We start from the raw sequence: 144,179 nt of genomic DNA on the forward strand, positions 1-144,179 counted from the left end.
TGTCAGTATGGTTTTCTTGCCTAGTAAATATAAGATCTAACATTGAGGGTACATCGAGTCCTCTTTTTCTGGTGCTTTCCCTTACATGTTGCGTTAGGAAAAACTCCTGCACGAGATCCAGGAGCTTTTGGTCCCAACTGCTTTCTTGGCTTATTATATCTAGAGTATTCCAATTTATATTTGTATTAAAATCTCCAGTTAGTATAATTCTTTCCGATCTCTCATCCATTCTATGTAGTAATGCTCTTAAACTCTGAATTGTACTCTCCGCCAGGTCATCATATTCGCCTCCTTCCCATGTGTTTGATCTAGGTGGCATGTACAAATTGGCTACAATTGCTTTCCCTTCAGATGTACTGATTTCTACTGCAGTCATTTTCTACTTGTGAGGGTGTATCTAAATCTGTTTCTTTGACTTTTACATGTTTCTTAGTTAATATTATAATTCCTCCTCCCTTTTTTAAGTTCCTATCTCTTCTCCTTATATTGTATTCCTCAAAGTTTAGGATGTCATTTGATATAGGTATCAAATGTGTGTGTGTGTGTGTGTGTGTGTGTGTGTGTGTGTGTGTGTTCTTACCTAATTGTTCTTACCTAATTGTACCTTCACAGGAATGAGTCAGGCTCGTACTGTCCCGTGCATTAAACCATTTTTATCATGCATATCCTTAAATTTGTGAACAGTTTTGGCACACTACTTCATTCGGTAGTGCATTCCAGTGATCAATTGCCCTGTTTGCGAAACTGAATTTCCTTACGTCTTTATCGCCTCTCTGTGTAGTTTTTAGCAGTGTCCTCTTGCTGATGCTTCCCCATAATTTATATATTCATTGATGTCTATTTTCTCTTTCCCTGAGATGCATTTATATAGCATAATCATGTCTCCTCTTTTCCTTCTCTCCTGTAGTGAGTAGATTGTTTTTCTAGTCTTTCTTCGTAGCTGCCCTTAAGCTTGTAGCTGCCATTTGTAATTTTTCAGTCTTATCTATCTATTTTTCTAGATGATTCCATACTACTGATGCATATTCCAGAGTTGGTCTGATGAATGATGTTATTATCTTTCTCAGCATGTCTTCATTTATATACAGTATGTGAAGGCTGTTCTCGTATTAGCAAGCAATGTATACATGTTACCGGTACGTACCTTCTCACTGATTTGGTCATTTGGACATAATCTGTTATTGATAATTGTGTGTGTGTGTGTGTGTGTGTGTGTGTGTGTGTGTGTGTGTGTGTGTGTGTGTGTGTTTAGGTGTCCGACTTCAGGGCATAGGTTTCACAGCCTGCTCCCAAGCCCCAGTAGTCCTCCTACATACCATACACCTCTACATGTCACCACTCCGGCGCTAACACCCACCGTCCATTGAATATATGCTAGGGCTGTCTCATACAGGACTGTTGTATTGGTATTAGCGGGGGTATTTTTACATGTCGTACTACTACTATAACTACTCACCAGAGTATCGCAAGAAACGTTTCTAAATTATTACAGCACAAGAAATGCTGTCTCATTATGATTGGTTTCACGGAAAAAAATCAGAAATATGCAATTATTGTGAAAAAAGACACACAGATATGTTACAAAGTATACCGGTATTTCTTTACTGTAAAGAAAACATGTACCGGTACTCAAAATGATTATTATGTATGTTTTTAAATGTCCAATTTTCCAGTGCTCACAAAGACTATTAAATTGCACAGATGCAACATAGCCTTCATTGAACAGACAATACTTCACAATATTATATAAATGTTAGTTAACCAGTCTAGCCTACACTGTACAGAATATACAGCACAATGAGCCCATGGTTATCATGCATGTTTGGAACCGTGCCTAGTGCATGATAATGATTTTGTGCAATAACAAAAGCACTGAGCCATTAGGATTTGTCCTAATTGGTACCATGTACCCCACTTGCAGACCCAAATTTTCCCTTTTACAACAATTTACACCTACTAAATACATACTGTACATATTATATATTATGGTATCAGAAACATACATTGGCATGGTTAATAAAAAATGATGAAAAGTGCACAATAAGGAAGAAACACTTACCATATAGATCTGGTGACCTTGAGGTAAGGGGTTCTGAGGCTAAGGTGTGAAGTTAGTGGCCTCCACCACGTGGGATTAACTCCTCGAGAAAGGCTTCATCTTTGAATCCCTCAAAGTCATCAAACACCATAGATTTTGCACCATCATTATCACCAGAAACCAGCTTGGGCACATGATAATGTAGTTTTTTTTTAGCCCCCCCCCAAAAAAAAAAAAAAAAAAAGTGTGATATCACCAGGAGTGCAGATTTTCAGCCAGCAGTGATAAAAAAAAGCCGCTGTAACCAAGTATGTGATAACCAAGGGATCACTGTTTATTTATACTTTTCTTGTATATGTCTTACAATGGCTTAATTCTACTTCTGTTGTAATTGACAGAAAACTTGTATACAAACAACTGTTGTGATTGATGGAAAACTTGTTTACAACATCGTCGTTGCACATTTTCCCTTCCACGTACCATTATTATGACAAAGTTTTAGACATTCATGCATCAGACACCTGTTTATTTATTCAGCCAGTAGCAAAGAAATCGCCTGGCCTTTTATGTCGAAGTAAATATTTGTCACTTCATTTATCTTTCTTCTCATATGCACAACCATTATAGTGGCAGGTGGTGTGGTGACAGCAATCATCCAACCGATGTTGTGCTGCCTACCTCTTCCATCACTGTTAACATTCTGTTGCCCTCCTTTCTTCCTACCTCTCCTCCCCCTCTTGTACTTAACTTTCTTATTCTTCTTTCCCTTTCAGCCAGCCCTAGACTGTGACAAAACTGGTTTCCTGTAGCGCAGGACACCATTTACAATGCTGGGTGGTATCCATATCAGATCGTAGAATGAGGTGGAACCTCTTACTGTGCCCCAGTCACGTGGACAGCAATGCAAATGCAGCATCCACCCAAGAACTAATCTTCCACACTTTCCCCCCTGCCTTGCTGTGGCAATATGCTGTAAAACCACAAGGGAACATGGTATCACCACATGGGATGGCCCTGCAGGGGTGACTGCCTGCCTTTGGTTGATGGGTTAGACTAAGGTGACCAGAGTCCCGCTTTTAGGCGGGACAGTTCCGCTGTTTGGACGTCCGCCCCGCGTTTTTAATTGTGACTATAAATGTCCCACATTTTGAGCAAATTATCTTAATTGTCCCGCTTTTAGAAAATTACTATTGCATTTGATATAACATGACCTTTTATGAAATTAGGATGAATTGGAAAAATTATGCATAATCCTAACCAAATGAAATACCGAATTATTAATATAAACTCTGTAACGCTCACTAGCTGGTAACTTTGGTCGACTCATTCACTGTACCGTACGGTATGTTCGGAGTTCGTAGGAGACGTTAGTGTTTGATTAGCAGCCTCAGTTTGAGGTGTGGCGCAGCAGCGGTCGCAGTCACTGTAATGCTAGGTGAAAAAGACTCGACACCTCGGTCCTAGAACACCTAACGTGTAGCGGGGTCCCTTTTCGAGACCGGGGCTTAGTGCAAATAAGAGAGAGGTAGGACACAAAAACTCCAGCAGTAATCTGTACACGTGTATTCCTTCAGTCAGACACAAGACAGAACAGCAGATAGTACAAGACAGTATTTGGTGAGTGATAAAACCTTAACTAATTAATCAGTACCTCGCAGGATACTAGTTTAACAGACATTGATGCCAACACTCTAGGTTTAGTGTACAGGTTTACTTAGAACACAGGGTGGCGGTGCACGTGGGGAAGTCGAGGGGGTCTCACAGGGGGGGAGGGGTGGCGCACTGAGGGTCTGATTATAGTTATAGTAGTATCGAGTGGGAGTTGATGTTAAAGAGTTTGACTTGTTATTTTCTGGGAGCAAGGGGGTTTTGGTAATTTATTATAACACGAATCCAGGTTTTCACATACGCGTCGAATCCCGAGAGGAGATTTACTAAGGGAGGGTATAAGGCACTGAGAGTCTCGTTATGTTTATAGTAATATGAGGGGGAGGGTATTACTAACACTTTCTCTTTACCATTTGCTGGTAGCAAGAGACATTTGGATATTTTACTAATGGGAATCCCTCGGGTTGAGCGTCTTACGGATTTCATACAAGGGCGTTACTCCGAGTCTGATTCTTCAGCACTTGGACTCAACATTTGTTAATATTAATCCGCCCCGTGGTATCATTCATTCCCCCTCTATCTTCTCGTGAACACCTGACCTGTTATTCGGGGTGCACTATGTCACTATATCTCTGTTACACTAACTTGGGGCAATGTCACACTTAACATGAATCACTTATACGGTGGGGGCGGCTGGGAGACACGCCGGCGACGATTCTGCCGGGACTGGGGCACCGCCAGGGAGGGCTTGCCGAGAGGGCACGGGGCGACTTGCAGAGGCGTATTCTCTCGTCCGGGGCTGCAGGTGGCGAAGGGGCCCGTATTCTTCGGGCTGGGTACAGGGGTGTGGCCCTCAGGACTGGGCCCAAACAGGTCCAGAAATCTCTGGCTCAGGTCTTGGCCGGAGGTGGAGGTCTTCTGCCGTTGGGGCATAGGGAGGTCTCGCCCGGGGGTCCTGGGGAGGGCCTGGAGTACCCTAGGGCTTCGGTCCCCAGAGCCAGGAGGCACTGTCAGGGAGGGACTGCGGCACCGACCTGAATCAGGGTCCGTCAGATGGGTCTTCTCCAGGGCCAGGCTTAGGGAGCAGAGGCCAGGGGAGGCGTTAGGGCCTCTCCTGCGTCGGGAGTCCAGGCCCTCGTCTCACGCTGGAGCGGCGGGGCTACTCTCACCTGTCTCCGGCCGTGGGGCCCGGCTACTGGCTGTGGCTTCCCAAGGGCGCGGCTGTGAGGCGCCAAGGCCCGGCTACTGGCCATGGCCTGAATGGGGGAATCAGCGCGCCTCTGGATGCCTTCGGAGTGGCTACCGGCCGTCTGACGAAGGTGGGAGCGGCTACAGGCCGACTCCTGCAGGAGGGTGGGGGAGCGGCTGCAGGCCGACTTGGGGGCAGCACCTTTGGAGCGACTACTGGCTGTCTGACAAAGGCGGGAGCGACTACAGGCCGTCTCCTTCTGCCGGAGGGAGGAGCGGCTACAGGCCGACTCGGGGGCAGCACCTTCGGAGCAGCTACCAGCCGTCTCCTTCTGCTGGAGGGAGGAGCAGCTACAGGCCGACTCAGGGGCAGCACCTTCGGAGCGGCTACCAGCCGTCTGATGAAGGCGGGAGCGACTACAGGCCATCTCCTTCTGCCGGGGGGAGGAGCGGCTACAGGCTGACTCCTGCAGGAGGGGGTGTAGGGTGGCTGCAGGCCGTCCCTTGTTCACCGATGGGGTGCAGCGGCTGGGCGTGGTGCAGTGAGCTGGGCGTGGTGCCACACGACTTCCCCAACGTGCTGGCGACTGTAGGGGCCATTGAACAGGTGGAAGATCTCCCAGTCCCTGCCCAACCTGATATTCCCCCATATGCCCTGATGGAAGAAAATGTGAAACTGCTGGAAAAGTGGTTCCTGGAGCACTTTGGGCACACGACATTAACAGTGATCCTCACCCCGGCCTGCCGGAGATGAAAGGGCCAGCCCACCACATCCACCTGCACCCCTGTTCAAAGCCGTACGCAGTGCACACAGCATCAGTCCCCCAACACTTCTACGATGAAGTTCGCCAGCAGTTGGAAGAAGGCATAAGGAAGGGTATCATCGAGCCCGTACTGGCTGGAGAATCCACGGAGTGGTGTTCCCACATGGTGATGGTCCTGAAGAAAGATGGACGGCCGTGCAGAACGGTGGACCATCAGCAACTCAACCAGGCAAGCCAGTGGGAGACTTACTACACCCACTCCCCATTCGATGCAATCACCAGCGTGCCGAAGCACATGTTCAAAACAGTAGCAGACACTTATTTGGGTTACTACCAGGTCCCCGTGGATGAGGAGAGCAAGAAGCTGACCACCTTCATTACCCCATGGGGCCGCTTCTGCTACTGGCGCACACCCATGGGCCACTGTGCAGGGCCGGACGCCTTTACCAAGCGCCTCGACGATGCTACAGCAGAGATCCCCAGGAAACTAAAATGTGTCGATGACACGCTCCTGCACGACCATAGCATTGCTGATGCTTTCTTGCCCACATACCAGTTCCTGTGAATGTGTGCGGAAAATGGGATCATGCTCTACCCAGACAAATTCTGCTTCTGCAGCAGAAGTGTGACCTTCGCAGGTTAGCTGCTCGGCTGGGAGGAGTGTCAGCCTAGCCAGGACTTGCTAGGAAGTACCATATAACAAGTTTCCAGATGCTGCCACGCCCATCCCTCACAGATATCTGGTCATGGTTCAGGCTGGTGAACCAGGTGGTGCCATTTCTCACCGCCGCACCACTCATGGAGCCCTTTAGGGACTTACTGAAAAAACTGTCAGGGAAAGTGGTGTACTGGGACAGCCAACTCCAGTCCATTTTAGGGTCGTCAAAGGAGGCTATAGGCAAGCTGCAGTGGAGGGCCTCCAGTATTATGATGACACACCACCCAGAGCAGTGTTCACTGACTTCAGCAGGCTTGGCATCAGTTTTGTGGTCATGCAGCAGTACTGCCAGTGTGTAACTCAAGAGGCCCCCCTGTGCTGCAAGGGAGGCTGGAAACTGGCCCTGTGCGGCAGCCACCATCTAACATCGGCCGAGGAGAACTACTGAGTGTTGGAGGGAGAGGTCCTTCCCATCACATGGTGCCTGAAAAAGGTGCGCCTATTCCTGCTGGGATGTCCAGACCTCATCTTCACCTCAGACCACCGTGTGCTCATCAAGATCTTCGAGGACAAAGATCTGAAAGACATCAGCAACCCCTGCACACTCATCCTCAAGGAGAAGACACTGATGTACTCATTTTTCATAAAGTACCTGAAGGGGGAGGCAAGCTGCGTAGCAGACGCACTGTCAAGATACCCCCTGCTATGAGGTGGACCGGATGAGACAGACCTGGAGGAAGACAAGGCTATATGTGCTGCGGTTGCGGCAGTGATGGCCTGTGCCCTGGAAGATGAAGAAGGTGCCATTGTGGACCTCCATCAAGTGGAGGAGGAAGCACACCAGGACAAAGACTTCAGGCTCCTCTGTAAATGCCAAGGAGTGGGCTGACCAGAAGGACGAGGAGCTGATAGCACTCCACTCATTTTACAGGATGAGGAGACACCTGTCATGCCAGGGGGACACTGTCATGTATGCCAATGATGAGGGACACCTGCGACTCGTAATTCCCACAGCCCTTCGACGCGCAGTCCTAGCCAACCTCCACGCAGGTCACTAAGACAGGGACTCCATGCTCAGGCATGCCAGGCAATGCATGTACTGGCCTGACATAGATGCAGAGGTGGAGCAGAAGTGGAGGCACTGTCAAGTACTGTATGCTAAATCGGTACCCCATCACAACCCATGGAAAACTTGGTGCCCACACCCCCACCGGAGTACGGTACCCCTTCCAGCAGGCAATGGCTTATCTGTTCCAGCCGGAGGAGGAGGAGTACATCACTTATGAAGACAGATTAAGTGGTTGGCTGGAGGTGGAGCATCTACCCAGGGACACTGCCAGCTCACGGCTCATAACAGCCTTTCGTAAGTGGTTCAAATGGTATGGTATCCCGGAGGTCCTGTCTTGTGATGGGGGTTCGAATCTCATGAGTGCGAAAATGAGGACATCCCTATCTGCGTGGTGTGTGCAGCTGAGTGTCATTGGCCCATTACCCACAGTCCAACGGCCAAGCAGAGGCTGGAGTCAAGTCTGCCAAGAGCCTGTTGAGGAACAACACTAGCCCAGGAGGCTCCCTGGACTTGGATGCAGCTGCCAGGGCCATATTGCAGTATCTCAACAGCCTGCTACATGATACTGACACATCCCCAGCCAAGCTGCTGATGGGTCGTCAGCTGAGAGACTCCGTACTCATTGCCAAAGAACACTACAGAATCAGCAGGTGGTGGGCTGGGATGCTGAGAAGCAAGGAACGGTCCATGGCCCACACTGAGGATGCAGCGGCCACGAGATTCAACCAGACGGCGCACTACCTCGCCCCTCTCAACCCAGGCCAGGGGGTGCGCCTACAGAACCAGGAGACGGGTTGGTGGGACCATATAGGGGTCATTGTTGACACACCAGCCCCAAGGCAATACCTGGTGTGGCTGGATGGCAGTGGGCGAGCCTCCCTCAGGAAACGCTGCCACCCATACCACTATGAGGAGACAGGGGAACAGACACCCACCATGCACGGTGAGGATGGTCCCTGGTGGGAGGATGACCACTGGGGGGAGGTCCCCCAGCCTTTCCCTCTCCTGGGGAGGCCATGGAGCACTATGGTGTGCCCCAGGACTCCTAGAAAACTATATGCCATGACATTGCAGTGTTTCACACCCTTAGGCATGTTAAGGTGTTTTGTAATGTGTATAACCTTGTTGTGCTTATATCATGATACCAGAGCATTGGTTGCTCCAGCGCATGTAATTAAGTTATCCTTAAGTCAACATATATGTAACATGTAAATTTTGCCAACATGGCCTCACTGTTTCTACCACCCTCCTGGTCCTTACTCCAACACACACACACACACACACACACACACACACACACACACACACACACACACACACACACACACACACACACACACACACACACACACACACACACACACACACAAAGTGGGTGGTTACTGTCCCCCTGGAGCAAGGGGGCGGGTGTGTGCGTGTGTGAAGGTCACAGCCTTGCCCTTAGATCGGACTATACGAGCTCTCAGCTCCCTTCCGGGAGGGTAAAAGCTGATGATCACGACCATCAAGTGATCCTGACCGACACGGTGAATTACACACACACACACACAGTTGATCCATCCATCCATCAATATTAGTTGCAGTTTATTTGATCATAAGTAAATCACACTCTAATCAATGCTGCACTGTTTTTCCAGGTGACCATCACTGTGGTAACTGCACCTTCATTTTGACTTTTAAAACCCAAATTTGCCGGTAGAGACTATTGTATACCTATTCAGATTCAGGTTTATCTGTACTGGGATAATCAACATCATTATCATGATTATACGTGCATTGCCTTGCAGGTGCGAAGGAAGTGCCTACCAGTGCTTAGAACATTCAACTTTTCATGGCCAGCTGCCTTGGACTGCTCACGTCTACCGACCCCAGGAAAGAACGCTCTCTGTATGGAACTGCCCAGCATCAACACCACTTCTTCCAATGAACCTCCTGATCCCCCACCTCACCCTGGACACACACAAAGACCCTCTCATCCCATGGTCAGTTTTCAGAATTACTGCAATTGTACAGATCTCTCTCTCTTTTTTTTTTTTTTTTTTTTTTTTTTTTTTTTAACTATACAGGATATTTACCATTTTTCAGTTTTTATTCCTACAGTACTTCTGTGACTGATCAGTTAATCTGCATAGCTTCCTTTTTGTTGTTGACTGAGTTTCTGAAAGTGCTCAAGTTACAATTAAAAGAGGTATTTGCCATATAATATCTTCTGTTTCCAGGAGCCAGTAGCATCGGTGTGCCCTCCGAGGCAGACGTGGGTTGGAGTGCGTGAAGGGGGCATGTGTGTGGGACGTTGTCACCAAGACATCCTCTTCAGACGCTCAGACAAACAGTTTGCTGAGGTGTGCCCCTGGCTTAAAGGCATGACCGTGTGGTTTGAAATTTATTTTTATGAGTGTCATTGGCACTGCAGTTGGCCTTAATGTTGGGAATACAGTGTGTGCAGTGCATGGAAAGACTTGTCATATATATGGAAACATATTTGGAAACTGCCAGTAAATTATATTTCTTGACATTACTGATGTTCTGTTCTGCATGATTTTGAACAAAATACAGATTCCCCATCTCCCATTATATACAGTCTATCTGTATGTCTATAGCCAGTTGCCATAATCCCTTAAAGAGTGGCCATTTGTCTTTGAGTTAGTGGTTTTATGGGTAGGGGCACTAACCCTCTGGCAACTCACTTATTAGCACTTAAGGGGACACATGTGGGTCAGATATATATATATATATATATATATATATATATATATATATATATACTCCTGGGGGTATTTTTTTTTTTTTTTTTTCAAGAACACTCCCCCAGTATCCCTGCTTGTCGTACAAGGCGACTTAAAGGGTTGGCGGAGGGTTAGTGCCCCACCCTGAAAAACAATTAACTAAAAAGATGAACAAGAAGCTTCGGACGAGGACTGACCAAAAGATGACAACCAAGGACCGGACAAAGGACATAGTAATTGCAACATGGAATGTAAGAGGTGCAAATGATGAGGTGAAAGAGAGAGAGATTGTCCAGGTGCTTGAGGGTGCGAAAGCTGATGTATGTGGAGTAACTGAAAATAAATGGAGAGGTGAGAGTGTGAGAAAATGGGAGTATGGGTGGGGTATACGTGCAGATGTAGATGAGAATGAGAGGGCAAAAGAAGGAGTGTGTATAGTTGTGAGTAAAAGATGGAAGAAGAACATAAGAGAGTATGGATCAGCTGGGTCAAGGATTGTGTGGGTAAGATCGAAAGTTGGAACACAAATGTGGGCGAATGTGTGCATGTATGCGCCAATGCAAGATCGTGCAAGCAGAGTGAGAGAAGAATTCTGGACAAATGTGGAAGTGTGCATGGAAAAGTTTGGAAGGAATGAGAGAGTGTTTTTGATCGGTGATATGAATGGTAAAGTAGGGAATGTGAAGGTGGATGGAATAGTTGGTGAGTGGGGTGTGCCTGCTGAGATAGATGAGAATGGCAGTGCGTTAGTGGACATTTGTGCTGGGAGGGGGTTGGTGATAGCCAATACCCTCTTCAGGCGTAAAATGATCCACAGGTATTCATGGCAAGTGATGAGAAAGGTGGGTGGTGAAATGAATGAAAGGAAAGCAATGTTTGATTATGTGTGTGTGGATGAAAGGATGCGAAGATGTGTAATGGATGCAAGAGCTTATAGAGGTTGGGGGAGTGGACTTTCTGACCACTACTTGGTGGTGGCCAGAATCAAGATCCAAATAAGATGGAGAAATAGAAGAAGGGAAGGACGGGAAGGAGTATTTGCAAGGAGAGTGGAAAGGTTACAAGAGGATGAGAAAAAGGCAGAATATAAGAGAGAAGTGGAGGAACGATTGGGCAAATATGAATTGGAGCAGATGGGGGATGTGGAAGGTGTGTGCAGGATATTCACAGAAGAAATATGTGCAGCATGTGATGTGGTGTGTGGGATGAAAAGACGAAGGGGGGTACAAGGAACAGCGTGGTGGAATGAAGAGGTGAGACAGGCTGTGGCACAAAAGAAGAAAGCATACAATGAATGGATGAGAAATAGGGGCGTGGAAGAAGTTGAGAGCCGGAAGAGAGAGTTATATGTAGAAAGAAAGAGAGAGGTGAAAAGATTAGTAAGAGAGAGTAAGAAGAGAGTGGATGAGGAATTTGGAAGGAATTTGAGTGTAAAGTGGAGGGACTGTAAGAAAATGTTCTGGAAAGAGGTGAAGAGAGTAAGACAGGTTGGAAGTGAAGTTAGCAGAGGAGTGAAAGATATAGATGGTAGATTACTAGTGGAGAAGGGAGAAAAAGTAAGCAGATGGAGAGAACACTTTAAGGAATTGTTGAACATAAAGGATGGAAGTAATGTGAGTATAAGTGGCTGGGGAATGGCTGGGAGAAGGAGGGAGGTGAGAAGACAGGAAGAAATCAGTAGGATAGAAGTTGTGGAAGCAATGAAGAAAGTTAAATTGGGGAAAGCCCCAGGAATTGATGGAGTGTGTGGACACTTTAAGGAATTGTTGAACATAAAGGATGGAAGTAATGTGAGTATAAGTGGCTGGGGAATGACTGGGAGAAGGAGGGAGGTGAGAAGACAGGAAGAAATCAGTAGGATAGAAGTTGTGGAAGCAATGAAGAAAGTTAAATTGGGGAAAGCCCCAGGAATTGATGGAGTGTGTGGTGAAATGCTGAAGCATGGGGGAGAGACAGTAGTAGAATGGATGTGGAAAATGTGCAGATTGGCCTGGGAGGAGGGTAGAGTCCCGCAGGATTTGAAGTCAGGTATAATTATTCCCTTGTACAAAGGAAAAGGGGAAAAAGAAGTGTGTGGTAATCATAGGGGCATTTGTCTTCTTAGTATAATAGGAAAAGTGTATGGTAGGATACTTATTGACAGAGTTAGAGAAAGAACAGAGGAATTAGTTGGAGAAGAACAGGGAGGCTTTAGGAAGGGAAGAGGTTGTGTAGATCATATATTCATTCTTAGATCTTTAGTGGAAAAGTTTCCAGAGAAGTGAAAGAAGTTGTATGTGCTTTCATGGATTTGAAGAAAGCATATGACAGGGTGGATAGACAAGGATTGTGGAAAGTATTAAGAATATATGGAGTAGATGGGAAGTTGTTGAATGCTGTGAAGAGTATGTATGATGGTGCTAAGGCTGCAGTGCGTGTGGATGGTGAACTGAGTGAATTTTTCTCTTTGAAGGTTGGGTTGAAACAGGGATTTGTCACGTCTCCATGGTTGTTCAATCTGTGTATGGATGGGGTAATAAAAGAGGTACAAGGTAGAGTAGTGGATTTTGGAGTGGCCCTGGTGAGAGAGGGTAGTGTTTGGAAACTCCCTGTACTGTTGTTTGCAGATGATACTGTGTTGTTGAGTGAAGACGAAGGGGAGCTGCAAGGCTTGGTGGTTGAGTTTGGGAGAGTGTGTAAGAAACGGAATCTAAAGGTGAATGTAGGGAAAGTAAAGTGATGGTCTTTGAGAGATGTAAGTCAGTGAATGTACAGTGAGGTTGGATGGTGAGGAATTGGAAAATGTGAGTATGTTTAAGTACTTGGGTAGTGTGATGAGTAAGGATGGAGGTTTGGAGGGTGAAGTGCTGGAAAGGGTACAGCAGGGAAGAATGGTTGCTGGTTCCTTGAAAGCAGTGATAAGAAACAGGGAAGTGAGCATGGAAGTGAAAAAATTACTACATGACAGTATTGTGATACCAACTCTAACGTATGGAAGTGAAGCTTGGACATTGTTGGAAGGACACAAGTCAAGAGTGAGAGCAGTGGAAATGAGTTATTTACGAGGAGCCTGTGGAGTCACATGGAGAGACAGGCTGACAAATGAGGATATAAAGGAGCGTTGCGGTGTGGGTGTGGATATGATAGGAAGCGTTAGGAGGAATACACTGAGGTGGTTTGGCCATGTGAGGAGAGGATGGAAGGTGAAAGACTGATGAACAGAGTGTATGTGAGTGAGGTGGAGGGGGGAGAGGGAGGGGGAGGCCAAGGATGAGATGGTGGGATGGGGTGGAGAGGTATATGAGTGAGGGGGTGTGAGTATATATATATATATATATATATATATATATATATACTTACAGCTGATACTGTAAATAGGGGAAATGGCAATCACCTTTATACTGTACATAGGTAACTGAAATCTATTAGGCAATTATTCTATTAATTACTGTGGACTTCATAGCAAAACAGCTCATTAACAAAGGTGACGTACACTATAATGAAGACTTTCTGTACACCCTTACCATACCTTCCTTTCTGTAGGTGTGGATGCTGGTGTGGGCTGGTCTGTGCTTTATATCGACACTTTTCACTGTGCTCACCTTCTGGTTGGAGCCAAGCCGCTTCCGCTACCCCGAGCGCCCCATCATCTGCCTCTCACTCTGCTACCTCCTCTACTGTCTGGCATATCTCAGCAGGTTGGGAGAATCACTCATGCCATGAGCTTCATCAGTCAGATGACATCTTTTTTAGTTAGTCCTCCCTTCATCCAGCTGATTTTGATAGTCTCAGGAGGCATTTTAGGTTGTTTTTGGGGTTCCAGACTCATCTGAATTTGAAATCAGTGGACCGTTGGCTGAAGTTGCCCTTCTCCAGCAGTCTGCCATCCATCTTTCATGGGATAAGGTCGGAGAATTGAAGGACATTTGTATAACCAGGCAGCAGCTATATCAGTGTCACTACATGAAGACATCCCTCTCCAGCATCTCTTTTCGTAGTGCAGGTGTTAATTATCTATCAGTAGCATATACAGATACAGAGGGGAAACAAAATGGCTACAGAGGAGGTACTTAGAGAATATGAGTATAACTGTCTAGGCCAAGGAGTTTAGTTTTGTTGGTGATGTTGGTGACATACAGTATCCAGTCATCATCATATCCTTCAAAAATTATCACTTAAAACTGGGAGCTTGTCCACTATTTGTGCCTGTCATTTAAAATAATTCTGTCCATAGTGTACATAATAGTGGAGTAGTAGTATGATGAACATTATTCCTGTGGTAGGCTGGTGGTGCCAGTGGAAGTCCTGTCATGTGAGATGTCCCCAAATGGAATATCACACCTTATAGTAGAGGGGCTACAGTCAACTGGATGCATCATCACATTCATCCTTCAGGTAAGTTTAACCCCTTCAGACCAAGTACAGACATAATTTTTATTTTTATTCTCTCTGCTGTCAGATGACTGCATTTTCCTTAAGGGAGAAAGAAAGCTTTATCTGAACCTCCATTTCAGAAAGTCTATCCAAACTTTATTACAATTTTCTAGAGAAGCAAGACCTCATCAGTTTAAGGCTCTGTGAACCAGTCTAAAGTGGAGCGATAAAGTGATCCTTTGTGGAGTCAGCCATGAAAAAAAAAAAGAAATGCTGCCAATAGTATTGGTACAGAACTATGTAAAACTTACAAAAACTAAATTTTTGCAAGCAGCCAAGATTTTTAGTTGTGAAATGCTCAGATATATGATATTTTTCGGTTTACAGTATTATTTTGGAATGGCATCGGGACTGTGGTGGGTGGTATTGACACTGACGTGGTTTCTCTCCGCGGGCAAAAAGTGGTCGTCTGAGGCTCTTGCAGCTTATGCTTCCTACTTCCATGCAGCTGCTTGGGGCCTGCCTGCCATGGCCACCATTATAATCCTTGCACTGAAGCAGGTGAATACACACATTATTTTATTCATGGAATGTATGAGTGCTGATTTTGAAATATTTCAGACATCCTAGAAGTATTATCAACAGAAATTTTATATTCTTGACTGTTTAGTTTGTACTTTAATTATACTGTAGTTATATAATTACTACATCCATACATCCATCATCCATTCCTACATTGCCCCATGAGGAGCGTAGGAGCCTGGGGCTAGGCAGTTGGTCCCAACATTTAAGATGAGAGTAACCAGCCTCACTCATCCCTGAGTGGCATTACATGAACAATCAACCCCAACCACCCCTTGGATATAAACCTGCACTGGCTCAATCTGATTGGAGGGCAGTAATTACCCACTAAACCACCAGGTGCCAAAATTTGGTTATATGGTTACCACCCAGCATAGTAAATGGTTTCCTGGTGTACAGGAAACCATTTGGCTTGTCACTCAGTGTAGAGTCACCCACAGGCAGAAGGAAGAGGAAAGAATGAAGGAAAGAAAGACAGAAGAGGGAGTGTAAAGTTACCCGTAGGTAGAAGGACAAGGAAAGAATGAAGGAAAGGAAGACAGAAGAGGATGGAAGGAAAGACTGATGGAGGAGAGAAAAGGGCAGATACCAGACAGCAGCACTACATCAAGTGAGTGGATGGTGAGCACCCCCACCTACCACAAATAATTACTACAGTATTAGTAAAAAAATTTCATTATTCATTTATGTTAGTTTGCCTAATTTGCTTCATATCATACTTATTTCTCATTGATGAACATCTTGCTCTCTCCAGAAAATTTCAGTATGTTCTTGACCTCATCATTTTTCTTACCTGTCTTCTCTCAGTGCACATTTCACCTTCATTTAATCACAGGTGGATGGAGATGAGCTTGTTGGTCTATGCTACGTAGGAAACTTGCGTGGTTGGGCCCACATGGCATTTGTAATAGCACCACTGTCTGCCCTCCTGGCACTGGGCACACTATTTATCATCCTGGGCTTTGTGGCACTCTTCCGTATCCGCCGGACCATCAAGAGTGAGGCAGACAACAGCGTAAGGGGAGACACAGGTGAGGCAATGGTACTGAATGACAACTCAGTAGATGAGGAAAGTTGTGGGAAGGTAACAGATTGTGGGCAATTTTTGGCACCTTTCAGTCATGATTTGATGATTCTGTGGTTCTACAGTTGTGGACATAAATACTGAATCAGTATATAATAATAATAAAAAGACAGTAAGCAGTGACTTTACATTTCCAGTGATTTAATCTTCAAGAATCCAATAAACTTTTTAGAATATAGTGGTACATAAATTTCGTCAACTGTTTGACTAAAAAGTGGAGCAATGTGTTTGTGTACAAATTTACTTCAGCCCACAATATTAAGTACAGCATAATGGATGTACCTTAACACAAAATGTATGCCAGACTTTGGGAAATGGGTATCAGAGGTGTATGGTATAGTTTAAGACAGATTAGATGATGATTCAGTGAATGAATTTTTTTTGTAAAATTTTCAAATCTCACATATTGTCCTACTATTAAGAGCTTCACTAGCAGATGTCCTCCCCCCAGCAATGTAGAGGAGACTTACCCATGGCATTCATATACCACCTACTTTTGATAAGTCTTCTCCACATGACTGTGGGCAGGAAATCAGCAGATGGTCCACTTAATACCTATGAAGTGGTTGAGATATGGAAATCAGTTTGTATATCATATAGTACTTAATCCATATAACTAATTTCTAAGGTCTGGCACACATTTTGCCATACATTCTGTGTAATAGCAAATTATGAGATTATGTTTTTGGTTGTACAACTCTGTGTTTGTATACAGTAACTTGGAAATCAGTTTGTATATCTTATAGTACTTAATCCATATAACTAATTTCTAAGGTTTGGCACACATTTTGCCATACATTCTGTGTAATAGCAAATTATGAGATTATGTTTTTGGTTGTACAATTCTGTGTTTGTATACAGTAACTGTGTTATGAAGTGACTTATGTTTCTTTGCTACAGGCACAGCCCTACCATTGTCACCACCACCTCACCAAGCAGCCAACAATGTGACCAAACTTGAGAAGTTGATGGTGCGCATTGGAGTGTTCTCAGTACTGTACACAGTGCCAGCCGTGTGTGTCATCGCCTGCAACGTGTACGAGCATGTCAGCCAGGAACGGTGGCGAGTGTTAACTTCTGTAGCAGCACTTCAATGTGGCACCGGTTATCATGGCCACACTGGATCACATTATCGCTACCATGGGGCCAGTGGAGGTGGCCAGGGTGTAGGTGAGTGCTGACAAATCTTTAAAATCTTCAGTCTGATCATGTTTTCTTGTTTAATTCTTGCTGTCTCAGGATTATTTTATTAACTTTACAAATGTTTTAAAAAATAGAGGGGTTAGTTATAGCCTTCATTAGCCCTTTTCACTACTAAGGATCCTTCTCAAGTTTAAAAAAAAAAAAAAAAAAAAAAAAATGTCCCTATTATCTCATGTTCTACTAACAACCTCTCCATAATTTAACCGTATTGAGTTACTGCCTACTTCTTCCTTCGCCTTTATCATTCTTTTTCTGTGTGCCCTCCTCGCCTCCTACTTCTCCCATCTTTCCTGCCACATTTTTTTTAACTCTTCCATCCTTTTCAGGTGGCTTTACATTAAGTGACAAGCTTAATGGTTTCCTGTAAGTCAGAAAATCACTTACAACAATGGTGGTAACCATGTAACCAGCCCATACTTGTTCCCTACGTCAACCTGTGGGTTGGCGAAGGGTTAATGCCCCTCCCTGTAAAACATCTAAGTCAAATGGCCACCCCTTACAGGATTATAGCACCTGGCTATAGGTAGATAGATAGATGGAATACGGTATTGTATTATACTGTCATTTAACCCTCTACTGCTGTTTGAACTAATAACCCCATAGTTTCATGTTCCCATCTATTGCACCATTTCATGTATAATGGCAAAACTTTACCATTCTTCAGTCCTCCATCCTTCCAATACCATCACTTGTCTCTGCTGTACTTCAACAGTTAATCAGTTGCAGCAGTCCTTTTGAGATTAAGAGTGTGATTTTCTCACTTCTGATCAGAGTGCACCCTGGAACAGAGCATACCATCTGTGGAGATCTTCATGCTTAAGATCTTCATGTCGCTGGTTGTAGGCATCACCTCAGGAATGTGGATTTGGTCCTCAAAAACAGTATGTCCCTGTGGATCTTTTAATGCAGATAATGCATATCATATTTTTAAAATAATGAATAATCACAGAAGACGTAAATACAGATCAGAATAATAATATTACTCTTGATGCAGGTTATGCTGTGGCAAAAATTCTTTCAAAACCTGCATGGAGGCCGAAGTCAGATGTTGAGAAAAAAGGGTGGTCACATGTACCAGACACCTACAGAACACACAGGTGCAGCTGCTGTTAAGACAACAAATGGCCACAACTACCAGTCTGCTGTTACCACTCAACCACTGCCACAACATCATGCTTCCCACACTCCACCATCTCAGGCACCTCAGCTCCCTAGTGGGCGATCTCACCGGTTGCCTACAATGCACCTGTCACAAGTCTGAGGTCCATAACTCTTGGGCCTTAGATTATTATTATTATTATTTTTTTTTTTTAATGTCAGGTGAGTACCATTTTTGTAATGTATTTGTTCTACACATTACCAACATTTTCATTCATTCACCTCATTTGCCAAGGATTCATCATACAGTAGTAGTGTTTAATCTGTTTGTGGTATTGATGAGAAATTTATAGTTATATCGTTAAATAGTACAATTTTTTTTATGGATAAATATTTACATGTGGATCGTTAATGCTATGCTGACTTCCAAAGAAGAACCAAGTATGTAAGGATATTAAGTGTGCTTGTTAGGTGTGTCCTAACATTATTATGAGGCTTTGCGTATTGAAGAGATGAAGACAACAGAAGCAAGTTTTGAGAAAATGGGGTCTAAAGTATTTTGGTTTTTATTTTGATGTAAGTTTTTTTAATAAGAGCTCAGTTACAACATATCTGTCTATCTATCTATTGCCAGACGCCTTAATCCCGTATGGGGTGGCCACAATCAAATCGCCTCCACGTCGCCCTGTCCCTTGCCATTTCACTGCGCTGCTCCCAGCTCACACCCCTTTCTCTCATACATCTCTCCACTCCATCCCTCCATCTCATCCTCGGCCTCCCCCTTCTCCTTCCCCCCTCCACCCCACCCACACACACACATCCCGCCAGTCTCCCACCCTCCACCCCCTCACACGGCCAAACCACCCCAGTGCGCTCCTCCCAACACTTCCTGACACATCCACATCCACACCACAATGCTTCTTTATATCCTCATTTGTCAAACTGTCTCTCCATGTGACTCCACGGGCTACTTTTAAATAACTCATTTCCACTGCTTTCACTCTTGACTTGTGTCCTTCCAACAACATCCACACTTCACTTCCATACGTTAGAGTTGGTATCACAATACTGTCATGTAGTAACTTTTTTACTTCCATGCTCACTTCCCTGTTTCTTATCACTGCTTTAAAGGAACCAGCAACCTTTCTTCCTTGTTGTATCCTTTCAGGCACTTCACCCTCCAAACTTCCATCCTTACTCATTACACTACCCAAGTACTTAAACATACTCACATTTTCCATTTCCTCACCATTCAACCTCACTGTACATTCACTGACTTCACCTCTCTCAAAGACCATCACTTTACTCTTCCCTACATTCACCTTTAGATTCCGTTTCTTACACACTCTGCCAAACTCATCCACTAAGCCTTGCAGCTCCCCTTCGTCTTCACTTAACAACAAGTATCATCTGCAAACAACAGTACAGGGAGTTTCCAAACACTACCCTCTCTCACCAGGGCCACTCCAACAGCCACTGCCCTGCCTTGTATCTCTTTTATTACCCCATCCATGTACAGATTGAACAACCATGGAGACATGACACATCCCTGTTTCAACCCAACCTTCAAAGAGAAAAATTCACACAGTTCACAACATATGAGGTATGAAAATGATTCTCTGGAAGTTCTCCACACACTTATTAAAAAAAAAAAAAATCTGGCTGTCATTTTTTTTCTTCAAACAGCATGTACTTTCACCTGTAAGTAAATAATGGCACACAAAATTTTTTTGTATAAAAGTAAGTAGTACATTAAAAAAAAAAAATATAATAATTTCAGAAGACTTCTGTGTATGGCCAGATGCCATAATCCCATAAGGGATGGCCATTTGTCTCTGAGTTGGTTGTCTTATGGGGAGGGGCACTAACCTTCTGCCAACCCATTTGTTGACATGTAGGGAACACATATGGGTTGGTTCTGTGGTTACCACTTTGTGTTGTAAATGGTTTTCTGTTTTGTCACTCAGTGTAAACCTGCCTGAAACGGAACGGAGAGTAATAAAATGTGGCAGGAAAGATGGGAAAAATAGGGAGAGAGTAGGGTAGACACAGAAAAAAAATGGTAAAGGTGAAGGAAGAAGTAGGCAGCACTACTTCAAGTGAGTGGATGATGGTTGCCACTACCTACCACCATTTCAGATAGCAATTGAATAATTTATATTAATCTAGTTTAATGTAACTTAATTTATTGTAATTTAATCTAATGTAAGTGACAAGCCAAATAGTTTCCTGTACACCAGGAAACCATTTACTACGCTGGGTGGTAGCCATATAACCACCTTATGGCGCCTGGTGGTTTAGTGGGTAATTAAGGTGCTCCAATCAGATTAAACCTGTGCAGGTTTATGTCCAAGGGGTGGTTGGGGTCCATTGGTCACGTAATACCACTTAGGGATAAGTGCGGCTGGTCACTCTCATCTCAAATGTAAGGACCGCCTTTCCTAGCCCCAGGCTCCTATGCTGCTCATGGGGCAATACAGCATTAGATGATGTATATATGTAATCTAGTATACCTTAATTTAATTTATTTAATTACCAGTTGGTTGCTTTTGCCTATACCACTCATACTGGTCACTAAAGGAAGGCTTCCCAGGTTAATAATGACCTTAGCTGAATTTTACAACATTGCCGTCTTCACCCCATCAATACTGTACTAAAAGCCTCATGTAACGTACTTGTGCTGATTTTGTCTGACAGTTATGTACATATGTTCATAATATTTACATAATTATGCCTGTACTGGATGTATGAATGTTTTCTTTTGTGTGCAAGACTGTAATGAAGCTTAATTGCTTCACCAATTAACCCATTCATTACAAGATGTTTCTCCTACGGTAAATAAAATTCTTGCAGTATCTAGAATTATATTAAAAGTACAAAATGCTGAAAGAAATACTGGAGATGCTTCTATCCTCTTTATTATGAGGTATTTCCTGATTGAAATACGGTAAAGTGATTTCTTAGTAGCAAAAATCAGATAAATACACTGCACTCGCAAAACTCACTGTAATTTCCTTCTGAACTCATGCCGTGAGTTGGAAAATGTGAGTAAAAAAAAACACACCTTAAGGAGAAAAGTATATTTGATTCTGCCATGGTGTCAGGTAGCCTAGTATAACATCAATGGAACCTTGCTTAACACCGCTTAACACTAACATCCTGTCTCAGAAGTGTGTACTGCATATCTTATAATGATAATAAACAATATTAAAAGACATTTCATATCCTTGTATAATAATAAAAAATACAGAAAAGCATTTACCTAAATCCTACTGATAATAATGCTTATGTCTACGAGAGACGGATAGCGGTTTCGGCACACTCGCCTAGTTGCAGTACTGGCCACTAGGTGTAGGTGGCGTGGGTGGAGAAAACATTGTTCTGATTGGCTGCACAATCACAAGGACTGTGTGCTTAAATATGACTGGCTTCCAGTTGCGAGTTGCAGCTACAATACCGTGAGTTAAAACATCTCCTCAGAAGTAAACCATTTCCTGGTGGAAAAATGCGAGTTAAAGCATTTTCTATGAGTTTGGTGATAATGGTGACTTAGATAAGGACACCGTGAGTTAGATAATTCGTGAGTTAGAAGTCCGTGAGTCATGCGAGTGCACTGTATTACTGTTCATCATTAAAATAAATAAGTACAGTATACCTTTTTGTTATACTAATTTAGGCTCTGATGAGGAGCCTACACTTAGTAATACTGGGTACCGTGGGTGGAGCTGAGGAGCTGCAGTGGCCACTCAGAAGCCGAACCTTCTCGTATTTCCCTGCATCTAACCGCAGGAAGGACCCTGGTCTGACCTTGGTGAGGTGCTGTCTCCAATAACATGGATGCCGCTACCCTACACAGTGTACGGTATATATAATACTGTACTACACTGTACACACAAAAAAGTATGTTTACTTAGGTGATCAGTGATAGCACTATGATTATTGCTGCTGTTATTGTTTTCTTCCTCAGGTACATAGCTTTGAATGACAGTTTATTTTACACGTTGTTTAAACTTCATGCCTTATGAGATGTTGATAGCAATACTGTAACAAGCATGCACATAAATGAGAAGTGACTGAAGAACATTTGCAAATTGCTTGTCCATGGCTTCAAAAGGTAAAGACAGGAAGGTGTATATATACTTTTTGGAGTGTGTGTACTAGTAGAACAGCCCCACATCTGTTGCTTACCTGTAGGCAGTGGATCTGCTCAGCCAGGTAGAATGGGATTAAGCAACAACAACAACTTGGTACCGTGTATATGTGTATGCACTTCCTCCAGATGGCATCTCAGCCAGACTGAGACATTGGTCATTTTTGGATGCATGCTTAAAACTAATGAGAAAGGGAAAGGAAAGTCATCAGAAACTGTCATAAAATATTTTGGCTTGCTATCCCTTTTATGATACCTATGTAAGGTTTCAGCATGCAACCATGTAATCCTAGTCTAAACTGTATATCAGAGTTCTGTTATGTCTAAACCATATTTTCATGCTGATTCAGCCTCTGGTTATTTTATTTTTTGCATTTTCAATATTTTTTGTTAATCATTCTATGAGTGATATCTGTTGTGAATACCTTTTTACATTCATAAATTACATCATCTGTAGGCCACATTACCATGATTGTAAGAGATGAAGAGTTACAGTATTCCAGTAACCCCAATGGCTATTAACATTTGTAAACCCGGTCATTTAACAGTCCATTTTAATTCAAAATTGCTGTGAATTAAAAGCAAATCACAATTGTTGATGTTTTTTTCATGTTAATTACTTATAAGTGACCTTTTTGAGATAATGATGTGTTCCTGATGTCATTTTCTATGTAACATATCTAAGAAGCCACATCTGAATTAGTTGACACTGAGATAAAGCTGTGGTGTGACTTATGTTGTTATGAATTTATTAGCAAAGTCCATCATTAGCACCATGGATCTGTGCTCTGGTGTAACTTTCAGTATATCAGGACAATTATAAGTAAAATCCTGTAATACAGTAGTGAGAAAATGGCAGAGTATAAGAGCATAGTGGAAGAAAGATTGGGAAGGTATGAGTTAGAGCAGATGGAAGGGGTGGAAGGTATGTAAGATATTCACGGAAGAGATAGGCGCAGCATGTGAGGTGGTTTGTGGAGTGAGGAGGAGATGCAGAGGTGTGCAAGGGACAGCACGGTGGAATGATGAGGTGAAATGAGCTGTGGAACAAAAAAAGAGGGCATATAGTGTATGGCTAGCGAGTAGAGTAGGGGAAAAGATGAGAGAGAGAAGAAAGAGGTATATGTGAGCAGGAGAAGGGAGGTGAAGAGATTGGTGAAGGAGAGGAAGAGGAGAGTGGATGAAGAGTTTGGGAGGAATCTGAGTGTAAAATGGAGGGAGAGCAAGAAATTGTTTTGGAAGGAGGTAAAGAAAGTAAGACAGTGTGAAAGGGGAAATAGCAAGGGAGTGAAAGATGGGAATACTAGATTGTTGGTGGAGAAGAGAGAAATTGAGGAGATGGAAGGAGCACTTTGAGGATTTGTTGAATGTAGAGAGTGAGAGCAGTGCAAGTATAAGTGGTTGGGGAACGGTTGGGAGAAGAGATGAGAGGAGGGAGGAAGAGATCAGTAGGGGAGAAGTAGTGGAAGCAATGAAGATGATCAAGATGGGAAAGGCCCCAGGAATTGATGAAGTGTGTGGTGAAATGCTGAAGTATGGGGGTGAGATTGTTAAGGAGTGGTTATGGAAGTTGTGGAGATTGGCATGGGAAGAGGGAAGGGTTCCAAAGGACTGGAAGTCAGGTATAATTGTTCCATTATACAAAGGAAAAGGGGTATTTGCCTTCTTAATGTGACTGGAAAAATATATGGTAAAATACTCATTGACAGGGTTAGGCATATGACAGAGGAGCTAGCTAGAGAAGAACAAGGGGGATTTAGGAAGGGAAAAGGGTGTGTAGATCAGATATTTGTTCAAAGACGTTTAGTGAAGAAGTATCTAGAGAAGGGAAAGAAAGTGTATGCTGCCTTCATGGACTTGAAGAAAGCTTACGACAGAATAGATACGCAAGGTATGTGGAAGGTATTAAGAATATATGGAGTGGAGGGGAAATTGTTGAGTGCTGTGAAGAGTGTGTACGAAGGAGCTAGGGCTACGGTGCGAGTGGATGGTGAACTGAGTGAGTTCTTTGATCTAAATGTGGGACTGAAACAGGGATGTGTGATGTCTCCATGGCTGTTTAATATATACATGGATGAGATTGTAATGGAGGTGCAAGGTAGGGCAGTGGATGTGGGGGTGGTTGTAATGAATGAGGGTGAGATGTGGAAGATTCCATTGTTGCTGTTATATAAAGTATTGTTGAGTGAAGATGAATGGGAGTTGCAAGGTTTGGTGAATGAATTTGGAACTGTGTGTAGGAAGAGGAATCTGAAAGTTAATGTAAACATGAGTAACGTTATTGTGTTTGAGAGGAATGAAGTCACAGAATGCACAGTGAGGTTGGATGGTGAGGATATAGAGAATGTGAGTGCATTCAAGAACTTGGGCAGTGTGATAAGTAAGGATGGAACCTTTGGGGATGAAGTGCTTGAAAGGGTACAGCAGGGAAGTTAGGCTGTTGGTTCACTGAATGCAGTGATGAGAAATAGGGAGGTGAGAATGGAAGTTAAGAAGTCACTGCATGATAGTATTGTGATCCCTACCCTGATGTATGGAAGCGAGGCATGGACCTTGCTAGCGGGGAACAAGTCAAGAGTGAGAGCAGTGGAAATGAGTTACTTGAGAGGAGCATGTGGAGTGACATGGAGGACCAGGTTGATGAAATGAAGGAGTGAAGGAACGTTGTGGGGTGGATGTGGATGTGATTGAGAAAATTAGGAGAAATACACTGAGGTGGTTTGGACATGTGGAGAGAATGGAGAATGAAAGACTGACTAAAAGGGTGTATGTAGCTGAAGTGGAGGGAGGGGAAAACTGAGGATGAGGTGGAGGGATGGAGTTGAGAGGTACAGAGTATGAGGGAGAGGGGAGTGAGTTGGGGAGAGGGCAGTCAAATGGTGGGTGACAGCAACTTGGAGGCGTTTTGTCTGCGGCCACCCTTTGTGGGATTAGGGTGCTGGGTTATAGATAGATAGATATATAGATTTTGTGCAACCTCTCCACATCCATTCCACAAGGGTGAGCAATATTCTAGCACAGGGCGCACATGACTCCTATAAATTATACCTAACTGCTCATCAGTGAATAAGTTACGGACTTTGTACGACAATGTAAGTTTCTTTGCAGCGGTTTTTTCAAGTGATCTGACATGAGAGGTCCAGCTGAGGGCATTGTTAAGTGAAACACTGAGAATTTCAATACTTTTAAAGATGGAATATTGTAGCATTGAAGGTAATGCAGTAAAGGAATCAGGCAATATCTGTCTGTTAGTAAATTGTATATACAGTATTTGTTTTTATTAGCATTAAATGAGACATTGTTATTTTGTCCCCATTCAGTGATCTTAGATCAGTCTTCATTTATGGGGATGGCTGCACTAAGTTGTGAGTTAGAGATATTAAACTTTGAGAATGGGTGTTCAGTGTCAATGAACTGTGGAGTGTTGAGTCTTCTGCATATGAATGGATGGGATTATGGGCGACGGATAAGAGAGCATTCATGTGAATTAGGAATAAGGTTGGAGCCAGAACTGATCCTTGTGGCATGCCAGCATTGAGTGGAAATGTTTTTTTTTAAGCTTATCTTTCTGTCGCTGAGACTGAGGAAATCAGAGGAACAAAAGATGTTAGTCTATAGCAAGGGAGTTTGGGTAGCAAGGAATGGTGCCACACTGTCAAAAGCTTTAGAAATATCAAGGGCTACTGCATGAGTTTCTCCATGCTGGTTAATTGATTGCCGGAAGGTATGAGTCATGAGATAAGGTATACCAACGGTGGATCTTTCATACTGAAAACCATACTGTGTATTGCTAATAAGTCATTGGATTCAAGATGTTTAACCATGTGCTTATTAATTACAGTCTCAAATACTTTACCAAGAGATGTGATAGCTATTGGTCTACAATCAGAAGGGTCAGAGGAACTTCCTTTCTTCAGAATTGGGTGGATACTGGCTTGTTTCCAAGAATCAGGGAATGAACTTGTATGCATAGCCTGAATAATTTTGCTAAACAGAAGCAAGTTCTGTGGAACACTTTTTAAAAACAATTGGAGGAATTCCATCTGGGCTTGGAGCTTTCTTGGCTGGTAAGTTGTCTTGGTCTGATTTTGCTTATCTAGTTTGTATTTCGTCATCATCATCATCATCCAGACCTCCTTTCCCATCTTTGGGCAGGGTGAGAAGTAGCAATGCCCAGAAAGCCCAAATTTGCCCAATCCAATGGGCCACGCTTCAATTCGCTCACCATTCAAGCCCCTGGAATCCTGGCTCCATCTGATACGCTAAAAATGTTCACCACGTTCCACAGCTTCACATAAACATATCCGATAGAGTCAATCCAGATGCTGTTACATTAAAAAGGGATGCCAAAACCCTGAACACGGCTTCTTCTCACAATATTTATCCAGCCAGCTCGATCTCGTGTCAGTCCCCTAGCCTCACCGACTTCCAAACCTCTCTTCCTCACATACCCATCCACCATATCCCTCCACCTTCTCTTTGGACTACCTCGCCTCCTCCCTCCTTCAAATTTGCTCAGATATACCTTTTTCACTGCTCTGTTGTTATCCATTCTCTCCACATGACCATATCATCTCAATACACTCTCTTCGATTTTGGTGTCCACATTTTTCCTCACTCCACAACTTTCCCGAATCACATTATTTTGTATCCTATCCACTCTCTATACTCCACATACATTCCTCAGCAATCCCATCTCCACTGCTCTCACTCCTGACTTTTCATTTTCATGCCACACCACAGTCTCACATCCATATGTTAAGGCTGGCACTAACACTCCTTCATGTAAACCTCATGCAGCTGCAACACTCAAGCCTCTGTTTCTTATCAAGGCCTTAATTGCACCTGCTACTTTCCTTCCTTGTGTCATTCTACTTTCCACTTCTTTTCGCACATTTTCCTCTCTTTTCTAGTGCTGTAGCCAGGTATTTGAACTCTCTCACAAATTCCAGTCTCTTTTCTTTCACTGTGACATCACACTGGGAATCACCTTCTCTCTCAATAACCATCACTTTACTCTTTTCTACATTTACTCTCAAGGCATGATACTCACAGACAACAGCAAAACTCTGCATTAGTCTACCAAGTTCTTGTCCAGTATTTGCAAGTACTACTGCACCATCAGCATACAACAAATTTGAGATATTCCACCCATCACTATTCATTGCCAATGCCATCCCCCCTCCATTACTTGTGTTTTGACTTTTCTCATCACCCCATCCATAGATATATATTGAACAACCATGGGGACATCACATTCACACAGCCTTGTCGCGTGCCCACACCGATCGTGAACCATTCACCTAGATGCCCATTTACCCTTACACATGCCTCACTACCATCATAAAAACTCAACGGCACCTAGCAGCTTACAATCTACACCGTACATGGGAAAAACCTTCCACAATCCATCTTCGTCTACTTTGTCTTATGCTTTTTCCAGATCCATGAATGTCATAAACACTTTGGGAGTCTCTTTTCACAAGCCTTCTCCACTATTTTATTGCACATATTTAGTTCACACATCCTCTGCTTCTCCTAAAGCCACCCAGTTCATCACTCACCAGGACTTCTGACATCTCTCTTACTTTCTCTATAATAAGTCTTCCATATATATTGTACCTTCCCTACCATTCAATAAACTTATGCCACGATAATTCTTGCACTCACTTCGCTCACCTTTATTTTTGTACAGGGGTACAATCACAGCCTTTTCCTGCTCTGCTGGCACAGTTTCACTCATCCATGCCTTCATACATATCTCCAACAAACCCTTCCTTCCGCTTTCTCCACTACGCTTAATCATCTCTGCATGCGCCTCATCAACTTCAGCTGCATTCCCATTTTTCAGTCGTTTCGCAGCATTCTTCACCTGTGCGAATGTCACGTTTCCCACCACTGCGATCCTTCTCTGCACACCCCCAAAACCAGTCATGATTACAGTGGCTCTGCTCTCTATCCCCATTCATCGGGCTTTCAAAATATTTTTTCCATCTGGTCCTTACTTCATCCCCATGGGTTAATAATCTACCACTTACATCCTTCACAGTTTCACATTTATTGCTGCTGTCACATATACATTTCTGCACCTCTTTCCAGAATAACTTTCTATTTTCAGAGTAATTTGCGTTCATTTTTCTTCCTAGATTATTATTTACCACCTCCTTTTTCGTCTTCACTAGTCTCTTTACATGCTACTTGCTCTCAGTATATTCAGTTATTTCAATTGAACCCCTGTCCTGTAACCACCCAAGCCACTTCTTCCTCTTTTCCTCTCTTAACCTCTTCATCCCACCATGCCATACCTTTCTTCTTTGTTGTTACTCTTGCCACACCACACACTGCTTTAACATTTCTGACTAAGCAATCCGTATATGCTTTCTGCAGGCTGTCCAGATCCACCTCATTCCAATTCATTGATTCTAATGCCTCCCCTACTTTGGTCCTCTATTCATCTGCCATTTCTTTGATCCTCAGCTTCTCAACTTTCAGGCTTTCTCCCTGACTGCTCCTGTCTCTCCTGGTCCACCTCACTCCTCTCACCTTGATCTTGCATACCACAGTCACATGATCTGCCAGATCTCAACATTATCGTCTCACAGCCTTCGTATTGGCAACCATTCCCAGCATCGACCTCTCTATGAGCACATAACCAATCAGGCTCCTTTCAACATGATCCCCATTCCCTCTGTACCACGTATATTTATGTGCATCTTTGTGTTTGAAATATGAGTTACAAATGCACAACCTCCTTTACTGACGTATCCTTCAGCTGCTTCCCATTATCATTTTCTTCTGGCATGGGGGATGATAATTGGGTGAGGAAGGTGAGAAGTGTTAATACTGGGGGTGGGGTTATGAGGGGTAGACCGAGAAAGACATGAGATGAGGTCATTAAGTGTGACCTCCGGGTTAAGGGACTAAACAGTGGGGCTGCACTGGATTGTGCAGCATGGATAACCACCATTAGGTGACCAAGGCTGACGCATGCAAGCATGTTGGAGCCTTTGAAAACGAAAACGATTCCATTTCAACCCATTATGTCATCAGGATCAGTGCCTACTCTTCCATTCATATCACCCACTACAATCACTTTATAGTTCCTGGGCATTTCTCCCACTGCTTCATCCAGCTCATCCCCAAACCTGTCTTTCTCTCTCTCACTCCTGTCATCACACAGTGCATATGCTGCAATCACTACCACTTTCACCTTCTCAAACCTGAACTTGACATACATATATCTCACGCTGACACATCATCTTTGCTTCACACAGTGCCATCACGTCACATCTTGCACTCTTGAACACATTCACCACTTCCACACTCTTGTTCTCCTCATTCACACCTCTCACATTCCACATGGCCATGTGAATATGCCCATCTGGTTGGGGCCCTGGACAGGTATTGGGCCCTCCAAGGCTCTGAAATGTTTGCCATCATGTAGTGATTATAGATAAGGGAATCTGGGGAACACTTAACCTGGCCAAAAATCCTGGTTATATGGTTACCACCCAGTGTAGGAAATGGTTTCCTGGCTACAGGAAGCCATTTGGCTTATCACTCAGTGTAGAGACCATAAGGCATCCCTACACTTAGTGAGTGGATGATGGGCACCCCCATCTACTACATACCAATTGCAGCAATTTTGGGAGAGTCAAGTTCTAGTACAGAGTCGTTCTGGCTGACTTCCAGTAAGGTAGAATTTCTGGCAAGGATATTCGGTTTACCATGCGGGTCATTTGTAATGTTACCACCTGAAGAATTTAGTGGAGGAATGGGTAATGACTTGTTCAAGTTATTATTGAAAGAACTGAGAGTTCACCAGAATATTCTACTATCATTAGGACTGTTTAATAATTTAGATGCTTGGTTGTGAAGAAAGTTTGATTTAGCAACATTTATTACTGCCACTACATGACAGCATTGTGATACTGACTCTAACATATGGAAGTGAAGCTTGGACCTTGTTGGAGGGGCGGAAGTCAGGAATGAGAGCAGTGGAAATGAGTTATTTGAGAGGAGCATGTGAAGTCACATGGAGAGACAGACTGACAAATGAGGAAGTGATGGAGCATTGTGGTGTCGATATGGATATTATAGGAAGCGTTAGGAGAAACACACTGGGGTGGTTTGAACATGTGGAGAGGATGGAGAACGAGAGACTGATGAGGAGAGTATGTGAGTGAAGTGGTGGGGGGGCGAAGAGGGAGGGTGAGACCAAGGATGAGATGGAGGGATGGAGTGGAGAGGTATATGAGAGAGGGGGTGTGTGAGCTGGGAGCAGGACAATGAAATGGTGAGGGACAGGGCGACGTAGAGGCAATTTGTTTGTGGCCACCCCTTACAGGATTAAGGCGTCTGGCAATAGATATATTGATAGATATTATTGTTTTTGCACAGTTTCTAGCAATTTTAAATTGACAGCGATTCAAATGTTTTTTATTTTAAAGAAGAGATATAGGATAATGATTTTCGGGCTGTTGCTCTGGCACAATTGCTATCAAATCATTTTGGGGTCTGACCTTTTAATGAAACTGTTGACTGAGTATGGAGAATTCCACACCAGCTTGTATCGTCATTAATGTGGGACTGGGTAGAACTGATATCACTAAAGAAGAAAGACTGCCATGGAATGTCAGCAAGATAATTTCTAAATCCATCCCAGTCTGCCCTATGAAAGGGTCATCGGGTCATCCTGACAGGTTTGGAATGGGGAGGTTTGGGGGAACCAACTAATGAGGCTTTGATGAGATTGTGGCCGGAGGATCCCAGTGGGTACTTCTGTCATGTATTGATCTGGATATTTTGTCAGGAATAGTTCCAAGAGTTAGGCATTATGGTCAGGATTATCTGGTACTGTATTCTGGTTGGTTGCTTTACCAAATGCATGAGATTAAACAATTCTGCAAACAGCAAACATTCTAGACCAGCATGGTCAGGATTATCTGGTACTGTATTCTGGTTGGTTGCTTTACCAAATGCATGAGATTAAACAATTCTGCAAACAGCAAACATTCTAGACCAGCATCGTCAGTCCTGGCAGAATGCAATAACCATTCTACATTATGTATGTTAAAATCACCCAAAATGGCAATTTCAGTGCTAAGGGCGAGGTTAAGAATAGTCAGCTGTGTGGATATGGAGTCAAATACCTTGGGTTCTGATGAAGCACTGGGGGAGCAACAGACTACACAGAAATATTTGGTAATATTTAGATACTTTAGTTTATACAATGAATAATCAAAATTAGTTGAAGTGAAGTTCAAAACAGTGTCAACTGCAAATTCAGATTTGATATAACAACAGGTGACACCCTTGTTATGTAAGTCTGTGAGGAGATGGTAACCAAGAGAACAAAACGGGGATATTTCGGTAGCGGGAGAGATTTGGGATTCCCTGAGGAACGGGGCTAGAGGGGATACTGTTTGAAGGAAAAAGTGAACGGAATTCTAATTGGTACTAAGACCACTGATATTAGAGAAGCATTAGGCCAAACCTGCACTTCTCTGCTGATGAGTATGAACTGTGTTTGCAATAGTCGCTGTCGGCACAGTTGCTTGATTGCGAACGGGAGGACCCTGTGCTGCCAGCCGTACCCTGACGGTGGTGGCAATCCAAGATACTACCTCATTTGTTGATGTTAATGTAGCAGACATTGCTAAGAGGGAATGGAAATAGAAGGTGTGATAACTAATGTGCATGTAATGTGGTGTAAACAGTTGCAGGTAGAGGTATTATGAGAGTATGCTGGCCTACTCTTAAATGAAAGCACTCAAAATGTTCAGCAAAGGGAGATGTCAGGATCTGGTCCTGAGGGCTGGTGATACGGAAGCTCCAGCTCTCCCTACCACCAGCTTGCTGTCCACCTCGGGAGTACTGCCATGTTCGACTGGTGCTGCAGTCTGCTCCCTGCTATTTACTTGCCATTTACTCACTGACATTACCTATGTGTTGAATGATTCACTGTAGAGTGGGCAATGTGAAATCCATCTATATAGAACAATACCAAAAAATATGTGCAGATGGCTGAGCTTGTGGTGTCAGGATTCTTGGGTCTTCATTGGTATGTGAAACAGTCTGGCCCATTTCACTGGACATGTAGATGATAATTCTTCCTTCATGCTTTTTCTTTCCTTGATATCTGAATCCTACCTCACCTCACATCCTTAGATGGGAAGAAAGAGGTTAGGATGATGTTTATGATGGATGCCAAACTACTCTATAGTTAATGCCTTTTCAAAGTTAACACTTTTACCATCAACTTTTGCAAGAATCAATGTTTCCTTATACTATACAATTCTGTAACACATGCGGGTCATCAATAATATGCATTTCTCATATTTTACAATTTTAATAATAAAATCCAATTAAAATACCAAAATATACTTTGGTGATAAATACATCAGATTTATTTTAGTTAAGAAGACACTGGTGGGAGGGAAGTACTGTAAATACAGACTAAGAAGAATGATTAGGTAAAAAACACTTAATGGCATCACACGTATGAACACAATTTGTACTGAACACTCACTGTACAAAGACATTTTATTGGCCGCATGAAGTAGCTACAACAATAAAAAATATACTACAGCTTGACTTAAAAATGTCTCTTTTGTTAAAACTTTAAAAATACATAATAAACCTACGAGTATGCACATTGTTCATGCGTCTGCCACAAGCAAGGAGTAAAATAGCGATATGCTGACTTAGTTTGAAAAGCACGAGAGGCTGGCAGTTAAGGCACATGATTATAAGACCATGCAGGTGTCACAGTCACTGCTGATTGTCATTTATAATACTGTACTGCAAAGCAAAAGTCTGCAGCAACACTGGACATTTTCTTATATTGTCCTGCATCCCTTGCTAGTTCCACTATGATGAAAGACATGCTAGTTCTCATTATAATATAAGTAGTAGTAGTAATAATAGTAATAATAATAATAAAAAAGCTATGATTACTCAGCTTCAACAACAGCCATAATAAATATAAACTGTACAATTATAACAGACCATATACATCTTCAGCTGTAGCTAAGCATTTAAGTGGAAGTAATTCTGGCATAGATATGCTGTATGACATCATCAGCCAAAGGAAAACATACACAGTATGCTGTTTTCCTGTACGGTATTCAGTATGACATGAGACTTTTTTTACCTTGAGGACACATTCCACATGGAGCAGTCTGAATATGGCAGAATAATAAAGTTTTCTTTATCAACAGTTATGTATAAGACTTTTTAGGAATTAGTAACTATCACTCAGGCTAAATTTAGATGAGTCTAGCCCGGTTGAGGTATGCTATAATGACCTGATATACAAACCTGTATTGTCCAATAGTCTGCACTAGTGCCATTCTCTGCTGCCGAAGATGGAGAAGGACCTTGGGTGGGTCAAGAGGCAGGTTGTGATCAGCAGCCTCAAGTAACAAGTCACACAGCACAGTGACACCCGACCGCCCCACACCAGCAGAGCAGTGCACCAGAACTGGGGTGTTGCGGTTGCGGCCAACACCTCTTACCTCCTGGTATGTGTACCGGCGTAAGGTTGACATTTCCTCCAGGAAACCTGTCAAGGGAAAGCGAGTGAGTTGAAAGACGACACAATGTGCCTGAATAGAAGGCTATCTTAAAATGCTGTATGTGCATAAAGGATCTCCCAGACAATTTTCCTTGGCATAAGAGATTTCTCATAGTAAAGAAGTTACAATTATAAATTATTTCCCTTCAAACAAGAGAGGTACAAAGTACAAGGGAGTACACAGGAAAGCAAACAGCAACAAACCTAATGGTCCTTCCAAGGTTGTTTGTTACAGAAGATTATGACTATGATACTGTATGTGTATATATATATATATATATATATACACACTAATTCCTCCAATATCCGATGTAATAGAGCCAAAGGCATGTCCAGATATTGGGCCCAAGCCTCCTGGACTTGTACTTATGGACCCTAACTCTGAAAAACACCAATACAACTCCCTCTGGACATGCATAGCACCTATTTAAGACCCAAATCACACCAATAAGGGACATAAAAGACTGAAATAAATGCAAAAGAACCATAAAATGAGGTTTTAGACGTGAGTTTATACAATATTAAACATTCTGGGTACTTACAACAAGTCCCTGGGTTCTGGACTGGTAGTTATGGACCCTAACCTAGCCTAACTCAGAAAAACACCTCCCTACTGCACATGCATAGCACCTAAGATCCTATTCACACCAATAAGGGACATAAAAGAGTGAAATGAGATGTTAGAGGTAAGTCTATCTATCTATTGCCAGACGCCTCAATCCCGTTTGGGTAGCCACAAACAAATCGCCTCCACGTCGTCCTGTCCCCCATCATTTCACTGCCCTGCTCCCAACTCACACCTCCCTCTCTCATATACCTCTCCACCTCATCCCTCCATCTCATCCTTGGCCTCCACCTCACTCACATACACTCTCTTCGTCAGTCTATCACCCTCCATCCTCTCCACATGGCCAAACCACCTCAGTGTGTTCCTCATAACACTTCCTATCACATCCACATCCACACCACAACGCTCCTTTATATCCTCATTCGTCAGCCTGTCTCTCCATGTGACTCCACAGGCTCCTCTTAAATAACTCATTTCCACTGCTGTCACTTTTGACTTGTGTCCTTCCAACAATGTCCAAGCTTCACTTCCATACGTTAGAGTTGGTATAACAATACTGTCATGTAGTAACTTTTTCACTTCCCTGTTTCTTATCACTGCTTTCAAAGAACCAGCAACTTTTCTTCCCTGCTGTACCCTTTTAAGCACTTCACCCTCCAAACCTCCATCCTTACTCATCACACTACCCAAGTACCGTACAGTACTTAAATGTACTCACATTTTCCATTTCCTCACCATCCAACCTCGCTGTACAGTCACTGACTTCACCTCTCTCAAAGACCATCACTTTACTCTTCCCTACATTCACCTTTAGATTCCGTTTCTTGCACACTCTCCCAAACTCATCCACCAAGCCTTGCAGCTCCCCTTTGTCTTCACTCAACAACACAGTATCATCTGCAAACAACAGTACAGGGAGTTTCCAAACACTACCCTCTCTCACCAGGGCCACTCCAACATCCACTACCCTGCCCTGTACCTCTTTTATTACCCCAACCATGAACAGACTGAACAACCACGGAGACATGACACATCCCTGTTTCAACCCAACCTCCAAAGAGAAAAATTCACATCCCTGTTTCAACCCAACCTCCAAAGAGAAAAATTCACTTAGTTCACCATTCACATGCACTGCAGCCTTAGCACCATCATACATACTCTTCACAGCATTCAACAACTTTCCATCTATTCCATATATTCTTAAAACCTTCCACAATCCTTGTCTATCCACCCTATCATATGCTTTCTCCAAAGTACAGTATGGAAAAAACAGTACTATATGAAACATTCTGGGTACTTACAGCAAGTCCCTGGCCATCTCGATGAAAAACCCGCCTCCTCTCAGACTCTGACAGTAAGGAGGAGTTTCTGAAGCACTTGCAGTACACTGTACATGAAGTCTTGCACTGAACTTAGTCATTTGCACTCAGAATTCGATTCTCTTAACATTGCACACTCGTCTTAATTGTGCTCCATTGTACCTTAATGAAATAAGTGTTGCACTCTGCACTTAAAGTCTTTCCACTCATAAAACCACTTTCAAAACATAACACACACTAATTAATTTACGTTACATTGAAAGGCTATTAACCCGCCCTGTCCCGTCGACGTATGGGTACGTTGCAACATTTTGCATTTGCCAGTCCCGACGACGTACTGGTACGTCGTGCAATTGCAAGGCCCTAATTTGCACAATTTTCAATTTTTGCGCGTGATTTTTCGTACATATACACGGGACACCTTCCTCTATTCCTCTACAAGATGCCAAGCAGGGACAATGCCTTACACTGCATAACCTCCCCCCTCCCCCCCTCATGCCATTGTCACGGCAATTCACCTGTTACCAGTGACCTGGCCAGTAAAGATATTCAGGGCCAGAGTGATTCCCCAATTGATGAAAATGTGGAGGACAAAGTTTACTTAGCATTAGAGGAAGAAACAGTCAGAAATAATGATCAGGTAATGTGGCACAAGAAGGTCAGGTATGGTGATGAGTTAGTGAGTGAAACAATGCTTATAATGCCAATATTACTGTTTGAAAACCAATATACAGTGCTCGTCAGAAGTATGGAGCGCCCTGCGTCCCTCCTGAGAAACAAACCTTTCAACATTGAAAAAACATATAAATAATGCATTTTATTTACCTTTAGTGCTTCGTAGGGTAGCCTTTACGTTTCTTCACGGACCTGAGACGTCTTGGAAGTGAAAGGGCGTGGCTCCTGAGGTGCTGGAGGGGTATTTTGTCCCAGGAGTCACGAATGGCGGCTTCCAGCTTAGGCAGAGAGCTCACGTCCTTCCCTTGGAAACTCTTCTTTACGAGGTACCAGAGGTTTTCAATCGGGTTGAGGTCTGGGCTATTTCCTGGCCAGTCTGTCATGAATGATACCTCGCAGTCACGAAGCCAATTGGTGACCGATTTGGCCTTGTGAGCAGGTGCACCGTCCTGCTGAAACACTCGTGCACCTGTTAGCTCGAAGGAGTCTGGTAAATGATCACACAGAAGCTCCAGGTAAACATCCTGATTCACTCTGAGGTTCTTGGGAAGTACAACAAGCTTCTCCAAACCCTTCCCTGAGAAACAACCCCATACCATGAGTGAATCAGGATGTTTAACTGTGCTTTCTACATACCGTGGGTCAAGTGGGTCACTACCTTTGCGTGCTCCTCTGTTACAGGTAACACTAAACGTTGCCTCATCAGACCACAACACTGACAACCATTGCTCCTCACCCCAGTTTAGATATTTATTAGCAAAGGCAAGCCTACGAATTCTCTGGCTGCTAGAGAGAAGAGGCTTTTTCACAGGCCTGTGACTTGTGTAACCAAGCTCATGCACCCTACGAGACACTGTTCTCACTGACACCTCACCAAACACTTCCGGGTTGCTCTCCTTAATTTTCCTTGCACTCACACGAGGATTAAACTCCACTGCACGTTTTAAAACATTAACAGACCTTGGGGAAGTTTTCCTAGGCCTACCAGACCTCGGTTTCTTTGTGGGAACTTCACCACTGTTTTCCTCCCGAAACCGCGCACACCAACGACGCACTGTCGATCGTGCCACACCAACCAATTCACTAATTTCCTTTGTCTGGTGGCCTGCCTCCTTTAGAGCAATGATCTGGGATATGATTTCACTCGATAGTTCACGGGTAGGTGCCATAACAAAGCTTTAAAGGCCAAAACACTGCGGGACACTCGGTAAAAAATGGCGCAATTTGAGAGGGACACTCGGCGGAGTTCCTCTCTCTCAGGCAGCCCGTGGGCGACTGAGGCGGGAACCAACCAGCGTGTCGGAAGGCCTCAGGCTACCGTGACGTCATGCTCGGAGCTCAAACTTGTGGCTCAATTCTTACCCCCAAAAATGGGTGATTCTTTTTGGGCCATAAGTATTGCGCGCCCGGCGGACAACGCTGAATACTTCTGACGAGTACTGTACTCTCGTACTACATATAAATTCGTACCAAGTAAATAAATAAATATCGTTTATGAGTGGTGTGAAATAGTTACCCTCCTATAGAACTCGTTTTCTTTGGTGCCAGCCTGTTAGAAAACCCAGTCAGGTAAGGAGGTACTCGTACCTGGATCAAGTATTTTAAATCTCAGGTGAGCAATTTCTCTATGTATTTTCGATGTTTCTCACCAAAAGCGGAGGTTTTAGCCAAAAAAAAATTTTTCGAAAATACCTCGGGATTGGGGGGTGTCAGAGGTGTGAAAAAGCTCGGGACGTGACGGGTTAAATCTTTGTCTTTTCACTCAGAATTCTAATTTCTTAACACTATGCACTGTTATTTTCACTGCACAACACTGTAAATTCCCGTGTGGTCTAGTGGAGAAGTTCTAGGCGTTTAATCACTGTCAGAGTCTGAGAGTAGCTCTTGCAGGTGACCTTGGGGTGCGTCGCTGGGTCGTGGTGATGGAGTACTCACTGCAGACGACTCTGAAGAGAGGCACAAACTCACGTCAAGTGGTGACTCCACCGTGTCTGATGTGCTGGGATGTGGCTCGAAGCATAAGGGCCTGTCTTGGGGAGGCAATGGACTGGAGCCAGGGCTGGGCACAGCAGGGGTCACGGGCCTGAAAAAGCTGTCAATAGTTGATTGACGCAAGGAACGAAGATTTTGACGTTTAATTATGTGCTGCCTGAAAGCGTGCACTTCCTCCACAAGTCCCAAGGGCCCCATCTCCCTGTCGCAGTCTGGGTATTCCAGGTAGTCCAGAACGAACTCTACATGTTCTCAGAATGCGCTCAGCTTGGGGATGGCTGGAGTAGTGTCATGCTGAGAGGAGTCCGCATCATCGTCACCGTCCTCGTCGGAATCATCAAGCTGGGTACTGACACCTGCAACTGAAGATGAGATCTTGACATCAGACATGGTCTGATACACAGGATCGCCCTCGTCGTCATCCAACCACTCACGCACTTCGTCCACATCAACATCGTCCCCATGTGCATGTAGACGTGCATGGAAGTCATCCACGTCAAAACCTAGGAAATCGTGCTCCACATCCGTTCTGAGAAGCAGATGAGACCAACCATTTTCTAGAGTGTTGACAGGGACTTCCTTCCATGCACTGGCCCAGTTGTAGATGGCAGACTTGATGTTGTAGCAGCGAAGGTTTTCCAAAGTCCGCCGGCCTCGCGTGTCCCGTCCCTCCCTGCGCTCGTCCTCGTCCTCAAGAACAACCATCACCTTGTCCAGGAACCTCCTTCGGTACAGCCTCTTCGTTGCCACGATCACTCCTTGGTCCATTGGTTGGATGAGAGCAATAGTATTAGGTGGCAGAAACATGCACCTAATGCGGCCATTCTCAGCCACCAAGTCCTTGTCGCACGGGTGAGCACGTGCATCGTTGAGGAGAAAGAGGGGCTTTACCTGGTCGCGTGGGATTCCCAGTTTCTCCGTCTGGTAATGGATGACCTCCTTGACAAAATGGCGGTGGAACCAGTCTTTGAAGATGTGGGCAGTGAACCATGCCTTCAAGGAATGGTACCAGACGACAGGAAGGACATCCATCACCCCACAAAGACACCGAGGCTGCTTTGCACGGCCAACAATAACGGGCTTAAGCTGGTGCATGCCGTTAGCATTGGCACAACACAAAGCAGATATCCGCTGCTTGGAGAGCTTGTGGCCAAGTACATGCTTCTCCGTCTTCTTGGCTAGAGTGTTCATAGGCAAAGAGCGATAGAATAAACCAGTTTCGTCAGCGTTGTAGACTTGACCGAGAGTGAGGCCCTCCCTGCCGATCAAGCGCTTCACCTTGTGCCGAGACTCGTCTACTCCATCCTCGATAATGTCCAAAGCTTCGCCATGAAACTTACGGTTGGTAAGGCCATGTCATAACTTGAACGCGAAGAGCCAACCCTCGGATGCCTTGAAGTTTCGGGCGTCGTGAAGACTTGCGAACTTCTCAGCAGCAGCCTTCAGCTCTGTGCCACGCACCATCACACCAGTAGCATGTTGCTGTCGATACCAAATCAACATAGAGCGGTCGACTTCTGCATACTTGGAAGTAAACATCACCTTCCTCTCCACGTTGCATTTGCTTTTCGACGAGAAGTCAGCCGTGTACTGTATGAGTTTGTCTCGGGATCTCTCGATATCAAACAAAGTAGATCGGGCCAGGTTGAACTCACAAAGGATGCGTGAGGAAGACCATCCCGCATCCACCTTGTCGAATATCTCCCTCTTCTTCTCTAGAGTCAAAACCACTCTCTACCTCTTCTCAGGCAGCGGGGCCATCATCACACACATGAAGAAGAGGCACGAGAGCAGCAGGAGAGCCTGCAGCAGGTAAGGCACCACCACAAACGCGAGCAAATGGGCGGCCATGACGACGAGCGTGCACACACAACGAGAGACGGGCGGTAAGTGGGGAGGATGCAGGGGCGCTCTAGTGGACGGCGGCAGAACGATGCACCAAAACACAGCTGGCCCTCGCCGCGTGCACCAAGTTCAAATTGCGGGCGGGAAAAAGTCGGATTTTTAAAAAATTTTTTGCGTTTTTTGGCCCATTTTGGGAATATTGGATCCCGGGACGAAAATGTCCGGTAAGTGGGGATGCCCGGAAATTGGGCGTCCGGATATTACGGGGATTACTGTGTATATATATATCGTCATCATCATCATCATCAGTCATTTGAGTATCCACTGCAGGACCGGCCTATCCCGACCGAAGTCGGGATGATATAGCCAATGTATCTCTACCAAGTGGCTTAGGTAGTCTGGTAGAGATTGTATGTGGGGTGAGAAGTGCTTGTAAGTGTAATTGTAGTGTTGGAGTGGCTCTGGATGTGTGTGTAGTCTGTGAACCAAGTGTAATCGGCCCACGCAAGCCGACTGGGTGCAAGCATACTTTATAGTAAGCGGCACTGGTTCAACCACAGCACCCCTTGTGTCCGCCAATGCAGTACGTGGCCGGGTGAACACTCCCAAAGGTTATTACCCTGGCGGGGAACGAACCCTGGTCCACCCGTGTACGAAACGCACACTCTACCACTGTACCACAAAGGCTCATATATGTATATATATATATATATATATATATATATATATATATATATATATGTACAATATAACTATAGTACTTACAGTATGTGGATAAAACAAAACGTGCTGATATCTAGGGCTGGTGACTATTGTTCAAGCAAATGGAGAGTGGTCATGCATGGTTTGCCACAAGGGTGTCAAAAGTAACTCAACTTTGTGCAGTATTTGTGGTAAGTGGCTGCATAACAGATGTAGTGTGAGGCAGACTGTGAGATAATGTTGATTTTCTGTTTGCTGTATGTTGGGGAGAGCATGCAGAGCTTGTCAAGCGTGAAAGGATTGACCTCGCTGAAGAATCTCTTGAGTGTGAGGCAGAGTTTTGTTGCCTGGGGTACATGTTATGCTGGGAGGTGGGGCTGGAGCTGGAGCTAGCTTTGTGGCTAAGGTAAGGAGTGAAGTTCAGGGAGCTGTTGCCTCCTGACACTGAGAGGGCTCTCCCTCTGTGCTAAAGGGGATCTTTGTATGCTGCATGAGATAGGAGTGTAATGCTGTATGTTAGTGAGACCTAGGCAGTAAAGGAAGAGGATATTTGTAGGCTCAAAGGTACAGAAATGACAATGATTAGATGGATGTGTAATGGGTACCTGAATGTGAGGCCTGGGGGGAGGGGGGGCTAGGTTTATGACCGAAGAGTCGAAAGGCAGGATGGAACTGGAATACTGTAAATTGGTGGTGTGGTGAGGAGGGGTAGACTGAGATGGTTTGGGCTTGAGAATAGGATGGATGATGACAACTGGGTGTGGAAAGTGAGTAATGTGAATGCTGGGGGTAGGGTTGCAAAAGGCAGACCGAAAAAGACAATTTGTTTGTGGCTTATAGGATCAAAGTGTCTGGCAATAATTCAGGCAACCTCCACACTGGATATTGCATACTGGCTATCCATTTGGCATCACAACAGATAATGTGTCACTATCTGTTTCGAACCTCCATCCTGAAAACTTTCTTAAAATATTGCCCATGGGTAAAAGGTTAAAATTAAGCATAAAAAAACTGTACAGTATTGATCCTGTACAAAGAGTACAGTAATACAGTACATAATATATTCATAATCATACTGTACTCATCTAGTGTTGGCACTGATGGAGGGTATAGTAGTACACCATGCAGTACAGAGCACACAGGCAAAGACACAGCACTAGGGAGTAGGCACCATGTGGGTCACAATTCAAAACGCACAGTATGGGATACCTTCTACAGTACAGCGAGATGAAGAGAGTGGTGACTAAACAGGGAGATGTTGACAGAAGTGTTAATGAGCAGCACTAAGCCCTCAAGAGCAACCTCTTGAGAGTTACTGATTCAGTATGTGGATGGACAAGAGGCCCACCAAGACATACAGTAACTTGGTGGTGGGATGAGGGTGTAGAAGTTACAGTTACGGACAAAAGAAGGCTTTTCCGGGAATGGAAGAAGGGTGGTGACAAAGAGGAATACTTGGCTGCCAAGTGTAGGGCTAGAAAAGTGGTTTACAGGGCAGTCTGAGTCATCAAGACTTACTTGATAACCTAAATCATGCGGAAAGGAAGAATGTGATATTTCAGGTGGCAAATCAGATCAAGAGTAAGAGGAGGGATATCATAGGTGTGCAGTGTGCAAAGAATGATGAGGGAAGGGTAGTGGTGAACAGTGGGGATATTAAAGAAGCATGGAGAGAGCATTACAGACGGTTGTTGAATGAGGAGTCTGACTGGGACAGGGAAGGTTTGAAGCCAGCAGATCCAGTGTTTGGCCCTTGGCCTTTGACTGACGCCGCTACTGTGAGCAGGGCAATAGGCAGGATATAGATGAGGATGGAAACAGGTGTGTTTGGGTTGACTGCTGAAACGCTGAATGACTAAGGAGATACAGGAGTGAGGTTGGTCACTGACCCGATAAATATGATTATACTGTACAGTGAAAGAACCAAATGAAATGTGAATACTGTCTTTCCACAGTGAAAATAACTTCCCAACACCCTACCACAATATTTTCCCACACCATGCAAGAGCTAAGCATATGCATACAGCATATGCAGAATTTCATGAGCTTTCATGTGGTAGACTTGGAATTTTGATACGATCAATAGTTTTCCAGTCACCAAAAATATCACCCACTCGCACCCTTCGCCCCACCAAAAGCCGAGAGAAAGCCGACCATTTGAGTGTTGGCCTTGAAATAGACACCCTCTCCTATGATGCAGCAAAGACTGACACACTTCACGCTAAAACTTTATTTTTGGTGAACATTTTTGTCCAGAATTGCCTAATTGGCATCCAGTCAGACCAACACTGATAAGTGCATCATCGGTTCCTCTTCAGTCTAACATCATTTTGACTTGTTTTGCATCACATGAGAGGGTTAAGAAACACAAATCATAACCATCATCATTCTTAACCTTACTTCTCTTCCCAAAAGTGGAAAGAGTACATATTACTACAACAACACAGTGTTTTCTCAAAATGAAGTCAGCCTGTGGTTCTTTACTCTCATAGCAATATCTCCTAGATCACAATATGGCATCCTACCCTCCAATAATTCCTTTTACTCACTGATGAAGCCTTGAATGTGGTCCGGGCAGCCATGATCAGCCCAGTCAGTGTACTGAAGGTGCCAGATGGTGCGGCTTTTACGGGATGCTGCATCCACCACTTGAAGACGGCAGGTCACATGCGAACCAGTCACTGTGCTGTGCTTCCGAAACACTCGGAACTGCCACCATGAATGAATATATTAGAAACTGACATGGCAACTCAAAATGCATCTGAAAATACACACACACACATGCATGCACAGATGCATGCATGCACATGGATGTGCATGCACACACTAACTTAGGTCAGTGAGATGGAGCTTGTATTCTAGGGGCCCTGAATGATATGTGAATACACGTTGATGGTGTTCCCCCTTTCATATTTTCTTTGTCATCTGGATCCTACCCCACCCCATCCTCAGGTGGGGAAAATGGTAAAAAGGATGATGACTTTTTATGAAACTCTCCACCAGGTCTACTGCTTAATAAGAATATTAGTACAACCTTCAAAAGTGACTATGCATATGCATGGAAGAGAAATTCATATAAAACTCTCATGAGGATGAAAAAGCATTGATAAATTTAAGATTTTTATATCACTGAGTACCTGTCTGTCAAGAATGATTAAACACAATTTTTACTAGGAAAAGTTGCAAGGTGCTCTCCAAATAGACAGTAATGTAATAACAACTCAGTACACAAGAACACTGTTTCTTATTCATTCATCATCCTTGCTTGACCCTTTTTCCCATCTAAGCACTGGTTGAAAGTTATAACTGTAGTTTCTCTACCCCAGTCAGTCTGGCCAAGTACACTTACTGATCACATGCAATTAGTCACCTTCTTGTGGCCGACAGTGCCTGGCCAGATTCAGAACATGGTTATTGCAAATGAAGAGGTTTAGGTAATGAGGAGAAGGCAAAGCCCCTCACAGGATGAGCTGTGCATAGGAGATATGTATGAATAGTAGACTGTTTGGTAAATATGGCTGAGTTCCCCAGCTGGGAGTGTTGTAAAAAGCAAGGCCAGCTACCAGTCCTTGTCCCCATGTTACTCCCAGATTAATACCTCCCAGGATGATGGTAACCACTAGTCTACTACCTTTTTGGTAGGTATTGGATGCAACACCTTGATCAAGGATGACCAGGGACTATGCAGGGCAGATGTGTCATCTTCTGAGCTGGAAACATGCTCTGGCAGTATATCCAGAGACTGAATGAAATTGGAGCAAGAAACAAGAAAAGTGCAAAAATGGGAATACTAAACAGCATGCCAAGGGAAATGGACCAATCAACTATTCACACATCATTTTGGCTATTATAGCCCTCTGGAATCTTGGCTTACCTATGTATGGGATCCTCATCTGACTCAAGCCAACTGCCCTACACAATCGCACACACAGGCACCCACGTGCACTCAAAATCTCTCTCTCTCTCATGTGTGTGTGTGTGTGTGTGTGAGAGAGAGAGAGAGAGAGAGAGAGAGAGAGATGGCAATACTCAACTCCAAGTTTTTGTTGGTTAACCTGTGGATTGCAAGCCACAGCTCAGGCTGGGAAGCATCATGTTGCAAGCCACAGCTCAGGCTGGGAAGCATCATGTTGCAAGCCACAGCTCAGGCTGGGAAGCATCATGTTGCAAGCCACAGCTCAGGCTGTGCTAACCTTCCAGTGACCATGCATCACCACTAACCACTCCACCCCTATGCAAACTTACGCATGGCGCTACGAAAAGACAAAGAGATTTTTTTCTTTTTCATCAGATGATGTCCTGGATGTTTATAGTTTATAATAAAGTTTTTATTTATTTTTTTTTATTTTTTCACTATACTGTACCCCTTTGCAAACTTACGCAAGACGCTACGCAAAGACGGAGAGAGAGAGAGAGAGAGAGAGAGAGATTTTTTTTTTTTTTTTTTCACCAGATGATACTCTGGATGTTTATCTTCAAGTTTATAATAAACAATTTTTTCACAACACCCTTACGCAAACTTATGCATAGTACTACGCAAAGAGAGAGAGAGAGAGAGAGAGATTTTTTTTCACCACATGATGCCCTGGATGTTAATCTTTCATGTTTATAATAAAACAAAACCTTTTTTTTTTTTTTGTCATTTTTTTGTACACCACGGGGTGGGATAAAAAAAAAAGGTAATTGGGCAATCCACAGGTTAAACCATTTGTAGACAGTTTTCATATTCTTTCCACTGTTCACAGGTAATGCCTCCAAGTGTTTTCCAGATATCAATATTATAAGATCCCTTTGTACTGATGGTACTTAATCTTGAGAAAGGGTCACGTGCATCTTCCAGGTCATAAAATTTTAGGGTGTCATCCCAGAATCGATGGTTGGTTAAAAGGGGAAACCTGAGGGTGTGTTTGAAGACTGATGTCTGTCTGGAGTCAATTGGTTAATGGCATGATCTATACACACCAAGTCGGCCAAACAGGCAAGTTTGTGCAGGTGACAGCTGAGGTGTGATGTCACACTTCATCCTCCTCAGCAACTCACTCCATTTACTAACGAAGTCTCCTCCAATGTTTTTGCATTTTCTGGCCTATATGTACAAATCTATTGTTTTCCTTACATTTCCTTGAGAAAACCAATTCTTCTTTAATACCTATGACATTCCCCTTTGAATCTAGTTACTCCACATACTAAATACACTATTAATAGTGATGAAGAGTACTGGTTTACTGAGGAAGCATCAAAGAAATCTTGTGTCCTCATCCTGTTAAGTTAGATGTGGAATGAAAGATGGTGTGGTCTGGGAGGTGGGGTGTTGTAATTTTGAGGTGTGAAGTGTGGGAAGTGGGGTAGTGTAATACAAGTATATGGGGATGTGGTGTAGTGTGGTGTGGGGATGGTGTGTTGTTTGGGAGGTGTACTGTAGCTGAGTGTGGTGTGGGGGATGAGGGTTTGGTGAGTCGATAGGAAAATATGGTATGGGAAGTGGGGCAGAATGGTATGGTGTGGGCGTGGCGTGTTTTGGTGTGGGGGTAGTGTAGTATGGTGCAGTATATGTGGGTTGAACAGTGTTATGTACAGTATACCACACTAAACGCCTCACCACACCACATACCACCGCAAGCCTCACACCTCCACACTACACCACTCCACCCCACCCCTACACCACATCACCTGCGAATAACAGTACAATTCCCCATCCGAACACCACACCACACTACCCCATTCCCACACCACCATAAACTCACCTCATACATCTTACCACCCCACCTACCATTGTATGCCATACTGCCCCACTCCTGCAAAGCACCTCACACCCCACCTTCCACACCACACCCCCACAAACTACAACACCCCACCTATCCAAGTCTAACTTACTAGGAGAAAACAAGATTACTATGATGCTTCCTCATTAGTAAACCAATATTCTTGATAATTACTACCTGTATCCTCTCCATCCTTCTTTCCTTCCATTCTCTTCTGTCTTTCTTTCCTTCATTCTTTCCTTGTCCTTCTGCCTACGGGTGACTTTACACTCCCTCTTCTGACTTTCTTTCCTTCATTCTTTCCACTTCCTTCAGCCTGTGGGTGACTCTACACTGAGTGAGAAGCCAAACAGTTTTCTGTGCACCAGCAAACCATTTACTATGCTGGGTGGTAACCATATAACCAAATTTTGGTGCCTGGTGGTTTACAGTAGTGGGTAATTATTGCACTCCAATCGGATTGAGCCGGTGAAGGTTTATATCCAAGGGGTGGTTGGGGTTGATTGCTCATGTAATGCCACTCAGGGATGAGTGAGGCTGGTCACTCTCATCTTAAATGTTGGGACCAACTGCCTAGCCCCGGGTTCCTACGCTCTTCATGGGGCAATGTAGGATTGGATGATGGATAGATGGATGGATTAGTATTTCAGTAAGAAAGGTAACAGGACTCAAAAATGAATGACAAGTATCAGAGAAGAATTGGCTTTCTCAAGGGAATGCAATGAAAATTATAAATTTGTTCATGTGGGACACAAAAAGCAATAATATTTGAGGAGACTTTGCTAGTAAGTGGAGTGAGCAGCTGAGGAGGATGAAGTGTAACATCACTATGTGGACTGGGTTTATTTTGGTAGTCTGGCTGGCTGACATGGTGCACATGGACCTTGGGTAATGGTTGATCTGACTGGTGAGGCAGTCAATCTGTTCTGTTTTAACTAGTGTTCTAAAGGATGTAGGTACGGCTGGAGCTGGTCTGCTGCTTGGAGTGTTGTGAAGCTACTGTCAAGTCATTTGCATAAACGGTAAGACTGTACTGTTACTGAAAGACAGGAGTTGGCAAGTCGTGGAAGAAAAGGTTAATGCAAGGGTAAAAGGATTAAGCCCTGTGTCACATTCTGCATTTAGAACTTAAGTGTCAGTAAAGCCAAAATAAAAGTTGAGGCTTGGTTGAATAAGGATGGAAGTTTAGAGGATGAAGTGCTTGAATGGGTACAACAGGGAAGAAAGGCTGCTGGTTCCTTGAAAGCAAAGATAAGAAATAGAGAAGTGAGTATGGAAGTAAAAAAGTTGCTGCATGACAATATTGCGAGATCCAGTCTACCATATGGATATGAAGCTTGGACTTTGTTGGAAGGATACAAGTCATGCGTGAGAGCTGTGCAAATGAGTTATTCGAAAGGAGCATGTGGAGTTACATGGGACACTCGCTAACAAAGGAAGACGTGAAGAAGTGTTGAGGTGTGGATGTGGGTGTGACAAAAAGCATTACAAGAAGTATATTATGGTGGTTTGGCCATGTGGAAAGGATGGAGAGCACGAGACTAACGAGAGGAGTATATGTGAGTAAGGTGAAATGGGGGAGAGGGAGGGGGAGACTCAGGATGAGTTGGGGGTATGGAGTAGAAAGGCATATGAGAGATGGGGGTATAAGTTGGGAGGAGGGCAGAAAAATGGCAGGGGAGAGGGCGACATTGAGGCAATTTGTTTGTGGCCACCCCTTAGGGGATTATGGCATCTGGCTATTGATGGATAGATAAAGGCTTAGTGTAATAAAGGACGTGGAACTCTCAAGCTATTGTTCATCTGGTTTGGGGTTAAAATGTAAAGAAACTCTCTTCATGTTTGTCTTACATCGAAAACCAACAACACTCAGATGAAAAATGTCACACAAAATAAAATCTACACTTAAAAGTGATGTCCAAATCATGAATCATCAAATCACAAAAAATAAACATCAAAAAGTATATTCTTATCCATATTTAATGCTCTGTATCAGATGACATTAGGCAGGAAAACAAAGCCATGTAGACTGTTAGCAAACAGTGAAGTAATAAGAGGCAACAAAGAAAAGTATCCACTGAAGTTCGTGCGGGAAGATTTCATCATTTTTACCGACAGATCATGAAATTTCAACTTGTAATAGAATCAGTAACAGAGTCTCATGAAAGTACTAGAGTCAGAAACAATGGTGGTCAAAAGCAAGAGTGAAAGAGAAAAAAGGCGTGACAATGAAGGCCGGAAGAGATACATTCCCACTTGTAGCGTGATAATGTCTAACACAAGGCAAGGATGACAAGTTGGGAACACAGTGAGTAGTACCAGGTCAAAAGGTCTGTTTACTGATTAAGCAAATCAAGAGCAACAAATCTTGTTGATTGGCTTCACCTGTCCACACTCAACGCTGGTGTTGTCTGTCTGCGGCCAATATGGGAAGCTTTTGCTGGTGGCAGTGTCCCCTGTGACAGAGGTGAGCATCACTACAAGGTAAACATCTGCCTCCCACACACACTGCCAGAAGTGACCCACTGTATTGGGTAAAGGACCTTGGCAGCAGATGTAAAACCTCTGGCTCTCCCCCACACTTGCCTAAAAAAGATAACAGAAAATGATGAAGCCTTGGAGTAAATGGCTAAAAAAAACCACACACATTTGTAATGCTTGCTGGACAACCTCATAATCTGTTTAAACTAAGTACTGTGCATCTGATGCATGGACATATATGAGTCCACCAGGGTGGACTTAAAGGCTTTAAACACATGAAAAATAGTGTTATTGTCTGTTGTGTGAAAGGTGGTTAATGTGAAATAGGAAGCAGAGTGTAACTCTACACAGACATAGTACAAACGTGACATAAATCGTTTCCTAGTTTGTTACTGTATGAAAATATGCTCAAACCTCGATTTAAGGGACCTCATTTAAGGGATTTTGGATTTAAGGGACCTCCATTTAAGGGATTTTGGATTTAAGGGATTTTGGATTTAAGGGACCTCCATTTAAGGGATTTTGGATTTAAGGGACTCCATATTCTGCCTGACAAATGGACAAGACCATTCAAAAGTGATATGTAATGTCTAGGTTATACACATTAATATGTTTCTTTATACGGTACTTGTAAAATAATATTCATAATCATATAAATAAGTAAGAAAAGTGAAACAATCACTGCATTTCATAATAAGATTGTCTTTATATGTGGTAAAACAAAGGACATTTTCAAGTAAGGGACAGCTTGATTTCCCATTTTGTCCCTTATATCAAGGTTTGAGTGTACAGATAGGTGGTGTTCACAGAAGTCTTAACCAGATCAGTCTAGTATAAGTTTTCAAGCTCTGAGCTGATTATGCGGGGGTTTACCTCTAAGTAGATATGCCAGCCAAGGCTATTAACCCATTAAATCCATTCCCCCCCCCCTCTTCATTTATAAAGGTTCCAACATGCTTGCATGAATCAGCCTTGGTCACCTAATAGCGGCTTTCCATACTGCTCAATCTCTGGCAGCCTCCCTATTCAGTCCCTTAACCCCTTAACCGCGGGGCGTCACTTTCATGACGCTTGGGAGCAAGGGATCATACCGTGGGGCGTCACTTTTGTGATTCTGTGTTATTTTGAATTCGCCCGGGCTTTCAAGTGGTGGCTTGTATCATCTATCAGTACTGCCAATGTCCAACACTAGTCAGCACTCCTAATCTCATCTGTACTCCCATCCATTGTTGACAATTTAGCCATTTCTCCCCGTTCTTGACTCCCCTCCCTACCTCCCCTCCATTACCCTATCCTTTCACCTGCCCGGCCGTGCTACGCTAAGTAAATCTTCCCTGGAATTTTTCACTGATTTCATCCATTGAAATAAGCCCTAAGCCCTATTCTTAAACCAAATAATATATACAAGAAAGAAATAAGGTAAGTGAGAGTGCCATACACCTAGAATTGGCTAATTATCACCTGACAACACCTCACGTGCACTCATTCGCTAATTTTCGCTGTTTATTTTCCCTTGAAATATGCCGTATAATCTATTTTCGTAATAAAAATATATATAAGAAAGGAAGGGAGAAGCCTAAGTTATATTTACATTCACCTGGAACTACCTAATTTATTATATATTGTCTTGGTTTCCTGCCAATCATTTCATTGCTATATATCAGCAGGTCTCATTAGGCTGAAGTTGGCAGTATTGCACTCACCCTAGCCAGGCGGCAGGAGGCCACCACTATCAGTTCACTGTCATCTTTCAAGGTGAAAGTATGTCGGATTCGCTCCTGTTAACTTCCTTCGCTTTTTAGCCCCATGCAAAAGGGCCCTGTGACCTTTACCCCCTACTAAACTTCGTGTGGAAAGAGTAAAGGCCTGACAATTGAAAAAGAGTGACTACGATCTTTCTGTTGAGTAAAACAGTGCAAGTGGAACTGTAAATAATGTGTAAATAATGTGTAAACAGCAAGTGAAAGCAATGAACGTAAATATAAGTGAACAGTGGAAAATAGTTTTATAAGTTACTTCAAGTGACAGTGCAAAACACAGTGTAAATAAAATAGAAATGTAAATAATGTAAATAAAATAGAGAACGAAATAGAAATGTTAATGAGTAGTATTATAAGAATACGAGTATATACACTAGGAGTAATGAAAGTGAAGGTGAAAGTGACATTCACTCTCAATGCTAGTATACAGGACGAGAAAGTGAATGCTACGTATTTTACTGAAAGAAATTGAATCCCTACAGTGACAATAAACTACTATTACTGAAGGAAACTTATGGATAAAGGCTGTAGATATATATATGTGTTACACAGTTATAGAAATACAAACTGTGAGTATTTTTATGAATAATAAATGACACCACCAGCGGCGAACGATCGGAAGAGGGATGGTCATACGCCCTCGTAATTTTCATTGCTTTCACATTTTTTTTTTTTTTTAAGTATGGATTCCAAACTATTTGAGAATCATAGAATAGTGTTTCTAGTGATAATATCAGGCTATGGTAATCATATTACGAGTTGTCGGGAAGTTTAGAGTGGAGACTTCATTACCCAACTTCAGAGGTCTCCACAAGTCCTATGGTACTCGACGAAGGCTCAACAAACACCCCAGGAGAAAGCTGAAGGTATGTGCCATAAGCATATGTGATTTTAATAATCTAGGACTAATAACTGATTTTTGGCAAATATTTTTAAAGAGTCTGTCGGAGCGTGAATATGCCCACTGGAGCCACAAGTCAAAGCAAAACAAGCCCGCGGTTTAAGGGTTAATCCTGAGGTCACACTCAATGACCTCATCCCATGACTTTTTCGGTCTACCTCTTGCAACCCTATACCTAACATTAACGCTTCTCACTTTCTGCACTCAATTGTCATCCCCCATCCTCTCCACATGCCCAAACCATCTCAATCTACCTCTCCTCATTACAACACCAATACACTCCAGTCCTATCCTACCTCCTACCAGTAATTCTTCCATTATAAACCTAGCCTCCCCCAAGCCTCACATTCAAGGATGCAGTGTACATCCACCTAATCACTGCCATTTCTGTATATCTAAGCCTGCAAATATTCTCTTCCTTTACTGCCCAGGTCTCATTAGCATACAGAATTACACTAATACATGCTGCATACAAAGATCCCTTAGCATAGAGGGAGAGCCCTCTCAATGTCAGAAGAGAGAACAACTCCCTTTGCTTCTTCCAACCACTCCTCACTCTAGCCACAGAGCTAGTTCCGGCCCTACCTCCGTGACATAACATGTCTCTGAAACAACAAAACTCTTCTACACACTCGAGAAACTCACCAGCAAGATCAATCCTTTCACGACTGGCAATCTCCACATGCTTTCACCAACACACTGCACACATGAAATCAGCATTATCTCACAGTCTACCTCTAAACCACCACATCTATTATGGACCCACTTATCACAAACACTGCACAAAATGGAATTACTTCCCACACCCACGTGGCAAACTACACATGGCCACTCTCCCTCTTCTTTGACAGTACTGCCACCAACCCTAGATATTATCACCATTGTTTAATCTCCATTTCCTATCAAGCCCCTGTGCCCCATACCCTCTCTCCATTTCTTAAATCTTTCCTCTGCCTCCCTTTCATTCTCTGCAATCAACACCAAATCATTGGTATTCAACATCTCCCATGGGAGCTCATTTCTGAAGTTACCTGAGAGGATTTCAAGCACCATGATAAACAATAAGGGACTCAAGACTGACCCCTGATGCACACCGACATTAACAGAAAACTCATCACTCAAATCTCCATTCACTCTTACCTGGGTCGAAGCACCCACATACATAGCCACAACCACTCTAACCAGCCACTCCTCGATCCCAAGCTTTCTCATTGCCTACATCACCACCTGCCTAGGGACTGTCGAAGGCCTTCTCTTTGAGGGAGAAAAAAAAAAAAAAAAAGCAAAGATCCCTCATCTTTACTATATATATCTTTCCTAAAGCTGTCGAACAATGAATGTGGGATCAGTGGTACGTTTGGAAAAACCCAAAGTTCATCTCATCAATATTCACTCTTTCTTTAATCATACTTTCTAGAACTCTCTCCATCATCTTCATTGTTTTATGCCTCTACAATTTCCTCTTTCCAGGGCACCACCCTTCCCCTTCTACACATTTACAATCACACTCTTCAGCCAATCACCTGGGATAACAAACTCATATATAACTGTATCTATTGTCAGTAACTACAGAGTGACAAGCCAAATGGATTCCTGTATACCAGGAAACCATTTACTACGCTAGGTTTGACCTGGTGCAGGTTTACATCTAAAGGGTGGTTGGGGTTTATTGCTCATGTAATGCCACTCACGGATGAGCGAGGCTGGTCACTCTCATCCTGAATGCCAGGGCCAACTTGCCTTGCCCCAGGTTCCTACATTCCTTGTGGGGCGACACAGGATTGGATGATAAATGGATGGATGGACTAACTCCATTCATATATCTCCTGAGGCCTTAAGCATTTCAGCATTCAACCCAGACACACCTGCATCCTGTCTATTGCCCTGCTCACAGCAGCAGCATCCACCAAAGACCAAAGGCCCAATACTGGATCTGCTGACTCCAAACAGGATGTCTGTCTTAATCTCTTCTTGTCAGTTTTGGTGGCTTTCACTCAGCTTTGGAGACTATTGGCTAGGGAGTAGGCTTTAGCACCAGCCAATTAGGATGGTGCTCCAGATGAGGATGATGAAAGCTTGGGAGACCTGAAGCTCCTGTTTCCTTAGCCATCAGGTCTATCCTGACTGTCCCCCTTTGCTGACTTTTTTCAGTGTGTCACTAACACAGACGCTAGGTCAGCATAATCTCCCAAGCACTTTTCTCTGTCTTTTGAATGCACTTTACATACCACATACAATACCCTATTACATCACAGGAACTGGTGTCAGCAAAGTCATGCAACCAGAAAACTCTGTCCCTGCTACCTAGCAGCAGACTTTAAGGGGAGGCATGGCATGGGATCCACCGGGACAGGTTTGAGGCTGTGATGAGATGGGGCTTAGATCTTCACTTCCTCCAAATAAAGAAGGGTCCGAACCTGGGAGTGGCGCCCCAGGAGGCTGTCTTATCACTGAGTGCATAATGGTGGGGCAGTTACAGTGCCAAGGCATGCTTGGAGGCAGTCCCTGTAGCTGCCTTGACAAGGTGCCAAATGGCCACTGTAACAATCACTGACTATGACTGATCCCCTGCCTGGAGTTGGGGCTGTGCAGGCTGGCAGGGCTTGTGGTCCGTCTCCTCCTTTACTTTACCGAATATGAAAAAGATGCCAAAAACCATAGCTAACAAGCCTGAGGAAACTAAATCACCCAAGGGGTTCAGAGTGAGATTTGGAATTCGTGTAGCTTGAGGGGATGAGGTAGGTGAGGGGGAGGGGATGTGAAGACCTTGTACAAGAAGATGTGTGGATTGCTGCTGCTTACAGAGGGTTAGGTTGAAAGGAGAATCAGCATTGATGATTCTTGGGAAATATTGAAGATACAGTGAAAGTTATTTTGGAAGGGATGTGTAGACAGACACAGGGATGTGGGTATGCTTGTTGAAGAGAAATGGGTAGAATGAGTAGAATGTGTAATGAATTTACTGAAAGTATGTGAAAGGATTACAGCATTGATAATATTGTTAGGAAAACTCCTGATCAAAGTAATATTGATATATGCTCCAAAAGTAGGCCTGGATGAAGATAAGGACAGATTCTAGGAAGATTTGATACGTATGGCTGATGATACCGAGGATGATGAGATTGTAGTTTTGGTTCAGGAATTAAATGGCCATGTGGGTGCAGCAGCTCATGGATATGAAGGGGTGCACAGGGGATCCACATACATAAGGGGAGAGGATACTAGAGTTCAAGAGGAAATGTACATGATTGTGTGCAACATGGTCTTGGAGAAAAGAGAGAGTCGGCCGATTACATATGAATCTGGGGATGAAGTGTGCGTGCAGCAACACATATTGCTGATATGTGACATAGTACTTCAGCTGGTAGTGATGAAATGGACCCCCCAGGAGGAAAGTATGAAACTGAAAAAACATGCAGTAAGGGATGCCTTCTATGGTGACATAGTGTGGTGGTCAAACTGTGATCTGTAGACAGAAGTCTAAGTATGCAGTACAGAACTCTCAAGAATAAACTCCTGAGAGTTACTGAGTGTATGGATGGACATGGAGCCCACCAAGACATAGGGTGACATGGTGGTGGGATGGGGGTGTAGTAGCCACAGTTATGGGGAAAAGCAGACTTTTCTGGGAAGAGAAAAGGCATGATAAGGTGGCAAATCAGATGAAGGTAAACAGGGATATCACAGGTAGGCAGTGTGTGAATAATAATAATGGAAAGGTAAGGGTGGACAGTCAGGATGTTAAAGACGCCTGAGAGGGCATTGTAAATGACTGCTGAATAAGGAGTTTGACTGAAGCAGGGAAGGTTTGGAGTTAGCAGATCCAGGGTTTGGCCCATGGCCTTTGATTACTGCTGCTACTGTTAGCAGGGCAAGAGACAGGATGCAGTTGGGGAAGGCAATGGGTATGTCTTGGTTGACTGCTGAAATACGAGGTGCTACCAAAAGTTCCAGTACTTTGAACAAAGGGAGCCAACCGTTTGCATTTCTGCCTGTTGCCACTAGGAGGAGTCAGCAGCACCCCTTGTGTGTCAGTGTGGCCCCGGCCATCTCTGTGAGTGGACATGTTGTTGAGCTATGTTTACTATGGTAACATGGTGTGTAGGTGGTTTGGCGGTTTTGCAATGGCGGACCTCACAGAACAAAGAACCTGCATGAAGTTCTGCTTCAAGATCAACAAGACGGCTGCAGAAACTCACCGGTTGCTTCAGCAAGCCTTTGGTGACAATGCCATGCCCCAAAGCAGAACATTTTTCTGGTACAAGCGGTTCAAAGAAGGATGAATATCCGTCGAAGACAATGACCTTTCTGGACGACCATCAATGGCAACAACACCAGAAACGTAGGAAATGTTCATCAGGCTATCCTTGCAGATAGCAGACCAACAGGGGCGTACCTAAAGATTTGGGGGCCCGGGGGGCTAGGTTCTTTGTGGGGCTCCCTCCACATCTAAATGTAGGGGGCCCCCCAAAAGCTAGGGCCTGCCATAGGTATATTGTAGAACTGTGGGCAGGCTTTATAGTGTAACAGTTAAACATTCGTAATCCTTGCCATAACTGGTTTTTAATTACCAAAATACATTTTTCGGGTGTGTTTTACAGTGTTATTAATGAAACTGGTAAAAATTTTTGATGCTAATGTTACAATGCAGCAGCCCACCTAACCTCACCCTACCCAGCCTAACCTACTCTAAGGTAAACCTAACTCATCAGCACCAAAAACAATTATCAGATTCATTAAAGCATTAATAATAATGTAAAACACATCAGGAAAATGTATTTTGGTCATTAACAGTTCTGTGGTAGGTAGGGGCACTCACCATCCACTCACTCAATGTAGTGCTGCTCTCGGGTGTCTGCCCTTTCCTCTCCATCCTTCTTTCTTTCCATTCTCTTCTGTCTTTCTTTCCTTCATTCTTTCCTTGTCTTTCTGCCTACGGGTGACTTTACACTCCCTCTTCTGTCTTTCTTTCCTTCATTCTTTCCTTGTCTTTCTGCCTACGGGTGACTTTACACTCCCTCTTCTGTCTTTCTTTCCTTCATTCTTTCCACTTCCTTCAGCCTGTGGGTGACTCTACACTGAGTGACAAGCCAAATAGTTTCCTGTGCACCAGGAAACCATTTACTACACTGGGTGGTAACCATATAACCAAATTTTGGCGCCTGGTGGTTTAGTGGGTAATTATTGTGCTCCAATCGGATTGAGCCTGTGAAGGTTTATATCCAAGGGGTGGTTGGGGTTGATTGCTCATGTAATGCCACTCAGAGATGAGTGAGGCTGGTCACTCTCATCTTAAATGTCGGGACCAACTGCCTAGACCCGGGCTCCTACGCTCCTCATGGGGCAATGTAGGACTGGATGATGGATGGATGGATGGAAAAACCAGTCATGGCAACTTCTAAATATTGTCCCGTAATCCTCTCAACTCTATAAAATTACAAAAACGAAAAATATATATATATTTATATACACTATTACAACAAAGTATTTCTATTATTTTATACTCACAATCAGTCGTAGACTGTACTGTTGTTTGTTATAAAAGCCGATTTCCAAGAGCTGGCGGCGTTGCACCCACAGGTTTCAATGTCAGGCGACGACTGAGACGTGTCTCGAATGTATTGGAAGGTTTAGGCCTTCTGCTTGGCTACAAGTTGCCAGACATCTCATTCTCAAAACTTATCTAATATCTCAGCCGGGATTGTCGGGATGATAAATATATATATTTTTAAATGTTAATAAAAAGCTTATAAATTTTCCAGGCTTTTTGGGGCCCCCCTAAATTGGGGGCCTGGGGGGCAGTTTCAAACAGCCCCCTGCCCCCCCCCCCTCAGGTACGCCACTGCAGACAAACTATCCATGATGTTTGTAATATTGTTGGACTGTCGTATGGGAGAAAGCAACGCATTCTGTCGGACGTGTTGGGAACGAGACATATCGCTGCAAAATTTATGCCAAGACTGCCGAGTGATAAGCAGAAGGCACAACACGTTGCAGTTTGCAGGGAGCTCAAGAATCGGATCAGAGATGACGCCACCTTCATCTCGAAGGTCATAACTGGTGATGAATCATGGGTTTATGGTTATGACGAGGAGACAAAGAAGCAGTCATCGCAATGCAAGTCTCCCATTTCACCGAGGCCGAAAAAAGTGCGTCATGTTCGCAGCAATGTCAAGTCAATGTTGATCATTTTCTTCGATATCCAAGGGAGAGTTCACAAGGAATTCATCCCACCAGGTCAATCTGTCAGCAGAAAGTTTTACTGTGAAGTTTTGCAGCGTCTGAGGGAGAACATCTGCCACAAATGTCTAGAACTGTGGAAAAACAAGGACTGGGTTCTGCATCATGACAACGCCCCCGTCCACACGTCAATTGTTGTCCGGCAGTTCCTGGCTTCCACTAACACGGTGGTCATTCCCCACCACACCCTATTCACCTGACCTTGCCCCCTGCAACTTTTTCCTCTTTCCCAAGCTGAAATTACGACTGAAAGGGCGTCGATTTGACTCGATTGAGGAGATCCAGACAGAATTGCAGGTGCTCAACACCATCACGCCTGAAGCCTTCCAGTGATGCATGGACTCGTGGAAAAAACGCTGGGTCCACTGTATACATGCCCAAGGGGACTACTTTGAAGGTGACAGTGAAAACTAGGAGGTGAGGTAATTTATTTTCCTACAATATTCATATTGCTGGAACTTTTGGGTAGCACCTTGTACTGAAGGCCTCAGAAGATATGAGTGGATTTTGTTACTGACTGGATAAATTCAGTTATATATGTGTGTTGTCACACATGACTGATGGAAAAGCATTATTGCAAATGTGTACATGGGGAATGGTGATGCCCTGGAAAGGGAAAATATAGAGCCATAAATCTTTTGGACCACATAATGAAAGTAATGGAGATCGTCTTAGAAGGTATGATAAGGGAAGGAGTGAATACTGATGAGATACAGTTTGGGTTTATGCCAGGCCAACGGGACCACTGATGCCATATTCATTGACTAACAGTTTCAGGAAGAATATACAGGAAAAAAAGGGTATCTGTACTTTGTTTCTGTTGATTTGGAGCAGGCCTCTGACCAAGTTCTTGGGAAGGTGGTGAAGTGGTCAATGAAGAAAGCCTAGGACTCAGGAGTGGCTAGTTAGAGTGGTTGTGGCTATGTATGTGGTTGCTCACAACCTAGTGGAAAGGAATTGAGATTTGTGATAAGTTTTCCGTGAATGATGGCATGCATCAGGGGGTCAGTCTTGAACCCCTAATTGTTTATAAAAGTGCTTGAATATCTACCACATGACTTCAGAAATGGACTCCCATTGATGATGCTCTATGCTGATGACTTAGCATTGATTGCAGAGAATGAAAGGGAGGCAAAAGAAAGATTTAGGACATGGAAAGTGCAAACACGAATAAAATAAGTGATGATATCTACGGCTGGTGAAGGCAATGTCAAAACAGATGGAGTGTGGCCATGTGCAATTTGCCACAAGGGTGTGCAAAGTAACTCCATCTTGTGCAGTGTTTGTGATAAGTGGGTTCACAGATATTATTATTATTATTATTTTTTTCTTAACATGTCCCACTCTGGGCAAAGACTTCAAGGCCTTTTTCTCAGCAGCAGTGGCCTATTCCAAGGCCCAGTAGTCCTCCATATGTCGCCACTTTCGGCACTAACACCCACCATCCATACTGAATACATGCTTGGGGTGTCTCATACAGGACTGGTGTATTGGTATTAGCAGAGGTACTTTTACAATATGTCGGCGGTAGATCAGAAAAGTCTGCTTTTATGAAATTCAAATCCTCGAACTGCTCCCTGCCCCAGCCAGGATTTGAACCTGGGTCCATTAGGACTGCAGCCTGCCTCTCTACCGATTCAACCACCGCTGCAAAATAATGCTGATTTCATGTGTGTGGTCTGTTGAGGAAAGCATGCAGAGACTGAGAGGCATGAGAAGATTGAGCTTTACGGAGAGTGAGCCTGTGGAGGAGTTTTGTTACTCGGGGGAACACTTATGTGCTGGAGGTGGGGTTGGTGCTAGCGCTGTGGCTTGAGTAAGGAGTGGCTCAAGGAAGAACTGTTGTCTCTCCTGACACTGAGAGGGCTATCCCTCCATGCTAAGTGGTCCTGGTATTCAGCAAGAGTTAGCAGTGTAATGCTGTATGGTAGTGAGACCTGAGCAGTAAAGGGACAGGATATCTGTAGGCTCAAATGTAGATATTGCAATGATATGGTGGATGTGAAGTACGTCCTTGAATTTGTGACAACTGAAGAGTTGAGAGGAAGGATGGAACTTGAATGTATTGGTGCTGTGATAAGAAGGGGTAGATTGAAGTAGTTTGGGTATGTTGATGAGAGGATGAAAGATGACAGTCTGGTGTGGAAGGTGAGAGGTATGAACGTCAAGGGAAGCGCTGCAAGAGGCAAACCTAAAAGACCTGGGACGAGGTCACTGAGTGTGACCTCTGGGATTAGGGACTGAGTAGGGAGGCTGTCAGAGATCGAGCAGTGTGGACAGTTGCCATCAGGTGACCAATGCTGACACACAAATGCATGTAGGAGCCTTTATAAATGACAAGTAAACGAGCATAATTTTCAAGATAACAGTGATGGGATGGAATATAGTATTACTGCTCTTACTTTAAACAATTTTCCTTAAGTTACACTGAATCAACTGGCTAAGACAAGAATGACAAAAAAATGACAAGCATACTGGAAATGTAAATGGAATCGTTCCTAACCCATTTACTGAGAGAGGTGTACTCTACAGAAGCAGCAGAAAAAAAAATACAGAGATTAACTTACAGTAATATGTGAAGCATTGATGTATCCACTTTTGTTGTCCTTAGTTGGGGTAATCTTGACACGGTTCTCTTCGTAAGGAACGATGTCCTTATATCGGTTACGTGGGATGTTGTCTTGCCGGGTGGCGGTGGTGAAGGTAGCATTGGCTCGAGAACGTGGGATAGACTCAAACTCCTGCAGGATGTCTCCCTTCAACAGTCTTGTCTCCAACTGCACTGCCTGTAACGTATACGACAATATGATGCAACACGTCAACATTCTGATCCAAATGCGCTTAATATAACCCCTGTTGTACAATCAGGGTAGACATTGGTGGCCATCCATTCCCTTGATGTGGTGCTGCCTCCTACATTCTTAGCTGACTCTACACTGAATGAAAAGCTTAATGATTTTCTGTATCCTAGGAAACCGTTTACGATGTTGAGCAATAACTACATGACCAAATAATGGGGTGATGTGGGGCCTACTACGCTCCCACTGTTAACTGGTTCGAGATACAAATGCAGCATCCAAATGGGAACCAAACCACTGCAAACTTCACCATGCCTAACTACGGTGAGATGCTTGTGGGTGATAGGTACCGTATCCTTGACCAGACAGACTTGTATAAAGTGGAAGGATTTTTTTATTAATACGAAATTTCTTCCAATACATGTTCTTCTGGCACACGGTAATCATTCTAGACTTCAGTCCATCATGCACAATGTATTTCTTGATTGTATCCAAGAAAATAATAAATAAATAAAATAAATGGCATTACGCTAATGTGAATTAGAATGCAATCAACAACCTACCATTCATAATTTTTAACTCAAAAATTTTCTAAAGGGTGAAATGATGCTCTATATGGGCTATCAAAGGCTGTGGTAATGCACAAGCTAACTGTGCATTATCACTAAAATTTGATTACAGTATTCAGAACATACATCATCATCATCACCATCCTGGCCTCTTTCTCCCACCCAAAGATGTGGTATAGTAGGGTTCAAAAAGCAAAAGAAAAAAAGATAAGCGATGAAGTTATCAAGAGCACGTCCAATGAAATGACCCACATACTCGCCTGGTCATTCACTCAGAATTCAGGCCCCAGAAATCCTAACTCTAATTCTGATTGCATAATATCTTCTGTGGTATTTAGACACCTGGTGGTCTGGAAAGAATGTGCTCCAACCAGATGTGGCCCATTTGGATCTACTTCTAAGGGCTGATTAGGGTTCACTCTCATGCCATGCTGCTCAGGGGCGAGTCGCAATTCACACTCGCCTTACATGTTTGGAATAAGTAGCCTAGCTCCAGGCCTCTACATTGCTGATAGAGCAATCCTGGACTGGCTGATGGGTAGAGCATTAATTCAGCTTGAAAAAAATAATACATTTGAATAAAAAAAGAGACTCCAACACCTCTGTACAACAAGGATGCTATATGTAACAAGGACATCATAAAAGCGTAAGCACTGGAGAGTTAAGATACTCTATCAAAATTTGGGCTGTATGTTTTTTCCCTAAGACAGAGAATACTTCATGCACTAATGAGACATGGCAACATTCATGTATTCTTTCACTACAGTCATTATATGATTAATGTCTGACAGATAATGTTAACATAATCAAGAGCTCTAAAGCATATAATAAAACTTATCAACAAAATTTATCACTATTTCAATACTGTATGCTAATTTTACCCTTGGATCTTTGGGTCCTCTTGATGCAGCTCCCTTCAGCACATCAGGTGTTGGCCCTTTGGAAGTGGTGACAGTGCTCTTTGTCCCCTCACTGCCCACCTCCTTGGTGATGGACCGGCCTGACCCTTGAGGCGAAGCAAGGGTGTCCGATGAAGCCTCATTTATCCTCCCTTGACATACCTCTCCTTCTGAAAGGTTTTCTAAGGACGATTCTCTTGTTCTGCTCTGACTCGAGTCTTGCACTGCAAAATAGTCAAAGCTTGCTACCTCCCGTGTTGTCCTCCTGCTTTTATCTGACACAGGTTCAGTCTGTCCCGCCAACAGTAATGTACCTGAAGATGGTGCACCCCACTTCTTCCGAGGAGAAAGTTTCTGGCTGCTTGTCTCTCCTCCAGCTGCCTCTCTCTGTGACTGCATCTGTTGAGATACTCCTACTGCTTGGGTCTGCTGCTGCCTTAACTGCTGTTGCTGTTGTACTGCTTTCTGTGGTGTCTGTTGTTGTGCTGATTTTTGTGATGCTTGTTGTAACTGTTTCTGATGCTGCCTCTGTTGATCTTGTTGTTGTTGTCTGTGCTGTTCCTGAATCTGTTGTCTTTGCTGCTCTTGACTCTGTTGTCTTTGCTGGCTCACTTGGTGCTGCATCTGTTGTTGTAAGTGGTGAGTATTTTGACTAAGCTTCTGTGCAGTTTGTTGCTGTTGTTGCTGATGGGCTTGCAGCTGCTGCTGAAGCTGCTGCTGTTGTTGCTGTTGCTCTTTCTTCTGCTGGATCTGCATCTGTTGTTGGAGCTGCTGTTCCTTCTGTTGTTGTAGTTGTAGCTGTTGCTGTATAGATAATGCTTGCATCTGCTGCTGCAAATGAAGGAGGTGGTGATGATTATGGCGAAGTTCCTGCTGTGCGCTGAAGACAGGGATCTGACCCATGGCAGTATTAATGGCCTCAATGGGTCCCCGCTGTTGTTGCTGTTGCTGCTGCTGTTCACCTAGACGATTCTCTATGTACATCTGAGGGTCAATGGCAGCCTGTCTCACTGGTTGGGAAAGTGCCCGACTCCTGGCTCCCTGTACATCCTCCCCAGACATCTGGGTGATTACATGAGTTGGTTGCACTGATCCCACTCCCGTTCCCATTGGTTTGTTGTCAATTTCTGGGGCAGAGCGGGTGCGTTCTCTGGATTCGTCCGTTCTCAGAGCATTAACATTCTGATATATGGGCTCTTGTGCACTTTGTCCAGATCCTGAGGCATACTGTGCTTCAGAAAACTGAGCTGCTGTGAACTGTGCCGGGTAGCCAGTTGTGTACTGGGGTTGTGATTTCTGTGACTGTGGTGTGGCAGACTGGTCAGAGGTGAACACTGGGTTGAGATTGAGGTTGGTGCCAACAGTGACACGACCCTCACTCAGCTGGTATATGGCATCAAGGTCATTGCGGGAAAAATTGTGGCTGCAGGGGTGGAGAGAGGTGAGGAAGGACGAACCAGTGTCTGTCGTGCGAGTCAGCTCATGGCGCAGGCTCTCCACAGCTTCACTCAGGTCAGCTAAGTTCTCATATGTACGTGATAAGTCAGGAGACCCTAAACATCCCAAGGATGCTGTAAGCAATGCCCGCCGTCGTGATGCGAGGTCAGGGCTCATATTCCCTCCCTGAAATGTAATTGTTCATGATAATAATATATTTATAATATATTTATAAGTGGCTGGGGAATGGCTGGGAGAAGGAGGGAGGTGAGAAGACAAGAAGAAATCAGTAGGATAGAAGCTGTGGAAGCAATAGAGAAAGTCAAATTGGGGAAAGCCCCAGGAATTGATGGAGTCTGCGGTGAAATGCTGAAGCATGGGGGAGAGATAGTAGTAGAGTGGATGTGGAAGTTGTGCAGATTGGCCTGGGAGGAAGGCAGAGTCCCGGAGGATTGGATGTCAGGCATAATTATTCCCTTGTACAAAGGAAAAGGTGAAAGGGAAGTGTGTGGTAATCATAGGGGCATTTGTCTTCTTAGTGTAATAGGAAAAGTGTATGGTAGGATACTTATTGACAGAGTTAGGGAAATAACAGAGGAATTAGTTGGAGAAGAACAGGGAGGCTTTAGGAAGGGAAGAGGTTGTGTAGATCAGATATTCATTCTTAGATCTTTAATGGGAAAGTTTCTAGAGAAGGGAAAGAAGTTGTATGCAGCCTTCATGGATCTGGAGAAAGCATATGACAGGGTGGATAGACAGGGGCGCACCCAGGAATTTTCTAAGGGGGGGGCCCATAGTGAAGTGAGGTCAGGTAATCCAATATTTACTGGGAGGTCATATGCAGGTTTAGAGTCAGAAAGCTGTTGGCTCATGTGTTATTCTTTGTTTGTACTTGCCAATTTTTCATGTTTTGCTGTTATCGAAATAAATATATATAAATTTTTAAAGGACCCAGAGAGCTAAGGGGGGGGGCCCAGGCCCAGGCCCAGGCCCTCCCCCCCTGGGTGCACTCCTGTGGACAGACAAGGATTGTGGAAAGTATTATGAATATATGGAGTAGATGGGAAGTTGTTGAATGCTGTGAAGAGTATGTACGATGGTGCTAAGACAGCAGTGCGTGTGGATTTTTCTATGTGAAGGTTAGGTTGAAACAAAGATGTGTCATGTCTCCATGGTTGTTCAATCTGTACATGGATGGGGTAATAAAGAGATACAAGCAGGGCAGCGGATGTTGGAGTGGCCCTAGTGAGAGAGGGTAGTGTTTGGAAACTCCCTGTACTGTTGTTTGCAGATGATCCTGTGTTGTTAAGTGAAGACGAAGGGGAGCTGCAAGGCTTGGTGGATGAGTTTCGCAGAGTGTGTAAGAAACAGAATCTAAAGGTGAATGTACAGAAGAGTAAAGTGACGGTCTTTGAGAGAGGTGAAGTCAGTGAATGTACAGTGAGGTTGGATGGTGAGGAAATGGAAAATGTGAGCACGTTTTACTAGGCAAGTGTGATGAGTATGGATGGAAGTTTGGAGGGTGAAGTGCTTGAAAGGGTACAACAAGGAAGAAAGGCTGCTGGTTCCTTGAAAGCAGTGATAAGAAACAGGGAAGTGAGCATGGAAATGAAAACGTTACTACATGACAGTACTGTGATACTGTACCAACTCTAACGTAAGGAAGTGAAGCTTGGACATTGTTGGAAGGACACAAGTCAAGAGTGAGAGCAGTGGAAATGAGTTATTTAAGAGAAGCCTGTGAGGTCACATGGAGGGACAGGCTGACAAGTGAGGATATAAAGGAGCGTTGTGGTGTGGATTTGGATGTTATAGGAAGTGTTAGGAGGAACACACTGAGGTGGTTCACCCATGTGGAGAGGATGGAGGGTCAGATACAGACGAGGAGAGTGTATATGAGTGAGGTGGAGGGGGGGAGAGGGAGGGGGAGGCTGAGGATGAGATGGAGGGATGGAGTGGAGAGGTATATGAGAGAGGGGGGTGTGAGTTGGGAGCAGGGCAATGAAATGGCGGGGGACAGGGCGACATGAAGGCGTTTTGTTTGTGGCCATCACGCATGGGATTAAGGCGTCTGGCAATAGATAGATAGACAGAACTGTATTAAGCTATCAGTCCCAATTAGTTCCTGAACAATACAATATTTCCCTACATGACTATTCCCAATATTTTAATTTCACAAAGCTGGAGGAAAAAAATAAATAAATAAATAAATAAATAAATAAATAATTTATGACAGGATAATTATTAAAATCATGTCATAAATGCCACAACTGTCCTAAATTTGTAAAGCCACATATGTACAAAAAATACACATCAAATACCATACACCTGAAAAACCATGAAAATTTACTAGTGCATAAAGCTTTCTTTCAAGTTATATCCCTCAACTTTGTACACTGTGAATGTCAGATAAGGACAAATAAATCTAAGATGTATTTAAAAATTCACTGCAGCTTGATGGGAAGAAATTAAACACTCATTGCATTCTGAAAGCTGATGCTGCAGAGAAACATTGAAATAAGATATTATTCTTGATATTATGAGCAATAATCATGCAACTTAATAATTTTTGTTTTTTGTTTTTAATGCATGGAAGAAGGAACCAAAGGCTAAAAGCCCACTAGGGAGTTCCCTCCTAGAAAAAATCTAAAAAATTTTAAAAATAAATAAATAACAATGCATAATTCAAAACCCATTCATCTTGACATGCCTGGAGACATTGTTTAACCCCTAAAGACCTATGTCTGCCAAACAACAGTCACAGAAAATGTAGCATAGAGTCCTGTGTCTGCTGATTGTACAGAGCCTACCAAAAACTGGCTGTAGGTAGCACTGCCTCTTTAAGACGTATATGGGACCAAGCCAATGGGAACTACAGTATCTGGTGGGGTATGGCTGGATTAGGCCTCTACAGGGAGGGGTAACCCCCCCTCCTGCCATCTCTCCGCCCACCTCTGCCCCACTGGGCCCTCTCCTCATTATGGCCTCCCAACTCCCTATATCCCCATATACCCCCCAGATACCATAGCTGGTGTGCGTATCAAGCATACTTCCTCCCTTCCTCCACTCCTCCTCATCCCCAACACCTCCCTTCCTCCCTCCATCCACCACCACACTCCCTCCACCTTCATCCTTTCCCTTTGTTTCCAGGCACATGAGGTTTTCCCTTGTTATGCACCACTATAAACTTTATTTTCCTGTTGTCATCATTATTTTACCTTGTTTTATGCCTAGGGATATATATTACATTATTTACAGTTATGTTTGTGTGGTTATTAGCCATTCTCTGGCAGATTCAAGGGTAGACTTTTTTTAATTTTTGATGGTTGCTAGTACGGTAACCTTTGGACATATGAGCCTGAGATATACATTTTCATGTGTGTAAATTCAAGCTCGTGAAATCTATGGGAAAAAATAACTATCTGAGAAGGCCGAAAAATCAGACCCTAACTGCGGTTCTGGGGATAGGTGCTCTGAGAAATTTGCGGTCTTCAGGGGTTAAAAGACTGAAGGTCATAGGCAGAGGGAAATACATACAGAGGAAGGCAGTTCCACAGTTAATGGCTGCATACCTGAAGGACTGGGAACACTGCTCAACTCTTGCATGCAGTTTTGTCAAATGTGTCATGATTTAGGAAAACTTCCCATCCATTTTTTAAAACTAAAATTAAGTTTAAAATAAGCTATTAACTGCTGAACTGCTAAATATCTTAAGAAACAAGAAATAAACCTGAAGTCTGTGTTGCTGCACTTTTTGTTTTAAATATTTCTTAACTGTTTAATCAAAGAAGGCTCTTTTTTTCCATCCAATAACTGTAAAATCATAATTATGTTTGTTACAATGAACTCTCTATGGTACAAAATAGTCTTAAAGTTCTTAAGTTAAATGTTTTTTTACTACCAGGATCCCAACCTGAGTGGTTGAGGCAAGATCAGGTGTGCTGTTGCTGGAGGGCTTGCTGTAAGGGTAGGGAGGTGGGGGCTTGTAGACATGCATCAGGTCCTGCTCCCGTTCCTGCCCATTCTCTTCCAACTGCTCACCAGAGGATGGGGATGCCAACTCTGGGGTGCTGTTGGCAAGGGAACAAGTTATGAGGAGAAAGAGTTATCATTATTTTCAATAATTAACCATATTTCTACAGTTTATGTGGAGAAACAGTAATCATATGATTTTCAGCAATTAATCATATTTCTAATAGTGACAAGAAGATACAGTGATCACTGGATTTGCAACAATTAACCTCATATTGGGAGCTGTTGCCTCTCCTGACACTGAGAGGGCTCTCCAACCATGCTAAGGGGTCCTTGTATGCAGCATGTGTTGGGAATGTAATGCTGCATGGTAGTGAGACCTAGGCAGTAAAGGATGGGGACATTCACAGGCTCAAACACACACATGATAATGGTAAGATGAATGTGTAGTAGTGTCCTTGAATGACAGGTCTGAAGGGGGAAGGGTTAGGATTGTGAAAGAAAAGTTGACAGGAATGATGGGACTTGAATGTATTAGTGTTATAATAAGAAGGGTTAAATTGAAATAGTTTGGGCATGTGGGGTGGATGGAGGATGACAACTGGGTGACAAGGGTAAGAGGGGTGAACATGAGGGTAGGGTTACAAAAGGGAGACCAATAAAGACCTGGAATGAGGTCCAGCAATGAGGAAAGCTGCCACTGGGTGACCAATGCCAATATAAATGAAATGAAACAAGTGTAGTGATCCAGCACAAACCTGTAAGTATTATGCAGAGGACCTGGCATCAGAATCCCGGCAGATCTGCTTAGCTGTGGGTGTGATGGGTCTGGATGCTGCTGTGACAGGTCTGTGTAGCCCTTATAGTGACTGTAGCTTCCCAGTCCACCACCTCCACGTGAAACTGCAAAGCACACAGGGAAAAAAAATAGTATATTAGTCAAATACACTTCTCTAGAATATTCAGTCTTTCAACCTGTCCCATCCTGGCTTTCCCTTCTCTCATGCTGTCCCAAGGAAACTGCATAAAACACTGAAGGAACAGGATGTCATACTCCACTCCATTATATCAGGGGCAGGCTGTCACAAACCACAATCTATTATATTTTATCATAATGTTTCTTATACACAGTGAGAGAATATACCTGTACACAGAAGACATCAGTGATTCACTGATCCTATGAGCGCCTGAACAACTTGCATCACCACCACTATGACAACTACAACATACTGTGCCATACAACCTGGATCAAGATACACAGTACCTGTACATTCTTTCAGCTTTCTTCTCCATATACTATTTGTAATCATGCAAGGTGTTAAAACAAAATACCTAATAACTCCTTGATATTCATACTTCTACAATCTACATTTTACACACTTTACACATTATGAAACACACTGAAATATATTAAAAATTTTCAATACTATACAATAACTCCCTGCTATTCATACTACCATAATCCACAATGCTCACACATAAAGCACTGTATTTACTGTAAAATTCTCTTCGATGTACATCACAAAATTTCAATACTACCCATTTTAAGGTTCCTAGAATTTCAAATATTCTATCAGAACCACTCCCTAATCACTTCTATATAAACTGCGCTACTACACTAAAGCAAGGTTCTTCAAGCAACCTAGCCTTTATGCACAGTATGCAAGTTGACAAAGTTGCAGTCTTATTTCTGATTATTAATGATAGCAAGCTTAATTTTTTTTCTTTTTTAATGGATATTTTCTGGCCTAACAGGTTAAGACACTTTAGACAGATGTGGTCCATAAGACCTTGAATATCCCCTCACTCCCTCCCCACATGAAGCTACTCATTAGTAAATGACTGGTCTCTCACTTATCCTGCAGCATTCCAGGATTAAATACTGGATGGAGATGGACTTTTGTACTTTTCTACAGCATTCCCAAACCATGCAAAATAACTGATTATGGCCTTCACCTATTCCTGAAAGTGATGCTACAAAAATATCATTCCATACAAAGATGAAACTAGACTGTGCAGGCATGACAGCGAGGTGTATCACCATCAACACAACTTGTCTCCATTTTACAAGACAACAGCTGACCAAGTGATTTTGCTGAAATATTATGGAGTGATCATTTTGCCCAATATTAACTGGACTGTCAACAGATGCCTTTTTCTTTTCAAAAGTGAAAAATGAGGTTATGGCAATGGAGACAACACTGTACCATTCTTTACATAATTACTCTTAGCCTTACCCTCATGTGGGTTGCCTTCAAGGACATGTGTGTTTGAGATTTCTGGTTGTGATGAGTAAAGGACTGTGGCCCGAATGTTGGCTGGGTTGACCCCTGGGCCGTACTTCTGAACCAGTGCTGTCTCATAATCAGGTGCTGGACGATACTGGGGCAGCAGGCTCCTGGGGGAAAAGGTGATTGAAGTTTGTCCTTGTTCAAAACTGCTTTATTTCAATAATTTATTTCATTCTTGGTACCCCTAGAATATTTTGTATGGATGGAGAAATTTTTTTTTGAACAAAAGGGGTCGGACATAGGTTTCAATAGCCTCTTTTGTGAGGCCTTTCTAAGTCCTGTGCTGAATAATTACAAGATCAATCAGTATACAATATATACAATAATCCCTCGACTGTTCACCATGATAGGGCCAAAGGTATGACCAGATATGGACAAGGAACAGATACGGAGCAACATCCTCTACTGTACCCATACACTACCTATACCCAATCTATATGTATAGTACCCCTCCAAATATTGGCAGTGTTCTGCAATCTTTTGGTTGTTTTTGGACCTCAAAACACACATTGGAATATGCAATGTAATCCTAAACATTAGAGAAAAAAGAAAAAGAAAAAAAAGAAAAAAGAAACTACCAATATGCACAACCCTACCAATATGTACAGTACCCCTCCTAATTCTGGAGATGTTCTGCAGTCTTTCAGCTGTTTTTTTTTTTACATCAAAACACACATTGTGATATGCAATATCATCCTAAACACTAAGAAAACAATACTTAAAAAAAAATAAAAAAATAAAAAAAAATAAAAAACTATATGCACAGTACCCCTCCTAATTCTGGCAGAATCTGTGGTCCTTCAACTGTTTTAAGACATCAAAACACACACTGCAATATGCAATGTAATCCTAAACACTAAGAAAACAATGCATAAAATAAATAAAAATGCCCAGTACCTCTACAGAAGTCCCTCATTTATCCGGACATGTTCATTATCCGGATGCTGGACCTTGGCCCTACTAAACCGTTATCCGGATTTACTTGCTATTATCCAGACATAAAAATCCCCAAGAACTTCAGCCAGCCAGTCGACGTGTTCAAACATTCGGTACTGTGGCCGCTGGGCTCGAGCTGTGAGCGCGAAGTAGTCTGAAACCCACAAACAGACCTAAAATGTCCGTCCGCCCTGTACTGAATGGTCAAAGTCACGCACTTGTCCTTTAACTCCCAACAAACCTCCAGCACCCGAGTAATAGGTCTATAACCCGCAAGTGGTGTCAAAACATCCGTACGCATTCCCCACCAAATGTCTAATATCGTGCGGCCACAGGGGCTAAGTCTTTCCCGACTGCCACCTCCACTGAACACAGACCACAAGCCATGAATACGTGTTTGGCGACAGCAGCCGTCCACCTTTCTACCAAAGGTTGAAAGTACCCTGGTCAGGGTGAGTTGTGTTTCCGCATGGCCACTCGGCGTCTAACAGACTGCAAGCCACAAGCAAATGTATGGCAAAAGCACCCGCCTGCCTGTTAACACAAGGGGGAGAATCCTGCCCATAGCCTTGTCTCTCCCCCCCTCCCGTCCCTCCCCCAAACCCTCCCGGCTCACCCCCATCACTCCCTCAGTCCTTAGCTGTGGTGATAACACTGACTCATGAGTTTTCATTTTTTTGCTATTTATTTGACTACTATTGGTCACACCAAAATTCTGCAGTAACCATGAGAAAGCTCATGAAATTCTGCATCTAGACATATGCTTAACTCTTGGAAGGTTCTGACAAAATTTTGCACTAGGATGGTGGGAAGTTATATGAAGGTAAGTGTTACTGCTGAACACTATTCTAGCTAAATTTGTGTACTTTTACATTACAGTTTCATGTGCTTTTATAGCTTATGTTATAGCATAAACACCAGTGAAGATGATGGTACAGGTATATCTTGATATACAATACCCCTAGATGCGATGCCCCGGTTTAACGATGGGGGCAAAAATACCACCATACCCCGCCTAACGATGGCCAAACCCCGGTTAAATGATGGGTTTTGATTTTTTAAAACCGATTTTGATGATATTTTAGACCAAAATTGTGTGTTTAGGATGATTTATAAACTGTTTTTAGACTTAGACTTGGTTGGGGGGGGTGAACCCAAGGCTGAAAAAAGCATCCCATTACTTCACGTTAAATCTACCCTGATATACGATACTCCGCCTAACGACAGGTTTTTACCTGACCAATTGCATTATTAAACCAGGGTATACCTGTATACCAATTATACCAGCATAACCAATTTCTGGTGTCATATTTGGCAGTGTAATTTTTCTTTGAGCCCTGAGAGCACTCACTCATCACAGACAACAGATTTTCAAACCGTCATCATTTTTTTTTTGTGGATTTTCATTGTTTATGTATTGTTTTTCATGATGTTTAACAGTAATATGGATAATCCTATATGTGTTTTGATGTCTAAATATGGAAGTGGCCGAAAAAATGCCAAAATTAGGAGGGGCACTGTACATACAGTAGTGTATAGGTTGGGTGTTTTTTGGATTTCAATTTTTTTTTTTTCATGGTTTTCTTGGTGTTTAGCATTACTCTGGATATTCTTATGTGTGTTTTGGTGTCTAAATATGGCAGACTGACCTGAAAACAGTGCCAAAATTAGGAGGGGTACTGTACATACAATCGTGTATAGGTCAGGTGTTTTTGGTTTTTATTTATTTTTTTTTTTCGTGGTTTTCTTGGTGTCTAGTTTTACTTTGGATATTCCTATATGTGTTTTGATGTCTAAATATGGCAGAATGACCTGAAAACAGTGCCAAAATTAGAAGGGGTACTGTACATTCAGTGGTGTATAGGTAAGGTGTTTTTTTTTTTTTTTTTTTTAATGGTTTTCGTGGCACTGAAAATTATTTTGGATAATCCTATGTATGTTCTGATATCAAAATATGGCAGAATGACTGGAACACTGCCATAATAAGGAGGGGTACTGCACATATGGAGATTTCGCCTGGTGTAAATTTTCTTCAGACTGAACTGGGAAGATAGTTGTGTCATTCATTGTACATTTACTGGTAAATAAATCAATCTAACAGTACTTGTGTTTTGTTTCCGCCAGATTATCGTGATTTCAGACTATTCAGGCACTTCTTCACATCATATAGTCTGGATAATCGGGCTATCTCTGCATTTCCTTTCGTATCGAGTGTTGATTTTCGTATCATTGAGACTAATATTTCTGTACTGTGGAATTTGTCCTATATTAATCGATTTCATACAATTGAAAATTCGTACTTCGGGTTTTCGTATTTAGAGGACTCACTGTATTTCTTTGATTTTCCCTGGAATGATTATTGCTTCCATGGCCACGAGCCATCTGAGTGCGCCTTGCACATTACGGAGGTTATTCTCTCAAGCATGGAAGCATATATTCCTTTCTCATAGCCTTTGACTAATGCAAGAAAGCCTTGGTTTAATCACACTTGTTCTAATGCTATCTGCAACAGGGAGAGGGCCTATAAAAGGTACCGGAGCCAACCCACCCCTGAATCACATCTTGTTTATGTTTCTGCCCAGAATCATGCTAAGTCTGTTCTTCGCTCTGCTAAAAATAATTTCATCCACACTAAGTGCTCTCAACTCTCCAACTCGAATTCTTCCCGCTCCTTCTGGCACCTTGCCAAAAACCTTTCTAACAATTTTATCTCGTCATCCTTCCCTCCTCTTTTCTACTCTGATGGCTCTGTAGCTATTTCTTCTGCTAATAAAGCAGATCTGTTTGCTCAGACATTCTCCTCCAATTCCACCTTAGATGATTCCGGTGTTGTTCCTCCATCACTTCCCCCCTCTGACTTCCTCATGACTGACATTAAAATTTCTTCAGCTGATGTATTTTCTGCCATCACTGGCCTCAATACTAACAAGGCATATGGGCCTGATGGAGTCCCTCCTGTTGTCCTCAAGAACTGTGCTTCTGTGCTTCCACCCTGCCTAGGTAAACTCTTTCACCTTTGTCTTTCGACTTGTACCTTTCCTTCTTGCTGGAAATTTGCTCTCATTCAGCCAGTCCCAAAGAAGGGTGACCATTCCCAGTCCTCTAACTACAGTCGTCTAATTTCTTTAACATCCTATGCCTCAAAAGTTTTCGAGTCTATTCTTAACAGAAAAATTTTAAAGCATCTTTCCTACCACATCCTCCTTTCTGATCGTAAATATGGGTTCCGTAAGGGACACTCCACTGGCGATCTTCTCACCTACCTTTCAGACTCCTGGTCATCCTCCTTTCGGGACTTTGGCGAAAGTTTTGCCATTGCACTTGACATCTCAAAGACTTTCGATCGAGTCTGGCATAAATCTTTAATTTCCAAACAGCCCTCTTACGGTTTCTATCCTTCTATCTGTGCCTTCATCTCTAGCTTCCTTTCTGGTCGTTCTACAGCTGCTGTTGTAGACGGCCACTTGTTCTTCCCCTAGATCTTTTAACAGTGGTGTTCCTCAGGGCTCTATCACCAACCCTCTTTCTTTTATTCATCAATGATCTTCTAAACATACCACGTTGAGTACACCGCTTCCCATCCGATCAGCGAAGTTAAGCAACGCTGGGTCTGGTTAGTACTTGGATGGGTGACCGCCTGGGAACACCAGATGCTGTTGGCATCCCTACGAGTCAAGTGGGGTTGGTGGAGGATTAGTGCCCCTCCCTGTAAAACAATTAACTCTAAGCCCTTGGCCACCCTGTTTGGGATACATGGCGTCTGGCAATGAATGAATGAATGAATCTTCTAAACTGTACATCTAATCCTATCCACTCGTACAATGATGATTCCACCCTTCATCTTTCCATTCGATTCCTGCAACGCCCATCTCAGCAGTTACTTCAACAAACAAGGCATGAGGCTATGGCACACCTAGTGTCTGACTTAGCTCGTATTTCTGACGGGTAAAAATAATCTTGTTGTTTTTAATGCATCAAAGACTCAGTTTTTACACCTATCATCCTGTCTGTCTCCCTCTGTCTGTATTTCCTACTTCCTATGATCTCCAGTCTTTCAAACACAGTGTGTCCAGGCATCTCAAATTGAATGGATCTTGAATTTGGCCCTTCTTTGTATTGTTTTTGTTTTTTTCTTGGAAAGAGCGTTCATGTGGGCCCAGCCTTTTATATTTTATACATATCTGTTTTGTATGTGTTTGAAATGTGCCATTTAGTACATCTCTACGACTCAACAAGTGGACTTTGAGGAAGCGGTGCTGCCCATATGCTATTTTTCCCGTATGTTATTCATAGTGAATGAATTCGCAGCGAATGTGCTTGTCTGGCACCCATAAACTCGTTCACAATGCGAGGGCATTGCACCTCCATCGAAAGCAAACCTATTGTGACAAATGAGGATGGTATCCTCCCCTCACAGCCTCAAGTTCTACCCACACAAAATATAACAAAAGCAGAAACAGTGTTACAGTGTAATGTGCTTATTATTACATGTACAAAAATAAAAGTTACATGCATCTAGGTACAATTGCTTATCTGACGAAGTTTCTGCACATACAGATGATTGCAGACTGCACTATGCTTTACAGATACAAAGGTTTTTTAATGCTGCCATATAGTGTACACTAGCAACTGACTGCGTACTAATACAAAGGGTTTTTCATGTTATCATACAGTATACACTAGCAACTGAATGAGTACTAATACAAAGGGATTTTAATGCTGTCATACAGTGTACAGTAGCAACTGACTGCGTACTAATACAAAGGGTTTTTCATGTCGTCATAAAGTATACAGAAGGAATTGATTAAGAACTAATACAAAGGGCTTTTCATGCTGTCATACAGTGTGCACTTGCAACTGGCTGAGTACTAATACAAAGGACTTTTCATGCTGTCCAACGTTATACATTAGCAACTGACTGAGTACTAATACAAAAGGTTTTTCATGCTGTCATACAGTGTGCACTTGCAATATTATGTAAACATTTACTGGACCTCAACCAAGTCACCAAGTAGCAGTAACAGACTGTGCTCACTATGGCAGGGTTGTTCATAGCTTTAATTTTTTATTCACCAATCATCAGTCACTTCTTGTCACAGTTTATCTGTGAAGAAAATCACCATCAGTATGTACAGTCGGCCTAAGAAGTGACAGCAGAGTATCCAGAAGATTTCGGTCAGCGATAATGCACATTCTCTACCTTATATCTTTACAAAGTGAAATCTATTATGTAAAACTGTCACAGAAAACAGTAAGTTAATGTCAAAGTAGCAGAACCCAATGAAATGCCATAAAAACACCCTTGCTTATTGCCTAACATATAATCAACACAGACATTGGGTACCAATACCAGTACCTGTGGTGACATGTGAAGGTGTGTGGCATGCAGGAGAACTGCTAGGTTCTCAGGGACTGGACTGTCAGTTCTATGGGCAAAGCTGAATACTATATTTAATTTTATACGACTTTCCTCCATCCGATTTACACTGTCCTGACTCAGCTAAAATACCCTCAATGTAATGGGCACCAAAAACGAGACAAAGGACACATTTGATACCAACAACAACTCCAACCATATCCCTCACTCCAACACATCCAAAAAGGTGTCCTTTCTCTGCAAACACACTTCAGACACATCCCAGACATGCCACAATTGCATTCATTCATCATTCATCATCTAATCCAATGCTGCCCCAGGAGGAGCAAAGGAGCCCAGGGTTAGTATGTGTGAGACCCTCATAACTACAGTTGCAACTTGCCAAATTTCATCCTACAAAACAGTACAGTGACTCAGGGAGTGCTGAGTAAGTGACACATGTTAGGTTTGGCCACCCCTATGGGTGTGGCAAAAAAACTGACAGAGAACACTTTCCTGCCACCAGCTGCACGTTATTTCCCTCAGCTGAATAAAATTCATTCTCATTTATCAGCATAGAATACCCACGTTTGACAACTGCTGTGAAAGCTAACTTATAGTTTCTGAATGCAGGTTGCTATAAAATAATAATAATAATAATGTAAAAACTCAAATACACAAGCAAACATAAATTAATATACAACTGTACCTCCTAAAACTGCCTCTAGTAGATGGAAGACTGAGATTAGATGAGTACAGAGCCACCTGCTGTCCCCCTGCATCATGCTGCTGCTGCTGCTGCTGTTGCTGCTGGGGAGGTGGCTGTGGTTGCTGCTGCTGCTTCTGCTGTGCTGGTTGTGACTGTGTCTGTTTCTGTACGTTGGAAGGTTGTTGGACTTGGGAATGGGATGCAATGACAACCTGAAAAAGAATACATTAGGGTGCTTTACAGGCAGGTCCCAATCTTACAAGCTAATTGGGAGCAAGGATTTTGCTCATTGGCCAAATTCTCGTTACACTAAGAGAAGAACTTATGAGAAAAATAGGGTTAGGAGCAAGGCCTCCATGCAACCTCCCCCTAAACCACCAAATATGACTATCTGATCACTTTAAGCTGGAATAAGGGGTTAATACATGAGGGCAATACATCTGAAATATAAAAACAGCATTAATATAAGCAGAATAACATAAATTATAGGTAGAGGGATGGGGTGAACAACCAGTCAAGTTAGCTCCAATGACCACCAACACCTATGACAGACAATTTTAAGCAAAAATAAAAAGTTAATACACATGAAATAATAAAAACAGCATCAAAAAATGGACAGCTGCAGCGCGAAACTCGTCTCGATTCTCGTAAGCTGGGATGGGGGGGGGGGTTACCTGCTCATTCAACAGGCGGTGGTGCAAATTTAAGACCTCATATTAGCGAATTCTCTTTAAGTGACTGCTCGTTAACAGGGACTTGCAGTATTATACAACATTTTATAAAACACACACACACACAATCAGCATAAAATACCCACAGAGACAATTAGGCAAGCAAACAATCTGACAGACCAAAACAGTGAAACTGAAGAGAAGATAACCCAAGTGAATGAAACTATGAGAAATTGGAAAGATGAAGTACAAACTACGTATGCAGAAATAGTGAAAGTAAGGAAAGACTTAGAAACAAAAGTTGAAGAAAAATGCATAATACTGTAATGATAATTATTAAAACCTTAACCCCTCCGTGACAAAGTCTAATGTCTCTAACTCTCAACTCAGTACAGCCATCTCCATAAATCAAGACTTATCTACGATCAATCAATGGCGACAAAACAACCTTGTCTCATTTAATGCTAGTAAAACTAAATACAGTAAAAGACCTTCAATCCGGAAAGCAGTAGCCCACGGACCTGCTGGATTATCAGATTTTCCGGACTATCAGACAGGTACCTGAAAATGTTAAAAACACACCCAAAAAGAATAACAATAAATTACTGTATAATAATTATAAAATGGTAATTTTCTTTACTTACCTTTGTAGTGTAGTGCAGATGTATGCTGTTTGGTCATATTAGTGCTACTAGTGTTGGGGTGGTACAGTAGTACCATCAATATTTTTCGATTATTTACCGATTTTTCTCTATTTTTTACAAAGAAAAGCTAAAAATGACCCTGGGCTGAAAATTCTGAACCATCGGATGCCGAATTATGGGAAGTTCACTGTATATACAATTTACTAATAGACAGACATTGCCAGATTTGTATACTACCTTCAATGCTACTAATATTTCCATCTCCAAAAGCACTGAAATTCTTGGTGTCTCACTTAAAAATGCCCTCAGCTGGACCTCTCATGTCAGGTCACTTGCTAAAACCGCTTCAAAGAAACTTGGGTTATTGTACAGAATCCGTAACTTCTTCACTGACGAGCAGTTAACTATAGTTTATAAGAGTCATGTGTGCTCTCAGCTTGAATATTGCTCACCCTTGTGGAGTGGATGTGGAGAGGTTGCATTAAAACAACTAGACTAAATTCAGAATAAAGCTGCTGGAATTATTAATAACTCTGCTATTATTAATAAACTACCTCCCCTACAAGTAAGAAATAATGTTGCCTCCCTTGCATTATTTTACACGTATTTTTATGGCAAATGCTCAGATGAAGTTGCATCCATGGTGCCATCTCTCCATGCCTTCCCTTGTGCTACACGGGCATCTGGCAGCACTCATGACTGGAATGTCACTCAGTCATATTCCAGAACTTCTGCCTATCAAAATTCTTTCATTCACCGAACTGCATCTCTCTGGAACTCAGTTCCCCAGAGTTGTTTCCCTTCAAACTTCAACCAACAGCAGTTCCAAGTCCAACTGTTATAGATATTTTATGAATGGAGGACATCAGTAATCTGGTGTATGGATTATTTTTTTTTACTCATTTGTTTTTTCTTCCTCTGTTGTTTAAAAAAAAAAAAAAAAAAAAAGCAACTGCGTGGGGCTTAAATGATGGAGTGTTAATGCCAACTTTAACATATGGATGTGAGACTATGGTAAGGCATGAAAATGAAAAGTCAAGAGTGAGAGCAGTGATGATGGGATTGCTGAGAAATGTATGTGGAGTACAGAGAGTGGACAGGATACAAAATGTGATTCGTGGAAGATGCGGAGTGAGGAAGTCTGTGGAAACCAGAATTGAAAAGAGTGTACTGGGATGGTATGGTGATGTGGAGAAGATGGATAACAACAGAGTGGTGAAAAAGGTATATCCATGCGAGTTTGAAGGAAGGAGGAGGCAAGGTAGACCAAGGAGAACGCGGAGGGATATGGCGTATAAGTGTGTGAGAAAGAGAGCTATGGAAGTCGGTAAGGCTAGGGAACTGACATGAGATCAAGCTGGCTAGTTGAATGTTGTAAGAAGAAGTGCATGATCTGGGGTTTGGCACCCCTTTTTAACGTGACAGCGTCCAGACTGACTCTATTGGATACATATATGTGAAGCTACAGAATGCTGTGAAAATTTTTGCTAAATTAGATAGAGCCAGGATTCCAGGGGCTTAAATGATGAGTGAATGGAAGCATGGCCCACTGGACTGGGCAAACTTGGGCTGTCTGGATGTTGCTACCCCTCACCCTACCCTCAGGTGGGAAAGGAGGTCTGGATGATGATGATGATGGTGATGATGATGATGATGATGATTTAAAATTATTATTATTATGTGCTCCATGATAGGTTTGATGTTCAACGGTCAAACACGAAATATTCTTTGTTGAGTTGCCTAGTTGTCCACACTGTTTTGTACCTTGTCTGATGGGCAAGAAACCATACCCCAAATGACAGTGTTCAGTCCACCTGTGACTAAAACACATTAATCTAAGTGTAAAAACATTTATAAATTAATCTTAACACAAAATTTGTCTAAAATATCAAAATTGGTTAAAAAAAAAAAAAAAATCATTGCAAAACCGGGGGTAGGGTGGTATTTCTACCCCCTTCACTATTCCGGTATATTGTATCGAGGGGTATCGTAAATCAGGGTTTGCCTGTATAAGCTAGGAAGTTCAACCCTACACATATCAGAAAAGGAAAAGGACCTAGGAGTAATTATCAATAACAGACTATCTCCAGCTGACCACATAAATGAGAAGGTACAAAACATGCACACACTGCTTGCTTACATGAGAATAGCATTCACATACATAAATGAAGACATGCTGAGAAAGATAACATCATCATTCATCAGACCAACCATGGAATATGCATTAGTGGTCTGGAATCCTTATCTCAAAAAACACGTAGATAAGATTGAAAAAGTTCAACGGGCTGCTACAAGATGGGTACCAAGCTTAAAGGATTTAAGCTATGAAGAAAGACTAGAAAAACTGAACCTACCAACATTACAAGAGAGGGGGAAAAGAGGAGACATGATTATACTATATAAATGCATCTCAGGGAAAGAGACAATAGATATCACTGAGTAAAAAACCTATGGGAAGGCATCAGCAAGCAGACACTGCAAAAAAAAACATGAAAAGAGAGGTGACAAGATGTAAGGAAATTCAGTTTCCCAAACAGGGCAACTGATCAGTGGACTGCACTACCCAATGAAGCAGTGTGTGCCAAAATATTAATAAATTTAAGGGTATGTATGATAAACATAGTTTAATACACAGGACAGTACGAGCCTGACTAATTCCTGTAAAGATACAATTAGGTCACACACACATACACACACATTTTTTAATATTTATATCTTTGTGACTTAAAAAGAAACATTCATCATTCATTTATCATCCAATCCAGTGTCACCCCATGAGGAGCATAGGAGCCCGGGACAAGGCAAATTGGTCCTGATATTTAAGATGAGAGTGACCAGCCTCACTCATCCCTGAGTGGCATTATGTAAGCAATCATTTCCAACCGCCCCTTGGATATAAGCCTACACCGGCTCAATCTAATTGGAGTGCCTTAATTACCCATTAAACCACCAGGTGCCATAATTTGGTTATATGGTTACCACCCAGCACAGTAAATGGATTCCTGGTGAACAGGAAACCATTTGGCTTGTCACTCAGTGTCGAGTCAACCCTATACAGAAGGAAGTGGAAAGAATGAAGGAAAGAAAGACAGAAGAGGAAGGAAAGAAATATGGCAGGAAGAGGGGAAAGGGCAGGCACTGGAGCAGCACTACATCGAGTGAGTGGATGATGAGCGCCCCCACCTACCACAACACTGGTTGCAAATGAAGTGAAGGCATCAGGAACCTACCTGATTCTGCTGAGGATGATGTGAAGTGTTCAGAGAGTAGGCTGACTGTGACAGGAGACCATAAGAAGGATCAGTCATTATCTGAGACCCTGATGACTCCACTCCTGCATTCATATGCCCAGTGGAATCTGCAGACTAAGCAAAATTTGGGAAAGATTAGTGACTTCAATTACCAAAATAATATTTATAAAAATGCAAGGCAATGCAATCACATTTCAATTTCCTTGAAAAGAACACTAACACGTGGTAAACTTGGTCACATAATTGTCTGAACACTGTGAACTTCACACTCATGCAAGTATTCCACATCAATAAAGTGCTAATAAAATGCAGATAGCTTTCCAATATTTAACAGACCTGGTGGATGTATGAGAGGTCAAACTGAGGCAATGTTGTGGAATATGAGGCCAATGCTCCCTGGTCTGCAGAGCTCCTCATTGTTAACTCCCCAAGACCACCTCGACTGTCAAGCTGAAACAGCATATCACATGCATAACAAGGCCTGGTGAATGATGAACATGGTGATTTTAGGATTGGTTGGGGATGTGTGGATAAAATATTTGCAATAAGACAGTGGGAAAGCTTGTGAAAGGGACCATAAGGTATTTATGGCATTTAGGAATCTGGGAAAAGCATATGACAATATAAAAAGTGAAGGACTGTGGAAGGCATTGCATATGTAAAGCGTGGATGGAAAACTGATGAATGCCATTAAGAGTTTCATGATGGTAGAGTTTCAGTAGGAGGGCATACACATGGCTTAAAATCACTATTGGAGGGTGCATGACGAACACAGTGATTCTGCGAGTGGTTGGGGATGTGTGGATAAAATACTTGCAGTAAGACAGTGAGAAAGCTTGTGAATGGGACTAGAAGGTATTTATGGCATTTATGGATCTCAGAAAAGTATATGACAATGTACAAAGAGAGGAACTGTGGAAGGCTCTGCATACGTAAAGTGTGGATGGAAAAACTGATGAATGCCATTAAGACTTTCATAAGTTATGTATCGGTAGGTGGGCATACACATGGCTTAAAATCACTACTGGAGTGATGCTATTCAATAATATACAAATATAATGGGTGAGGCTATGAGAGGTAACAAAGAGACAAAGCTGCTAATAAACAGTGAAGGGTCGAGTACCTCAATTGCTATGTATGCAGAACTTATGTTGCTTGTTGCTTGCCAATAATGGAGTTGAGCTTGGCAGACTGGTGTAGCTTTGTGGATGTCCAAGTGTCAGGCAAAAGTAATTGTGGACAAGAGAAAAGTGATGTTTCTTGAGAGGGGTGACTCAGAATGTGATACTAAAGTAAATGGAGACTTGGACTGGTGCGAGTACATACCTACATGATAATGACAGTAGAGAGGTACCTGTGCAAAGGACATAGAAAGAGTAGCATACAGAAGAAAAGTGGCAGGTGCTATAAAGGTCTGGAAACCGAGGTGTGCGTGTAGCAGCTGCATGTGGCTTGAAGGAGTTTTATTTTATGGGTGTGATGCTCTGGTGTAGCATGAAAATGAAAACTGAGGGAAAGCGAGGTGGATATGGCATTATTGAGGAATGCATGTGAAGTGAACAGAGTGGATTGGATAAGGAATCTATCTATCTATCTATCTATCTATTGCCAGACGCCTCAATCCCGTTTGGGGTGGCCACAAACAAATCGCCTCCAAGTCGCCCTGTCCCCCGCCATTTCACTCCCCTGCTCCCAACTCACACCCCCCTCTCTCATATACCTCTCCACCCCATCTCTCCATCTCATCCTCGGCCTCCCCCTCCCTCTTTCCCCCTCCACCTCACTCACATACACTCTCTTCGTCAGTCTTTCACCCTCCATCCTCTCCACATGGCCAAACCACCTCAGTGTGTTCCTCATAACGCTTCCTATCACATCCACATCAACACCACAACGCTCCTTTATATCCTCATTCGTCAGCCTGTCTCTCCATGTGACTCCACAGGCTCCTCTTAAATAACTCATTTCCACGGCTCTCACTCTTGACTTGTGTCCTTCCAACAACGTCCAAGCTTCACTTCCGTACGTTAGAGTTGGTATCACAATACTGTCATGTAGTAACTTTTTCACTTCCATGCTCACTTCCCTGTTTCTTATCACTGCTTTCAAAGAACCAGCAACCTTTCTTCCCTGCTGTACCCTTTCAAGCACTTCACCCTCCAAACCTCCATCCTTACTCATCACACTACCCAAGTACTTAAACGTACTCACATTTTCCAATTCCTCACCATCCAACCTTGCTGTACATTCACTGACTTCACCTCTCTCAAAGACCATCACTTTACTCTTCCCTACATTCACCTTTAGGATAAGGAATAATTTTATTAATGCAACATGTGCAATAAGGAAGTCTGGACACCAAAGTTGAAGAGTGTGTGCATAGATGGTACAGTCATGCAGAGAGATTGGGTATGAGTACGGTGGTGGCAAGGCTATATCTCATGAGTGAAGATGGGAGGAAGCACATTAGGCCAAGAAGGGGCATGGAAATGAAAAATCAGCGTGAAAAAGCATTATAAGGAGGCTGAATAGGCTAGAGAACTGACACTGGATGATGCTGGTTGAAAGGGCTTTGTACTGAAGTATACAGGCATGAATATTTACCTCCGCCAAGGAGATTATGTTTTACCCCATGCTGGTTTGTTTGTTTGTCTGTCTGTTAACAGGATTACTCTAAAAGTTATGAATGGATTTTGATGAAATTTTGTGGAAGGATGGGCCATGGGAAAAGGAATAAATTATTAAACTTTGGGCCAGATCCAGATCCACATCCGGAGTAGTCTGCACAGTATCTCCAAAAGTTCTCAATGAATTTCAATGAAATTTTGAGAAAAGGTGTGCCATAGACCATGAAAGAAATTATTAAATTTCAGGGCAGATCTGGATACTATATCCATGGATCCAGATCCAGGATTACTCAAAAAGTTAGGAATAGATTCTGCTGAAATTTTGTGGAAGGGTGGGTCATAGGTCAAGGAACAAATTACCAAATTTGGGGGCCAATCCAGATCTGGAGTATCCCGCACATTATCTCCAAAAGTTCTAAATGAATTTCAATGAAATTTTGTGGAGAGGTGGGCAACGGATGGAGAGAAAATTGATTAAATTTGGGGACAGATCCGGATTCAATGTCCACGGATTCAGATCCAAATCCTTTTTAATGGCAATGACATTGGCGGAGGCATGCATGCTCTAAGCACTTTCTAGTTAAGACTGTGATAGAATCTTGGCTCTTGGGGCTTAAATGGTGAGAGAATCAGAGGGAGACCAATGACAAATAGGCAATTATTTTTACAGTTCCCCATTTATCAAGCCTTTACTTGCTCTATGGACCATATCTCATCCCACCCTTAGTGGGAAAAGAGATTGGAATGATAATGAATATGATGAATGTTGACATTAGAAATTTTGCAGAATTCTGTCATTCTGACAGGCATAGTAATGCATGGGTAACAGTGATAGAACCATGTAAGGATATATTAGTTTGGAGATTGTTCTCTCAGTCACACAGTCAAGAGTTCTCAGGAAAAAGTAAAAGAGACGCTGCTGATTGGAAGGCACACTTCCATGCCTGTATGCATCAGCCTTATCATCAGCAACACCATGCCCCATTCAGGAGGCAAACACACATGTTTTAGGGATGTCTCACTGACAATCTGATGAAACCAACCTCCTAAAAAATTCCATCCATCATCCAATTTTACATTGCCCCATGAGAAGATTAGAAGCCAGGGGCTTGGCAAGTTGGTCCTGACATTTAAGGTAAGAATGACCAGCCTCCCTCATCCGAGTGGCATTAAGTGAGTGATAACCCCAACCACCCTTTGGATATAAACCTTCACTGGCTCAATCCGATTGGAGTGCTGCAATTACCCACTAAACCACCAGGCGCCATAATTTGGTTATATGGTTACCAATCAGTGTAGTAAATGGTTTCCTGGTGTACATGAAACCATTTGGCTTGTCAATCAGTGTTATCACCCAAAGGCAGAAAGAACAGGAAAGAATTAAGGAAAGAAAGACAAAAGAGGGAGTGTAAAGCCACCCGTAGGCAGAAGGATGAGGAAAGATTGAAGTAAAAAAATCAATACAGTGGAGCCCGGTGGTTAGCGATATCTTCATTCGTGGTTTCATGGTTTGCGGTGGCCTGCAAATATTCCCAAACACCAGGTTTTGCACAAAATCTCTTCCATTCGCAGCGAGAAAAATGTAAAACCTGCTCAAGGATGAGAGTTCTGTGGGTTTGTGCGGAAGCGGCAGACAGAAGAGACGTAGCACAGGATGAATGCGTTGCGTGGAGAGGCGAAGGCAAGAGAGGTAGAGGGTGGAGGTGCCAGAGGTGGCGGGGTGCAGTAGCCTCACCACCTGCCTCGGAAATTACACCCCTATCCCTTCCATTAAGCACCTCACTCCAGCCTTCCAAGCAAGTTTCCTTGTCTATTATGTACTTTGTATTAATACTGGTTTCTTTTCAGGGGTAATCAGTATATTCTGAATTGAGTAAATGGGTTTTAGGGGAAGTTGGCATGGGACTCAGAACCAATTAGCCCATTTCCATAGGATCAATGCCCCAAATTTAGAAGTTTACCCCGCACCATCCCAGGCATTTTTACAATTTTATACCCACCCAATCCCAGACCAAAAAAAAACAATCCAAAAGGACATATAAATCAAGGAAAAGCAAAAAAAAGAACTCCTTATAGGAGAAATAAGTGCAGGATGGCCATCCATCGTGTTTCTAGCCCAGTTTCCCAAGCCGTGAGCTATGTTTTCCCACCCAGCTGGGCGGGATGAGAGAGAATGGGGGAATCCCCGTTCTCAATATCCTTTCCCACTGGCTCATATTCCTCCCCAGAAGAGTCGTCCAGGTCTTCCTCTTCTATAGAATCACTAAATGAAGGGACAGAGGGTCCATGTGACAGTTTCTACTGCCTCCTCCAGTCCAATGAGGAGGAAAAATGGCGTGACTTCTGCGACATTCTAACACTGTGACGGACAGTGACACACTGATGTTACCCAGCCATGCAGAACCAAACTCAGTGCTACAAGTGCTTGTGCACAATGTTGCCAATACATTAAGCTCCTCCTTAGCAAAAAATCAGCTAGACTGAAGCAGTTAGAGACGCGCAACAGCCCTCGAATTTTGCTGTCGGCACCATCACGTCGCTGGGATTACTTGAGACGTTTTGTACCGTAGGCACCACGCCAACGGCGGGATTGTACGGGTTAATGGTTCGCAGAACTTTTCACAGAACCAATTAGGCATGAAATGCAGGGCTCCACTGTACAATAAAAATAATAATAATCCTGTCATACTGTGGTAGGTGGGGGCACTTACCATGCCACTCACTTAATGTAATGCTACTTTCAGATGGCTAAATAATAAGCCAAACATTTTCTTGTAACCTAAGATACTATTTACTGCTTTGGGTGGCAATCAAATAATCAACAACGGATGCCTGGTGATCTCACGGGTTAAAACACTCCCAACTGGATGTGGTCCATGAGAAATGAGCAAATGCTGAGGTTTACAGTTCACATAGTGCCACTCATGTGCCAGCAACTGCCAAGTGTCATTATCATCTTGAACAACTGAGGAGCTGAGCTCCTGTAATGAAAGAATCAAGGGAGAGATCTGACTGTAATGCTAACCATATCATGCGATGCACTGAGGTGGTGTGAGTGGTGGTGGAGCTGGGGGGTCATGACTGAGCTCTGGAGGTCTGGGATGGCCAGGCTGCGGGTCTCTGGGCCTCCACTCCCACCCTCCAGCACCTCTTGGTTTCGTTTGTAAAATGTGTGCTGTCAAAACAAGTCAGTTTATTAGAGGAAAATAGCAAATGAGTCATTGGTGAGACCCATATCCTGATGTAAACTAATAGGCACAGAAGTAACTGATAATCAATGCACTATATAACAGAAATACTTTTGAAAATTTATAAATTTTAAAATGTAAGCCTTTATTAGCATGTGTAAACTCTGGTTCAGTGAAATATATACAGTATACTGGTAGTACAGAATCTTCCTGGAAGGCACACAAACTTTATAGCTACTACTTGTTTTAGCTTCAAGAAAACTCATAAATTAAATGTAAAGTGGTATGTACTCCAATTTATTTATATACTTGAAAAGATCTTTACTCCATCTTTTATATGTGAAACAGGATTGGGATAATGATGACAAATGAATACTACTGTTTATGGATAAGGTTGTAGCAAAATACCGAGCACAGATTGTTATGGTTTTTTACCCAAATACAAGACTCCTAGAAAACCACTGGTTTAGTTACTGGCCCTTTTTGTACACTACTTCTTAATTAACATTTGCTCAGAATATTAACTAAGATGACACTGACCTTAGCATTAGTGTGGGGTTGTCTTGGCCCATATGAGATGGTATAACATACACATAAACTAAAATTGCTATACATGTAGTAATGCAACCAAAACCAGGAGCCTTGGAAGAGCTGTGGGAGTGCTTTTACCTCCAGCAGTCTCAGTAGGGGGTATGGTTTTTGCTTCCCCTCCCTGATGTAATTTTTCATTGGAATATTTATATTCCTCATGTCTTTATCACTGTGATATAAGGGTGGTGAGTACTGATGATGATACAAAAACGAGTATAAAAGTTGTGACACTGGTTATAACACAGTGATATCTACTCTCTACCCCACAGGAGTCATGATCTGTACATGATGATTTAGGAGTGTACAACGCATTACATCCACATACAGTACAATACGCCCGTACTGTCTGTTGTGAATGAAGATGTATATCTGGTTCAGCAACAGGTCACGGGGAAAGGACACCTTTGTATTCCCATCTGGTGCAATGTAGTGAGTAATTTAAGGCAGTAAGGTGGAAGAAGTTCTCCCAGTTCCTACCAGAGGAGCAACCAAAATTCTCTGAATTCGATATTCATCACATAGAACTAGGATTCCGGGGGCTTGAATGATGAGTGAACGTAAACGTGGCCCACTGGACTGGGCAAACTTGGGCTGTCTGGACACTGCTACTCCTCACCCTGCCCTAGGGTGGGAAAGAGTTCCAGATGATGATGATGATGAATATTTATTAACATCCACGAGTATGATTTTCAAACATGATTTTCACACCTAATATTAACCTTCCTGCCTTCCAAGATTTTAGCAAATGCAGAAAACATTTTCAATGACTTGTATGTTTATGAGGCTGTTTAATATTCTTTTGGTGGTCATTCCAATCTAACATTTTCTTCCTGTCTTCCAATTACAGTAGTTAGCATGGCAAATGTTGGAAACATTTTCACTGATTTGTGTGCTTACATGCCTGTTTAATATTATTCTGGTGGTGACCCTAGGTTTGAGTGATGATCCATGGACAATGCTACCCTTTTCGTTTCTTTCTTTGTTTTTTCCGTACATTACAAATACTGAATTTACTTCACCTGTGATTCTAAAAGGGGACAACTACCACAAATTTCACTGGCAAATGTTTTTAATTTCCAGCTTTTTTTCAAACTCTATTCAAATACTTTTCCACTAGTAATATGATCTAAGGTAGCTCCACCCTACTGATAAAGCAACCCCATTTCCGGTGATTATTATGGCTACCTTAACAAAAGCCACTCCAGCACCCAGCCCTACATTTATGAACTGCATATATGCAATAAGAGGTACTGGTATAGCAACACCAGTCAACTCTGAGCACTACGCAGACTTTCAAGATTGCAGAAGCTAAGAAATATTTAAAATGCCTAACCTAGCTATTTATATATATTCCAGCCAATGTTGAAAGAAAGCAAGTACAGATCCCAACAGATCCATTAGCCTGCATTACCTTGCTTTTTGACCCAAATATTCTGTAAAGCTTACACTTTTCAACTGCTGGGTGAATGAAATAATTAAAATAGTCATCCTGTTCATACCTAACAATGCTATGCAGCTAAACAGCCAAGTTTTACTCAGTTTTATAGATCTTGAAGAGTAAATGATGTAAATGTATAAAAGGCATTTGAAGAGCAGGGAAAAAAAAAAAAAAAAAAAAAAAAAAAAAAAAAAAAATCTGTTCTCCTGGAATGGTCATGTTGTGGTGAAAGAGTCTGTATATATCCACTAGGAAACTTTAACTGGGTCCAAACACAAAACAATACAAAAGAATAACATACTGCTATATATTTAAAATATTCACCCCAGAAAGATGAAACCTATCTGGCAGATATGATAATGATAAATTAAGTAATATAGTTAACGCAGATACTGTACTAATAAAAGGTATCAATGACTTATTACAATTTTGCCTGAAGACTAACTCACCTGCTTTACACACATCTTCCATACATACTTAGCAGCATCAGGTTCATCAAAAGTAAAGTGGACTGTCTCATCTGTGCGCTGACATTCTATCCCAAAGTTACGCTTGTTGTTCACCAGGTTGGTAATATCATTCCACCTGATGTAAAGAAATATACCCATTGTTGTTGTTGCTCATCAACAACAGTCTGTCTCCCTAAACATTCCCATCAACCACAGGCAAGCACCCACCCCTGCACGGTCGTCCCGTGCGGTGAACCAATGTTCCCTTGCAGTTGACAGCGGTACAAGGAAAAGTGTGGAGGTTTGGCTCTTGAGTGGATGCTGCATTTATGTCTTTCCATCCCATTAACAGGGGCACCATAGTAAGGCTCCACTTTACCCCATGATCTGGTTATACTGTTACTGCCCAGCATTGTAAATAGTTTCCAGGTTACAAGAAAACAATAAACATGTCACTCAGTGTACCACTTGAAGCTGAAAGAAGGGTAACAAAATGTGACAGGAGGGAAAGGGAGAAGAAGGAAGAGAGGAGGGCAGACACAGTAATAAAATGATAATGGTGAAGAAGTAGGCAGTACAACATCAAATAAATGGATGACGGTTACCATCACCTATCATCTAGAAATAAACCACTAAACCAAAAATACTATAATGCTGGATAAATGAATTATTAAGGTCTACTGGTAAAATTATGACAAATTAAACAAACTTGGAGCTATCATTTACACTAAAACAACTAATTTCACTATTGATGATATCATCACGAAAAATGCTCGTGAACCATTCAAACACACCAATTACGATGTAACACAAGTTTTAAAAACTTATAATATGAAAAAGTAAATGCACCTATATGACAACAAGCTTCATACACAAGAAAAGTTGCAGCCACAAATACTGATTAACTTCATTGCAGCAAATAATGAGACTGCCTGCAATGACTTTAAAATCCCAGTTATGTGACTGTCAGAGTCCAATCAGCTTGTCAAGATATTGTGTACGTGGTGAGATTACTGCCTCCAACTGTACTCATTATTAAGTAACATGATGACAGAAGAGAGACCTGTAGAAAACATGAGTGTGTCCAGCTGCCGGTCTCACGTCAATACCCATGAGTGATGTCCCCAGGTATACCTCACTCCCACGCTCATCCTGGTATATACATAAAGAAAGTAGTGAGTGACACCCCTAAAATATTGGTTACAATATTTATCTAAAAATTATATATGCAATATGTCTCACTATTACCGTACTGATATAAAGGTGTACTGTTACTCAAATGAAATACTAAAACACAACTTGCAAATACTGAAAGAAGTGAAGGCTGGCCACAAATGACTCTGGGAAATACTACCTTGAGTTAAATGTGGCTACAAAATTGCAACAAACCACTCAAGCTAAACACTGAGGCAGAAAATTCAGCAAAAAATTACAGTCACAGTCCAATTTGTGACTCTCACATTGTTACATATCTTACAACCATCCATCCACCCATCATCCAATCCAGTATTGCCCTCTCGGAAGCATAGGGGTCCAGGACTAGGCTACTCATTCCAGACAGTTAAGGTGATCAGTTGCTCACCTGAGTGATATAACATAAACAATAAACCTTAACCATCCCTTGGAAGTATAAATCAGATATTTCTTTTTTCTTAACAGCTTCCAGCAACTGCTTTCAAGTAATCAGCTGTTCTGGCATTTGATTAAGCTTTCAGTTAATAGAAAACATCAGCTATACCATGGCCAATCTCATTATGGGGATTCCTTAAGTGAAAGAGTATCATTATCAGAACTGACTGACTGATTCTGTCCATGTTCAGTGTTGTGAACAAGGACTATATATCCATACACTTTAAGATGGTTCATGAAAGACTTTGTAAATCAAAAATGAAACCCTGACAGTTATCTTATAGCCACAGCACCAATTACTTGACATACTGCTTCTCAAGCCACACATAACCACATATAATTTGCATTAGGAACATAAAATTAACCTCTTAAATCTGGTTATGTAATGTATATTTTATTCTCCTTGCCTCCATATGGTTTTATTCAAATTAAGACAGACTCAGCACCAAATGGGTTAATGATGGCTATTCCTGTGTCTACCTCTTCCAGTTAAAACGCCTTCTCCTAAGCTGGATAAAATTTCTTGGAAATGGCAAAGATAGAACAAACAGTAAGAAATCAGAATGGATGTGGCTATTCAAGAAGAAACACTGGACTGGTACAAACATCATTACTGTCTCACAAAATACACAACAGATTAAAATGGCCAAATTCTTCAAGCCAAGGATAAATAGCATGGTAAAAATTTTGGTCAAATATATAAACTATTTCTTACAGCAGAAGAACACAGATAAAAATGACCACATGAAATGACAATAAAAACAAGAGTGAGAACTAGTACTCCACTTGATGTGAAAATAAAGTTAATGTTTGATTAGCTATACCATCCAAGATATGTGTTTATAAACCTATGGGACATAAAGTATTTCTTACTCTGAACAAAATCATCTTGCATTACAAAGAATAAAAGTTAAGATCTGTGATGATCTGTAAGGGATACTGAACACTGTTTTTAACCCTCTTGGAAGAGAAAGCCTCCCTTAAGAAGTATACAAGAATTTGGTGGGTGCAAGAATAAAAGAGTTAAAATTTCTCCTTTCCACATGTGGTTCAAATGTTAAGAATCATGAAACTAAGTAACAAAAAATAAAAATGTGAGTTTTCACAGTATAAAATGGCAGACAAATGCATGAGCCCAGCTAGTAATAATAACTTTCTGATCCATGCCATGAATGTCTCCTGTACATGTCTACTGATATACAGAGCAGTTTGTCTTGTCAGAATATTGTGTATGCTGTATTCCTTACGTAAATTATGATGAGCTGTTTGTGGGAGACATGAAAATATGAGTTTTTAAGGAGAAAACAAAAACCAGAAGTTTGAATCCAACATGCAAAGTTTCTTACCCTTGCCATGAAAGTCTCCTGTCCATATCCATCCAACTGCTGAGCCTCTAGGATATAGTAGGTTTCTGCCAGGGCCTGAGCCAGTGACTGCAGGGATGAATACTGCCAAACCACTGCCTCTACCAATGCTCCAATTTCACCCTCGCCTCCTATTTGCTGTACCCAACACAAACATACATAAGTGCATGCAAAATAGGCTACACGATAAAAGTAATTACATTCAAAATGAAACACATAACTGCACTGAAAATGAATAAGAGTGATACATAACATGAATTACTAGAGACGTGAGCTTTAAGATATAAGCCACATTTCACTGATCACTATTAAGCGCACTGCACACATACGGGTATACTTAAGTGAAAGTTAACTCTTTCAGGTTCCTGGGCTGGGCAGATTATGTCTGTGCTAGAGTTAGCCACTCTCATGCTGACCTACATCTTAGCTGCGTGATATTTTTCTTTGATCCCTCTGTGTAAATACACTTTTCAAGATAGAATGTTGGTTTTGGTGTCTTTTTAAAGCCGAATAGTTGTACTTAATCGCAGTATGTTCAAAAAAGGAAAACAAAGAAAATAAAATGTCAAAATAATGAGTTGAAGTTAGGTGAATACCAAAAATCTTATAGCTTGCCGTAGAAAATTTTTCAGCAAAAAATAACTAATGTTGATATGTAAATCTGGTTTAAACCATGAAAAAATACAATAAACTGCACTTACAATGGTATATAGACTACAGTAATTTTTCATTTTTATGCACAGTAAAGTGAAAGAGATTAAAATTTTATTTTAGTCTCAGCCGCATATTCTCTTCACAATGTTTTTCTTTGATCGGTCAATGTAAATACACTTTTTATGACGGAATACTGGTTGTGGTGTTATTTTGAAGCTGAACAGTTGTACTTTATCGTAGTATGTTCGTAAATGGAAAATAAAGAAAATATAAGTCAAAGTGACGAGCTGAAGTTAGGCAAAAACCAAAAATTCTAAACCTTCCTGTAGAAAAATATTTGCCAAGAAGAAAGTCATAAAGAAACAAAGCCATGAGTCAGACCAGGCGTGCAGTGCCTCACGCATAGAGCAACCATTCCTTGACGTCATGCTCGACCATTTTTGTTATGATGCGTAAACACGATTTAAGGTGAATATTTTACAAAAGATTCTTAAAATGACAATTAAAGTGTCATCGGAATCTCTGAGGTTGGATTTGAAATGACAATCAAAATCATCATTGGAATCTCAAAGGGTTAAAATATATTACAAAACAACACAGAGTGTACTAAAACAAAGTGAATAACATTCCTAACAATAAGAACCAACCTTGGGAAAAAGCATGAAGTCCTTGAGGTACTCTGCTGTGTGCCGGTCAGGCTGGTGATCGCCAAACTCCGCTGCAAAAAATAAAAATTCCATTATTAAACAATGTAAAAGAGCACAACCATCATCTTCGGGGAGAGGGGGGAGTGAAAGTACAAAAGTGGGAACGCTATAATACTATCAACAGCATGCCCAGTCAAACAAACTAGACATTCATACATCAAGTCCCTGGAAACATGGCTCTATCTCACAGACCTAGCCATCTACGTCTTGACAGATGCACTTTTAAAAGATTCAATTCACATACACCTGCATACTGTACAAATTATACTCATAGGCAGGTATTATCAGAAACTTCTATACTAAAAAAAAAAAAAAAAAAAAAAAAAAAAATCTAAACTTACTCAGTGGTAATGTTCACTCATCAAAATCCTTTATTTCTCCATCAAGAGCACAGGGCCTAGGGGCAGGCTACATACTTAATTAAGACGAGAGTGGTCAGTGCCTCATTCCTGAGTGGCTTTAACTGAGCAACTGACCTCCAATGCCCCTCAGATATATAAAAAGGTCATGAATTACCCTAGGTTGCCAAATCAAACTCAGTTGCCATTCATCACCACTCCCTTCTAAGGAGAAGCCTTCACACGATGGCACTGTGCATTCCAAGAGAAGCAACTGTGACATTCACCCAGGAGCAAAGACTCCAACTTTCAATCATGCACCTTGCCATGGGAAGGACCCTGGTCCAACCCTGGTGCCAGATCCCTGCACAGTGTATGTACCATACTGTGCCTGGCGAACAGCCCCACAGGAGCAGCTCCTTCCCTATTGTTGGTAGGTCTGCTCAGCTACATAGAGATCAGGGTTATGCAGCAACAACCACTCCCTCCTGCATCTCGAAGCTCTAGGATTCTGTTTCTTCATCATTCTACCACTTTCTCGCTCTCCAACTCCTCATTATCCCACCAACTTATCACTTTTCAATCTTCATGAATTCAATATAGCTTGTAAATTATCTCAATCCCTCTACACTGCTTAAAAAAAAAGGGAGGGGGTAGGGTCCAGAAATTGGAAAGAAAAAGTATTGTATAAATGTAGGATAACTCATAAAAAGTCCCCAGTGCAAAGACTAACATTACCTTGGAGGCTGTATGAGGCAAGAAGAACAGCTTTCTCATGGTTACACCGCAGTTTGCCTTCAAGGACATCTTGCTTCACTTGCAGGAAGTAGTGAGATCTGAGAGGTAGCCAGGGGTAAGTTCAGAAACATCCCTTAAATTTCGGTTTCAGTATATTAAAGATTTTAATGACTATCAATTTTTATTCAATCCAGAGTATGTCCACGTGACATCACCAAACAACAACACACTTTGCCAGACATGGTAGCTTGTACTAATGACAATGGGGATGAAGTGTCAAGTGCCTGTTTATAGCGGTATATGAAGCCAAGGCAATGTTCTGGTTCACAGATTTTCATCCGAAAATTAAAGAAGACAAATCAGAGAAGCTTCTAATTATGAAAAAAGAAAAGGAATAAGCAACAACATAAACAAATAAAACAAAATATAAGGTAGATCTATTGCTCGGTGCTAGGTGGTGGCGACCATCATCCACTCACTTGATGTGGTGCTGCCTACTTCCTCCTTCACCTTCATAATTCTTTTTCTGTGTCTGCCCTCCTCTCTTCCTATTTCTTCCATTTTTCTTGTCACCTTTTACTCTTCTTTCCTTTTCAGGTGGCTTTACACGGAGCAACAAGCCTAATGCTTTTCTTTAAACCAGGAAATCATATACAATGCTGGTTGGTTACTATATACCCAACCCACATGTGCTCCCTACATGTCAACAAGTAAGCTGGGGGAGGGTTAATGCCCATCCTTGTAAAACAACTAACTCAAAGACAAACAGCCACTCCTTATGCAATCATGGTGTCTGGCTTAAGACAGGCAAATATACAGAACTACTGGTAACACAATACCGTAACCAAGGCTCATGAACTGGGTGATGCACCAGCAGACTCTCATCTCAGGAAAGCACTATGGCTAATTATTTCATGTGCATGTTTAAATAAACTATTAGCCCCTAAAGTACTATGAAAGATGATCGTCAGTTTGCTAGTTTGTCATGACGATCACAGAACATCTGTCAAAAACTGCTGAGCACTAAGCCAGCCCCTTTCATGAAGTAAATTGTTTCTACCCAATCAGAACTAAGGGATGAGGTGGAGGGAAGGAAGATCCTGCCCTCTCACCAGGTCTGTGGCCCCCCCACCCCCAGCCACTTCTCCACCTCCCTCTGGCTGATTGGATACAGCCTGCTCTGTCCCCTCCCACCCAAACCATCCACCAATACCACATCTACATGGTATGGGGGGGGGGTGTCTCATCTCCCCTCACCTCCACCAGAGGCCCCCCACCCCACCTCCATTTTCCTCCCCCTCAGTCCTTTGTAATCCTGGCCATGATCAGCCTGTGTCTGTGTACTCATAATTTTTTTCTTTTTCTTTCTCTTTTTTTCTTTTTTCTTTTTACTCATGCTGACTCCTGCACCTAGTGTCATCAATGAAAACATATTTTACGTTGATTTCACTGATTTTCGTATGGTTCATTGGTGATAATTAGTTTTTTGCCAAATTTTTTGAGTCTGGATTTATTTATTCTTTATCTATTTTTTTTACTCATGCTGACTCCTACACCTAGTATCATCAGGAGAAACAGATTTTACAATGATTTAATTGATTTTGGTAAGAGTCTCTGGCAAAAATTACGTTTCCATCGATGTTTTCCTGTTTTCTCGCTTACCATGAGGGGGGACTTTTATAATCTTTGATAGGAGGTTTTGCGGTAACCATTAGGCCTGGGGGACTGGGATTGGCATTTTCAGGTGTGTAAATTAAAGATCTTCAGATCTGCAAGAAAAATTTTTATCTAGGAATAACTTAAAAATCAACCCCAAATTGCAGCTGTGGTGGGACATAGCCTCAGAAAAATGAGGTCTTTTGGGGTTAAAGACACAAATTTACTGATACTGTTGTGATCATCATTTAATGAAAATATTCTACTCAGAACACAGGTACTGTAAAATCTTTTAGATAGCATTCATTGTAGATTGGACATAAATAGCATCATCTGCTACACAACTGCTGAATGATGACTACTGCGGGTTCTCAAACTTTGCATAATTAAATCTGAACAACTTGATTTTTGATGGCACATCAAATATCTACCAAGTCCCAGTTTTTTTTATGACAAACTCGCAATTTTTGACAGGTCGAGGCTAGAGTATGGAATTTGAAATGTGTCTAGAGCCACTTGGTTTCTGCCTGCAAACACAGTCTGGCTACATAGAACTGAAAAATTACAGTTGCCAATCAAAATGTAAACACGAGTCATAGTTAAAGACCATCTGTTGAAAAGATCATGGCCATTATTTCTGTTGAACTGGCTATATACGGTGAACACTCAAGTTACGATGGCTGTTTTTGTGACGATTCAAATTTACATTATAAAACTCAGGAACTTATTTAAGTTACACTTTTATGGCATTTGTATTTACGTCAAAATTTTGCCATGTAAAATTAATTCACTAAAGTTAGAAATATAACATGAGCTGCACCATTAATGGTGTATATTGCATTAGCTGTTCACATGGTCATGGAAGAGGTCTCATGTGGTAAAGGAAGCAGTCTCACCTGGTCATGGATGCAAGCAGTGACACTCTTGCCCCACCAAAATAACTCGTGCATAGCAACATTGTATGTCACACATTAAATACTATCTATCTATCTACTGTATTTATTGCCAGATGCCTTAATCCTGTAAGGGGTGGCCACAAACAAATCGCCTGCATGTTGCCCTGTCCCCCGCCATATCATTGCCCTGCTCCCAGCTCACACCCCTCTCTCTCATATACCTCTCCACTCCATCCCTCCATCTCATCCTTGGCTTCCCCCTCCCTCTCCCCCCCCTCCATCTCACTCACACTCTCCTCGTCAGTCTCTCGCTCTCCATCCTCTCCACATGGCCAAACCACCTCAGTGTGTTTCTCCTAATGCTTCCTATCACATCCACATCCACACCACAATGTTCCTTCATTTCCTCATTTGTCAGTCTCTCCATGTGACTCCACATGCTCCTCTCAAATAACTCATTTTCACTGCTCTCACTCCTGACTTCTGTTGTTAGAGTTGGTACCGCAATACTGTCATGTAGTAGCTTTTTCACTTCCCTGCTCACTTCCCTGTTTCTTATCACTGCTTTCAAGGAACCAGCAACCTTTCTTCCCTGTTACACCCTTTCAATCACTTCACCCTCTAACTTCCATCCTTACTCATCACACTACCCAAGTACTTAAATGCACTCACATTTTCCATTTCCTCCTCATCCAGCCTCACTGTACATTCACTGACTTCTCTTCTCTCAAAGACCATAACTTTACTCTTCCCTACATTCACCTTTAGATTCCGTTTCTTATACAATCTCTCAAACTCATCCACCAAGCCTTGCAGCTCCTCTTCATCTTCACTTAACAACACAGTATCATCTGCAAATAACAGTACAGGTAGTTTCCAAACACTGCCCTCATCTCACTAGGGCTGCTCCAACATCTACTGCCCTACCTTGTATCTCTTTTATAACCCCATCCATATAGACTGAACAGCCATGGAGACATGACACATCCTTGTTTCAATACAACCTTCAAATAGAAAAATTCACTCAATTTAATATTAACCCTTTAACCGCGGGTGTCATTCCAGAATGACGTTGCAAAAACTGGACCAAACCGCGGGTGTCATTCTCGAATGTTTGTGAATATTTTGAATACCCCGCATTTTTTCCGTGCGCCAATTGTTTCAAGGGAGAGTAGCTATTAAGTTCTTTCACTCCAGCCAACCCCCACCTCCCTCTTCCCCCCCCTGGGGCCCCACCTCCCACCCCCTGGGCCCCCCACCCCACCCCTGACCAAGCGTGCATCAGTATCTGTCCAGCTGTGTGAGTGACAACACATGTTGATGTGGCAGTGAAGTGCAGGCAATTACAGTGCCTTTTACCTGTCTCAGTGAACACAGAGTGGGTGTTTATCGTATGTGCAGTGTTCATATATGTTTATAGTATTATTATCAGAATGTGATTGGCATTTGGTAATGGTGTGTGAGCGAAAAATAGTGATTACAACACCGCTGATGTGGCAGTGAAGTGCAGGCAATTACAGTGCCTTTTACCTGCCTCAGTGAACACAGAGTGGGTGTTTATCGTATGTGCAGTGTTCATATATGTTTATAGTATTATTATCAGAATGAGGTTGGCATTTGGTAATGGTGTGTGAGCGAAAAATAGTGATTACAACACCGCTGATGTGGCAGTGAAGTGCAGGTAATTACAGTGCCTTCTACCTGCCTCAGTGAACACAGAGTGGGTGTTTATCGTATGTGCAGTGTTCATATATGTTTATAGTATTATTATCAGAATGAGGTTGGCATTTGGTAATGGTGTATGAGCGAAGGTAATGATGTGTGAGCGAAAAATAGTGATTTTACACCCCTCACTTCTAACGGCACTGCCCGTCCTGTGAAAGTCAACAAAGTCATGAAACCTACATCAATGGAAAGCTGAAGGTTAGTACTTTCTAATGGTACCTTATTTTTTTCTCTAGCTTTATTCTGTGCAGAGTTATTAAGGTTTAAAGGTTTGTTTACATTTGGCTGAAACCCCCGCGGGAGAGGACAGTCAGACCAAAACAATACCCGCGGTTAAAGGGTTAAAAATGAGTGAAATAAAGACACTGAGTGAATGGTTGTGCATTCTGTGTATCCTTTCAGTTACAAATTAAAATGCCTCGGTCCAAGTCTAGCCTGTGCCTAAACAAGATGTGAACAGCAGCGTTATATATTGCACACCGTATTATTTACGGGTAATGTAACATTGGAATGAATGTAATAAAGACATCATGCAAACAACTATGCAGGTACCAGCTATGTGTAATTGTTCTTTTAAGACAAAATGTATTTATGTGCCATTGGACACAAACCAGGACAAACAATCCTAACCTAGTGGACAATGATTGCTTTCAAAAGGACATGAATAAAAAAATAAATAAATAAACTAATAAATATATAAAAGTGAATCACCTAACCAATGATTCACTGAAAATAACTATGCAGGGTGAGAACACCCAAAATAAAAGAAGATAATGCACAACAACTCAAAATTATGAGAGGCAAAGACCCAACCAAGATCTAATGAAGTTCTTTGAACTTGGACATGACCACAGGAATCAATGATCGGACCAAGATGATGGACTCATTCCAGTATTAATAGTCTTTTTTTTTTTTTTTTTACATTGCCACAACATGATTTCAGTTTTATTTATTTATTTTTTTAAAACACTGTTACATGATTTCCTCATTAGGTTGTTATTAAGAATCCAGTGGCAAGTAATTACTGATTTTGTAATACCAGTATACTGAAAGGGAGGTAGTGGAAATGAATGGCTATTATTTAGTTCTGACTTTTTTCACGTTCAACGGAAGGAGTACGAGGAGAAAATTAAACAAAAAAAGGCCTTATCTTATTTGTTTGTGTTGTCACCTATCACCCTCAACACCAACTAATTTTTCTCCATAAGAAGTCCATGCATTTCGCAAGGTTTTTACAGTACCAAATGGTGTCTAATTTTGAGAAACTACTGTATATTAAAAAATACATTTATTTTCTATCAACTAGCTTTAACATGCTGTATTTTGTGTAGCCTTAAAATTTTCAGTTACATATAACAACGCGTAGTATGTTTGAAAATTACCGGGAAAGGAGAGACTTGAACCAGAAATTTTTGCCTCAGGAACTCCCTTGTACAGTATATTAGTTACAAGGAAAAGGATGAGGAAAGCTTGAGACAGAGTGAGATATACATAAGGACATTGCAGCCTGGAGGTGGTTCTGTCATAGGATTCCCCTTCCGAAGAGGAAGCAAGGTGCTGCAAATGATAAATATTACATAATTTGGGACAGTACACATATACAGTACCCCGGTTTGACGATGCAATTGGTTAAGTAAAAACCCATCGTTGGGTGGGGTATCGTACCTCGGGGTAGATTTAACATGTAAATGTATAGGAGGCAATTGGTTAAATAAAAACCCATCGTTGGGTGGGGTATTGTATCTCGGGGTAGATTTAACATGTAAATGTATAGGATGCATTTCTGAGCCTTGGGTTCCCCCCTCAGCCAAGTCCTAAACCCACCTAAATGAGTCCAAAAACAAGTTTAAGGCCAATGTAAATGGCCTAACAGCTGTAAAAGAAGCTAACCTAAGCCTATCACCTAAAATAACTCACTAAAACCAAAAACAAAATCTGAAAATCGTCAAATATATGGCTGGAAAAAAATGTACCCCAAAATGACAATGTTCGCCCTACCTATGGCTAAAACACATTAATCTAAGTCTAAAAACAGTTTATAAATCAACTTAAACACACAATTTTAATCTAAAATATCATCAAAATCGGTAGAAAAAAAATCAAAACCCATCGTTAAACCGGGGTTTGCCCATCGTTAGGCGGCGTATGGTGGCATTTCTATCCCCATCGTTAAGCTGGGGTATCACACCAAGGGGTATTGCATATCGAGGTATGCCTGTACTGTATGTGAAAAATTTTATGGGAACATTAAGTTATTTCTGACAAACACCTTGTTATATAAACTGCAAAGGGCACTAGCCAAAGAATTATTTGAGGTAAAACTTCAGCCATGCAACTGCTAACATACCTGGTAACATCATCCTGGAGAAGTGAGACATCATGGATATAATACAGAACAGCGAGGGAGAGGGCTGGAGACTGGGCATACTTGTCCAGCTGCTTTCTAAGTGGTCGTTCTAGTTCCACCCACCGTACTTTAGGATATGGTTTCTTGCTCATGTAACGAAGCCCAAAGAATTCAGGCTGCAGAAGTGAAAGCAAACAATGCTAAAATATAAAACAAAAACATGTATGGTATACAGTATACAGGGTGATTCAGCAAAGAGTACATTAAATTGGAGTATATACTCCTTGCGCAATTCTAAACAACAATGTCTCTATGGTTAAATGTCAGATTCTGCATAATTTGCAAGTCAAAACACAATTAAGATGTTGTATTAATGAATATGAAAGATGAAGTGAAACCCACATAGGCTTTTGTACTTGTTTATTTACAGACCCCTACAGTGTCCCCCTGTCTGTTACAAGCAAAATGAAATATTCTAATCTGCCCCCATGTGCTTCTAAAGAAGGCAAGCCTGTACGCATCATACCATTGATTGTCTGACCATCCATCCATCCATCATCCAATCCTACATTGCCCCATGAGGAGCATGACACGTTCCAAAATGTCTGGACAGCATTTAACCTACCGCAGCCCAGCAGATTTTTCATCAGTGACCCCCCCCCCCCATCCTGGCAGATTTTCCTAAAGTTTTTTTTTTGACTAAAACCTCAGCTTTTTATGAGAAACATCAAAAATTCAGAGAGAAATTGCTCAGTTGAGTTTAGAAAAACCAATATAGGTAAGCGAACTCTCACCTTGGTACTGTGTTCTCTCAGGCCAGGCTCCAGAGAAGACAATTTCTTGGGAGAGGTAACTATTTCAAACCACTCATTATATGTACATAATTATTTATTTGGTATGAATTTATAAGTAGTACAAGGGTACAGTATATTGGTTTTCACACGATAATATAGGCAATATAAGCAATGCTCGCTCACCAAACACATCAACATATGGCACCTTCCTTTATACGATGTTACCACCTCATCACTTCTGCTTGTTTCTTCCTTTGTCCTCCACCTTGGGAATCACTTCTGCCTTGAATTTAATCATTGGAGAGACAGTGGTGCAACATGTCTTCACTGGCCAGGTCACTGCTAACAGGTGAGTTGCCGAGAAAATGGTGTGTGGGGCGGGAGGGGGGGGTCAGGTGGGGCCAGGCATTATCCCCACCTGGCGATGGGTACAGGAAGGTCTCCCACATATCCCTACCAAAAATCACCTGTGAAACTTGAGAAATGTGCAAATAGCAGACCTTGCAATTGCAAAACGTATGGATACGTTGTCGGGTGTCACCGTGACAAAACGTGGCAACATATCCATACGTCGCTGGGATGCCTCGGGTTAATGTGCTCGCACATGTCACAGACACGTGGCCATAATTCCTCTCTTATTTGAACCTCTGTATCATACACCAACGTCTTTGACCCCTTAGGCAGAAGCCCAAAAGGGGGGAGCATGGTAGCCAGGGAATGGGGGCAGCACTCCCTATCCACCTGTTGGGATAAACAGTATCTGGTTATTCCTTTGATGCTTGGGTAAATTGGGCAGGTGCACAATCATGCATGAACCACATGCGACGCTTTACCCCCAGTGGCACATCTTCAAATAACACTCGCAGAGTCTCCTTGAGGAAGTGCCTGTAAAAATCTCCTATCAACTACTGTACTGTGGTAGCAGAAAAGGGCCAATAATGTAATCTCCAGTAATGCCAGCCTATATGTTTATGGAAAACCTCAACTGGTGTCCTCTACATACTGTTGTATGAGGGTTACCATCCACCCATGTATATGTGTCGTGTTTGTTAAAGGTACCATCTCTTGTGAATGTTACCATACCTGTGAATAAAATACTACTGGTGAGCAGAGGATCAACAGCATGCTGTCATAAATGCCACTGACAGAATTCAAACCGTCGTGGATAATCATCAGGCTCAAAACCTTGGACCTTCTGGTGATGATATGGGTACAGGAGGTTTGTGTGGAAACACCTCTTGACATATGACTGGCACATGCAATACAGCTACAACTGCTTGTGTTTTAGTATGTGAATTTTCCTGTACCAGGTTCAGGATTTTCTCATCTTTGGGGACCATGTGTCAGTTATGGTATCTGCTGTAAATCGACGGGCAGATCCCATTTCCCTCAACCTCCGATCAACAGGGATGAATGTTTGGGGGTTTTGCAGCCTTCGATGTGAATGCCTTTCTTCATACAGTCATACAGCCTATGCAGCATTTCCACCTCCTGACCCTCATACAAGGTGTACATCAGCATGTTCAGCATCTGTGTACTGTTCCATGGTGAAGTGCACTCCGATACGGCACCCGACCTTGCCCTACAGGCGTAAGATAACATACAGTAGTAGAAACAATTAAGAGGTTACAATGTTAGTCAATACCATATTACTTTATCACGTCAGTACAGACTAACGTAACATGTAAGCAACAGCTAATTATGCAAAATGAATAATCAAAAGATTTGTCATTCAAATCAGTACTGTAAATACCTGTAGTGCAAGTATCCTCCTACACAATAAAGATATAGGTCTGGCCTGGGATGCACATCAGACAGTCCACATTACCTCCCCTTCTACCCCCTCCCCACCCCCCTCCCACCCTATCCCCACCATACCTGTCTTTACCTCATTCGGTCGTACACAGTCCGTGTCACATTGCAGCTCTGTACAGTAGTTCATCTGTATCATGATGTACTGCTGTACATAAGACAAGTGTGATAAATAATCACAAAAACCTATGCAGGTTTCACTTCAGTTTTCACTCTCATTGACACAACATCTTAAATATATTGTAACAGGTAAACTATGCAGAACTGGATATTTTACCATAAAGACACTGTTGTTCAGAATGACCCATGGAGGTCTTCCTCCAATTTAACATACACTTTGCTGAATCACCCTGTATAAATAAAATTGACACCATGCTTGCTATGCTTCCTCATAATGAATATCAGTATTGGGGTTGGCCATGGTACAGCTGATGTTTTCTATGAACTGGAAGCCAAACAAACTGCCAAAATCAGCTAAATACTTCCCAGCACTTGCTGAGAGAAAAGAAACCTGATGTGTACACTGATCCCTTGGTTAGTACACATCACCGGTGATGAAAGTGGTGCGTGATTATGGAACTGAGCAATAATGAATACACAGAACCTAGAAGATTTATCCTAAATGGTACCGGGCACCCCAAGTGCAAGCCCAAATTTTCCCTTCCAAGACAAATTACTGTAGACCCACTAAATACATACAAACTGTTATGGTAAGTACCAAAAAACATACACAGGCATGGTTTGGTTACTAATTAGTGATGAAAAGAGAACAAAATGGAAGAAATACGTACCACAGAAAGACCTGAGATGGGTTTGAAGCAAGGGGTTCCCTGCAAGGGGATGGAAAGTTAGTGGTATCCACCAACTGGGATTAACTCCTCTAGTAGGGACTATCTCTGAATCCCTCAGGGCCATCAGAAACCAAAGACACTGCATCATCACTGTCGGCAGAAACCAGCTCGGGTGCGATAACGATGTTTTTTAGTTGAAAAACGCGTTACGATGGCAGGAGTACAGATTTTCATCTCGCACTGATAATGAAAACTGCTATACCCAAGTACACTATAACCAAGGGATCACTGTACTATCATTCGTAACAATGAGCCTCACCTTGGACCGTGATTTTCTGTACTTGTGGCCGAATGATTCTTGCCTACTGCGGCACCCACATCAAATGTTTGCAGGCACAGGCAGGAGTTCTGTGTTCAGAGTAACCCACATTACCATACAGTTGTTCTTTCCTGCACCCACTTTCATCCACTAAGGTGACTTGTATGGGTTACAATGATGCAACATCCCTGCCCACACCTGCCTGCACCAGCATGCATTTGGTGATGATTGTGTGGCAACTTACCAAGCTTTTAGCAACATTTTACTATAATGGTGGTACCTCTTGAGTTGATGTTGGCCACCCAACATCAAGTAAAACAATCTGCCAATCCCCAATTTGGCCAAATTAATCGTGGCGGTAGGTGGGGGCGCTCAGCGTCCACTCACTGGATGTAGTGCTGCTCTCGGGTGACTGCCCCTTCCTTTCTTCCTTCCTTCCTCTTCTGTCTTCCTTTCCTTCTTTCTTTCCTCTTCCTTCTGTCTATGAGTGACTCTACACTGAGTGACATGCCAAATGGTTTCCTGTACACCAGGAAACCATTTACTACGCTGGATGGTAACCATATAACCTATTTACATTATCTGTTGGTTTGGAGGGTAATTAAGGCGCTCCAGCCAGACTGAGCCTGCAAAGGTTTATATCCAAGATGTGGTTGGAGTTTATTGCCACGTAATGCCACTTGGTGATGAGTGAGGCTGGTCACTCTCATCTTAAGTATCAGGACCAACTTGCCTAGCTCCAGGCTCCTATGCTCCCCATGGGCCAACACAGGATTAGATGATGGTGATGATGTTTTTATGTTCTTTTTGCCATTCAGTCCACAACACAATACAGTATATCACACAAATATGACATTTAAAGTTCCATTGTGATCTACAAAGTTGTTCTGCTAGTTCCTTCCATTTCACATTATAAATTATAAGGGAAAAGTTGTAATATTTTGGAACACATCCCAGACCTATAACAAGGACCACCTGTACACCTGTCACCATTATATCCATACCTGGTGCAGGGAGAGGCGTTGGCAGACATTGTGAAGGCAGTCCTGTCCAGTAGAGTCAGCTGAGAGGGTACACTCAAGGGTGGTCTTGTCCAAGAGCTCAACGCTGATCACCAGCACATTACGAGACAGCACATTGTACTGCCGAGTCTTGCGTAGCCGCAGCTTGAACGGCATCTTAGCCTGAAAGGAGACTGTTCAATGATAGTGAAACATGATGATAAAAGTTGGATCCTCATTCTGCCTAAATTCACTAGATCAAAAAGTCTGCAAAGTGGGAGCTTCTGAAATTCTTTTTAGAGATTCCATTGGATCATACAATGAGATAATTACTTACCACGATTACCAGGTATAAATCTCCACTGACTATGTAAGGTACTTCATATTAAATACACAACTAGTTGACTAAAAGTAGCTATGTGTCTATTTTGGACTTCAGTAGATACATCACACATTAGTGGAGGTTCCCAGAAACTCTATACTTTTCATACAACTGACTGGTGTCTGTCTGACACTAAAGGAGACTTGTGTTAGTCAGAAGACTTTTTGTTTTTTTCTTCTAACATCAACTAACATTAAGCTTGGATGACATACCAATCTGTAGAGGTTAGAAACAATCTCAACGACCTTTCAGACCAGGAACGTCTTTGTTCTATGCTGCTAGCTCCAAACAAATTTATTCAGCTTCCTCAAGATGTTCCTGGCCCGTACAGGTAAACGTATATTTACAAACACTGATAATGAACAACTTATTATTTACAAACAGTACTATGTTACAGAACTTACAAATGCACAGCATTATACAGCTGAAAAAAAAAATAATAATAATAATAATACAGTAAACCCTCTCTAATTCAAACCCGAATAATTTGGAAATTGGTTAGTTTGGATCTTTTTTGACCACCAGACAAATAATTTTAATTTGAATAGAAATTCAAATTAAGTGAGACAAGTCTGATAAGGGTTCCAGTGATAAGTGCATGTGAACAGTTTTTGTAGTAATAAGTGTAGAAATAAATGTAATTTTTAAGAACTGTACAGTACCTGCGGTACAGTTAAGTGTACCGTACTCTACTACTGTCTTGCAAGAGTTCATTATCAAGGTTTGGCACTATTTTATTTATTGTACTGTGTACTCTTTGAGTATAAAGTAATAATATACTGTACTGATCAATGTTTTTGTGAAAAAGCCATGTTTTAGTGAGCATGGGCGTGATTTGGGGATAGGGGCAAACATGAGCTCCAATAATTCGGATTTTTGGATAATTTGACATAGGGTTCCCCCCAGTTAATCCGAATTATAGAGGGTTTACTATAATAATAATGGACCTGGTATATTGTATGCAATGTAAGGAACAGCAGTGGAGATATAACATTTACACTGGTTTTTGTGACGGTCATCATTTATATTTTTCTGTTCTTTAGACACCCTGGGACATCCAAGCTGGTTGGCATCCAGCTTTAACCCCTGCCAGACTGATTCTTTGTAAGGAGGGTTACCTCCACTGAGTCACTGACTTATACAGAATGTAAACTGTATCTCATAAGAGGAGTGCAGCTTGACATATGCATACCTTTACTGTGCCTCATACGAGGTCTGCGCTCAGCCCAGGTTAAATGCATCAAGGCTTCCAGCTTTAAATGCACAGCCATTCTCTGAATGCTCCAGGGCATCCAGTTTTAAATGCATAAACATTCTACAGATGCCCTGGGAAAACCAGCTACAGTATCCAGCTTTAAATAAATAACCATTTTTTGAATGCCCTGAGGAATCCAACTTTAAAAGCACAACCATTTTCTGGATGTCCTGGGCCAACCAAGCTTTAAATGCACAACTATCTGGATGCTCTGGAGCATTATAACACAAAGGGTTGGAAAAAGAAAAAAAGAAAAAAAAAAAAAAAGAAAAAAAAAAAGGGGAGGGGGGGGGCTTGCTGAGCTGGAGAGTGGAATGAGAAAGTGCTAATATGAAAAAGCAAAGTTATTAGCTGTCTAAATTTTATACGTAGCAACAGTTATTCTTCAGTGGTTATAGGAACCCTGAATAAGTAAACATTTAGGGTCATATTATTCTACCTGTAGAGGTGTATGGTATGTAGGAGGACTGCTGGGCCTTGATAGCAGGCTGTGAAGCCTATGCCCAGAGTCGAACACACACACACACACACACACACACACACACACACACACACAAATGAGACCATGAAAAGGAGGGCAAACCCCAAACTTAGGCCTATATCTTACTGCAACACAGGAAGGAAATGAAAGAAGTGTTGACTTTCTACTTCATTTATAATTATGTAAAGGCGAATGTATTCCAAACATGTTCTATGCCCACAGTTGTTTCAGAATTGACCATCATAAGTCAGGGAACTGCTGACACCTTTGCATACCCACTTGTAATAAAAGTCAACACGGTACTTACTGCTGTACAAGATATGGTAAATTACGCAGACACTGAGAAAGGCAGGTTACACACCTATATCATGTAATGCTGGTGGTGGAGGCTATTAAGTAAAGGTGAGGTGGCATGGTTGATGACACTTCACCCAACTTATGCTCACTCCCTCTTGTACCTCATTTGTGGTAGCTATTCCACCTGAAATGCAATGAACAACTATAGCAAAATGCTGGAGGATTAGCAATGCAGTGTTAGTGAAATGGATAGCTGGAAAAGCTGAAAGTATACTGGTTAGTGGTAATAGAGGAGGAACAAGGAGCCCACAGGCATTAGTACCGGATTCAAATAAAATGTAATACCGGTACTGGTAATTTCAGTCTCCTCTCTGAATAAACCCTTGCCTTTTTGTAGAGATGTTTTCACAAACTTCTTGAAAGTGCAACTGTATACTGGTATTAACTACAAATTTCAATCAAGAAATGAAAATCCTGGTTCCTCAAAAGATCATCATCATCCAAGCCTCTTTTCCCTCCTATAGCTTGGGTATGGTAAGGTCCAGACAGCAAGGAAAAACCTGATGAGAAACTAAGCAAAGGTCTGCCAACTGGATGTATCACACACACTGTTACTAACCATTCACACCCCAGGTTTCTGACTATACCTCACATGTATACAGTTCTCTGCTTTTGTGCTTCATACCACTCATCAACTAGTCAATCCCACAGGTAGTACATCCTTCCAGGGGAGAGGGGGATAAATCAATAATCAATGACCAAAAGGATTGAGCTCTGGAAATGAAAGAACTGGTCTTGAAAGGAAGAAATGGCTAGCCTTATGAGTCATCAATCCTGGGTTTGGATGGGGCAGCGCCCTACTGTCACACCCATTGTTGAGGTCAGACAACAACTGATGACCAAACAAAAAACCAGCTTCAGGTAATATGGGACAATGAACATGAATAAGAATCTCGTCACTGGATTTTAATTTTAAGACCTTACAATATCGACATTACTGCTGAAGTGATTCAACAACTGCTGACCAAACATAATTCTAATTTCAGTCAATAGCAGCCATGCAATCTGTATTATAACCATTATTCTAAGACATTTTGGTCTCTGCATTTTAAATTTAAGACTGTTCAATATGGACATAAGTGTTAAGGAATTACTGACCAAACTTATTTCTAGTTTAATTCAACAGCTGATATAAATTTTGAATTATGACGACCAGTATAAGAAGCCAGTGATGGTGGGTTTCCGATTCTAAGACTAAGTATGGTACAGAATCCAGCAGTCTTGAGTTCAGACAACAATATAGTTTAGTCACTGATTACATTCCCATAACTTACTAACCAGCTTCCTACCAGTCATGTTGTTTAAAAATTCTTCATTGATTGTAGTGCTTTCTTTAATCTGTAATTACATCAGCTTTCATAATATCAGTGTACATAGTTTTTAATCTAGTCTTTATAATTGTAGCTGTCAAATGAGGAAATAAGGAGAGTAACAAAAATAATACAGTACATTGGCCAGCATACAATTTAATTCATGTTACACATTATAATATACGAAGTTATGAAAAGTAAGTCTTTCTTTTACCTTTCTCTTCTATAATTACATGTGATTTTCTTGATTAATATAAGCATGTCAATAACGGTAGTTGCTAGTTCACTGAAAGCAATTATAAGAAATAGGGAAGTGAGCTTGGAAGTAAAGAAGTTGCTGCATGACAGTATTGTGATCCCCACTCTAACATATGGAAGCAAAGCTTCCACTCCGTTGGATGGACGCAGGTCAAGAGTGAAAGCCATGGAAATGAGCTATATGAGAGGAGCTTGTGGAATTACATGGAGCGTCAGACTGACAAATGAGAAAGTGAAGGAGCGAGTCAGACTGACAAATGAGAAAGTGAAGGAGCATTGTGGTGTGGATGCGACAGAAGGCATTAAAAGACAGAGAGAGAGAGAGAGAAAGAAAGAAAGAGAGAGAGAGAGAGAGAGAGAGAGAGAGAGAGAGAGAGAGAGGGGGGGGTAAGTTGAGGGGAGGGAAGAGAAACGATTGGGGATAGGGCGACGTGGAGGCGATTCATTTGTGGCCATCCCTTACGAGATTAAGGCATCCGGCTATAGACAGACCACCCCCCTGAAGGGGTAGGGGTCAACTGTGACAAAAATCTCTTTAAAAAAAAAAAAAAAAAAAAAAAAAAAAAAAAAGCCCTAGGTTAGTGTTGTTCAATAGATCAGGTTGTGACAGTTTTTGAATAAGAATGGTTAATACTGTACTGTACTTGAAACAAATCATAAGCTGGAAAGACTTGAGGAGAAACAAATATCTCTGTTACAGAAATGCTTACTGTTTATAAGCATGTGCCAGATTCATTCATCTACAGTGTCTGTGCACAATGTGAGAAGTGTGGTAGGAATAGTATGATAAAAGTATTAAAGAATCAACCTCTCATCACCAGGAAAAAAGAAAGAAAAAAAAATTGCGGCTACTGAACAGCATGCTCTCACTTTAATGAGGATGTTAAAAAAAAAAAAAAAAATGTATGACAGCTATACTGAAAATTTTTATTCTATCTATCTATCTATTGCCAGACACCTCAATCCCGTTTGGGGTGGCCACAAACAAATCGCCTCCAAGTCGCCCTGTCCCCCGCCATTTCACTCCCCTGCTCCCAACTCACACCCCCCTCTCTCATAAACCTCTCCACCCCATCCCTCCATCTCATCCTCGGCCTCCCCCTCCCTCTCCCCCCCTCCACCTCACTCACATACACTCTCTTCGTCAGTCTTTCACCCTCCATCCTCTCCACATGGCCAAACCACATCAGTGTGTTCCTCATAACGCTTCCTATCACATCCACATCAACACCACAGCGCTCCTTTATATCCTCATTCGTCAGCCTGTCTCTCCATGTGACTCCACAGGCTCCTCTTAAATAACTCATTTCCACTGCTCTAACTCTTGACTTGTGTCCTTCCAACAACGTCCAAGCTTCACTTCCGTACGTTAAAGTTGGTATCACAATACTGTCATGTAGTAACTTTTTCACTTCCATGCTCACTTCCCTGTTTCTTATCACTGCTTTCAAGGAACCAGCAACCTTTCTTCCCTGCTGTACCCTTTCAAGCACTTCACCCTCCAAACCTCCATCCTTACTCATCACACTACCCAAGTACTTAAACGTACTCACATTTTCCAATTCCTCACCATCCAACCTCGCTGTACATTCACTGACTTCACTTCTATGATTTTCAAATAATTTTGGGCACTGAATTAAAAAATGAAACCACCTTTCTCTATCATGTAACATTTTTTCACACAACACTTTTTTAGTTTTCAATTATATATTTTTTTCACCATTTTGTATTATATAATGATTTATCTATCCTATCTATGGCCAGACACCATAATCCTGTGAGGGATGTGGTAATTTGTCTTTGAGTTAGTGGTTTTACAGGGAGGGTCACTGACCCTCTGCCAACCCACTTGCTGACATGCAGGGAACATGTATGGTTTAGTTATATGGTTACCACCCAGCACTGTAAATGGTTTCCTCGCTTACAGGAAAGCCACAAGAAAAGGAAAGAAGAGCAATAAAAAGTGACAGGAAACATGGGATATGAAACAGGAAGAGAGAAGGCAGACACAGAAAAAGAATGATAAAGTGAAAGAAGAAGCAGGCAGCATTACATCGTGAGTGGATGACAGTTGCCACCACCTGCCACCAACATATGGATATTTTAATACAATGATAATACTGTATAAGTAAATTTAGTAGTTTCTAATACAGTAATCCCTTGATTATCCAACATAAAAGAACCTAATGCATGACCCGATACAGGCAATGTCCAGATATGGAGCAACATCCTTGACTGTACCCATACCCTACCTACCATATATCTATACCCAACCTATGTGTACAGTACCCCACCTGATTTTGGCAGTGTTCTGTGGTCTTTTGGCTGTTTTAGATCCCAAAACAATGTAATCATTGAGAAAAAAAAAAAAAAAAAAAAAAATGACCAGCCGGCCAGGCAACATTTACCATTCGGTAGGGAGGCAGATGGCCATTTTTGCTCAGCTGATGGTAGGTTCTATTACCAGCACACAGCTGAAGAGGCTGACCGAGCAACTTTGACCGTTCAGTGAGGAGGTGGGTGGCCATTTTTGCTCAGCTGGTGGGTTAAGGTCTATTACAAGCATGCAGCTCAAGAGGCCGGCCGGGCGACTCTGACCGTACGTTGAGGAGGCAGACAGCCATTTTTGCTCAGCTGGAGGGTTAGGATCTAATGCCAATGCGCAGCCAGGGAGGCCACCTGGCCGTCCAACCGATTATCAAAATTTGTAGGCTGCTCAACTTGCCATGTCAGAAACTTTATGTTCAGATATGGACAAAGAAATCTGGACACTGAAATAAGAGCCAACACCTAACATTAGGATACAGAGCATGTTCGGATAATCGAGGGGTTACTGTACAAACGACTGGCCACCAAACGGTTTGGGGGCAAAAAAATGGGAAGTTTACAAAGACTTGAGAAGTTACCGTTGATGCCAGCAAATAAGTCGACATTTAAAGCATAAAAAAACACTCTCAAAAACTTGGGATCAACTAATACCTCGAGCATAAAGTTGTCTATACATGGCAGAGACAAAAATATTGCTGTGGTATATACCGAAGGGGAGCCTCTATGGTACAGTGGTAAAGTGCACGTTTTCGTACACTGAGGAACGAGGGTTCGCGCCCCGCCAGGGTAATAAACTTTGGGAGCGTTCTTAAGGCCACGTACTGCATTGGCAGACACAAGGGGTGCTGTGGTTGAACCAGTGTCGCTTACTATAAAGTATGCTTGCACCCAGTCAGCTTGCGCAGGCCAATTACACTTGGGTCATAGACTACACATATATCCAAAGCCATTCCAACACTACAATTACACTTACAAGCACTTCTCACCCTACATACAATCTCTATTAGACAGCCTAAGCCACTTGGTAGAGAAACATTGGCTGTATCGTCCCCACTTCGGTCGGGATAGGCTGGTCCTGCAGTGGACACACAAACGGCTGATGAGATGAGATGAGAGAGATATACCGAAGGAGGGAAGTGACACTACCAGGGCTCATGTTTGGCGAGCCACAGCTCGCAAATGCGAGTATTTTTTCCCTTCGGCGAACAAATTTTACATGCAGGTCGCCTTTGGCGAGGAGAAAATACATCCACTTTGGCGAGGAGTAAACTACAAAATAAATCTCACTTAAATGAACAAAACATGTGATCAATTATTAAGTCTTTCTTTGTCGCCATTGTGAATGTTTAAAACCTCATTATATGATTCTAATCATCACAATGTGTAAATAAATATATTTATTGCTCGTACAATATTTCGGCTCGTAGTCAGTTTGGCTATTAAAAATTTGTTTGGCTCGTAAATCTGAAACCTTTGGAGCCAAATGGCTTGCAACCATCGGCAGTTAGCAAGAGCCCTGACTACCAGCAGGCCCACAGCCATATGGTAGTCTACTAATTCGATTATGCTAGTCTTGTACTGCAGCTTTAATATAAAGTGTTATATGTACAGTACTACTCCTTACCTGGTTAATTTTTGTAGCCAAGACAAAACTTTATTAAAAACAAGTCATGGTTACTGGTAATTACCAGTGTTTACACCTAAAATGTGAGGAGTATCCTATGCCGTGCACCATTCCATGAATGTAAACAAACACCAACTGGGTAACGGCTATTCAAGAAGGTGAATCTGACATGCTATTACCGTAGGTCTTCCATGGAGAGACTATATGCGTTTTGAACAGTTTTGCTACGGTGATCGGTTGCACACCACATTTGTAACAGTCATGTAATGAAAATTCTACCCTAATAATTGAAAATTTTATACAGTATTTCCGCTAACAAAGATAATATGGAAAGAAAGGCTGAGTTGTAGAAATTGCCAGTATGGGAACTACCATAGTGGAGTCCAACATGGACAGTTGATGCAAGGCCAATATCTCCAACAACTGGTAGTTTCTGTCCAACAAATAACTGTAACTTGCCACTTCCATCAGATGTTAACAAAGATACAATAATTACCATAACCAAAATTGCTGGTATCCATTCATCCACCATCCAATCCTACTGCATGTCACCCCATAAGAAACGTACGAGCCCGGGGCTAGGCAAGTTGGTCCTGACATTTAAGACGAAAGTGACCAGCCTTACTCATCCCTGAGTGGCATTATGTGAGCAATATGCCTCAATCACCCTTTGGATATAAACCTACACCAGCTCAATCCAACTGGAGCGCCTTAATTATTCACTAAACCACCAGGTGCCATAATCTGGTTATATGGTTACCACCCAGCATAGTAAATGGTTTTCTGGTGTACAGGAATTCTTACATATAAAACTTTCAAAGAATTAAGACTGTAACACATAGGTGTTATGTCTTCGTTGTCCACAATTCTCATTAGTCTACTAACAAACAGCCAGCCAACTACCACTAACAAATTCCTGACAGTCAGATGGAATTTGTGCTGCCTTATTTGGGGAGTCAACTTATCTGGTGAATATAAGCCTAAACCTGAATTACATCTCAGATTTTTAGGGGTCAACGTACAAGGTACGACGTCTTATGCAGTACTGTACTATACTGTATACTGTATTTGAGTCGTGGATTATATCGATTGTGGTAGGTGGTGGCGACCATCATCCACTCACTTGATGTAGTGCTGCCTACTTCTTCCTTAGCCTTTATCATTCTGTTTCTGTGCCTGCCCTCCTCTCTTCCTATTTCTCCCATCTTTCCTGTCACTTCTTATTGTTTTTCTTTCCTTTACAGGTGGCTTTACATCGAGTGACAAGCCAAATGGTTTCCCGTAAGCCAAGAAACCATTTACAACGCTGGGCGGTAATCATATAACCAAACCATACGTGCTCCCTACGTGTCAACAAGTGGGTTGGTGGAGGGTTAGTGCCCCTCCCCGTAAAACAAATAACTCAAAGTCAAATGGCGACCCCTTACAGGATTATGGCATCTGGCAATAGATAGATAGATAGACAGACAAATTATATCATACTGTTTCCTTTACGTGTACAGTGTATGTTTAAAAAAATTATATTGATTAAATATTGTTATTTTCAATCAATTTACAACAATATTGTATACACTGATTGAAATTTATAACTTGCTATATTTTAATTACATTTCTTTTTAATTATGTATTAAAATGTGATGGAAACATTATAAATGTATTTTTTCTTGTATTCATAAGTGCAACAAAAAATAAGTGCAGTACTCAAAATCAAAACAATTCTTAATGACTTAAATTTTGCAGACCTGTGTGACTTATATACAGTATCCTGTCAACTATAAGATGGGTTCAATGGGGATAAGTTTTGGGACAAAGGTAACCCACCCAACAAAGTCTAAAAACAAGTTTCCAACTCACCTCAGCTGGCAGCTATTTCACTTCACTTGCCTGTTACCACCAAAAGTCTACAAATCTGTTTCCAACTCGCCTAATCCAGTACCATAGCTACCATACTTCACTTCACTTGCTGCCTGAACTCTTAACTCCACACTACTGTTCCATCGCTGACAACGACACACCCAATAATGACCAAGTTCAAAGGCCATCTTGGAACAGGCAAATGACTGTAAGCTTGCATGTTGGTGATCAAATGAGTGAAAATAGTTACTGTACAACGTTGGGTCTGGTTAGTACTTGGATGGGTGACCGCCTGGGAACACCAGATGCTGTTGGCATTCCTACGTGGCAAGTGGGGTTGGTGGAGGATTAGTGCCCCTCCCTGTAAAACAATTAACTCTAAGCCCTTGACCACCCCGTTTGGGATACATGGCGTCTGGCAATGAATGAATGAATGAAACATCGATCAGCATAGCTTCACACAGAATCATAATGACTGTATAACCAAAATTGCTCTTGTAAACTTAAAAAAAAAAAGCCTATGTTTATTGTCATCCTAGGAGTGATTCATTGCATAACAAGGGTCTGCTGTAATAACAATTATATAAAAAAAAAAATCTACCAGATTTCCTTCTTACCCACAAACCCTACCCTCTTTTTTTGGTGAGAAAAAAAAGAAGAAGAAGAAAAAAAAAGTACTATCTAAAACTGCATTTTCTTAACCCACAGACACACCAATGACGACCTGAGTAGTCGTGCATTTGTCAACCTCTCACGTCAGTATGAAGACTTTGCCTGTCAGCCGATGTAATCGTTTTCGTTTTTAAAGGCTCCAACATGCTTGCATGTGTCAGCCTTGGTCACCTAATGGCGGCTCTCCACGCTGCACAATCCATTGCAGCCTCCCTGTTCAGTCCCTTGAACCTGAGGTCACACTTAATGACCTCGTCCCATGTCTTTCTTGGTCTAATCTCTAAAGAAATATTAAGGAAGCTGTCATTTTTGTTGGATGACAGGCAAAAGTGGGCAGAGCTAAGCCTGCCACAGCTGGTGCGTGCGTGCTTACTTGTTCTGCTCAGCTCAGTGTGGTGTGAGGTTCCTTAGAGGTAGGATGTACACCTCTTGACCTCCCGCTGAACACTTATGCTCTTTTTTTCTTGCGTATATATGCGGCGTTATTATTTTAAAAAGTACAACAAACAATGCATTACTGGAAACGAAATTTATTCTGCTGCGTATTGAAGCAAAAAATATAATTACAGTAGAACCTCTTTAGTACGGACCCCTTTAATCCGGACTTCTGTTAATCCGGACAAAACTTAAAAATAATAAGCTCCAAAAATATGTTGAAAGTACTTCTAAAGGCATTTTCAGTATCGGCGCGGAAAGCGATCGTCATTCATTTAGTCTCGGATCACGCTAGGTCGCTACATGGGCGCCTGTTTAAACACACGCTAGCATTCGTTCCATCAACTAGTTCACCAACCATTTATATTTTTACGCTGTTTTTCAAAAGTTAATCCTCCTTACCATGCCCCTTAATGCAAGTGTAGCTTCTGCAATGAATAAAGGTGTTAAAAGGAGGAGTTTGCTTACACAAAAATGGGTCAGAATATTCTACAGTGTTACTGTAGGTTATTTTTTGTACTTAAATGTGCTTTACTTGTACATCAAACATTAGCTTTTTGCCCATATGGGCATTATCAATATGCCAAAGATGACAATGTATTTTTTGCCTACATAAATTTATTTTTATTCCAAATATTACAGTTAATTAATTACAGTAATCCCTCTAATATCCGAACGCCCAATATCCGAACATCCCCACTAACCGGACATAATCCTCCTGGGATCCAATATTCCCAAAATGGGCCAAAAACTGCAAAAAATTCGAAAAAAATCTGACTTTTTTTCCCTCCCATAATTTGAAATTCCTACTGGCGCCAAACAGCTGTTACACCATGGGCCCTTCACCCCTTCCTTCCTCCCCCTCCCCCCTCCCCTGTCAGGTTGCCATTTGGTATTTTTCATTACCAAGTGTGGGCCAATTTGGTAATGAAAAATTCGTTTGGTAATGCATTAGAATAATGCATTACCAAATGGATTTTTCACATGTATGAGGATACACAGGATGGAGATGGTGGATTGTTTGCTCTCTCTGATTAATCTGCTACCCTACATAGTGTGAAAATAATCAACATGGTGTTAGTTATAAGGAGAGTGATTACATGTATTTCCACTTGTATATATAATTAGTGAAGAATATATGCTAGCTTTACGAATTTGGTAATGAAAAGTTATATTTGACAATGAAAGTTGAGGAGATTGGTAATGTGGCTGTTGCGATCTGGCAACTCTGTTACCCCACCAACATCAACAGTCACAGCTTAACTCCGATGGAGAGCAGATACTCATAACAGTGCAAGCCACAGGTGCTTGTTTTTTGTGAATAAACAGTGAATAAACTGCAATACCTTGCCACTAGAACACACAGGAATTTACAGTGTTGTGCAGTGTTAAGAAATCAGAATTTAGAGTGCAGAGGATTAACTGTGGACTGCAAACTGGCGGTTCAAACCAGTCCAAGACCAAGGGACTTGTAAGTACCCAGAATGTTTAATATTGTATAAACTCACCTCTAAAACCTCATTTTATGGTTCTTTTGCATTTATTTCAGTCTTTTATGTCCCTTATTGGTGTGATTTGGGTCTTAAATAGGTGCTATGCATGTCCAGAGGGAGTTGTATAGGTGTTTTTCAGAGTTAGGGTCCGTAAGTACTAGTCCATAAGCTGGGGCCCAATATCCGGACAGGACCACTATCCGGACCTGCCTATGGCTCTATTGATCCGGATATTGGAGGGGTTACTGTAATTTATTTTTTTGCCTACACGGGCCTTAGTCACTTACTACAATTTAAAATGTAGGCTGGTTTCTTGTCATGGCCATACCTGTAAATTATGCAATACAAAACTATCTTACATGATTAGTTTTGTTATTTTAGTACCGGTATCCTTTCATCTTTTGCAGTTACGTAGGGTTGACATATGCCACATATGTTAATAATTAACAAACATACCATATGTAGATAGAGTTTGTATGAACTTAAGATTACCCTGATGGTCCGGACAATCTGCTAATTCGGACAACCCTTCCCCCCATATAGTCCGGATGAGAGAGGTTCTACTGTACTTCTTGAATAGTTTTTTTTTGACGAATATTTTTTTAAAGGACAGTGTAAAACGTTAGCATGTCTGCTAACTTCTACTCATTTTTGCATTTTATTTTTTATATATTGTCTTTTTCGACAATTTACGACAGAGCAAAACCCTTCATCTTCAAAAAGAGACCAAAGTGGCCTTTCTATGATGAATCGGAATTTTCCTACGAGCGTCAGAAGTAAATTATCTGTACTCGACTGTTCTGAAAGCTCTCAAGAGAAAGTTACATGTGCAGCCAGAATTTACGCTCCTCCTTTTACAGGATAGGGTTAATAATGCATATCATCCTAGGAAATGTAATCATTATTGGAAAAAATTAACATACTGGGCAAAAATAAAATCAGCATGGTATTCCTATTAGTGTTGTGATATGTAAGATTTCAAAAATAATATTCAGCAGAAGCCACGATTGGAATTCAAGCAGCTATACTGAAGTGTTTTCTGTTTATAGCAAAGCATTTGCTACCAGTCTTCTCCAACACTGCTGTCACAAATGACCCCTGAAGGTAATAATGATTCCTTCGGGGAAATTAATTATCTCAATGGGGGAAGAGAGGGAGTTAATTTCGAGCAAAAGAGTCACAAAAGAAAAGTGTCAGCAAATGGTGATATATAACCAGAAATTAAAATAATGTACCATACTTGAATTCTAGTTGCTGCTTCTGCTAAATAATTACTGATTTCTTATAGAAATTAAGTTGAAAGTTAACACCTTAAAAAAATATATACATATATATATATATATATATATATATATATATATGGTAAATTTTTACAAGTGGACAATACATCCCCCAGGTAGTGCAATATATTTTTCTGGCAGTTTTTGATGCGATTCGAATGTTTCTGACCTTCATTTTTGTTGGAAATGACCCTCACCGAACACAATAAAACTAACCAAACCAAACCCAACATACCTAACCTATCTTAGGTGAGTAATAATCAATTTCCGAATGGGGTAATGGGGGTTATTTGTGATCCTTAGGGACTCTACTATATGATAATGGTGCTAAAATTCCAAAACTGCATATTGTCTACTTGTAAAATAATACCATATATATATATATATATATATATATAGATGATGTACTGAGCTTCTGAAGAAAATAAACTTACAACGGGAAAATGCACTAATACAAACTGCCAAAACCTAAAAAGGTTACACTTCCTGTATATACGATAACTTACTTGTCCAGCAAAATGGCATTACTGAGATGATGCACTTACAGTCTAACCAAAAAGTATGCTGCATTAGCAAAACTATTTTCAGTACTACGTATACTGCCCACAAAGAAAGGGTAGCTATGCCATCATGATATTAGGAAAGGACCTGAGGGATCAAACCTCATAATCTGTAACATTTCTTTGTTTGGCTGACATTACGATTGAAGCAGGCACTATTGAAACATGTGCTGATGAGTTACTGCTGCAAATAATATACCCAGTGAGTAATAATAGTAAGGCAAACAACTGCCAACAATCAGTGCAATATCACCGCTAAACACAACACACCATCCCACATCACCTCCCGGCCTTAATTATCCGTCTATTGTTGCCCTGGCGCCACTGCAGGCAGGCTCAAAGGCGTGGGATACCCTACTGAGGTTCTAGTTTTCCCCTGACAGGTGTAAGGCAGGTGTGGCCAGGGATAAGGCAGGTGAGACCAGGTGTAAGGCAGACAAGCAAATGAGGGTGTTGTAACGTCTCTTTCAAAACATACTTGTAAAGGCAAAATATGGCCGATGGGCACCTAAAATTCCAATTCCTCTTCTTCTTTGGCCTCGCTTGTTTTATTCCTGAGGCACAAGGGGCAGTAACGTGGCGCTGGCTGCATTCCCCGTGACGCAGTGAAGCTACAGTTGGCGGTAACAACCCTCCTCCACGCCGTCACAACTTCAACTACGCCCCAGCCAAGCTCGCATCTTTATACAAATTTGATAGCCCGTGTTCTTGTATGTTAAGTTCGTAATATTTTTATTAATCTAATAATTTTGATACATGTCATGAATGAATGACAACTTAATAAGCACTAAACTATCCATTAGTCAGTTATGCCAATACAGAAAGCTGTATGTGGCAGTTCCTTTAAAGTGGAGGAACGGAATTTAGACTAAAATAGATTAAAAAAAGAAAAGAAAAGACCGATACCAAGTACTAGAATGCTATATAAGATGCAAAGGAAGTCCTACAGTCAGAGCAAATGATCATGCTGACAAAATCAAGCAATGGTCAAGAAAGTAGCCTTGATTTCGGAGCCCTCAGGGTCTTCAGTAGAGGCTCTCTATTATATTATCGAAGTTATTTGTGATAAACGGAGTGCCTAGAGCTATTTCTCACCAAGCCACTAGTCGACACGTTTAAGAGTGCTTTCCTCAGTGCCAAAGGTATCCTCTCTGACAGCGATAAGCATTATTATAAGGAAAATCATTCCCATTTCCAAGGCTAAAAGAATTTCATGTAGGCTAGCCACAACTTGTATTTATTTATCTGTTTATTTTGTGGCGTGCTTTGTCACACACACACACACACACACACACCCACACAGCAGGGAAGGGGCTATGATTTTTGAAATACAGCATAGTGCCCCTTCGAATGTCCAGCCACCTCCACCAGGGATTCAGCATAGTGCCCCCGTGAACTCCCAGACACCCCCACAAGGACGGAGCAGCAGCAGCAGCACACTGAGACTCGGTGCGACAACGGCCTTAGGCAGCTCGGCCCGCACGCCCTTATGATCCGGAGCCTGCCCGCCGTCGCCATAGCAGGAATCCTGCACTACCTTCCGGGCGAGCCTTCACCAACTATCTGGGCGAGGTTCTTCACTTTTTGTACAAATTATGTAAATCTATCTATCTATCTATTGCCAGACGCCTCAATCCCGTTTGGGGTGGCCACAAACAAATCGCCTCCAAGTCGCCCTGTCCCCCGCCATTTCACTACCCTGCTCCCAACTCACACCCCCCTCTCTCATATACCTCTCCACCCCATCCCTCCATCTCATCCTCGGTCTCCCCCTCCCTCTTCCACCCTCCACCTCACTCACATACACTCTCTTCGTCAGTCTTTCACCCTCCATCCTCTCCACATGGCCAAACCACCTCAGTGTGTTCCTCACAACGCTTCCTATCACATCCACATCAACACCACAACGCTCCTTTATATCCTCATTCGTCAGCCTGTCTCTCCACGTGACTCCACAAGCTCCTCTTAAATAACTCATTTCCACTGCTCTCACTCTTGACTTGTGTCCTTCCAACAACGTCCAAGCTTCACTTCCGTACGTTAGAGTTGGTATCACAATACTGTCATGTAGTAACTTTTTTACTTCCATGCTCACTTCCCTGTTTCTTATCACTGCTTTCAAGGAACCAGCAACCTTTCTTCCCTGCTGTACCCTTTCAAGCACTTCACCCTCCAAACCTCCATCCTTACTCATCACACTACCCAAATACTTAAACGTACTCACATTTTCCAATTCCTCACCATCCAACCTCGCTATACATTCACTGACTTCACCTCTCTCAAAGACCATCACTTTACTCTTCCCTACATTCACCTTTAGGTTCCGTTTCTTACACACTCTCTCAAACTCATCCACCAAGCCTTGCAGCTCCCCTTCATCTTCACTCAACAACACAGTATCATCTGCAAACAACAGTACAGGGAGTTTCCAAACACTATCCTCTCTCACCAGGGCCACTCCAACATCCACTACCCTACCTTGTACCTCTTTTATTACCCCATCCATGTACAGATTGAACAACCATGGAGACATGACACATCCCTGTTTCAAACCAACTTTCAAAGAGAGAAAATTCACTTAGTTCACCATCCACACGCACTGCAGCCTTAGCACCATCATACATACTCTTCACAGCATTCAACAACTTCCCATCTACTCCATATATTCTTAACACTTTCCACAATCCTTGTCTATCCACCCTGTCATATGCTTTCTCCAAATCCATGAAAGCCGCATACAACTTCTTTCCCTTCTCTAGAAACTTTTCCACTAAAGATCTAAGAATGAATATCTGATCTACACAACCTCTTCCCTTCCTAAAGCCTCCCTGTTCTTCTCCAACTAATTTCTCTGTTCTTTCTCTAACTCTGTCTATAAGTATCCTACCATACACTTTTCCTATTATACTAAGAAGACAAATGCCCCTATGATTACCACACACTTCTTTTTCCCCTTTTCCTTTGTACAAGGGAATAATTATACCTGACTTCCAATCCTCCGGGACCCTACCTTCCTCCCAGGCCAATCTGCACATCTTCCACATCCATTCTACTACTATATCTCCCCCATGCTTCAGCATCTCACCACACACTCCATCAATTCCTGGGGCTTTCCCCGATTTAACTTTCTTCATTGCTTCCACAACCTCTATCCTACTGATTTCTACCTGTCTTCTCACCTCCCTCCTTCTCCCAGCCATTCCCCAGCCACTTATACTCGCATTACTTCCATCCTCTACGTTCAACAATTCCTTAAAGTGTTCTCTCCATCTGCTCACTTTTTCTCCCTTCTCCACTAGTAATCTACCATGTTTATCTTTCACTCCCCTGCTAACTTCACTTCCACCCTGTCTTACTCTTTTCACTTCTCTCCAGAACATTTTCTTACAGTCCCTCCACTTTACACTCAAATTCCTTCCAAATTCCTGATCCACTCTCTTCTTACTCTCTCTTACTAATCTTTTCACCTCTCTCTTCCTTTCCACATATAACTCTCTCTTCTGCCTCTCAACTTCTTCCACGCCCCTATTTCTCATCCATTCATTGTATGCTTTCTTCTTTTGTGCCACAGCCTGTTTCACCTCTTCAGTCCACCACGCTGTTCCTTGCACCCCCCTCCGTCTTCTCTTCCTTCCACACACCACATCACATGCTGCACATATTTCTTCTGTAAATATCTTACACACACCTTCCACGTCTCCCATCTGCTCCAATTATGTAAATACATTATATTATCTTGCTTAAGTTGTTCTAATTAGGGACGACAGCTGACGTATATGGAAATGTTCCTGACTCGTCTGGTTCCCTTTCATATATTGATGTCCCCTATATTAGGTTGTGCCTCGACTGACAGTCACCAGGTGATGAGTGCAGGTATGTCATGTAGAAAGTCATTACATATCTGCAGCCGATGGTGTTCTGTTAGTCGAGGTATTTTTACCATTAGTGTAGGTCTAGCTATTTGTCTCTGTAGGATTTAGTATAGGTTAGCGATTTGTCTGTTAGGTGATTAGTTTTAGGGTCTTTAGATTAGTTTGTCTTTATATTATAAGGTATAAAACATATAAAACCAAGAAAAAATTAAAAAAAAATACAAAAAAATAAATAAATAAGATTAAAAATATTATATATATATGTACGTTTGCATGAAAATGTGTCTGTATGTATGCATGGAAGTGTGTGTGTGTGTGTGTGTGTGTGTGTGTGTGTGTGTGTGTGTATGTATATATATATGTTTGTATATATATGTATATATATTTAAATGTATATACATATATATATATATCCATGGCCTTAATAACCAGGGGCTTCGGCCCCGATGGTTGATAGGCCGGAAAAAAAAAAAAAAAAAAAAAAAAAATCACCAACCACACACACACCACAAAGCCAGTCAGGAGACAGAACGTGTGTGCTGGGCAATCACCAGGTCCTGTCCTACCCACTTACTGTTTTTTAATCAGCCCATATACCACTGACCGGGCTAATGTATGGCCCGGCCTGCACTATATGTGCAGGGAATCTTTCAACGAACAAACGAACTTCACCAACCAGCTTCGGGGTGGATCTGTCTGTCCAGCTCCTGCCAGCACCCCTGAGGAGGCGGCCAGTAGCCGCTCCCGCCTTCGCCAAGAAGGTGTCTTCTTTCTTGAGACGGCCAGTAGCCGTTCACCCCTCGCTAAGGGATCGGCCAGTAGCCGACCTGAGGGTAACCAGGAGAGGGCCGGTAGCCGCTCCCGCCTTCATCAGAAGGTGTCCTTCCGCCTCTTCATTATAAACCTACACCGGCTCCACCCAGCATAGTAAAGGGTTTCCTGTTGTACAGGAAACTATTTGGCTTGTCACTCAGTGTACAGTCACCAACAGGAAGAAAGAAGAGGAAAGAATGAAGGAAAGAAAGACAGAAGAGGGAGTGTAAAGTCACCTGTAGGCAGAACAAGGAAAGAATGAAGGAAAGAAAGACAGAAGAGGATGAAAGGAAAGAAGGATGGAGGAGAGGAAAGGACAGACACCCGAGAGCAGCACTACATCGAGTGAGTGGATGGTGAGTGCCCCCACCTACCACAAATGCTATGTTTATACTTATACATAATTGCCATAGCACTACTTTGTGACTATAGCCTCGTATTCTAGTGTTCCTTTTCACAGCTCAGCACTGACGATGGATAGATAGCAATTTTCCTCTTCCTTCTGCCTGTGGGTGACTGTACACTGAGTGACAAGCCAAATGACATCCTGTACGCCAGGAAACCATTTACTATGCTGGGTGGTAACCATGTAACCGTATTTTGGCGCCTGGTTGTTTAATGTGTAATTACGGCGCTCCAATCGGATTGAGCCGGTGAAGGTTTATATCCAAGGAGTAGTTGGGGTTTATTGCTCACATAATGCCACTCAGGGATGAGTGAGGCTGGTCACTCTCCTCTTAAATGTCAGGACCAACTTGCCTACCCCAGGCTCCTACGCTCCTCATGGGGAAATGTAAGATTGGATGATGGATGGATGGATGGATAACAGTAGCATTGCCTTTCTGCCACTGAATTACGTGAAACAGGCATCAAAAGGAAGAAAAGCAAGGTCATATTATAATAAAAACTGTATGTCTACTCTCCCATTATGGTCCCTGGAAATGTTATAATCATTTATTACCCTATATGGGCAGCACCAAGGCGGATCCCTCTTATCACTGGCCAGTTTCAGCGTTTAAAATAGTACTTCCACTTTAACTTGAGGATTTTCGTCCTACTGCAAAATACTCCCAGTAGTTCAGTGGCAGAATGTGACAATACTAGTCTTGCAACTCTTCTAAATAACTTTGTGACTATAAAAGTAGCACCACAATTATTGTTAATATTTTTTACAGTTCAGCATTTTATATGTAGAAATGGCAGATTTAGGTCTAGTTAAAGCAGACTGAGCACACCTGTAGCCAGATTATTCGAAAGGGAAGGGGGAGGGTCGATTGCTGCTGAATTGGACTTGCACAACAGCCGGTTTGTCAACTGTCTGCTGCATGCCTGCTATGGGGGTCTGGGTGTATACATAAGCAACGCTAAGAAGCAACATAAAACTTCTGAACAATGGAGAGTGACTCTTTTTGCACTGGTATTTAAAAAACAGACCATGAAAAAGTGAACATTCAGACAGGTGGATAGGGGTCGCCCGACCCTCTCCCCCCCCCCCATTGGCTACGGGCCCGCTGAGTACAGCTGCACAGGCCTTCTCGTGATTTGTCTGCTGTGTGTGCTGTCCGACTCGACATGGACTTACCTTGGCCAGGATTCTCCTCGTATCACGGAGATTATTCTCTCAGGCATTGAAGCACACATCCCTTTCTTATCCCGTGACTAATGAAAAAAAAAAAAAAAATCTAAGCACGCTTGTTCTAATGCTGTCCACGACAAGAAGGCCTACACAAGGTAGCGGAACAAATCCACCTCTGAATTTCATCTCTTTTACTTCTCTGCCTTCAAAGTCTGTCCTTCGCTCTGCTAAAAATAATTTCATTCGTACTAAATGCACTGAACTCTCTAACTCGCGTTCTTCCTGCTTTTTCTGACACCTTGTCAAAAACCCTTCTAACAACTTCACTTTACCATCCTTCCCTCCTCTTTTCCTCTCTGAAGGCTCTGTTGCCATTTCTTCTGATGAAGCTGAACTCTTAGCTCAGACTTTCTCCTCCAGTTCCACCTTAGACGATTCTGGTGCTGTTTCTTCATCGTTTCCCCCATCTGACTTCCTCATGCCTGACATTAAAATGTCTTCACTTGATGTACTTTCTGCCATCACTGGCCTCAATACTAACAAGGCATATGGGCCTGATGGGGTCCCTCCTGTTGTCCTCAAGAACTATGCATCTGTGCTTACACCTGCCTACGTAAACTCTTTCACCTTTGTCTGTCAACTCGTACCTTTCCTTCTTGCTGCAAGTTTGCTCTCATTCAGCCTGTCCTAAAGAAGAGTGACCATTCCCAGCCCTCTAACTATCGCCCAACTAGTTTAACATCCTGTATTTCTAAAATTTTTGAATCTATAGTTAACAAAAAAATAAAGCACCTTTCATCTTTTAAATCACCTTTTAAAGCACCATAACCACCTAAAGGGTGGTTATGGCCATGTATGTGGGTGCTCGCACCAGGTAAAGATGAATGGAGATTTGAGTGAGGAGTTTCCCGTGAATGCTGGTGTGCATCATGAATCAGTCTTGAGCCCCTTACTGTTTATAATGGTACTTGAAGCCCTCACACGTGACTTCAGAAATGGACTCCCGTGAGAGATGTTGTATGCTGATGAATTGGTGTTGATTGCAGAGAATGAAAGGGAGGCGGAGGAAAGATTCAGGAAATGGAGAGATGGTATGGAGCACAAAGGCTTAAGAGTAAATGCAGATAAAACAAAAGTGAAGGTATCTAGGGCAGGGGGCGGTACTGTCAAAGAAGAGGGGGAGTGGTTATGTGCGATTTGCCACAAAGGCGTGGGAAGTAATTCCATCTTGTTCAGTGTTTTTGTGTTTTTGATAAGTGGGTGCATAAGAGATGTAGTGGTATTAGAGGTAGACTGCGAGATAATGCTGATTTCATGTGTGCGGTGTGTCAGGGAGAGCATGTGGAGATTGTCAGGCGTGAAAGAACTGAGCTTGCTAGTGAGTCTCTTGAATGTGTGGAAAAGTTTTGCTATTTGGGAGACATGTTATGTGCTGGAGGAGGGGCTGGAGCTAGTTCTGTGGCTAGAGTGAGGAGTGATTGGAAGAAGTTTAGCGAGCTGTTGCCTCTCCTGATATTGGGAGGGCTCTCCCTCCGTGCTGAGGGATCTTTGTATGCGGCATGTGTTAGGAGTGTAATGCTGTATGGTAGTGAGAGGACAGTATAGGAAGAGGATATTCATAGGCTCAAACGTACAGATATGACAATGATTAGGTGGATGTGCAGTGTGTCCCTGAATGCGAGGCCTGGGGGGACAAGGATTATGATGGAAAAGCTGAGAGGTATGATGAGACTGGGGTGTATTAGTGTTGTGATGAGCAGAGGTACATTGAGATGGTTTGGGCGTGTGGAGAGGATGGGGGATGATACTTGGGTGTAGAAAGTGAGAAGTGTTAATGTTGTGGGTAGGATAGAGAGAGGTAGACCAAAAAAGACCAGGGACAAGGTCATTGAGTGTAACCTCAGGGTTATGGGACTCAATAGTGAAGCTGCCAGAGATCGAGCAGCATGGAGAGCCGCCATTAGGTGGCCAAGGCCGACGCATGCAAGCATGTTGGAGCCTTCAAGAACGAAACGAAACGATACTTTCCTCTCATAACCTTCTTTCCAATTGTCAGTATGGGTTTCGCCAAGGGCGCTCTACTGGTGATCTTCTCTCCTTTCAGATTCCTGGTCATCCTCCTTTCGTGACTTTGGCGAAAGCTTTGCCATTGCACTTGACATCTCAAAGACTTTCGATGGAGTCTGGCATATATCTTTAATTTCCAAACTGCCCGCTTACGGCTTCTGTCCATCTATCTGTGCCTTCATCTCTATTTTCCTTTCTGGTCGTTCTATAGCTGCTCTTGTAGACGACCACCGTTCATCTCCTTTTGATTATCAATAGTGGTGTTCCTCAGGGTTTTGTCATATCGCCAACTCTCTTCCTTTTATTCATCAATGACCTTCTAAGCTGTACATATAATCTTATGCACTTATACACTGATGACTCCACCCTTCATCTTTCCATTCGCTTCCTGCAGTGTCCTCCTCAGCAATTGCATCAACAAACTAGGGATGAGGTTATGTCACACCTAATGTCTGACTTGGTTCATATCTCTGAGAGAAAAGTAAACTTTTTTTTTTTCTTAATGCATCATAAACCAGATCTTACATCTTTCGACCGGTCAAAATCTTCCTTAGGAGTATCCTATAATCTTTAACATATCCAACTCAATCCTGCATCATCTTTGAGCATTCTTGGGGTTTCATTCTCTCAGGATTTATCTTGGAAAGATCATATTACCTTTCTTGTAAAATCTGCTTCCAAGAAATTAGATGTGCTAAGCCGACTCCGTGCCCTCTTTACCCCTGCACAGTCCTTGACTGTATACACGGGTTTTATTCTCCCCTGTGTAGAGTGCAACTCTCATGTGTGGGGAGGCTCCCCACATACAGCTCTTCTCAACGAGGTGGAGCCAAAGGTAAGGCGTTTCTTCTCATGAACTCTCCTCTTACTGGTTCCCGTCAATCTCTGTCTCGTCGCCTCACTATTGCATCTTTATCTCTTTTCTATTGCTACTTCAACGGTCATTGCTCCTATGAACTGTCTGCTTGCATCCCTCCACCACTACGGCGGAAGCGTAGCACCCATTTAGCAACAAACTCTTTTCCTTTTCTGCCCAACTTTCTAATGCAAAAGTTAACCGCTACTCCCAGTCTTTCATGTATGCAACAGGTCAACTCTGGAACTGTCTTCCCCTGCCTGTATTTCCTACTGCCTATAACCTCCAGTCTTTTAATCGCAGTTTGTCCAGGCATCTCAAAATGAACAAATTTTGAATTTGGCTCTCTCTAATCGTGTTCCTTTTTATCTTGGAGGGAACAATTTGTATATATATATATATATATATATATATATATATATATATATATATATATATATATATATATATATATATATATATATACTAGTTACTAAAACTATCGAAAGACCGTGATAGCGATATTAAATGATTCATTGCAACTGGATGGAAAAGGGATTTAATCCCCGGGCTCGGCAACTATGGCCATATAGCCCCGCTAGGTTACGGGAGCGCGCTACCACTCCCGGCACGGCAGTCCCGGGCGAGGCTCGAACTCGCAATCCCCCGATCACGACTCCGATGCTCTACCACCGAGCCACCGTGCCCCCGAACTGGATGGAAAGCTGTCGGTAAACAGAGAGACATCATGAAAAGCAGCTTGCCAGTATGTATGAAACGAAAAAGGACGTATAACCCCAGCCACGACGTACAGTTGTAAGACCTGGAGACTGACAAAATCTATGGAAAATTAATTAATCCGTTCTCAAAGAGCAATGGAGAGGTTAATGTTGGGAATACCTTTAAGAGGCAGGAAAAGATAAACTTGAGTGAGAGCGCAGACTAAAGTCAAAGACATTATAGAAATTATAAAAGAACAGAAATGGAGGTGAGCAGGCCATGTGGCAAGAATAAGGGATAACCGATGGAGCAAGAGACTGATTGACTGGACTCTAAGAGACTGTAACCATAGCAGAAAAAGGCCAGACAGGAGGTGGAGAGATAAGATAGAGAAGTTTGCAGGTAAAACGTGACAAAGATTATCTCAGTCAAGGAAATCGTGAAGGTTGATGGAAGCCTCTGTTTTACAGTGGACTTGCAATGGTTGATTATATATATATATATATATATATATATATATATATATATATATATATATATATATATATATATATATATATATATATATATATATATATTCACATACACACACATAGAGAGAGAGAGAGAGAGAGAGAGAGAGAGAGAGAGAGAGAGAGCCTCTGTGGTAGAGTGTGGGAGAACAAGGGTTCTCGCCCCGCCAGGGTAATAAACTCTGGGAGTGTTCACTCGGCCACGTACTGTTTTGTTGGACGTAAGGGATGCTGTCGTTGAACCAGCGTCCTGAACTATAAAGTATGCTTGCACCCAGTCGGTTGCGCGGTCCCATTACACTTGGTTCACAGACTACACACACATCCAAAGCTACTCCAACATAACAATTACAGTTACAAGCACTTCTCACCCCACATACAATCTCTACCAGACAGCCTAAGCCACTTGGTGGAGATATTCATACATTGGCTGTATCGTCCCCACTTCGGCCGGATAGGCCGGTCCTGCAGTGGACATTCAAACGGCTGATGATATATAAATGTATATATACATACATATCTGTGAATATATACATACATATCTATATATCTATATCTATATCTATCTATCTATCTATCTATATATAGGCTACACGTATGAATGTATATATACATATATATATACATTTACACACACACACACACACACACACACACACACACACACACACACACACACACACACGCCTGAGTCATCAGAACGATTGTATGGCGTAACAGGGCACCACAGTGAACTAAGAGGACCCGTGGATGTCCGGACTGAAGTGGCACGGCAAGAGGCCATACTTCCAGTCTACGTTGCCGACATGAAGGATCCTTGCCTTCTTGGTCTGGACTCTCTGATGTCCATGGGATGTGAGTTGGATTCTGCTCCATGAAGCTGAAGGTTCGAGGAAAGTCAGTTCTGGTGGCGAGATGAGGGCACTCCGCACTAAGTGATATCCCTAAGATTAGAACTATTGCTCCAGTGCAAGGTGAGTGGCTCTTTTGACAGCTGTCCAGGGGTAGTGAAGCCTGATGTACAGTGCAAGACGAAGGCCGGAGTAATGGTGAGGCGAACTTTCGTGGAAACAGTGCAGGTGAAGTGCCGGTTGTGGTGGCCAATATCTCCCGTGAGACACAGAAGATCAACGAAGGAGAAATTGTGGAACTGTTCCAGGCAGTGGACCCTGACAGGCATCAGTGGAAGGCCTGTGAAAGGAGTGTAATCAAAGAAGATGGGAATCTGCCAGACTACTTACAAGACATATTTTCAAGGAGATGCCAGTGCCGGATGACTCAGAAGTGCTGCACTTAAGGCAACTGCTAGTGAAGTTTGCTTGATGTCTTTTCCACCAGTGTTTTAGACCTGGGATGCACTGATCTGGCGGAGCATTGTATCGACACCGGGGATCACCGCCTGATTATACAGCCAGCTTGGAGGATGGCGCCAACTAAAGCGCAAGAAATGGAGAAGGTTATGGAGAATTTTCAAATTATAATTATAAGTCATGTACTAGAATTTTCAAACTATAAGTCATGTACTAGTATTGAAGTATCACACAGGATACTATTTAGACAATAGTTCAGGATAGCAGGTGAATGGCACAATAAGTAGTGTTTGTAATATTTCGGGCAGGGGAATAGATTACTGTCACTTAGAGGGGAATAATATGAACGGTATTTAGGCTGGGCAAGTATTTCAATGGTTTTGCAGTGAAGAGGAATTACAAGTACACTATGAAGGCCGATTGTGTTGTTCACTGAAATCACTGCACTCTTATTAGATCTCTCCTCTTACTCTCCTATGTGACTGTTTTCCCAAATCACCATTATCACACATTACTAGGCCTTGTACTTAAGTTCTTTTGGATAATACACTGCCCAATATTCCGGTCACTATTACACTGTCATTGCACTCTTCACTGTCATTCACGGTCGGTGAGGCGGCGGTGTGGTTAGTGGGGGGCAGCGAGAGGACTCACAGCCCGACTCCTGATGGGGGCTGAGTCCCGCCTGTGGCCTTTGTATCCAGCAGCATGGGATCACTCGTAGGGGCGTCCTCTTTCGTCCGGGGCTGGGGGCAGAGAAGGGCCCTTCACTGTCAGGGCTTGGAGTCGGAGTGCGGCCCTCAGGGCTGGGGCCGAACAGCCTCCTGAAGCGCGCACTTAGGCGCCTGATGGAGGACGAGGGCCGTCTGCATCGGGTTGGGGAGAGGCCTTGCTCGGGGATCCTGGGGGCGGCCTCAGGGGCCCGGTGGCTGCGACGTCCTGCCATCAGGGATGCCATCAGGATTGAGCTGCAGTGTCGGTCGTCATCGGAGTCCATCAGGTAGGGCCCCTCTGGAGCCGGCTGGGTGAAGTACAACCCTGGGGATAGCACAGGGCCTCTCCACAGGTCCTCAGGATTGGGACCGTCCTCCTGGGGGATGTCACGTCGTGGGGATGTGGCAGCACCTGACGGAGGAGTGGCTGCTGTCCGTCTTCTGCCGTAGGGCCCGGCTACTGGCTGTGGCCTTTTAGGGGCACGGCTTCTGGCCGTTGCTGGGGCCTGGTTACTGGCCGTGGCCCGTGTGGGAGGGCGGCTACCAGCCGTCTCTGAGGGAGGGGTGAGCGGCTACCAGCCGTCTCAGGGGCACCTTTGGAGTGGCTACCGGCTGTCTCCTGAGGGAGGGGTGAGCGGCTACCAGCCATCTCGGAGGCTCCTTCGGAGCGGCTACCAGCTGTCTCCTGATGAAGGCGGGAGCGGCTACCAGCCGTCTCCTGATGGAGGTGTGAGCAGCTACTGGTCGTCTCATGGGCACCTTCGGAATGGCTACCGGCCATCTCCTGATGAAGGCAGGAGCGGCTACTGGCTGTCTCCTGAAGAAGGGGTGAGCGGCTACTGGCCGCCTCAAGGACACCTTCGGAGCGGCTACCGGCCATCTCTTGAAAGAGGGGTGAGTGGCTACCGGCCATCTCTAGGGCATCTTCAGAGCAGCTACCAGCCGTCTCCGGACAAAGGCGGGAGCGGCTACTGGCCGTCTCCTGAAGAAGGGGTGAGCGGCTACTAGCCGTCTCAAGGGCACCTTCGGAGCGGCTACTGGCCATCTCCTAATGAAGGCAGGAGCAGCTCCAGCTGTCTCCTGAAGGAGAGGTGAGCGGCTACCGGCCGTCTCTAAGGCATCTTCGGAGTGGCTACCAGCCATCTCCTGATGAAGGCGGGAGCAGCTACTGGCCGTCTCCTGAAGAAGGGGTGAGCAGTTGCAGGCCGTCTCAAAAAGGGCGCGGCTACCAGCCGTCGCTGGGGTGTTGCCTGGAGCTAGAGTAATAGCTCCACCCCTATCCTGTTGAGGGTCAGCTCACCTGCAAGGTAGTCTCCTTTTCCTGCTATGGTGACGGCAGGAAAGTTCCGGGTCATAGGGGAGCACAGCCTGGGCGGACTTATGTCCCTGTCGCCTGGGGTCGGGTTGTGCTCTGTCTGCCCCTCCATAGGCTCCTCCTCGGGGTGTTGAGTTGCCCTCAGTTGCTCTTCCTGGCATTTTACCCAAGAAGTGCTAGCCTACTTGTTTCAGAAGGAAGTGAAGTACCTGAGACACTGTAAGTGAGGGCAGCATCTGTAATGATCTAGAGAAGATGGCAGCTGTGAAAAACTGGCCGGTGCCAACTTGTGTGAAGGAACTACGGAGTTTTCTGGGTTTGTGTGTAATGGGGTGTATAAAAGCCTGCGTTGCCTGTAGAGCGGGGATCCTCTCTTTTGCTCAGTGGTAACGTGCATGCGCATTACGCTCGAGGGCCCAGGATCGAATCACGGCCAGACCACTGTGATTAATTTGTTAAGTTTCAGTTTGGGTCATTACATGTGTACCTACTACCGGTGTTTTGTCAAGGATTATGCAATGATAGCTACACCTCTGCACAGTTTGTTGGGGAAGAGGCAGAAGTTTGTGTGGACAGCAGTGACTCAGAAGGCCTTCAATGAACTCAGGCATGCATTGGCAACTCTCCAATGTTGCCATACCCAGATCAGAGTTCCTGGACTGTGATGCTAGTGACCACAGTATTGGTGGAGCCCTGTCGCAGAAGCAGGATGACAAGGAGTATGTGATGGCATATTATAGCAAGAAGCTCAGCCCACCAGAGAGGAACTGCTGTGTGACTCGTAAGGAGCGCTTGCCAGTGATGAAGAGCCTTGACTTCTTCTGTCCCTACTTGTATGGGTCCTACTTCATCATCAGGACAGACCATGCAGCACTGAAGTGGCTAAAGACATTAAAGAATCTGGAAAGATAACTACTGTAGCATGCCGGCTTGGGAACCAGCACAACTGTGAGGTGCAGCACCGTCCTGGGCGGGCACATGGCAATGCTGACGGCCTGAGTCGTCGGCCCTGTGACCCAGAGTGGCAGCAGTGTAGTAAAAAAGAAGACTGAAACAAGAAGTGCAGTCATACTGCAGTGACAGGGCCAGCGTCAGATGACGAAGACCTGAAGAGGATGCAAATTTACAACCAGTGCTGGAATGGCTGCAGCAGAGTACAATGCAACCATCATGGGAAGAGGTTTTCAGGTTCAGTCCTGCGACTAAGAGCTACTGGAGTCAATGGAACCTTCTTTGTTTGAACAACAGACTACTGGAACGTCAGTGGGAGACACCCGATGGCCTCAGCAAGTATTGGCAACTGGTGGTTCTGAAGAAAATGAGGTTCGAGATCTTGGATGAGTCCCGTAACCAAATCACTAGTGGGCACCTGTGAGTGAAGAAGTCAGCTGTGAAGGGTTTTATTGGACTGGCATTAGTCAGAACGTTGAAGAATGGTGTTGGGCCTGTGATAATGCTGTGCCAAGAGGACCCAAGATACGTGGTTGTGCCCCTCTTCAGCTGTACCAAGTGGGTACACCGATGGAAAGAGTCGCGTTGGACATTGCTGGACCTCTGCCACTCACTGAAAGAGGAAACTGGTATATATGTGTCGCCATGGACTACTTCACAAAGTGGCCAGAAGCCTATGGCATCCCCCATCAAGAGACTGCAACTGTTGCTCAGGTGCTGGTTGACCAGTTTTTCTGTCGTTTTGGGATGCCACAAGAGCTACGTTCAGACCAGTGTAGAAACTTCGAGTCTGCTGTGTTCCATGAGTACTGCAAGTTACTGGGGATCAAGAACACCAGGACGACCCCACTAAGGCCGCAGTTAAATAGGATGGTGAGGAAATTCAACTGGACCCTGGGACAAGAACTGGCCAAATACGCCACAAAGGGACAAACGGAATGGGACCAGAAATTACCTGCGTTGCTGATGGCATATCGGTTTGCATCCCATAAGTCTATCGACTACATCTCTGCAAAACTGATGCCGGGCCACACGACTTATGTCACCTGTTGACTTGTTAATGAGAGACCACCTAGTGAAGAGCTGCCTACAGACACCTTCAGCTACAGTATGTGAAGCATCTTCATGAAAGGTTGGCTAAGGTACATCATCAAGTGCGAGAGGCTCCAAAGTTTTCAGGCGAAGTGATGAGGTGCAAGTATGATGCCAAGGCAAGTGAGGTGAGCTCCAAGGATGGTGACAAAGTTTGGTCATACAATCCTTAGTGGAAGAAAGGGCAGACACCAAAACTGCAGAGCCCGTGGGATGGGCCTTACACTGTGATGAATCGCCTGTCAGATGTAACATACTGGATTCGGGGAGGCAGGAAATCTCCCCCAAAGGTGGTACACGTAAATCGTCTGTGGCAGTATCATGGGCCAGGACAGTTTAGCTGGGACGTCTCCAAGGAATCGTTCTCACCCGCAGCCAAGGATGTTGAGGAGGACCAGGAGCTGAAGTACAAGAGGATGGTGACAGTTTCCTGAAGGAAGAAGTGAATCAGGAAGAAGACCAAGACATTCCAGGAGGAATGGACTGTGTGGAGCAGCAGGGATTCTTCAGAAGCGGCATAGGAGAAGAGCTGATAAGTTGAAAGACTATTTTGTGTTTAATTAGATGCTTAGTTTGGATTATGGATTACTGGTAAGTCTGTATACGTTGCGTAGTTTTGTAGGGACGACAAAGGACTAGGGAAGGGGTAGTGCTGAGACGTGGGATTTGCTAGTTAGGAAGTACTAGAAGATTCTCAGTAATTCTCGTAGTTCGGTTACGAGTCAGAGTTGCCAGTTAGCCTGCTGTTTGTGAGCAGATTTTGAAAGTTGTACATTAATTTTTGTACTATTTTTCTCTATAATGTATTATATATGTGATTGTTTGTTAAACTATGTAATTTTATCTCAGTTTGTATGCTAAATAATTTAGCATTAAGCAGTGTAAGAAAACTTTGGATATTTTGGATGTCTCCGAGTTGGTAACTTGCTTCTCCATGAATGTAGTAGATCATTCTAGTATATAGGAGGCTTATAATTTTAAGGATGGGGAAAGGACAAGAGGAGTTCTCAGTTCAATTTGAGTTTAGTTCAGTGTATGTTCAGTGTCAGTGCAGCCTATCATAGTGAAGACTGTATAGCTCCGGTGCTTGTGAAAACAGTGAAGTGTAGTTGACAAGCATTAAGTGTAATTATTTGATGAATAAAGGCAGCGAACTTGAGAAGCCAGTGTTTATTTACCGCACCTGAGCTGGTCTTGTTGTTGCACACCGAAAGGTTGACCCTAGGAAGAACAACTCGCTGGACAACGTCCTTCCATTACTGAACTACTGCCGTCGGAGCCTGTGGCAGTGTGGGACGGGGACGTAACAATACTTAGCCAACAGTGCTCTTCAAGCTTCTCCTCCTCTTCCTCCTCCTATTCACAGTACGAGTACTACGAACCATGACGTATACCGGGTACTGCACCCTACATATATTACTTTTAAAAAGGGTACAACACTCAATGGAAGGTATTCGTTTCAAAATTTGCTGAAATAAATTTTATTTGAACCGAAATGGTTACAGTAACTTGATGTAATAATAATTTATAAGCGAAATAACTGATGCAATAGTTTATTCAGTGCAACTAGTGTACTCCAGGACCTGGATATAAAGACCCGTATACATTGCCGAAGGCGTAGAGTTTAACAGTTAATCTGAGTATGGGCTATCCCTAGAATCAAGGTTCTACTAGGTGGAATTCCGAAACTTGTAGCGTAAACAGGAAACCACCATTTTAAAAAATGACCACTGTCGGTACCAAATAAGGAATCCGAATATAATTTGATAGGAACGTACTATAAAATAATACAAAACTCTAGTGTCTGTTGTAAGGTGTTCAGGTATGCCCGACATGACTGTGGCGTAAAAAAACACGTTAGTGTTAGACGTTATGTGCAGAAAACCAAGATGGCCGCTATGCAAAGTCCGTCATACATGAAAATGTGTTACTTTTGACTGTAGTGTGGTAGGAGGAGGATTTTGGTATATTTTATGGGATTTTCAGGTATACATAACCAATTAGTAATGTCCTGAACAATGTTGCAAGGTAAATGATGTGATATGTGCGGCCGAGATTGGAAGCCCTACCCTCACATCGTGTGATTCGTGGCCATATCAAGAAAGCCTTTCTTGTTATGCACATAGTCCTCTAGCCAATTAAATGACCCTCACTCGATTCCAGATCCACTGAACTATGGCTGAATAATTGATAATGACATCATCTTTCATGAAAAATGTCTAAGATATTAATTGGATTTATACTGATGCTCTTATTTTCTTTTGATGTGTAGCCTACTGTGTGGCCTCTATCAATGAATTTATTATTATACAGTGTATTAACCCCATTATTAGCCTATTTTACCACTTTCTGTGTTTCAAAATATAAACCATATTCATGCCATAACAGGACATATATACCAAATGATCTTTGTCATACTTTTATGTCAAAGGAATAGATGTTTTCATGTTTGACAGACTTTGCGTGGCTACAATCTTGGCTTTCGGTACGTATGCAAGGTCTAACATGTTTTTATGCCAGCACTGTATCGGACATACCTGCAAACCATATAATGCACACCAGAATGATCTTTTTATTACGTTCCTATCAAAATGTATACGCATTTCTTATCTAGCTCTGACCTGTTGATGGCCATTTTTGAAAATGGCTGTTTCCGGTTTACAGTACAAATTCTGGAATTCCACCTTGTCGATTCTTGAAGGCATGGGTATCCCATACTCAAACAGACTGTCAGACTCTATGCCTTCGGAAATGTGTATGGGACTCTAAGTCCAGAGCCAGGGCTAGAGTGTGCATGGGATGAAGGAACGATGATCCGAAGTAGATGAATATGAGGTGTGTGTGTGTGTGTGTGTGTGTGTGTGTGTGTGTGTGTGTGTGTGTGTGTGTGTGTGTGTGTGTGTGTGTATGTGTGTGTTCTTACCTAATTGTATCTTTACAGGAATGAGTCAAGCTCGTACTCTCCCGTGTCTTAAACCATATTTATCGTACATATCCTTAAATTTGTGAATTGTTTTGGCACACACTATTTCATTCGGTAGTAAATTCCACTGATCAGTTGCTCTATTTGGGAAACTAAATTTCCTTACGTCTTTATCACCTCTCTTTTTATGCAATTTTTTGCAGTGTCCTCTTGCTGATGCTTCCCCATACGTTAAGTAATCATTTATGTCTATTTTCTCCTTTCCTGATATGCATTATAGCATAATCATGTCACCTCTTTTCCTTCTCTCTTGTAGTGTTGGTAGATTCAGTTTATTTATGTGTGTGTGTGTGTGTGTGTGTGTGTGTGTGTGTGTGTGTGTGTGTGTGTGTGTGTGTCACTGGTGCACAAATGACACACGACAAATAAAGAGCAGACGGCGATGGCACTGATGATCGTTCCACGCCCCTCTGTACAGCATGGCACAGTCCTGACCCACACCGCGTTGCTTGTAGTTGTTCGGCTGTCCGCGATCCCAATTACTGTACCCTTCCACACTGCTTCCTGTAGAATTATACCAAGAGCAGTTACAGTTCATCTATTGTTCTACGATTAAGTTTTAATATTATTTTTGTTAATTCCTTATTATTTTGGTTCGGTTCCCGTATCCATCAGTACCTGTACACACACACACACACACACACACACACACACACAGTCCGTATGCATTCTCTCTCTCTCTCTGGGTCAAGGATGGACCTCTCCCCCCCCCCCCTTCTGCAGTCCTGAATACGCGCTAGAGACTGCCAACATTGCTCCTCAGCGATGCAAACTCTTTTATGATTAACTTTATACTGAAGTTAAACATTTCTTTTCAGGTGGTGTTTGCTACCCTTTAGTAGCCAAATAATTACGATTCTTAAGCACCAAAGACACTGCTATAAAGTGATCATTAAGATTTCCAACTTCAGGCACTTCAATCCGATATTTTTTTTTTCTATGCAGCATCAATTCGATAATTTTGTTTTTAATTCTTGCCATCTCCAGACGAAGGGAATTATATCTCCCCGCTCCAAACTGTAAAGTCTCCCCTAAGCTGAATTAAATTATTTAGGTATAACACGATTTAACAAAACAATTCGTCACCGGACTAAAGGGGTTAGTTAATCTGGCTGCAAATAGTTTACTTAGGAAAAGCTGAAAGTATTATGGCGTGTGTTCTGTGACAAAGATCCGTAACCCCTTTCTGCTTGTTGATGATCGGTGTAGTTAGTTAGGTGGGTCGTGTTGATCAGTAACCAAGGAGACAAGTTCTACTACATAATTCAGGTTCATCAAATTTAACGCAAACACGCCAAGGTACTGTATTTAAATTGTGTGAGTATAGTCCAGTTTCGTTAGATGAAACAAAAAAAATGTCTACAGTTAAACCGAGTATATGTAAAAGTGTAGGAGAGACCCGCATATACGAAGGTCAGATTTAAATTATCGTCAGCAAGCCCCTGATTTACGAGAGTCAAATTTAAAATATCGTAGGCAAACCCAGAATTTGCGAAAGGTCGGATTTAACATCGTAGGCAATCCCCGAATTCACGGAGGTTAGATTTACAATATCGCAATCAGCAACGAGGAAAAGAAGGAAATCTTTTATTTTCCGTCGTTTGTTTCAGTAATGACAAAAAGGGGGCGTGGGGGGAGAGGGGTGCTTGCTTTCCCCTTCACCATTACGGGGTTAATGCATTGAATCCTGAGACTTTTCATAGTTTTTTTTTTTTTTTTTGTTAATAACGAGTTCATTCAGCCTGGGAAAGACCTCTCGTAAAGGAAAGGTATTGATGAAGGCTGTATTTAACTCCCTCAGTTCGAAAAGTTCATCCTAAGCCCAATACAATCGTGTGGAGATAACAATTATTATATAAAAAAAATGTCACCAGAATGTTGTTGTTCTTGTGGGCCAAAGCTCATCCGAACGTGGACTTGTGGACCTGCAGCCTGAACCTGCCCTTCTGCAGTCCACCAGCCTCCTTTTGGGGGACAGGGAAGGAGCTGAGGGACGTTCGTATAGCTGGGCAGCATACTATAATAGTGCCATCGCACGAAGGCTTCCCTCTCCAGCACCAGATCATCGGATTAGAAGGTTTAATAACAGATCTGTAACACTCACCGTCCGCCCATCGCCACTGTCCCTCCTCCTGCTTATCCGTGAGGCCTATCCAGTAGCCTTCCTTGGCGCTGATGGCCGCCTGCACCACACGCTCCTCGTTGCCATCCTGTCCAAAATATACACACAGATACATACACACACACGCACGCACACACACACACACACACACACACACACACACACACACACACACACACACACACATACATACATACATACATACGTAACATGTGCTTGCACAAACATATTAGACACACACACACACACACACACACACACACACACACACACACTAGTGAGTGGTTAGGTAAATTTAGTGCTAAATTATTGACATGAATATTCGTTTACTCATCCACATGCAATGTAATGAGTGTGACCAGTGCAGTATAATTACATACTGTACTAATAAAGAAGGCAACGGTGATAAGATCTTTCCTATGCTAAGTAAACTGTCTGCATATGTTAAGAATTGAGAATAATGAGTGGGGCTTAATTTTACTCTAATTGTATGCTGCTGCTGCTGCTGCTGATGATGATGATGATGATGATGATTTTTAATAATAATAATAATAATAATAATAATAATAATATTATTATTATTATTATTAATATTATTATTAGCTGAGGGAAGCCTCTAGCAGCCAATGCACATCTGGCTCTTTTTGGCTAAGCTTTCTTTGGAAATTACAAATGATAACTTGTTTGTCTGTCTATCTGTCCGCTGGCCATATCCAAAATTTCAGGGCAAATACTAAACAAGGATACGTATAGTCTGCAATGTCAGTTTTGGAGAAAGACTCTTTGAAGTGCCAGTCACTGTACTCCATTTCACCAAGTTCGGTCCCATCACTGATGTCCTCAACGTCTGCAGTGTTTATGTAAATCCCCTGCACTAGGTAAACCTCTATGTTTTACCTTGAGAACCAATGTATAAAGGCAATACTAAAAGGTATATCCAGTACTGAGGACCTTTATCAATGCTACAGGTGTTGAGGACATCACTGATGGTACCAGACTCAGTGAAATGGAGTATATGTTGGAATTTCATTTTTGGTAACTACTAACTACGCAATAATATTCACTGCTTTTCTTTGACTGATAGTTCTATAAAGATAGGTAGATAGATAGACAGATAGATATAAAGCTGTTCATCATACTTAGTACAATCTACAGCAAAGTTCACATATACGCGACACGTCTAACAGTGCAATGAGTGCAATTCTGGAGAGGTTACCCTCGTGAGTGAAAGACGGCGTTACCTTGAATATTATGAGGGAGGCGCCATCTGCAGCACACTGAGCCTCGGCGTCGCTGTACATCAGTTTCTTCTTGCTGTACACCCGGTACGCAAAGGTGCACGCCATCTTGTAGCTTGCAGGAGCTTGGAAGTGCAGGAGCAACATGATACAGTTAAACTACTTTCGCCCGAGGACGTCAGTGATAATTACCTTCGCCAACGAAGTTGGAGAAAGTTATGTATTACCTAGTTTTGTCTTTTTGTTTGTCCACACGGTATCTCCAAAGTTTTCAATGAATTTCAATGAAGTTTTATAGAAGGGTGGGCCATGGGCCTAGAAAAAAAAAAAAGATTAAATTTGGGGCGGATCCGGATGCTGCAATGCCATTGGCGACGGTATGTGCTCTCTGAGTGCTTTCTACCTGCATTTGTACTATAATTTAAGACGAGCTTAATTCGAACTGAACAAATTCACGTAATTATTATTTGACACTGCATTGTTCACCTTCAGTAGTTAAAAGTAGCAATGCAGTTGAAAGGCACAAAGTTCACTGACTAAAACTTCCAAGAATTCGAAATGCTCCTAAAACTATTACAAAAATGACACTCTGAGATGTGTCCTTATTGCTAGTCTAATAAAATCTTCCCATAACCTCAACTATAACCCCTCTTTCGTTTTAATCTGATATTTTCTTTCTTTAGTCATGCAGTTCCTGTCCTCAGAGTAGGAGTATTTTCAAGCCACTAACCAGCTTTAGGCCCGTAATGTGGAGGAGCCCGGGCCCTGAGAAGGTATAGTAGTGTTCCTTGGGCTGGCCGCAGTGAGGCGGGGTGGGGTAGGCAGGATAG

General features: G+C 42.5%; 3 protein-coding genes and 1 pseudogene across 3 annotated transcripts in view; 2 read left to right on the forward strand and 2 right to left on the reverse strand.

Annotated features, from left to right (window-relative positions):
• The window catches only part of LOC145404994 (frizzled-10-B-like), a 54,824-nt gene extending 36,290 nt beyond the window's left edge, over positions 1-18,534 (forward strand). Inside the window, exons 3-11 of the mRNA XM_080276496.1 lie at positions 9,113-9,307; positions 9,548-9,667; positions 13,574-13,728; positions 14,314-14,425; positions 14,792-14,965; positions 15,822-16,017; positions 16,971-17,240; positions 18,045-18,154; positions 18,268-18,534. Of these exons, the coding sequence (XP_080132622.1) occupies positions 9,113-9,307; positions 9,548-9,667; positions 13,574-13,728; positions 14,314-14,425; positions 14,792-14,965; positions 15,822-16,017; positions 16,971-17,240; positions 18,045-18,154; positions 18,268-18,534 (1,599 nt within the window). The remainder of the gene's footprint in view (positions 1-9,112; positions 9,308-9,547; positions 9,668-13,573; positions 13,729-14,313; positions 14,426-14,791; positions 14,966-15,821; positions 16,018-16,970; positions 17,241-18,044; positions 18,155-18,267) is intronic.
• Positions 18,535-32,917: 14,383 nt separating this feature from the next.
• Pez (protein tyrosine phosphatase non-receptor pez) lies at positions 32,918-109,527 on the reverse strand. Its single transcript, XM_080276591.1, has 20 exons — positions 109,421-109,527; positions 106,945-107,124; positions 102,225-102,400; positions 95,601-95,698; positions 94,465-94,535; positions 93,146-93,301; positions 91,234-91,322; positions 90,171-90,306; positions 87,530-87,679; positions 82,214-82,327; positions 81,857-81,991; positions 77,312-77,523; positions 70,257-70,417; positions 68,778-68,922; positions 67,961-68,117; positions 62,593-64,233; positions 60,912-61,130; positions 49,348-49,548; positions 43,750-43,909; positions 32,918-34,087 (listed from the first exon to the last, which is right to left on the reverse strand). The coding sequence occupies exons 2-20, from the start codon at positions 107,116-107,118 to the stop codon at positions 33,792-33,794; spliced, it is 4,491 nt and encodes a 1,496-aa protein (XP_080132717.1). The 5' UTR covers positions 107,119-107,124; positions 109,421-109,527; the 3' UTR covers positions 32,918-33,791.
• LOC145405125 (5S ribosomal RNA) lies at positions 74,790-74,908 on the forward strand (annotated as a pseudogene).
• Positions 109,528-140,326: 30,799 nt separating the features above from the next.
• The window catches only part of LOC145404995 (uncharacterized), a 7,726-nt gene continuing 3,873 nt past the window's right edge, over positions 140,327-144,179 (reverse strand). The window contains exons 2-5 of the mRNA XM_080276497.1: positions 144,080-144,179; positions 143,353-143,474; positions 142,094-142,199; positions 140,327-140,493 (exon numbers count right to left, since the gene is read on the reverse strand). The exon at positions 144,080-144,179 is cut by the window's right edge and continues 60 nt beyond it. Of these exons, the coding sequence (XP_080132623.1) occupies positions 140,327-140,493; positions 142,094-142,199; positions 143,353-143,474; positions 144,080-144,179 (495 nt within the window). The remainder of the gene's footprint in view (positions 140,494-142,093; positions 142,200-143,352; positions 143,475-144,079) is intronic.

Source organism: Coenobita brevimanus, chromosome 65, assembly GCF_032717465.1.
Source record: "Coenobita brevimanus isolate Jiangsu-jjx chromosome 65, ASM3271746v2, whole genome shotgun sequence".
Lineage (NCBI taxonomy): Eukaryota > Metazoa > Arthropoda > Malacostraca > Decapoda > Coenobitidae > Coenobita > Coenobita brevimanus.

Bases quoted from the DNA above. Each gene is read 5' to 3' on its own strand.
- Pez (XM_080276591.1), bottom strand. From the start codon at position 107,118: ATGCCGTTCAAGCTGCGGCTACGCAAGACTCGGCAGTACAATGTGCTG. The intron at 95,699-102,224 runs GTATGTTAGCAG...GCTACCTCTCAG, and splicing joins CTCCAGGATGATGTTACCAG to ATCTCACTACTTCCTGCAAG. The intron at 77,524-81,856 runs GTAGGTTCCTGA...ATTCTTTTTCAG, and splicing joins ATCATCCTCAGCAGAATCAG to GTTGTCATTGCATCCCATTC.